Raw genomic sequence first — 144,179 nt, forward strand, 5'->3', positions numbered from 1 at the left:
TCACACGGAAGTCTATTTCTTTCTATCTCCTATTGAGACTAAGTCGTATAGCTGTATAGACTTTACATTATACACATTCGATATTCCGAGCTGAGCTTAACTCGCTTACATATTTCTCGAAATATGTGTTGGTAAGCCTTCGCTTTAACCAAGTTCATCTTTGATTCTTGACGAAAATCAAAAGATGATCATGTGAAATCACCTGGTAACATCTTATATGATTTGTGTGAGACAGTAATTTGATGTAGGCTCAGAATATTTCGTATTGATCTTTCGATCACTTGAAAATAGATTTGAAGCTAATAGTTTGTATGCGATAGATATTCCCGTCTTCTAAGAATGTTTCAATGATTGAAATGGGAGTCTAGAACAATTAACCATTGTTTAGATATACCATAGTATGCGTACTTGTATGCTAACTGTTGTAAGTGTATTCGAAGTCCGGGAATTTAGTATGCATATCTGTATGCTTACTGATTCAACAGTTGAAGTCCGGGAAATATAGTATGCGTACCCGTTTGCATACTGATTTCAACTGAGTTCGGTCGTGAACGACATTATGCGTATCTGTTTGCATACTGGCGGACAGACCAAGTCCGGAACTCTAAGTATGTGTACCCCTTTGCATACTTGAGTGGTTAAGTTCTAAAACCGGCTAAGTATATTTACATACTCATGAAAAAAATTCATTTATATAATAAGGAATGCAATCTTTGCAAACTGTGGTTAAAATGTTCATGAATTGATTCGAGTGAATCAAACCCGATTTTGCTTCAATTGTGTCTTGTATACTTCTATGGGAATATAAACAATTGAACAACTCTATGAGTAACACAACTAAATTCATTTGAATCATTTGTTCTAGATGTGTTAAGATAAACAGGGTTGATATGAAAGTGTTCATATGGCTAACTTCAGTTATTTATTGTTGAGCCAACTTAGTATACACATTTAGGTACGGTCTTTCATATTTAAACGAAGGTATATTTCATTTGTGCGTAACAAGCTAAGACCATATAACAATGGAGAGATATTACTTTAGTTTTGAGCAAAATTAGTTGGTGCTCTCAGAAGACATAGGTTGAGATCGCTTTATTAGTTGGTTCTCTCAGAAGTATATTGGAGTTAGTCCATACAGATTTCCCAAACGAAATATTGGGTGTGGTTGTTATTAGAGCTGGCAAACGGGCGGGTCGGGGCTGGCTTGTTACGGGTTACACGGGTTCGGGTTAACACGGGTCAAAACCTGCGGGTCGATATTCTTCACGGGTGGTCATTTCTTCAACCCGCGCCCGTAACGGGTAAAGCTTGCGGGTTCACGGGTTACCCGGCTTGACATCACTCCAATTCCTTTCAGAGAGTTCTTTGTCGGCGGTGGTGGATTTATGGTCTTCTCCCCAAATAACTGCTGTTACAGATGATGTGAATATAACCTTCTCCATCGTATCTGTCTGGGCACAAGCTTCTAATACGTTATGAGCAGCTCTAACCTCAATTTCATCCATAAACTCCTGAAAAAAAAAAGCAAGAAATCAAAATGAAGATCATCAGACATCTAATTAATTAAGCAATTGAAATAAGGAAGTTCATTAGAAAATGTAAAAATAGCGTAAATCCCATTACAATAATCATACAGCAATGGACTTGTTACTGCTCTGGTACTGAAACAGTATTGATTCCATGAAACTAAATATGTTTACTTTCATTTATATATTTCTCTAACCTCTCAAAACGCAATTGTTGAAAGTTATCAAACTGATTCACCAAAATTATAATTTACCTGTACCAATTCACCATCGCGTATCACAGACATCCTCTTTTGTTCAATCTGTGATCTCCCGTCAATAACATCCCATGATTCTGACATCAAGTCTTATCACCATTAAGCCCAATCTCAAAAATTTATAGATACCACAATACATGCATAGCATCTCAAATAAAAAACATGATTAGAAAAACATCTTCACTAAAACAAAAATCCAGTACTTGATTTAGATAGATAAAATCACATTCTTTGCAGCAAGCAATACCTAGCAAATCCATGTCCTGGAGTATAAAGAAAAACCAAAGAGAAATCAACGGAAAATTGAATCGATAGAAAACTCAGATTAGGGATAAAAAATAAATCAAATCTAGGATGATGCTTTTAGAGAAGAGGGTCAAGGAGAAACCGAACAACAACAAAATAAAAACAAAAAAGCATAGGGTTAGCTAAAGTTCTTACCCAAACCTATTGCCAGCTACAATAAGGAGGAGAAAAAAAAAAGTAAATCAAAAATAAAAATTAAGTAGACAGAAAATTAAGTAGTACATACATCAAAGATGGGTTGTTCTTGAGGAGTTTCGAAAGTGTAGAACAAAGCAGAACAATCTTTCAAAGTGTTGATAATACTTTCATAATCAAAAGGATCCGTTTCAAATATCTTCAATTTCTTATTGTTTAGACAACTAGCTAGTCTTTTAATGGCTGCAAATTACCTGTGCACAAAAAAAAAAAGAAACATCAAAAATTACCAGCCGAAGAACGCAGAGAATAAGAGAAGGAGCAGAAGAAAAAAAAGAGAAGGAAAGAGAACGATATCTCTTTAGTTAGTTTTAGGTTTAACTTTTTATACCTTAAACCTAGGGATAGGATTAACCCTAGATAATCTGACGGTCAGGATTAAATAAAAATTAGTAATTAGGTATTGTAGACGGGTTAACGGGCTGAACCCGCGGATTTACGGGCCGGGACGGGTTAACCCGTTTACTCACAAGCCGGCATTTCTCCAACCCTAACCCGGCTTGTTTAGACACCAGCCGAGCCGGGTGCGGGTTTTTCACGGGTCGGGCCGGGCAAACCCGCGGGTTTTGGCTTGTTTGCCAGCTCTAGTTGTTATACCCCCGCTTTTTCAATTAGTATTAGAGCAGGCAAACACGTTTAAGACCTCATAAGTCTGTGTTTGTAGTAATCTGACTCTATGGAAAGTTTTGCTATCTCTCATAAACGCATCACCACAAACAAAAGTTCTGTTTCTATGAAATCTATTAAAGAGAAAGATTTGTCAATCACGAATATAGATGAACATTGTGTTCCGAAAAAACAGACTAGCATTGATAAGTGTTACCCTGATTACCTTACCGACGACTCTGACTCTGAAGTAGAAAGGAAAATATCCTAAGAGAGTGCAGCAATTCTAAAACTTGTTAGAATCCAGGATGATGAAATCAATCGGTTTAAAAACAAAGCCAATGTTCTTATTGGTATGGTAAATGATCTTGAGTCTCATTTAAGGTTCTTCGCGAGGAAAACTCCTTAGCCTATTCTTCACGAACCTCACTCGAAGCGAAATTCAAAGAGTCCACCATACCAATCTCTTCTAACCCAACTGTGAATTCAGTTCCAGAAGCTAAATCGCAATTCCTTCATATGATAAAGATGTGCTTGTATCTCCCTATAATCAAGGAATCACCACATCATACGGAAGGAAGAAATCTCCTAACGATGGTGTTAAGTCTGTTCACTCTAATCACTCATGTGATCAGAAAGTTTGTCTATTTTATAACTCAAAGGGACATATTGAATGGAAAAGCAAATCTAGGTTGCAAGGCGACTATATTGTTTGACTTCAACACACCTTAGATTTAATTCTTAAAGGTGTAAATGACATTTGAATGTCTAAACCAACCGGTTTTAGTACTTGCCCTGTGAATCCTACCAGGAAAGTCAGCTCGATTTGTTCCTCGAATGTTCATACTTGAAATAGTAATCTTAACACAAATTGTTCAAGAAGATTTTGAAAAGAATCTTCTTCGGATAAATAGGGATATGTTGTTGTTCTTGATGTGAATAAAGTGACAGAAGAATGAAGTATTAAAGACAACCTAAATTTGATAACTGAAGGATACAAAGAGCTCATCAACAGGCTGTCAAATTCCTATGATCAGAACCCTTCAGGTAAGAATCTCTACCATGCGTCTTATTTTGATGATAGTAAGTTTTACGATAACGTTTTGCATCAAAAAGGTTTTCCTCCAAAAATTAGGAAAACGAGGTTTAACTGTGAACAACATTCATTTGATGAGCACAAAGCTCATACTTGTGTTAATTAATCACAAGGTTGAAAACTCACTCACAAAAATCCTGGTTGAGGGAGATATGATCAGCTATACGCCACATCGAGCTTAATGCCTAGGTGTCATTATCTGGCATGGGACGGCACAGTGGTCCCGTCTAAATTAGGGTTTGGCATGTCAAAACCCTAAGTGGCGCGTGCGGCTATGTGGTTGTGGTATGGTGGCATTTTAGCAAATAATGTCGTGGACACGTTGAATAAAGAAATTATGGCAAGGCCATAATGTGGGGACGAGCATGGACGCGGGGACGTCCATGAGTGGTCATAATATGGCGCGGGCGCGATTCTTTAGGGTCTTCTGGGTCCCACATGGCTTGTGGCATGTTGTGGGCCCAAGATGGCATAATTAGGCCATGACCAGGAAATAGGGTTTCCCCTTGATTCGACCAAATCCATTAAAACAAGAGTTCTATTCTGATCATGATATCCTGGTTAGAGTTTGAATATGACTCCATTAATGGCGGGTAGAGTACAAGCCAAATTGGATTCTTTTAGGCCGTTGATTAGTCTTAGCTATAAAATCATCTTGGACATGCTAGGACTTGGTCGTGGGTTTCCAAGGTCCTAAAACATCATACATGGATTTGTTATGGCATTGGTCGTGAACGAAGAGTGAGATATCACGCGGCTGCGCCGATATGGCACGTTGGCGTATCGCTGCCGCGGAATGGCATGGCCTGTCAATTAGCATGTTGGCGCGATTTGTCAGGTTGGCTAGCCAATTTTGCATGGCGGTAACGTTGACGCGATGACCACTAGGTGTTGGTGCGTTTTGGGATGGCTTATAGGCAATCCCAACACTTTGGCGCGGATTGCAGCAGCGAGTGGGCGCGTTGCTGCGGTGACATGGTGGTGATTGTTCGGTCGTGTTAGGGAGCGGCTAAGCTTGATAAATCGAGTGGCAAAATTGTACGGCCGTGACCGTTTTTGAGACTGACATGGGAAGTCTAGATTAGATTCCTTAAGTAATTAGGCGCATCGACCAACCAACTGTTCTATAATGAACAAACTGAAACAATCAAAAGACCGGAAATAGTAACTCTGATTCAAAAATCATCCTGAGAACGTAAGTTCTTATGATTAACAATACCTGGACATACAAAAGGTCGCCTTATTACACCACTAATATGCTAAGCCTTAAACATAAAAGAGCAATCCTAACCAAACACGTGGTCGGATCCTAGCGGCTAGAATAAAGAGAAAATAGAAATTATAAAGGCACCTAGGGTTTGACTAGATACACCCCTCACACAAAGGTAACCACATGACACTGTCTATCCCTCCAAATTGTCCTTGTCCTCAAGGACAAAAGTTGTAAAGTGAGCTCTAATAGTAGCAATATCCTCCCATGTAGTTTCCTCAGCAGTGGCATTGGACTAGTGAATAAGGACATGCTGAACAGTGTGATCACCCCTTGTAATGTTTCTGCAGCTCAAAATTGAGATAAGAGTGATGATGACTTGGAATGCATGCTACTAGTGGTAGTGTAGGAGATGGTACATGAGTAGACCCAGTCTTCTTTTTAAGCTGTGACACATGAAACACAGAGTGGACTCTAGCCTCTGGTTGAAGTTGCAGTTTATAAGCTAAGTTGCCAACTTTGGCAAGGATAGCAAAAGGGCCATAATTGTTTGAAATTCTTTCTCAGGGAGACAAATGCTTGTCTGTAAGGCTGGTGCTTGAGGTAGACTAAGTCACCCACTTCAAAAGATCTTTCAGTCCTCTTCTGATCTGCAAAAAAATTCATTCTGGCTTGAGCAACAGATAGTGAATCTTTGAGTATGTCAGGCATAACATTCCTTTGTTCAAGATACTCCTCAACTGCAGCTACAGAGATAGTAATAGTAGATGGAAAATCTAAATGGGGTGCATCATATCCATACAGGGCTTTGAAAGGAGACATTTTAATGCTAGTATGATAAATAGTATTATACCACCATTTTGCAATTGCCAGCCAGCTGAACCATTTCTTAGGTTGAAATCATGTCATGCACCTCAAATAATTTTCCAGACAGGCATTAACTCTCTCTGTCTGACCATCAGTATGAGGATGATAAGCAGTACTAAGTTTGAGACTTGTGCCCAGGTGATGAAAAAGATCTTGCCAGAAATTATTTGTGAAGACTTTGTCTCTGTCAGAGGTGATGGAAGAGGGTAAACCATGCAACTTGAAAATGTGATGTAAGAATGATTTGGCCACAGTAACTGCTGTATAAGGGTGTTGAAGTCCAATGAAATGGCTGTATTTTGTTAACCTATCAACCACCACCAAGATAACATCTTTGTGCTCATTTTTAGGAAGGCCTTCAATGAAATCCATTGAAATATGTTGTCAAGCTTGATGAGGGATAGGAAGTGGCTGTAGAAGACCAGCAGGGAAAGTATTTTCATGCTTATTTCTCTGACAAACATCACAAGAGTTTACTATAGAGATGATGTCTTGTTGCATTTTAGGACAATAAAAATGAAGCTTGGCCCTGTTATAAGTTATTTGAATACCAGAATGGCCACCAATGGCTGAAGAATGTAACGAAGATAAGATAGAAGACCTTACGTTGCCACCAGTACCAATATATAGCCTGGACTTATACCTGAGTATTTTGAAAAAGCGGGGATCTAACAACTACACCCAATATTTCGATTAGCAATTTGTATGGACTAACTCCAATATACTTTTAATAGAATCAACTAAACAGTCAGACTCAATCTTAATGAAAGTATATCAAAGAGTTATATCTCTCTTTCTCGATTCAATACTTACTCAAGCAAATAGAAATCTGCGAGTCTAATTGAATACAAGCGAAATCACTTGAACGGTACTAAATACCAACGTTCAAGTATTAATCAATTTCAATCAACAACCAAAGGTTGGATTTCCCAATTGATTGATTCAAACGCACAACCTGTGATATTTCAATTGTATAACAAGATATAATGCGGAAAATAAATAACACAGACACCAGGAGTTTTGTTAACGAGGAAACCGCAAATGCATAAAAACCCTGGAACCTAGTCCATATTGAACTCATATTGTATTAAGCCGCTACAGACACTAGCCTACTACAAATTAACTTCGGTCTGGACTGTAGTTGAACCCCAATCAATCTCACACTGATCCAAGGTACAGTTGCGCTCCTACGTCTCTGATCCGAGCAGGATACTGCGCACTTGATTCCTTTAGCTGATATCACCCACAACTAAGAGTTGCTACGACCCAAAGTCGAAGACTTTAATAAACAAATCTGTATCACTCAGAAAATTCTACGGCAATAGATAAATATGTCTCCCACATAAATACCTACGAGTTTTTTTTCCGTCTTTAGATAAATCAAGGTGAACATGAACCAATTAATAAACCATACTTATATTCCCGCAGAACATCTTAGTATTATCAATCACCTCACAATAATCTAAATCGTATGATGGCGAAAATAGATATTGTGGAATCACAAACGATGAGATGAAGATGTTTGTGACTACTTTTATATCTTGCCTATCAGAGAAATCAATCTCAAGTCAATCCTTACGATTGTACTTAGTACAATAGAAACAGCAAGATCAGATCACACAACTACGAGAAAGTAGTATCGTTCTGGCTTCACAATCACAATGAAGTCTTCAAGTCGTTAACCTACAGGGTCTCGGTAGAAACCTAAGTTTAAAGGAGAATCGAATCTAGATAATACAACTAGTATCACACAGGAGGTGTGGGGATTAGATTTCCCAGTTGCTAGAGTTCTCCCTTATATAGTCTTTCAAATCAGGGTTTGCAATCAATGTTAGCTTAGTAACAAAGCATTCAGTATTCACCGTTAGATGAAAACCTGATTATATTCAAGCTAATATCTTTCAACCGTTAGATCGAAACTTAGGTTGTTACACACAAATGAAATGCACGTTTTAGGTTAGTGTAACCGTACCCAAACTTGTACATCTAGTTGGTTCAACAGTAATTAACCAAATGGTTAGCCATATAAGCACTTTCATATCAACCATATTCTTCTTTACCACAACTAGTTCAAATGAATCAAATGAACTATTTAGAGAGTCGTTCAATTGCTTAAATTTTTATAATAGACACAATTGAAACAAAAACGATTTGATTCACTCGAATCGATTCATGAACTTTATAGCCACGGTTTGCAAACTTGCAATCCTTAGTTTATATAAGTTTAAGTTCACGAATAATTTTTTTTAGAAAATAACCAACTTAAGTACCCGGAAAAAGTTTGTAAATAGTTCACAAATTCCAACAGATTTTCTCGGGAAGAGAACCTCCGACAGTATGCGTACTGGGTTCGCGGACTCTGTTCCGGTTTTCCTGAGCAGCAATGTACGCATACTTTGGTTCAAGGAATAAGGGCTTATACATGTATGAGTTACCACACAATGCTTATATCCAACAATGGTTATATAATCTAAACTCTCATTTCAATCATTGAAACATTCTTAGAGGATGTTATATAATTGTTGTTCAGAAACCATTCTTCGTCAAATCCATTTTCAAGTGATTGAAACTTAACATGACTTTCGTCACTAGTAAAGATGAACTTGGCCAAAGCGAAAGCTTACCAACACATATTTCGAGAAATAGATAAGTGAGATAGACTCGGATTGAAATAGAAAATGTGTATAATCAAAGTCTATATAGCAAAACGACTTTTGTCTTAAGATAGGAGATAAAGTAGATAGACTTTTGAGTGATAGATAAGTTCAAGTCTCCACATACCTTTTAGTCGATGAAGTTCCACCAGTTCCTTGAGTAGTTCTCCGTCTTTGTATGATGATCGCCATGGAGACTCAAGCCTAACTACACTTTCTATCCTAGTCCGAGACTTAGCTAATAGTAGACTAGAAATCAAGACTTATAGTTTTGATCACTAACATTGACAAACATGCTTGAGATAGCAACACATGCGAGTTCGACCGAGCAGTGCTCTAACAATCTCCCCCTTTGTCAATTTTAGTGACAAAACTATCAATACATATGGAATACAAAAATAGATAAACAAACTTTTGTAGCTTCTCTTCCACATGCCTGATCTACTTGGTTCTTCAACGTTATTCGAAATCTTCGTCACTTCCAAGTACTCCAATGATCCCAAAGGTTGTAAGTTTAGTATCATCGTTGTTGAAAATTCGTAGTCATAACAATGAGAAGACAAGAATTCTCAATCATTGTTATACAGTGTCATAGTATTATTATACAACATCAAAGTTCAATTGTATCACAACTTCGACAACAATACTATGGTGATATGTATCACTCCCCTCAGTCAATACTCCATCTCACATGGAAACCACTCCCCTTTACATAATGATCCGAAAACCATACGTATTTGTAGTGTGAACTACATTAATTCTCCTCCTTTTTGTCAATAAAATTGGCAAAGGTACGAAAACTAGTGGGATCCTAATAAAATTTCCATAGAGACATTTCATGACCAAAAGTAAGCACATATCAACTTTTTAGATGCCATCATATAGCCGAAGCTAAATTCATTCATCAAGGAGTTTATTAAGATACAAGATAACCCCTATAATATTCTATAGCCGCACTCCCCACAAAGATTTGGCAATTAAGCACAAGTTCAATTAAGAACTCCCCCTCATAAAATGTCATTCCCAAAAGAACAACAAGAGCGACCTTACTTTCACAAAAAAAGAAGGATTTTTTTGGAGATAACAAATCACATGTGAATTTGAATTTGAATCCAAAAATACTCAATTAAATTAACCACAAGAAAACCCATGATTAATTCAATTGGAATACACAACTAAATTACCACAAGAGTGTGATCCATTCAATTGGTCATGCTCGACATAAGAGAACTTACGGAGTCGCACAGTATATACATAAAAAATGGATCAGGGAAAATCAATACTGCGGAATAGACAATGATTCATTCTATTTCCCATCACTATTTGCACAATGACATATAATAGACATAATCCTCGTAAAAAAAGTTCATCATATCTTTCCATCAATATTTGCATAATGACATAATAGGCTTAAAACTTTTGTAATGTCAAAACCACATTCATTCTTTTATCAATACATGCATATCGACATACGAAAGACTTAACTTTTGATAAAGTATGGGACAATCGTAGTTCACGGACGCAAACACACATATCCCATAACAAGTTTGCAATATATAAATCCATAAAGATTAATACTGCAAAAATCATCTTCCAAACAACTTTTTAGAATTTAATAAATAAATCTAAAAACAATAAAGATGAAAACGCTGGACATAGCTATGTGTAATCACAATAATGGCTATTCCAAACTCTAGTTATTCTTCCTAAAAGCACAAGAATAAAATCCTCATAAGAAGATTTACTGGACATTGTAGATCTTTCTCAGAGCATCTATCGAGAATCCCTTCTCATTATTGAAAAACCCATAGATAATGGGATCGTTCAGTTCCTCTAAATCTTCAGAAATATCAGTCAACTCACTAAGTTCTCTTTTTAGCTCACGCAAGGTGTTCTTTGTTAGAGAAAACATTTGTTCATAGTGAGTTATCTTCTCTAAAGACGAAAAAATTTGAGATTTTAAATCATTTCTTTTGTTGATGAAATCATTCACCAAGTCTCTAAAGTTATTATCAAAATGACAAACAGATAAGAGGCAGTTAGAGGAAGAACCTTCTCCATTATTTTTAGCATTCACTTTCTTCACCTTTGAGGAAGAGATTCCTTTGCACAGATACACATTAACTGCTTCAACTGCGTCCTTACTTGTGGTGTTTCTAGTTATAGGAGCCATGAAACTGTATCTTATAAGGAGAAAAAGAAACTACAAATAGTTATAAATAGACTTATGAACGCTCAAACCCTAGAAGAATGTAAAACAAGTCTTCCGTGATTTAATGATCCAATATCTATAAAACTAGGAGAATGTTTTCTTAACAAAAAAAAAACACCACTTGAGACACATAGACGCAGACCTCATTTTCTCAAGTTAAAGATGAGGATGCGAACGTCACTGATACTAGACAATGACGATTTGAGCCAAACGCTCCCCTCTTTTACCAAGGTTTGTTGTATAAACAGATTTCCTACCTCTGGAAGCACTGGTTTTAGGAAATCCACGTTGATTATCCAGATTCATTTCTTGCATGTTCTTTTGAAGTTTGGAAATTCTTTTGTTGTTCCTTTTGAATCTCCAACACGTGCTTTGAACATGATTTGCATTTCCACAAAAGGAACAAATCAATAAAGATTCTTTGTCTTATTGAATTTCCTTCTGTTTATCACAACCATCAACCTTCATTCTTTCATGATTAATAGGAACAATGGGGTTGATTATGCCTGCAGTTTTGCCTTTAAATCCTAAACCATTTGTGTTCCCAAAGGATTTCTGACCGAATAACATTGCTAAAATTTTGTCAGAACTTCCAGATAATCTCTATAGATCATCCTTAAGAGTATTAATCTCTTTTTCCTTTAGGGCTATGGTTCTAGTGAGGTTATATTAAGACAATCAATCTCAATATTTTTCACCTGGATTGATGATTCAAGTTTCTTCAACGAATCTTTTAATTGAAGATTTTCTTGAAGAACCTTTCTATTCAAGAATTCAAAAAACTTTGTGTCAGACTCAAGTTCTGAATCAGAAATGAGTAGGTGGATGTTTCTGCTGCAAGAGCTGAGGGTTCATTACATCCATCAGATGTATCCAAGACGTTGACACTTTGAAGATATTTTTATTCTATTGAATCATCAGAAGCAAAAGTTGACAAAAGATGTTTATCGCACCTATTGTTTCTTTTTACAAATTCTTTGATTCTTTTTGTTATCGATGATTTATTAAAACCAACACCATTGGAACAACATTCATCGGACCAAGACAAGTTAGAGGCTTCACTTGTGCTAGAAACAGCATTGAATGCAGATGTTCGAACAGAATCTTGATCAGGAATTTTTAACTTTCCAACAAGAGTATTTCTGGAAACAGTATCAAGGTTATTTCCCTCAACGATGGCAACGATCTAACAATTTTCATCACAATGTCTTTTTCAGGAAAGGTGTTACCCAATGCAAAAGATGAATTAACAATTTCAGAAATTTGTGATTAAACTCATCAAATGTTTCTTCATCTGCCATACGAAGGTTTTCCCAATCAGAATTTAGATTTTGAAGTCTAGCTTCTTTCTCACTGGTATTTCCTTCAAATACGGTTTCTAAGATATCTCGGGCTTCTTTAGACTTAGTGCACGTAGTCACATTATGCTGAAGATATGGGGTAATGGCATGTATGATAGCATTTAAGCCTTCAGAATTTTGCTTTGCAGCAAGGATTTCTTCTGGACTATATCTACCACTATCCTTAGTTATAGATACATCGCCTTCTGTATTAAACGGAGGATCATGGACATTAACAACACGTACCATGTTTGAAAATCACGAGCTTGAAGAAAAGCACGCATAGCAATTTTCCACCATAGGTAGTTTGAGCCATCGAAGACTAGTGGTACGTTTATGGAGATAGAATTCATGTCCATAGAGTCAGATCGCTACAAACACAGACTTGTAAGGTCTTTAAACGTGTTTGCATGCTCAGATACCAATTGAAAAAGCGGGGGTCTAACAGCCACACCCAATATTTCGATTAGCAATCTGTATGGACTAACTCCAATATACTGTTAAGTGAATCAACTAGACAGTCATACTCAATCTTAATGAAAGTATATCAAAGAGTTATATCTCTCTTTCTCGATTCAATACTTACTCAAGCAAATAGAAATCTGCGAGTCTAATTGAATATAAGAGAAATCACTTGAACGGTACCTAAGACCAATGTTCAAGTATCAATCAATTTTAATCAACAACCAAAGGTTGGATTTCCCAATTGATTAATTCAAACGCACAACCTGTGATATTTTAATTATATAACAAGATATAATGCGGAAAAGAAATAACACAGACACCATGATTTTTATTAACGAGGAAACCGCAAATGCAGAAAAACCCAGGAACCTAGTCCAGATTGAACACACACTGTATTAAGCCGCTACTGACACTGGCCTAGTACAAACTAACTTCAGTCTGGACTGTAATTGAACCCCAATCAATCTGACACTGATCTAAGGTACAGTTGCGCTCCAAAGTCTCTGATCCCAGCAGGATACTACGCACTTGATTCCCTTAGCTGATCTCACCCACAAATAAGAGTTGCTACGACCCAAAGTGGAAGACTTTAATAAAAAAATATGTATCACACATAAAATTTTACGTATATAGATAAATCTGTCTCCCACATAAATACCTACGAGTTTTTTTTCCGTCTTTTGATAAATCAAGGTGAACAGGAACCAATTGATAAACCAGACTTATATTCTCGAAGAACAGCTCAGTATTATCAATCACCTCACAATAATCTAAATCGTATGATGGCGAAAATAAATATTATGGAATCACAAACGATGAGATGAAGATGTTTGTGACTACTTTTATATCTTTACTATCAAAGAAATCAATCTCAAGTCAATCCTTATGATTGTAATTAGTACGATAGAAACAACAAGATCAGATCACACAACTACGAGAAAGTAGTACCGGTCTGGCTTCACAATCCCAATGAAGTCTTCAAGTCGTTAACCTACAGGGTCTCGGTAGAAACCTAAGGTTAAAGGAGAATCGACTCTAGCTAATACAACTAGTATCACACAGGAGGTGTGGGGATTAGATTTCCCAGTTGCTAGAGTTCTCCCTTATATAGTCTTTCAAATCAGGGTTTGCAAACAATGTTAGCTTTGTAACAAAGCATTTAATATTCACCGTTAGATGAAATGCACGTTTTAGGTTTGTGTAACTGTACCCAAACTTGTACATATAATTGGTTTAACGGTAGTTAACCAAATGGTTAGCCGTATGAGCACTTTCATATCAACTATATTCTCTTTACCACAACTAGTTCAAATGACTCAAATGAACTAGTTAGAGAGTTGTTCAATTGCTTAAATATTTACAATAAACACAATTGAAATAAAAAAGATTTGATTCACTCGAATCGATTCATGAACTTTATAGCCACGGTTTGCAAACTTACATTCCTTAGTTTGTATAAGTTTAAGTTCACGAATAATCTTTTTTTGAAAATAACCAACTTAAGTACGCCGACTTAAGTATCCAGAATAAGTTTGTAAATAGTTCACAAACTTCAGCAGATTTTCTCGGGAAGAAAACCTCCGACAGTACGCGGACTGGGTTCGCGGACTCTGTTCCGGTTTTCCTGAGAAGCAAAGTACGCATACTTTGGTTCAAGGAATAAGTACTTATACATGTATGAGTTACCACACAATGATTATATCCAACACTGGTTATATAATCTAAACTCTCATTTTATTCATTGAAACATTCTTAGAGGACGTTATATAGGTGTTGTTCACAACCCATTTTTCGTCAAAGCCATATTCAAGTGATTGAAACCTAACATGACTTTCGTCACTAGTAAAGATGAACTTGGACAAATCGAAATCTTAGCAACACATATTTCGAGAAATAGATAAGCGAGATAGACTCGGCTCGAAATAGCAAATGTGTATAATCAAAGTCTATATAGCAAAATGACTTTTGTCTCAAGATAGGAGATAGAGTAGATAGACTTTTGAGTGATAGATAAGTTCAAGTCTCCACATACCTTTTAGTTGGTGAAGTTACACCAGTTCCTTGAGTATTTTTTCGTCTTTGTATGATGATCGCCATGGAGTCTTGAGCTCAACTACACTTTCTATCCTTGTCCGAGACTTAGCTAATAGTAGACTAGAATAGTTTTGATCACTAACATTGACAAACATGCATGCTAGAGATAGCAACGCATGCGATTTCGACCGAGCAATGTTCTAACATATTTCTTGATGGTAGGAGAAATTAGGGTTTGTAGAAGGAGAAACCAGCAACTGAGAAATCAGTTGTTGAGCCTTAGGATCATTGTCATAGCTCTTGGTAATCTCTTGCGTCCATACAGGCTTGGAAGTGTAATGGCCTGTACTGCAGTTATAGGGTGTGCTCTCCTTGATAAAGCATGAACAACCTTATTGTCAGCCCCTTTTTTGTATTGGATGTCATAATCAAAACCCAATAACTTCATTAGCCATTTTTGTTGTAACTCATTAGTAATATTTTGTTCTAAGAAGAACTTGATGCTCTCATGATCAGTTTTGATGGTGAAATGATGCCCTTGTAAATAATGTCTCCATTTGGTGACAGCTGGCCCTACTGCCATTAACTCTTTCTCATAAGTGGAAAGAAATTGGTCTTCCTTCTTGCATTAAAACATCACCAATGCCAGTATCACAAGCATTTGTTTCTAAGATGAACTTTTTTGAGAAATATGGAAGTGCTAATACAGGAGTAATAGACATTGCCACCTTGATTTGATTGAAAGCATCAGTAGCAGCTACATACCATAAGAAAGCATTTTTCTTTAACAATTTAGTTAATGGCTTGCTGATAGCCCTAATATCCTTTAAAAAATTTCCTATAGTATCCAGTGAGACACATAAATCTTCTTAGCTCCTTGATGGTCTTAGGAAGTGGCCAAGAAGTCATACAATGTATCTTGGAAGGATCATCTACAACCCCTTTAGATGTATAAATATTCCAGTTCAGTTTGTGCAAAATGGCACTTAGAGAGTTTAGCATGTAACTGGTGTTGGCTCAATACAGAAAGAACTTGCTGGAGGTGTTGAAGATGAGTTTCCATGTTGGGGCTATAAACAAGAATGTCATCAAAGAAGACTAAAATAAATTTTCTCAAAAATGGTTTGAAGATATCATTCATTAGGGCCTAAAAGGTGGAAGGTGCATTAGTGAGGCCAAATGACATGACAAGAAATTCATAATGGCCTAAACGAGATCTAAATGATGTCTTTGGTATGTCAGGTGGGAAAATTATGATCTGGTGGTACCCTGACCTGAGATCAATCTTAGTGAAAACTGCAGCACCATGTAGCTCATCCAAAAGTTCATCAATTACAGGAATTGGAAATTTATCCTTAATTGTGATATCATTTAATCTTCTATAGTCAATACAAAATCTCCAGCTATTGTCCTTTTTTCTTGACCAATAAAATGGGAGAGGCAAATGGGCTATGGCTTGGCTGAATGATGCCTTGATGTAACATTTCTTGAATCAAGTCTTCAATGACATACTTCTGAACATAAGGGCACTTATAAGGCCTTTGGTTAACTGGAGTGGAATTGGGTTTAAGAGGAATAATGTGGTCAAGACTTCTATGAGGTGGCAGTGTTAAAGGTTCATCAAAAACATCATGAAATTCTTGTAATAAAGCAGTGATTTCTTGTGGAGGTGGTGAGGAAGAGGGTGCATCAGATATGGAGTATAACTGTGCACAAAGTCCATGTGGTTTTTTTTGAAAGAATTTATGGACCTCGTTGTTACTGATAGGCTTAAGAAGGGAAGAGTTAGAAATACCAGTAAGAGTAATTTCAGTACCCTGATACATGAATGAAACTGTCAAAGTAGTGAAATTAAAGACCACATTACGCAAATGTCTGAGCCAGTCAGCACCAAGGACTATATCACAGCCACCTAAAGGCAACAATCTCAAATATGTAGAGAAATAATGACCCTTCATGAACCAGTTTAATGATTTTCAAATGCCAGAAGTGACTGTTTTGTCTCCATTAGCCACAGTGACAGCCATCTGAGGAGTAGGATGGATATGCAGTTGTTGATGGTGGTTTTTAGCTTAGGGTTAAAATCGTAAAACCTTACATCTGACATGACGTCACTCCGACCACTGGCGCATTTATTGAATCAATCAACATGCCTACGTAAGAATTACCAGGGTACCTTTTTTTTTATATACATGTGCCATGTTCCACGGCAGAACCCTTAGTATTGACCGACATCATCTTCGTACATACCAAACCCTAATTGTCACGCCACCGTCCCAATGGAAAACCATGCCAGCCACGTCTCCGTGCCAAGGCATGCCGACCATGCCATGGTGTGCCTAAACCATGCCGACCTTTCCTTCACGGCTGCCAAAACGAAGGGTTGCAACAATCAACGACCACCCTTCCATATGAGATGCAAATCTTAGCCGTCCAAGGTCGCCAGGTAATGCGTGGTAGCCTTTGGCCCAAATTTTGGCCGCGCCCAAACTATGCCAAAACCTTAGTTTTTGGCCGCGCCTAAACTATGCCAAAATCCTAACTTGGCCACGCCTAAATCATGCCATAACGTCCTTTCCTTCACGGCTTCCAAAACGAAGGGTTGCAACAATCAACGACCACCCTTCCATCTGAAATGCAAATCTTAACCGTCCAAGGTCGCCAGGTAACGCGTGGTAGCCTTTGCCCCAAATTTTGGCTAAGCCCAAACTATGCCAAAACCCTAGTTTTTGGCCGCGCCTAAACTATGCCAAAATCCTAGCTTGGCCACGCCTAAACTATGCCATACCGGCCTTTCCTTCACGGCTGCCAAAACGAAGGGTTGCAACAATCAACGACCACCCTTCCATCTGAGATACAAATCTTAGCCGTCCAAGGTCGCCAGCTAACGCGAGGTATCCTTTGGCCCAAATTTTATCCGTTCCCAAACTATGCCAAAACCCTAGTTTTGGCCGCGCCTAAACTATGCCAAAATCCTAGCTTGGCCACGCCTAAACCATGCCATCCGCACCACATGTGTCAATGGCATGCGCTGCAACCTTTTCGCGCCAAGGCATGTCGCGCCACATCTCCGCGCCCAAAGCATACCAACCATGCCAGCACTCCACATGTGCCAATTACATGCCGTTCCAGCCACATCTCCGCGCCAGGTCATGTCAACCATGCCAGCCTTTTCTCCACGTCGTTGGCTGCCAAAACGAAGGGTTGCGACAACCAACGGCCACCATTCCATTTAAGATGCAGATCTTAGCCGTCCAAGGTCAATATCTAACGCGTGGCAACCTTTGGCCCAACGTCAAGCTCTAATTTGGCCGCGCCCAAACTATGCCAAAACCCTAGTTCTTGGTCGCGCCTAAACTATGAAAAAATCCAAGATTGGCCACGCCTAACCATGTCAAATCCATGCTGACCATGATTTCATGCCGCTGGATACAAACGAAGGGTTGCAATAATCAACGGCTTCCTTTCCTCTCAAGATGCAAATCTCGAACGTCGAGAGTCGCCACCGAGTCGGCAAGTCTCCCAAGCTCAACTTGCCAAAAAGCAGCAACCTGCTACATGTTTCCCACGAAAACACTCGATACATCAACACATGTCACAAACTGGGGGATGCTCATTAGGGTATTGGTTTGGTGGTTTACAGCGTGCGGCGTACATTACGCCCGTTACAAGACAGTGTCATAAAAATGAGGCGGTTAGTAAATACCGGGAGTAATGGTGAAACGCTTTCCTTCATTATGGAACATCAATTCCAGGCGTTACCGGTTAGAACCTCCTCCCATTTACTCATCCGTTTTCATTTCTTGTGAGATCAGAGTACGTTTCACTTCGACTTGTATAAATAGGTCTTACCTATTACCACCGAACAACAAGTTTTGGTCAGGAACATACAACACTCAGAAACTTTTGTTAGCTTTCCCATTTGTTAGCTATTCACTTTCTGATACAATTCGTCGAACAACTACTCTTTCAGAATCCACTATTCTGGTCTCAACACTCTCTTCGCCTCCCTCCCCAAAACCAACCCTTCTCCTTCATTTTGTGACCGAAGCAAGTCTGGAACGGCCATTTCTTGGTTTAGGCCGGATTTGTACAGATTGATATCTCGAATCTAAAGTACTCCAGTGCAGTATATTTTTTAGGGTTTAGACTCGTTTCTCACCCACACATACGAAATTATCGAAATCAGCAGAAACCGTTTTCACCCTTAAACCATTGGCGACCACAGTGGGAGATTATTTTCTCGGTTCAATATCGATTTCCAACTCCCAATCTCATACTTCAACCCAGACATCATGGTGGTAGAAGCAAACGATCCGCTCAGGGATCGGCGATTTAGTTACCAGACGACTCAATTACCAGTCATAACACGACAAGAGGTGACTGGGGACTTTCATGGTGGTAGAAGCAAACGACCCGCTCAGGGATCGGCGACTCAGTTACCAGTCATAACACGACAAGAGGTGACTGGGGAATTCCAAGATGGTAGAAGAAAACGATACGCCCAGGGATCGACGACTCAGTTACCAGTCATAACACGACAAGAGGTGACTGGAGACTTCCAAGTTGGTAGGAGCAAATGATCCTCCCAGTGATCGACGACTCGGTTATCAGGTGGCTCAGGGGCGACTTGGAATTTATACAATCGCGGCGGTGGTTTCCACAAAACTCGGACTTACACCCGGAAGATTCATTTTTCGTCAAGAGATCCGAAAAAACCGAGTAAGTCTTGCCTAGACAAAATACATAGTTTACTACTTCAAGATTTCACGGGAATGATAAAACCGATATCCATGTTATGTTTTATCCCATGCTCTTTACCGACACGCAACACTCACGGTTCCATGGTTTTCCTGGGATGTTTGCGTCACTTGCAATCGTAATCAAGACAACATTATTCTAAAACAATTCATTCCAAAAGAATAATCCAAAACCCTCGTAGATAACAGTTATCTATCAGTTCCAATAAAACCATAAACCAGGCGCTTTGTTTGCCTTTCAAAAAAAAAAGAGGAGAGACAACCCCTTTTATAGGCATAACACTTGTGGAATTTGAATAAGGAAAGGATTTTCTGTTTGAGCTACGTATGGAAAGAGATAACTGGGCCCGCAAGAACAAGACTCACGGTGCCCAACAGTCCGCGCCACGCCAAGCCAGCGCCGTGCCAAGCCAACAATCTGCTCCACGCCAAGCCAGCGACGTGCCAAGCCAACAGTCCGCACCATGCCTAGCCAACAGTCCGCTCCATACCAAATCCAATCCAGCGCCCACCCCAAGACATCGCTCATTCCAAGCCGATCCATCTCTAACAGCTTGCATCCTTCCAGCACCAGCAGCTTGCATCCTTCCATCTCTAACAGCTTGCATCCTTCCAGCACTAACAACTTGCATCTTTTTAGCACCAGCAGCTTGCATCCTTCCAGCTCCATCTTCTCCGCTCCACAACCATCCAAAGAAGCGCCGTCCTCACCCTTCGAAACAGCGCAATGGATCCAACACTCCGTGATCAAAACCGCGCCATCTCTGCACGATACACCTACGATCACCAAAACCAGAGCCGCTCCTGCCACCCCAATGTTTCTTCAAGTATGACAGCTCCAACCGTCACCAGAGACGCTGCTACTTCACCATCAGGGCAAGATACTAAAAGAGCCGAAAGAAGCCGACCTCCTTTTACCACTGTTGGTTTGATGGAAAGACAAAAGGTTCTCGTAAGGCTCAGACAGACGTGTTTATAACTCGGAAAGAGATACCTATTTCCTCAATACACGGACGGAGCGGCCACCATAAGAGTCACGTCAACCCAAGAGGGAGCTGACAAGGAATACTTTTAACATCCGACGTAGGCACTTCAGCAGGACGTGCGTTTATAGATGAAAGGGCTCGCGTTGCTCTTGAACGCCCGGTAGAAGGGAATCAGCAATCCAATTTCATCACACGTAAAGATCAGGAACGACTTCTCCAAAATCGAGGCAAGGGAAATCAGCAACCCTCCTGAATTCACAGAGACCCTCTTCCCGTCAGGAGATGCATGATTTTTGGGGACCTCGCCCACAAAATCGTGCAGTCTATGATGAAACAATTATGTGAGACTCTATATTTCTCCAAGGCGTAGTGTCAAGACATATTTGCATCCCTCAACCGCACTTCATCAGGAAAGCAGTTGTTTCCATCCAGGGAATCCGTTCCCAAACCCCAACCTCTCCTAGAAAGCACGATCGATAGATAGAACTGGGGACTCCTAACCACTGTTCACTTGAGGGATGTATAGTTTGACAGAACGCTGAGTGACGCAGTCTCCGGCTTCAACATTATAACCGTCAAGGCTCTGAGAGTTTCAAGGCGCCGTTTCGAATTTCTCTCCAGAAGTGGCTCCGCTTCAACGTTCTCCAAAAGCAGCTCCGCTTCAACGTTCGCTTCAGTATCCAATCCGCTTCACCGTTCGCTCCAGCAGCCGCTCCGCTTCAGCGATATCTCCATAAGCTTCTCCAGGATCCAAAACAACATTTGGCTCCTTAAGTTTCAACGTCCTCTCCAAGAGCCGAAGCCGCTTCAACACCACTCCTTCTTGCAAAGGGTCGTGTCACCTCACTCCTCATGTCAAGGATCATGATCGCAGCCAGCCAATCTTCATAGTCATGGCCACCTTTTGATCCATCCCATCAAAACTCGTGACCATGAATTGTTTGCACGCGTACGCATCCAGCCAATCCTTTTACTTCCATGGATGCCCATACAATTCTATCCAACCTACTTTGTTCCCACGACAATGTAGTCTCTTCTTATTACATCTGCTACCAAGAACTGTTGCCGCTCATTTTTTGATACCAGCCAGAGCTTCATCGCAGCAACAATCACTACAAAGGTAACCCGTACTCCTCCATATTTTAGTTTCACGTGGAAGAAATAAAAAAATCACCAGTACGAACGCACGATGGTGATGTCTTTATCATGGTCAACCCACTAACCATACAAGATGGAAATATGTAAACCATACTTGGGGACTGAGGATCTACACGGAATCTTTTCACTGTCAAAGCTTAGAAGACACGGTCAACCAAAAGGCCATAACCACAACAAGGTCATCTACTCTTCAAGGGTGTAGCGCGAGAATATCATCATCTCTCTTTCTAGAAGATGCTTTCAAAATTTTACGAGGCCGCGGAGGATCCCAAGCCTGCTCAGAGGAAAACAACTTAAGAAGCTAAAGAAAAATGCGATTGGGGACTGCTCATCGCAGTCCATCCCGAAGACCATCAAAGACTCATGAGATAACTCCAGAGACGCGGATGAAACATTTTCTTGAAGAAACAGAGGGACCCACGATAAACAACATAACTCTCTCTTTCCTGCCTCTTCGCTATCCAGAATATTTCGTCCATGTGCATCCCAGTGTCACATCCAGAAGAGTACAATAAGCTTGTATAAAATCCCGTGGATATGGATTCAAGGCGATACGATGAAAGTAGGCTACACATGGAGACTACCAGCATGAGACGCTTTCACTCCCCTCAAACTGGTTATTTCTGATTTCAACATCATCACTGCCGAAGTTTTACAAGCCACGGGAATTTCTCAACATGAAGCCGTACATGTGCATCGAAAACTCCAAAAGCACGCCAAAAAGATACATTCACATATTCAGCCATGCCATTGGATCTAACAGAAATACAACTGGGGACTGCTCACCGCATCCCATTCCATACGATAGTCCAAGATTCAGAAGCTGGTTCGAAGGATATATCTTGGAACAAAGTCCTTGAAGACTTGATAGCAGCACATCGACAACAAAATGTCTCCCAACTCATCTATTCCATCATGTGTCTTCGGAAGATTTCTACCATAGAATCATCCACAACATATCAATCATCGCAATCAGAAGGTCCAAACACTGAACAACCTAAAGTCAAGGATAGACCGACAACGCAACAACAATCTCCAAGATTAGCCCTGACATAAACGTTGCCGAGCATATATTTCATCCATCCATCCCAATAATGCAGTGGAGTTTTGGTAAATTTTGGAATCCACTTGAGAGACAATGCAGATGAAAGCACAGGTCCAGACGAGCAACAGAAGAGGGTCGGTACCTCTTTTCATGCGGACGGAGTTTCTAGATTTTGAACAGAATGAATATTCCTTCTTGCTCCATGAGCGGGAATAGGTGATTGGGCGCGACTATGCCACCTCGGGCCCGCAACATTCCTCTTGAATTTCACCGTCGAGCTGTTTTCACCTCCCGAACGAGCTTAAAACCTAAATATTCCCTCGTTAGGATATAGGAAATTCTTTTCCGTTCATAATGGATGGGCGGACCGTCAAAATCCGAGTCCGTACGAGAATTCTATAGTGATTCTAGTAAAGGGAGCTAATTAGGGTTTCGGCATGCCCGAACCCTAATTTAGACAAAGTTGCCATCATTCCACGGAACTGAATCCGGACGTCATCCTTCCATGGAACTGAATCCAGTCGTCATCCTTTTGAGGAATGCAAGATAGCTCCACTCCAAGTCGCGCAACGCAAGCGGCCCCATTCCAAGCGGACCAATGCTGACGGCTCCATTCCAAGTCGACCAATGCTGACGGCTCCATTCCAAGCCGACCGATGCTAACGGATCCCTTCCAAACCGATGCCAACAGTCTGCATCCCGGCCAGCAATCCTCTCTACCACTTCGCGGCCTAACCTGCAGTGCCACGAGCAGAATTTACGCAAAGCCGCCAGATGTAAGGATCACGGATTCTCCTTATTTCTCGAAAAAAGGTTAGACGAATCTTCCAGACCATCTTTCATGACTTGCATTTCGTTTATGACCTTGCCTGTCAGCATCTTATGCTTACCTCGCAACAATGCTCATGTTCCGAGCTAAGCAGGGGACTTAATGTTGATGGTAGTTTTTAGATTAGGGTTAAAATCCTAAAACCTTACATATGACATGACGTCTCTATGACCACTAGCGCATTTATTGAATCAATCAACCTGCCTACGTAATAATTACCAGGGTACCTTTTTTTTTATAAAATGTGTCATGTTCCACGGCAGAACTCTTAGTATTGATCGACATCATCTTCGTACATACCAAACCCTAATTCTCACACCACCGTGCCAATGGCAAACCATGCCATCCACGTCTCCGCGCCAAGGCATGCCGACCATGCCAGCCGCACCACCGTGCCAATGGCAAACCATGCCAGTCACGTCTCCGCGCCGAGGCATGCCGACCATGCCATCCGCACCACCGTGCCAATGGCAAACCATGCCAGCCACGTCTCCGCGCCAAGGCATACCAACCATGTCAGCTGCGCCACCGTTCTAATGGAAAACCATGTCAGCCGCGCCACCGTGCCAATGGAAAACCATGCCATCCACGTCTTCACACCAAGGCATGCCAACCATGCCAGTCGCGCCACCGTGCCAATGGGAAACCATGCCAGCCACGTCTCCACGCCAAGGGGTGCCTAAACCATGACGGCCTTTCCTTCACAGCTGCCAAAACGAAGGGTTGCAACAATCAACGGCCACCCTTCCATCTGAGATGCAAATCTTAGCCGTCCAAGGTCGCCAGGTAATGCGTGGTATCTTTTGGCCCAAATTTTGGCCGCGCCCAAACTATGCCAAAACCCTAGTTTTTGGTCGCGCCTAAACTATGCCAAAATCCTAGCTTGGCCACGCCTAAACCATTCCATACCGGCCTTTCCTTCACGGCTACCAAAACGAAGGGTTGCAATAATCAACGGCCACACTTCCATCTTAGATGCAAATCTTAGCCGTCCAAGGTTGCTAGGTAACGCGTGGTAGCCTTTGGCCCAAATTTTAGTCGCGCCCAAACTATGCCAAAACCCTAGGTTTGAGTCGCGCCTAAACTATGCCAAAATCCTAGCTTGGCCACGCCTAACCATGCCATACCGTACTTTCCTTCACGGATGCCAAAACAAATGGTTGCAACAATCAACGACCACCCTTCCATCTGAGATGCAAATATTAGCTATCCAAGGTCGCCAGGTAACGCGTGGTAGCCTTTGGCCCAAATTTTGGGCCAAAGGCGTGGTAGGCCAAAACCCTAGTTTTTGGCCACGCCTAAACTATGCCAAAATCCTAGCTTGGCCACGCCTAAACCATGACATACCGTCCTTTCCTTCACGGCTGCCAAAACGAAGGGTTGCAATATTCAACGACCACCCTTCTGTATGAGATACAAATATTAGCCGTCCAAGGTCGCCAGGTAACGCATGGTAGCCTTTAGCGCAAATTTTGGCCCCACCCAAACTATGCCAAAACCATAGTTTTTGGTCGTGCATAAACTATGCCAAAATCCTCTCTTGGCCACGCCTAAACCAAGCCATACCGACCTTTCCTTCACGGCTGCCAAAACGAAGGGTTGCAACAATCAACGGCCATCCTTCCATCTGAGATACAAATCTTAGCCGTCCAAGGTCACTAGCTAATGCGTGGTAGCCTTTGGCCCAAATTTTGGCCGTTCCCAAACTATGCCAAAATCCTAGTTTTGGCCGCGCCTAAACTATACCAAAATCCTAGCTTGGACCCGCCTAAACCATGCCAGCCGCACCACATGTGCCAATTGCAATCCGTGCAACCTTTCCGCGCCAAGGCAGGCCAACCATGCCGCATGTGCCAATGGCATGCCGCGCCACATCTCCGCGCCCAAAGCATACCAACCATGCCAGCACCTCCACATGTACCAATGGCATGCCGTGCCAGCCACATCTCCGCGCCAGGGCATGCCAACCATGCCAGCCTTTCTTCCATGTCGTTGGCTGCCAAAACGAAGGGTTGCGACAATCAACGACCACCCTTCCATTTAAGATGCAGATCTTAGCCGTCCAAGGTCACCAGCTAACGCGTGGCAACCTTTGGCCCAACTCCAATCCCTAATTTTGGCCACGCCCAAACTATGCCAACACCCTAGTTCTTGGTCGCGCCTAAACTATGCCAAAATCCAAGCTTGGCCACGCCTAACCATGTCAAAGCTATGTCGGCCATTCTTTCATGCCGCTGGCTACCAAACGAAGGGTTGCAATAATGAACGGCTACCTTTCCTCTCAAGATGAAAATCTCGACCGTCGAGAGTCACCACCGAGCCAGCAAGTCTCCCAAGCTCAACTTTCCAAACAGCAGCAACCTGCTACATGTTTCCCACGAAAACACTCGAGAAATCAACACATGTCACAAACTGGGGGATGCTCATTAGGGTATTGGTTTGGTGGTTTACAGCGTGCGGCGTACACTACGCCCGTTACAAGACAGTGTCTTAAGAATGAGGCGTCTAGTAAATACCGGGAGTAATGGTGAAACGCTTTCCTTCATTATGAAACATCAATTCTAGGCGTTACCGGTTACCACCTCCTCCCATTTACTCATCCGTTTCCATTTCTTACGATATCAGGGTACGTTTCACTTCGACTTGTATAAATAGGTCTTACTTATTACCACCGAACAACAAGTTTTGGTCAGGAACATACAACACTCAGAAACTTTTATTAGCTTTCCCATCTGTTATCTTTTCACTTTCTGATACAAGTCGTCGAACAACAACTCTTAGAATCAACTATTCTGGTCTCAACAGTCTCTTCGCTTCCCTCCCCAAAACCAACGCTTCTCCTTCACTTTGTGACCGAAGTAAGTCTGGAACGGACATTTCTTGGTTTAGGCCGGATTTGTACAGATTTATCTCTCGAATCTAAAGTACTCCCATGCAGTACATTTTTTAGGGTTTAGACTCGTTTCTCACCCACACATACGAAATTACTGAAACTAGCAGAAACCGTTTTCACCCTCAAACAGCAGTGTAATTGGTGAGCCAGTGAAGAATCAATAAAACTGAGGTTACTACCTATATCATTGAGAATAGAGATAGAGTTCTTGTGAAGTAACCCAGACTCTAAATTTTTCACCAGTATGAGTACCAGTAAGGGCATTGAGAGAAATCTCAATATCACTGTCCACTGGAGAGAGTCATGCTCCTCTTCCTGTAAAATGTATTCCTCCGTAGGGGACTCAGAAACACCGTCCTCTATAACTATCCAGAATAGCTGTTGTTTTTTACAGACATGACCATGTCTATACACTTCATCACAATTATAGCATAGTCCTTGGGCCATTCTGATTTTGAATTGCTCAGGGGTACATAAGTCTTTTAATGGGAGAGTGGTGATGCTTGTCTTTGGAGTAAGAGTAGGAGGTGGTGGTTTGGGGTTTGAGGAGGGGGGGGGGGGGGGGGGGGGGGGGGGGGGGGGGCTAAGGTCTTTGGTGGAAAACTAGACTGGAAATGTGGCTTTCACATGGAAAAAAGAATTTGAGAAAAATTTTGTGGTGGGTTTTGAATGTTTTTGTTAGTTAAGTAAGGATTGTTCCTGCAACCTTGCTAGAGAGAAAGCTCTCATGAGGGTAGTGGGGTTAAACATGAGAACATTATGTTGGATTTCTTCTTTAAGATCTCCAATGAAACTCATTACATAATATATAGCTCTCTGGAAATTCAGGGTGTATGCTCATCATTAAATATTTAGCAACCTCAAACTCATCAAAAAACTGTAGTTGTGTGAGCCAATTTATTAAACATACCCACAATGTTGTCATTAGATGGGTTTTAAAAATGAAAACAGGCCTGCTCAGCTAATTCAAACCAACACAAGATAGATCTATAAGTTTGTAAGCTAGAAATCCACCTCTCATCTTTGCCATCCATGTGCATCGCTGCCATCTGCACCTTTTGAGTCTCCTCTCTGATATTATGAAGAAGAAAAAATCTATCACACTTTTAAATCCACCCTTTTGGATTAGTTCCATGGAATCTAGGAAAGTCCAGCTTAGGAAATCGATTGTATGCGTTGAAAACTCGATTCTCAGTGTGTTGATTAGAAACTGCTCCATTACTTCCTTCTCCTGGTACAGCACCTAATTCTCCATGACCAATTTCTCTATTGTTTAAATTCTGTAATTTTATAAGCACTTAATTAAGTTGTTATTTCATATCAGACACATCTTTATTCACCTTATCCAACTGGGTTTGTTGTTTCTTCTGTGTATCCTGTTGTTTGAGGGTGAAAACAGTTTCTGTTGATTTTGGTAATTTCGAGTGTGTGGGTGAGAAACGAGTCTAAACCCTAAACAATGTACTGCAAGGGAGTACTTTGATTCGAGAGATCAATCTGTACAAATCCGGCCTAAACCAAGAAATGTCCATTCCAGACTTGCTTCGATCACAAAGTGAAGGAGGAGGGTTGGTCTAGGGAGGGAAGCGAAGAGAGTGTTGAGACCAGAATAGCTGATTCTGGATGAGTAGTTTTTTGACGACTTGTATCAGAAAGTGGAAAGCTAACAGATGGGAAAGCTGAAAAGTGATTTCTGAGTGTTGTATTCTCCTTGACCAAAAACTTGTCCTTGGTGGAAATAGGTGAGACCTATTTATACAAGTCGCAACTAAACGTACCCTGGTCTCGTAAGAAGTGGAAACGGTTGAGTAAATGGAAGAAAGTGGTAACGGGTAACACCTGGAATTGATATTTACATAATGAAGGAAACGTTTCACCATTACTTCTTGTATTTATTAACCGCCTCATTTTTATGACACTTTCTTGTAACAGGCGTAGTATACTCCGCACGCTGTAAACCGCCAGACCAATACCCTGATGAGCATCCCACAGTTTGTGACATGTTTTGATGTCTCGAATGTTTTGTGTAGCATGTTGCTATTGTTTGGCAAGTTGAGCTCGGGAGGATTGCCGGATCGGTGGTGACCTTCGACGGTCGAGATTTTGCATCTTGAGAGGAAGGTTAGTCGTTGATTGTGGTTATCTTCCGTTGGTAGCCAGTTACGTGGCCATGGTGCTGGCATGGCTTGCGCATGCTCTTGGCGTGGCTAGTGAGGGTTTGGTGCCGTGACCATAGAATTGGCATAGCTAAGTGTGCACCGTGGCCAAAGAGTTGGCAGCGTAACCAAAGGTTTCCAAAAGTCGTTTGGTTTAGTGGGGAGCTTGTACGGCTGAGATTTGCATCTCAGAAGGAAGGATAGTCATTGATTGTTGCAACCTTCTGTTTGGCAGCCAGCTGCATGGAGGCTTGGCCAGCATGGCTTTGGCGTGGACAAATTAGGGCTTTGGAACCGTAGCCAAGAGATTGCCACAAGTTGTTTGGTGGAAAGTTTGTACGGATGAGATATGCATCTCAGGGGGAAGGACAACCGTTGATTGTTGCAAACTTCCGTTTGGCAGGCACCGGCATGGAGGCATGGCCGGCATGGCTTTGGCATAGACAAATTAGGGGTTTGGCACCATGGTCAAGAGTTGGCACCGTAGGAAAGGGATTGCCACAAGTCGTCTGGTGGCAATTTTGTACGGCTGAGATCTGCATCTCATGAGGAAGGATGGCCATTGATTGTTGCAACCTTCCGTTTGGCAGCCAGCGGCATGGAGGCATGGCCGGCATGGCTTTGGCATGGCCAAATTAGGGCTTTGGCACTGTGGCCAAGAGTTGGCACCGTAGCCAAGAGATTGCCACAAGTCGTTTGGTGACAAGTTTGTACGGCTGAGATCTGCATCTCAGGAGGAAGGACAGTCCTTGATTGTTTCAACCTTCCGTTTGGAAGCCAGTGGCATGGAGGCATGGCTCATGGCTTTGGCGTGGCCAAATTATGGCTTTGGAACCGTGGCCAAGAGTTGGCACCGTAGCCAAGAGATTGCCACAAGTCGTTTGGTGGCAAGTTTGTACGTCTAAGATCTGCATTTCAGGAGGAAGGGTGGTCGTTGATTGTTGCAACCCTTCGTATGGCATCCAGCGGCATGGAGGCATGGCCGGCATGGCTTTGGCATGGCTTAGGCACGTCCAAGATAGGATTTTGGCATAGTCTTAGGCGCGGCTAAAATTAGGGTTTTGGCATAGTTTAGGCGCAACCAAAATTAAGGCTTGGCATTGGGCCAAAAGTTTCCACGCGTTTGTTGGCAAACTTAAACGGATGTTATTTGTATATCAGAAGGAAGAGTGGCCGTTGATTGTTGCAAACCTTCGTTTGGAAGCCAGCGGCATAGAGGCATGGCTTTGGCATGGTTTAGGCGCGGCCAAGCTAGGATTTTGGCATAGTCTTAGGCGCGGCCAAAATTAGGGTTTTAGCATAGTTTAGGCGCGGCCAAAATTAAGGCTTGCCATTGGGCCAAAAGTTGCCTCGTGTTTGGTGGCGGACTTGGACGGCTGAGATTTGTATCTCAGAAGGAAGGGTGGTCGTTGATTGTTGCAACCCTTCGTTAAGAAGCCGGCGGCATGGAGGCATGGCCGGCATGGCTTTGGTGCGGAGGTGTGGTTGGCATAGCATGCTATTGGCACGGTGGTGCGACTGGCATGGTTGGCATGCCTTTGGCGTGGAGATGTGGATGGCATGGCATGCCATTGGCACGGTGGTGCATGGTTGGCATGCCTTTGGAGCGGATATGTGGATGGCATGGCATGCCAGTGGCACAGTGGTGCGGCTGGCATGGTCGACATGCCTTTTGCATGGAGATGTGGATGGCATGACATGCCATTGGCACGGTGGTGCGGTTGGCATGGTTGGCATGCCTTTGGCGTAGAGATGTGGCTAGCATGGCATGCCATTGTCACGATGGTGAAGCTGCCATGGTTGGCATGCCTTTGGCGCGGATATGTAGCTGGCATGGCATGCCATTGGCGCGGTGGTGCGGCTGCCATGGTCGGCATACCTTTGGCGCGGAGATGTGGTCGGCATGGCATGCCATTGGCACGGTGGTGCCTCTGGCATGGTTGGCATTCCTTTGGCGCGGAGATGTGGCTGGCATGGCATGCCATTGGTACGGTGGTGCGGCTGGCATGGTCGTCATGCCTTTGGCGCGGAGATGTGGCTGGCATGGCATGGCATGCCATTGGCACGGTGGTGCGGCTGGCATGGTTGGCATGCCTTTGGCGCGGAGATGTGGCTGGCATGGCATGCCATTGGCACGGTGGTGCGGCTGGAATGGTTGGCATTCCTTTGTCGCGGAGATGTGGCTGGCATGGCATGCCATTGGCACGGTGGTGCGTCTGGCATGGTCGGCATGCCTTTGGCGCGGAGATATGGCTGGCATGGCATGCCATTGGCACGGTGGTGCGGCTGGCAGGGTTGGCATGCCTTTGGCGCGGAGATATGACTGGCATGGAATTCCATTGGCATGGTGGTGCGGCTGGCATGGTCGGCATGCCTTTGGCGCAGATATGTGGCTGGCATGGCATGTCATTGGCACGTTTGGCTAGTATGCGTGGCTGGCATGTGTAGAGATGATGCCAGTTAGTACTGAGGGCGCTGCCGTGGAGCATGGTATATACATAAAAAAGGTACCCCGGTAATTTTACGTAGACATGTTGAATGTTTCAATAAATGTGCTAGTGGCGACATTATTACTCAACTGTGACGTCACTATTTGACTAATGTTTTACGATTTTAACCCTAAGCTAAAAACCACCATCAACACCTGTAAATCCTTAGTAGCTTGAACTCCTTGTCCTCCCATGGTTCCAGGAAGGAACGGCTTTGATGCCAATTTTTCTATAATGAACAAATTGAAACAATCAAAAGACCAGAAATAGTAACTCTGATTTGAAAATCAACCTAAGAACGGAAGTTCTTATGATTAACAATATCTGGATAAATAAAACGGACGCCTTCTTACACCATTAATAGGCTAAGCCCTAAACATAAAAGACCAATCCTAACTAAACATGTGGTCGGATCCTAGCGGCTAGAATAAAGAGAAAATAGAAATTATAAAGGCACCCAGGGTTTGACTAGATACACCCCTCACACAAAGGTAACCACATGACACCAACTTCCAACTTTATTTAAAAGTGTGTGTGGCGGGTTTAAAGCGATATGATTGGTCGATGAGAAAGGGGGTCGGCAAACAGCAACATGGGGCGTGGCCGACGGGCCATAGGCGGCGCCTGTTGAGGCAAATCGGTCCGACAAGTGGAGCGGCCACGCCTCCTTGCTGCATGTTCCTACTTGCCGCGGCTCCTTTTTTAGTTTTATTTTTGGTAGGACTTTGCTCCTACAAGTCCATGGCGGATCAATTTCTTAGCTTACCTAGGTTTGGTCTCGACCAATAGGGTTCGAGATATTGTGCAGGGCGCAAAAACCTAATTTTTGCAAATTAATTGGGCCCAAATTTGAATCTGGTGAGCTATCACAAAATTGAAAAAATTTGATAAATTTTGTGCGTCGACACAAAATTCTTTATTTTCAGAGAATAGGTAGCGCGTATTCTGACTGAGTACTTTTATGCAGACCTTAATCTTGATACTTCGGGAAATTCATGTCACTCAGTTGCGAGTGAACACTAATTGTCATATCAATATTAAGATTTCAGCCGGGGAACATAGCATATGATAAATACTCGGCAGGCTCCGGCATTAATGAGTAATGCAGCTAGGATCTTAAATATTCATTAGGCTCTATACTAGTAAACAATTCATCTAGGAGATTGAGTTTCACTATACTATGAAGAGAGACATAGGAACTCATCAGATTCTGATATATTCTTCAAATTCCCTGCGGAATATAAAAATATCAAGGTCTACTACTTCTGATGCCGGGTCAGGTAGACAGACTTTTACAGTTTTCTCTCTAAGCTAAAAACCACCATCAACAGGAAGCTAAATCACTTCCTAGCAATACAACAACAACAACAACAACAACAAACAACTTTATCTCCACCACCTCAAGGACCAGCACCACCAACAACAACAGAAGAGCGAACATACCTAATTGAGATAGGAGCAAAGGCAAAAAATTTACAATGTGATTCAATAATACACACGTTTAGAAACATTTAAGACTTACATGACAATATGTTAATCTGAGTGCACGTGCGAGATAATGAAGGGAGAGAGATATACAACTTGGCCAAGGTACAACCATTACAAAAGTGGCAGAAGCAAACCATCTCATTCGACGCAGAGGACGCTCCAGCGGGTGGAGAATCACATGCTAATCCATTGGTTCTTAGTCTAGAGACTAAGCCAAAGTTAAGCTGGGAAGAAGAAGATGATGAAGAAACAACAACGTGGACGATAAATAAAATCCTCATAGACTCCGACAGTTCGGTGGATATTCTTTTCTACCACGCATTCAAAACTATGGGCGACAATGAATCAGAACTTATCCCCTCTACCTACAAGATATACGGCTTCAATAGCAATGCAAACAAGACAAACGGGAAGGTAACGATGCGCATTCCACTTGGAAGCATAACCACAGAAATAACATTTGGTGTGGTTGACGTCATGTCTCCTTACAACGCTATGATTTGCAGGTCATGGTTACACAGCATATTAGGCGTCGCGTCCACCTTTCATCGGTGCCTCAAGTTCCCTTTGCCACTAGGCGCAGGAATGATCATAGGAGACAAGACAGGGGCAAAGGCTTGTAATGAGATAGATATTGAGCAAAGTGAAGGACGCGTGTATAAAAAGAGGAATTGGAAGGAGGAAGCAAAGGAATAAAAGAGAGGTTAATGATTGATGCTATCAGCAAGCGCGAAGAAATAAATTATAATCATACTCAGGCGACAACATCAGCATCACCAGTGAACATGGATGCTCAGGCAACAACATCAGCATCACCAATGAACATAAATACCACTACATGGGAAGGAACAAGCGCGAACAGTACGCACTAAATGAAGATGAGTCCACGAAATGGGCGATACTTTGAGAACACAATGGGAGAAATCAAAAGCTATGAAAAATGAGAAGAGCGAATAAATTTGAAGAAAAGGCAAAAAGGTTAGTTTTTGGAATCAAATTTATTTTGGGAAGTGTCGTCTTTAGGAAGAATAGTAGTAATGTAAGTGAATAAATTGAAAAAGAAAGATTTCAACAATGTAATGATCAGAGATATAAATGCAAAATGGAAGATTTCTCCTTCAAATATCAGATACTCCAATTTATCAAATAAACAACAAGTAGAAGAAAGAGACAAAAAAATAAGGCCTTATGATAAGACCTTAATAGGAGGCAATATATGTTAAAACCTCTAAATTGGGAGGTTATCCATCCAATGATGGTGTGCACCCTAGTTTGCGTAAATGCAAGAGGAAAAATAAATAAGACCTAACGCGCGTCATCATTGAGGAAAACGTGGTAATACATGGCTCAGGGGAAAGCTATACCGCCCTGGAACCTGAGTCATGGAGAAGTTGGGGTGAAAAGAAAGCATATCCAGGAGAGACTCCTGAGCCAAAAACTCAGGGCAATAAGTTCTCTCTTAAGGAGTGTAGAAATACGATCATGGCGTCGGGGTACACGGTTGAGCCAAGGGTGTCTGGAGCATCTGGATCGTTTATGGTCATCCTTGGCAAGTCCTAGCTACGATACACTCGGTCCTCAAGAAACCTCAATTAGGGTGTGATCTCGTAACCACAAGCCATATCGGTGGAGGTATAAGAGGTCACGAAAACAATGATTATTGGTAACACCGTATGGGAAGAGCTCAACCTAACCCGTTAGGGGTAAGCTTCCTTGAATAGGCAGTCAGGGGGAATATAAAGAACGGTACCCTACAATAGGGAGCTGAATTGTGTCAAAGACGACAATGTCATGGGGCTTTTACTGAAGGGAGTATTTAAGCCTATCGCATTGTCGCGATAATATATCCTGCAGAGGTAATAATACGAACAGATGATAAGGCGAGATCAACGGATTATTACTTGAAAAAGTAATGATCGTCTGCGATTTAGTCGCCCGACCACAAATAATACCCTGTGGCAAGGATAATACCTATTCAACAGGGGGAAGCAAGATAAGACCTCCACTTAGGGAGGCATGATAATACCTTAAAATAAACACCATACAGACCTATAAGATTGTTATTATCATTATTTTTCAGATAACACTACGGGAAAAATCATCATTGACGACACAAGATAAGCGTTGTAGTACCCCTACGACAACTCCATTTCATGCATTGTGGAACGGGGGTATTGTAGAAAGTCCAAGTTTTTATACAATGGTTGACAAGTGTTGTAAAGGGTGATGTGATTTATGGTTCGACAATAGTTTGTCAATGTTGTGATTCTCTTTCGATTTTTTTTGATAACCTAACACAACTCTTGCTTGTATTGTAGAACAATCGTGGACAACATAAGTAGCATATCGTAGAAATTTTTAACACAACACTTATTAGTATTGTGAATATTACAGTTAGTACACTTGTTAGCATTGTAGAAGTACCTTGATACAACTATACTATGTGTAGTAGGACTATCTTGGACAACACATAGTTATGATTGTAAATAAACTATTTTACAATACTTGTGAATAAGATCAAACCCATATTTCAGAATATATATTTCACTTTTGTCACTACTATTTGTGAAATGTAAAGAAACAACTAGATTAAACTGAAATGTAAATAAACAATTGGATTAAACTGAAAGACTCATTCAAATTAAACCAAACCCAGAATTAAAGCATTCACATACCAATGTGATATACACAAAACATACAAAAAAGTGGCAGTGATATGTTTGTTACCAAAAGTTAAGTCTCCGAAAAGATCACAAAAGATTAAGAAGTCTATTGATAGATTATTCTATCTTTGGGCCATGTGATAAAATTTGAAACAGCATCATGAACAGTTCTGACTTCTGAAGTAGCTTGGTAGGCAAGAGCATCATCCACATAAGAAACCTTCACACATACAGTGTAGGCTCCAATGTCTCGGCCCCTCGGGTTCGTACACTGACATTTGATAAAACCTTCGCACATTTCCAAAAGAAGTAAAAAACAAAATAGACTATTAAATGCACATTACAACATACTTGCTACAAGTGTTGCAAGCGACTGGAGTAGCAGCAGATTTTGGAGTTTCTTGCTTTATTTGTCACTCTTACCAGCCTTCTTAGCAGGATAAGGAGTCGCTATATGGACCCCAGTTCCCTTCTTTACATCATCACCTATATTCAAAACGAATATTCAAAATCTTACTACAGAAGTTCAAGTATAAACAATAAAAAACAACATACCACTAAACAATATAAGCAACAACAATCTGCTTCTTTCTCAAAAAAATTGATGTCGCCAACTGGAACAGTATTTTGAGGCATCTTAACTCTTAACTGGTTACCTCTAACATCTTCTCGATCTTCCATGCCCATTAAAGTATTTTGAGGCATCCTTGCAATGTTGATACACCTTGACCTTCACTTCCAGGGAGCCATGCAGCTACGAGAGCATCAACATCTGATAGATAAGGTTCAATCACAAGAGGTCGTCCATAGATAACAACAACAAGACACTTGATAGAGCCACAAACGTTCTTCATAGTGCTCAAACCAGGTTCAGGAATTGTTAAGGTTGTCCCATGTTGTCTCTGCATATGGTTGCTCGCCCATCATGAATTTTACCTTCAGAATTCTCTTCACAGCATCGTCAATCCTGCTCATGGGGATTACGTTCTTCCCAACCAGGTAGGTTAGATCATGGATAAAATCAGTGTGGTTCATTGGAATCATGATCTGCAGAAATACCCAAAACATTTAATATGTCAAAGTAACTTATTGTAGTTCTAACATTGAACTTTTAGTTTATGTCAAAATGGCCATCATACCATGTCAATTCCGGCATTAATCCCAGAATGGACGGAGTAAGTATAGTTGGTGCCTGCTGGTGAAGTAATCCTGTCAATACCTTGCCAATCGGAAATGACGAATCCCTAACACATAATTCAAGCAATAGAAACAACAGTCTGTCAGTCATGCCTTCATTTTTCTTGGTCCAAATTAGTTTAGCTAATGCTGGTCTAGTTCAAAGAGGGTTTTCTATCTACCCTGAAATTAAGAGTGTCTTTGAGGAAGTTAGTAACAAGACCACGGTTAGCATGCATCTTTTCGTTGTTCCAGCTTGAGTACGAAACCATGATGGTTGATACACCCTTGATGATTGAATTATAATAACCAGGAATATGAATACTGAGTAGTCCATGCCAGTCAGTCACTGTGTTGTTCTCGTTAATACCCTTTGTTGTGCCACCATCACCAACGAAATGCTTTGCACAAGCAGCAACCTTGTTTCTACAACACACCAAACAAAATAATAAGTCAATCCAAATAAAATTATATGATCTTCTTGCAATGAAATAGTAAAAATGATGTGAAATCTTACTTTCCACCAACATAAGGAATTCCTTTTCGAGAATCCGCGGGAACATCTCCTTGTAAACCAAGAATAATCTTAGTCATTTCCTGAACAATCTTCATCTTCTGGTACTTGGCTTCAAGTATGGCTCTCTCTTTAAAAAACATTGCTTCAATTTCATCATGCTTAGTATGCAAACAAGAAACAAAATTGTCAAAAACCCATTGTAGATAGAATCAATTAAAGACCCACAAGTCACTGAACACGAATAAGAAGGAATAAACACGGTAGTTAATCATCACTGGGAACTCAACAATTTTAAATCCTGATAAGAACCCTAATCTCTAAAAGCATTGAATAACAAAAACCCTAAACAAATAATTCAATTAGACCTCTATATCATTTCCAAGATTCAATTAGATTATAAAAAACCCTTAAATCCCCATACAAATACACAAATAAATAAACCATGACTCCATAAACTTACCATAAGATCCCCTTTTCTTCCACCTGAATTCATCTCAGCATCTCTTCTCCACTGTGCTCGAGCTCAATACTTATTCAAGCTTCATCGTCGATAGAAGCAATCAACATCTCTTCTCCACTGTACCCAATCACTTTACTACCACCTTTCATTCCACCACTACCACGACCTCCTCCTTTGCTGCCTCCTCTTCCTCTACCACCACCACGGCCTTTAATTTTTCAAATCAAACATTCCCATCTCTAATTCTTCCCTAAAAACTCAATTTCAATTTCAGTCACTTGATTCAATTACATCGAAGAACCCTAATATCTATTTTGGGAAAGAACAGAAACCCTAGCTTCTTTAATCTTCATTAAAACTCACACATCAATCACTAATTCTTCCTCATCATACTGTGTTCACAAAACCCATCTTTAATTTCTCCATTTCTAACTCAATTAACGATTCACTGAGAAAACCCTAGTTCTCGATTCATAACAGGACTCAATCTTCTTCTTCATAATTAGCAGAAACACCAACTCCTTCTTCTTTTATACATCCTCACGATTTAAATTTCCTCAAGATATACCTCAATTTCACCTCTCGATTTTCAACTGAAGAAGAGCAGAGAAGAAGAACGAAAAAGAAAAAAGAAGAAGAGAAAATAAGAAGAGAAAATGAGTTTCAAAGAAGCCATTGAAATTTGAAAGAATCGATCTACAACTTTCGTAAGTTTTTTTACATAAGAGAGTGATCGAGAAATAGATTCTGTGGTGGGTTAGGGTTTTCTTTTGCAAGGAAGGCGGAAGATAAGGTTAGAGACGAAGATAAGAGAGGAAAATGAAGAAATTGTGAGAAATTTTCTTTTGATCTTCTATATACCTATCTTTAAACGGCCAAGATTTGATTTAAATATGGTCATACGGATTAGGGATATCTTTGGACGGTGGAGATTTGATCTGAGACTGTCATACGGATCAAGGAAAGTGTGTTTTCTTTGTGTATTTCTTTGTGCTTTCTCTATGTGCTTCCGGATTGAATTTCGACTAGTCACATAAGTCGTGAAGTAATTTCGACTATCCATACATGTCATGAAGTAGCTTTAGTTCACACTGGAAGACTCGGGTTCTCAGGATACACCATTGAAATCGATAAATATGAAGCTCTTTGTGTGTTTTTTTGTTATTTTTTTGTGATTTCGATTTGTGCTTTTGTGCTTTATTTTTTTGCTTTCGGTTTATTTTAACTAGGGTTAGCAAGATACATCATCGAAATCGATAATTATGAAGCTCAGTGTCGACTCGAACTTCAAATGTGGCATAATGGTATACAAACTATGAATCGGGAAGCTCCAGGAGGGTTCTGACTTCAAGCTTAGCATAATACATCATCGAAATTGATAAATATGATTCTCAATGTCGATTCGAAATTAGGTATAACGACAAATAAAGTATGAATCATGAAGCTCCAGGAGGGTTCTGACTTCAAACTTGGCATGATACATCATCGAAATCGATAATAAATATAAATCTCAGAGTCGATTTAAACTTAAAATATGGTATAACGACATAGAAACTATGAATCATGAAGCTACGGGAGAGTTATGACTTTAAACGTATCATGATATATCATCGAAATCGATAAATATGAAGTTTAGAGTCGATTCGAACTTCAATTATGGTATAACGACAAACAAACTATGAATCATGAAGCTTCGGGAGAGTTCTGACTTCAAACGTAGCATGATATATCATCGAAATCGATAAATATGAAGCTCAAAATCGATTCGAACTTCAAATATGGTATAACGACATAGAAAATATGAACCAAGAAGCTCTGGGAGGGTTCTGACTTCAAACTTAGCATGATACATCATCGAAATCGATAAATATAAAGCTCAGTATCTATTCGAACTTCAAATATGGTATAACGACATAAAAACTATGAACCAAGAAGCTCTGGGAGGGTTCTGACTTCAAACTTGGCATGATACATCATCGAAATCGATAATTATGAAGCTCAATGTCGATTCGAACTTCAAATGTTGCATAATGGCATACAAACAATGAATCAGGAAGCTACAGGAGGGTTTTGACTTCAAACTTAGCATGATACATCATCGAAATCGATAAATATGAATATCAATGTCGATTCGAACTTCAAATTCGGTATAACGACAAACAAACTATGAATCATGAAGCTTCAGGAGGGTTCTAACTTCAAACTTGGCATGATACATCATCGAAATCGATAAATATGAATCTCAGAGTCGATTCGAACTTCAAATATGGTATAACGACATAGAAACTATGAATCATGAAGCTCCGGGAGAATTGTGACTTCAATCTTAGCATAATACATCATCGAAATTGATAAATATGAATCTCAATGTCGATTCGAACTTCAAATTAGGTATAACGACAAATAAAGTATGAATCATGAAGCTCCAGGAGGGTTCTGACTTCAAACTTGGCATGATACATCATCGAAATCAATAATAAATATAAATCTCAGAGTCGATTTAAACTTAAAATATGGTATAACGACATAGAAACTATGAATCATGAAGCTCTGGGAGAGTTATGACTTTAAACGTAGCATGATATATCATCGAAATCGATAAATATGAAGCTTAGAGTCGATTCGAACTTTAATTATGGTATAACGACAGAGAAACTATGAATCATGAAGTTCCGGGAGAGTTCTGACTTCTAACGTAGCATGATATATCATCGAAATCGATAAATATGAAGCTCAAAGTCGATTCGAACTTCAAATATGGTATAACGGCATAGAAACTATGAACCAAGAAGCTCTGGGAGGGTTCTGACTTCAAACTTAGCATGATACATCATCGAAATCGATAAATATAAAGCTCGGTATCGATTTGAACTTCAAATATGGTATAACGACATAAAAACTATGAACCAAGAAGCTCTGGGAGGGTTATGACTTCAAACTTGGCATGATACATCATCGAAATCGATAATTATGAAGCTCAGTGTCGATTCGAACTTCAAATGTGGCATAATGGCATACAAACAATGAATCAGGAAGCTACAGGAGGGTTTTGACTTCAAACTTAGCATGATACATCATCGAAATCGATAAATATGAATCTCAATGTCGATTCGAACTTCAAATTCGGTATAACGACAAACAAACTATGAATCATGAAGCTTCAGGAGGGTTCTAACTTCAAACTTGGCATGATACATCATCGAAATCGATAAATATGAATCTCAAAGTCGATTCGAACTTCAAATATGGTATAACGACATAGAAATTATGAATCATGAAGTTCTGGGAGAGTTCTGACTCCAAACTTAGCATGATACATCATCGAATCGATAAATTTGAAGCTCAATGTCGGTTTGAACTTCCTAAGAACGATGAATTCATTCATCTACAGCTAAGATTACATCGGAATATTCTCCGAAACCTTAAACACACCACAAATTTGTTAACTTCGACATTGAACCTGGCTACGAGCTCAAAACCTGGCCGCGAGTAGACTACAATAAGTCGGAAACTGCGTAAGAACGATGAATCCACCCATCTACAAGTAAGATTTCATCGGAATATTCTCCGAAACCTTAAACACACCACAAATTAGACACTGAACCAGGCTCTGAGCTCGATAGTTGGTCGCGAGTGGACTATTATAAGTCGAAAAGTTTATAGGAACGATGAATTCACCAATCTACAGATAAGATTCCATCAGAATATTCCATTTACAGGTAAGATTCCTTCGAGATATTCTACGAAACATTAAAAAAATCATATTTCTGCATATTGTATGCTTACCCGGATCCAAGATCGAAACCTGGCCGTCGAATCCCCCAAACCTCATTTTTTCCGACATTCTATATTTTAACTTCAACAACACTTATAAGTGTTGTTATACGTTTCTATTAAAAAAAAACCTAAACTTGTGAACTGTAAGGATGGTTGATGAGCTAGACATCCATGCATTAGGTTCATGTTCGAATCTCCCCTCTAACGTATTTTTCATTATCATATTTTTGTGTTCTTCAACAACACTTGTGAGAATTGTGATAGGCTAAGTCACTACACTTATGAAACAAAGTTGTTATACCTAAATGTTGTCACAACAGTTTTGCTAAAGGAGTTGTCGTTTGTTTTCTTAGCGCAACCCCTTGTTCCTAAGGGTTGGTAGTGATGATATACGACAACTCTTCCTTTGAAACCAGTTGTAAAACATAGGACTTTCTACGATGTATAGCGAAGTGTTGTAAATCTCCAGTTGTAGATGTATATTTTTCCCGTAGTGTAAGTGATTCATAAAATTAGCATAAGGAGTCGAAAGAAAAATCATATCATAAACAAGCGACTGTCTGAAAAAGTAAAGGCGAATACATCATACGTAAAAAAGATAGCAGAAGATATGAACAGATACTAATAACAATTAAACAAGTGCGGAGAAGTCAAAGGAATCAGAGCGGCTGAGGCAAGTACGGACTAAATTTCACTTTTGCAAAATTGTTCATAAGGCGAAACAATCGCATTAAACCATGTTTGGATACTCGCCTACACTCCCCTTTAAGAGGCGAAGAACAGAGGCAAGTATGGGAATACAAATTTATGAGGACAATGTTATTCGCCTCTTTAGGTCATAGTTATACAGACACTTTTAAATGATTAATAATATTAAGATTAACTGATACAAGCACCAATTAAATTACTTACCATAAGATAAAATAGTTTTTTTTTTCTACCTACAACTAAGTGCAGGGAGAGACCAAAAGGGAAGAAGAATACTCATAGAAAAAAAAAAACCCAAGCTTGGGAGCGCCCAGATAAGTATCCAAGACTAAAGTTGTCATATACAGGACAAGAAGAAAAGCAAAAACAGAAAATCGAGATAAAGTCCTACAAGCCAAGCGAGAACAAAAAAAGTGAATAGCGAGAAGGACCATCAGTTTCCGCGGATAGTTTCGCCCTCAGCATCAGCCACGTTTTTCATCGAGTCTCTTCTCAGGAATTTCTTCACCATCTCCCAACCCTTCATCAGCAGAGCGGCCTTGCAATCCATCTTCTACATCGTGATCGTCTTCTATCTCTTCTTCTTCATATCCCTTCTCGCTACTGGAGATATCTATCTCTTCCTCATTGGCGAGAACTTCAGGAAAATTGAAATTAAGTAAAGGATGCCCATATCTTGTGCAAATAGTGTCAGCATTTGATCGAACTTGTTCGTTTTGTTCACGCAGTGCACTCTTCATAGTATTGGAAACAGAGACCACCAACTTCTCCTTGAGCCTGAGATACTTAGAATCCCTAGCAGAAAGACTCAAAATCACAGATTTTAACTTTTTAGAAAGATCCTCAATTTGTTGAAGATGGTTCCTCTCAGTGGCTGCAAATAAAAGTAAAAAGGATTAACATCGTGCATGGATAAAGCAATTGAAAAGGCTACATCAAATAACGGAGGCAGTCAGCTAAAGCAACCTCATTTTCTAGAAATAATCGCGTTAACTGTTTTAGCATGATCAATTTCTAAACTACCGCGTGTAGCCAACCCTACTATAGCATTCTCAACAACACTCAAGGCCCACTGAAAATCATCGTCGCTCTCAATACCTAAGCGGGAGCGAATCATGTTTTCTCGAGTAACCAAAGCTTCATTCTCGCCTATAAATCGATCCCTTTCAGTCTTACCGCGGAGAATAGTCTCTTGAAATTGCTGTAAGGCCTGGGCGCCTTTAAGAATTGCTTGGTCCCTTTGAGTAATTAAAGAATCTCCCTTCCCCTTCAAAATTCTAACTTCTTCTTTCTAATCATGAAGGCGGTTCTTGAGGTTATTATTAACGGACAACATTGTTCTATGCTCAAATTTAAGTGTCTCATATTTGGACTTAAGCTCCTCGAAACCACATGTCTCTAGGTCATCAACTTGAGGATGGTCCAATACAGAATTGAGTTTCTCTAATAGAGGAGAATCTTCAATAGGGTAGTTGATATCCTGGTTGGTTAGATTTTAAACCTCTGCAAACAAGTTGAGTGTTCCTATTGTGAAGATGGCGAAACGATGTTCAAATGCGAAAAGATTCTAAGACTTGCCAACAAGCTGAGTGTTCCTATTGTGAAGCTCAACTACCTTTTTGGAGTAAAGAGACAACTCTGACCTTGACTTTAAGGTTTTCACTTTTAAGGATGCAGATTTTATCACGTTGGTCCTGAATCAAGACTTCAGATAATCGAGAACTGTGCATCAACTCAAAAAGGTCAATAATATTCAAACTAAAAAGGATACTAAATGCAGACAGATTACAAGAAGAAATTTACCAAGAGCTCAACATCGGAGCGAAATTTCAGAGTGATCTGGGGAAGGCATTGCACGAAGCTTCGCTATCACGCTGCACATTTGTGCAAGCGCAGGATTATTGGCAGTTAAGGAAGAAGAACTAAAAGATCTCAGAAAGGAGCCTCATGTTCGCATAGCAATTATCTGAGGCATGAGCTTCACCATGAAGAGAAGACGGGACAACTCTTGATGGAGGCAGTCTATTGAAGATCTCAGTAACGGCATCACCAGGATGAGATCCCTCATGCGGCAACAAAGAATCATCAAAAGACGAAGTATTCGGGTTGGTAGTATGAGTGGTTAGAGGAGAAGTATGAGCCCCCTTTGACCGTTGATCCCCTTTTTCTCTTTTTAGAAACATTCTCTCGTCCAGGGTTTAGAGGCGTATTCTTACCCTTATGTTTCGCCTTAATAGAAGGGAAAGTGTTCTTAGGTTTGGGAGATTTATCAGCAGAGCCAGTAGAATCGGAATCGTCTTCAGACTCTCCCTACGAGCACCAAGATAGAATCGGAATCGTCTTTTAAAGTTAACAACAACAATAAGTAAAGCGCGAAAGGAATGACATGATATAAGAAAGTACCTCTTTAGAGCGTCCACGGTGGTACGATCATAACCAAAGATCAAAGACCAAAACAAACGATCAAATTTGAGTTTAGTCTGGTGTGTGACGTTACGGGTGAAAGACTAAATTTGATCGAGCGTACACTATATATTCGCCTGGTGTGGGGCGTGGGATATACGTCCGCCTGATTGGGGAGATTCTTAAAAAAAAAAGAAAAAAAAAAAGTGGGGCGGAGGTATAAAGCCCGCCCCACAAAAAAAAATTTGGAAAACAAAGAATGGGGCGGGGGTATAATGCCAGCCCCATACAAAATTAGAAAAAAAATAAAAAATGGGGCGTAGACTTTACGTACGCCCCATGTGGAGCGTAGACTTTACGTACGCCTGGTGTGGTGCGGGGACTTTACGTACGCCTGGTGTGGGACGTAGATTATATAACCGCCTGGTGGTGGGGAGTGAACTATACGACCGCTCGACTATATCTGGGTTTGGTCTTGATCGTCGACCAAATTTGGTCTGGGTTTTACTCTTTGATCAAATTTTGATCGATGGTCCGTTCCACTACGCCAGCCCACTTGACTAGAAATTTGCTCTTAGTCGTCCACTGCAGTTGCTCTTAGTCTCCTCAGTCCAATTGAAGTCCCACGGTTTATAGCCAAGAAGTTCGATGGGACCTGTGCCATCAGATCCATCAGCATTCCTACCCTAAATATACAGACCTTCGATGATGAGGGGGTACTTCATCCAATGGGGATCTTTGGAAAAGCGAGCAGAATCATTGGAGTTGTGAAAATAAATGTCCCCAATAACCTTGTCTTCTTCAGCAAATCCATCAGCCCGCCTAAGACGAATACCCAACGCATGTTTTCATCAGCAACAAGCTTAACATCATAATGCTTAAGAAAAAGTTCTCAACTATATATTCTGTCTTATTGTAAGGAACGACATATTTCTTATAGAAAGACTCCAAGCCAGCAGCGCGACGTGCCTACTCAACCATGATCCTGATCGCATCTCCACTCAACTGGTATATCGCGCGAGGAATCTCAAAGCTTGACAAAATCTCATTAAAAAATCGGAATCTCTGAGTTAAAAAGAGGAATAGGAAGACCATCGCAAAGCTGTCCAAACGAAATAATGACCTCTTTATCGCTCCATTGCTCAAGAGCGAACCAATCAGGATCAAGCTCAGGGGTGTGAGTCGAATTGGGAGGAACTGTCAGATTGATTCCTTTTAAATTCAATTCATCAGTAAGCCTTTCGATTTCTTTGAGTTGTTTTGTACCTGCTTATGGAGCCATTTTAGTATGGGAATAGAGATTGAAGAAAACTCAGTTAGGGAGGGAGAATCAACCAGAAGTTTTGCTGCTGGAATTATGACAATCAAGATCTTGATCAGAACAGCGAGAAGCAAGGTGGAAGAAAGAAGGATGACGAAATCGAAACAAGGAAAGTAGATCGACAAAGAGAAAGGGAAAAATCAACAGTAGCAGAAGAAAAAAGTTACAAAATATGAAAGAGAAAACAGTAAAAGAAAAAGAAAAGACTGAAGGCGTGATAAAATAGAAAAAGGATATTATTCCTCTTCCCAAAAAAATCTTATCATGAGCATTTATCAGAAGACCAACAGGGACAAGCGGTTACCAGTAAAAAAGGGAAAAGGATGAAAGACGTGTCAACCAGTAATTAATGGAGTCAACACGTGTAGACGGTCATGCGGAAAACATGGAGTAATGTCGGTAAATCCGGTGAATACGAAAAAAACAGGGTTGATGCGATAGATTAAGACTTCTTTTATCGCCCTTTCCTTCAGGTATGATCAATGCGAGAAGAGATAAAATGTGGATACAGAATACCTCTCAACCAATAGGAACACGAGAAAATTATTTGGAAACAGTTAATTAAAGGCGAAGCTAACAAGTCCACTACATCATTCCTGACACACGCGATGACGTCACAAGAATCACACTAAACATGTGAGGGTCAGCGCGATGGTTTTAAGATAGGGCGATATTATCGCCATCCCAGATCCGAAATAAGGGGATTTACTAGTTTTCCTCCACTATGTAACCAATATAAAAGGGGCTAGAAGCTTTTGTACGCAAGAGAGACCTTTTATGCACCGCTGAATTGGGGGCCCCGGAAAATAATTAGGGGTCTCACACTACATGACAAAAAAGGTCATCAAAACCTAATTGGGAGCTATTCCTTATCCAAAAAAAAAATATAATGGCTAAATTGCCCCTAGATGATTAGTGTTAATAATTAATTAAGTTAAGTTAATTAGTGTGGTTAGATTAAAATCAGATTTTAGAATTAAAATTTGAAGAAAAAAAATTCTAAAGAAATGTCGTCATCTCAAAATGAGGGTGCTAATGAAGATCCCATTGATAAAAATGAAGAAACTAATTCTCAAAATGAAGAAATAGTCGATCCATAAACACTATGCTAGAACTCAGAGAAAGAGTCGTTAGTGTCGAGGGATGTATATCCCAACAACTCTAGAAAGTCGTCAATTAATTGATATCACTGTTGACGACTCAAACCTGCAACTTTTTCGGATTATGAAAAATCGTCATGGTAATATGATGGACACTAACGACTCTAACAAGGATCGTCATCTAAAAAATTTACACATTAACGATTTTCAAAATTAACGACTCCAACAAGGGTCGTGGAGGAAAGTATTAATTTGGAAAACATATCGAGGATCGTTAATGGACAATTCTAACAAAGCTCTTTGTAACAAGGGTTGTTAGCTTTCTTTTCATTTTCTTTTCATATTAGCAAAGGTCGTTAGCTTTCTTTTCGTATGAAGCCCATGGAAAACATACAAAGGGTCGTTACCTTCTAAGTTGTTTGTAGCAAAATCTCTTCTTGACGACCCTTTTTACTTGGGCATCATCTATTGCTTTCTTTTGACATGGAATCGTTAGCTTTTAAAATAGGCACCGTTTTTTGCTTTCTTTTCACGTAGAGTCGTTAACTTTTAAAATGGTGTCGTTCGCAAAGGATCGTTATATGTTTCTATGTTTCTGTAATGACTCTAGTTTAGAGCAGCAAAAATGAAAAACCTGTATTAGGGTCGTTATCTCCCTCCTCATATATCCTAACGATAGTCTCTACATGTATATGAAAAATTGTTAGTCTTTAGGACTTTCGGGTTGACAACCCTTTAACTGTAACTGATTGTTTTTTTCTTCGTGTCGTCAATGGAAGAGAAGATAGTTGAGAAAGAGGGAGAAGAGATTCCGTTTTCTTTGTTAAAAGATGGAAATGAAATTGAGGCATGGGATTAAGGGTGAATAGAATTTTAAGTTAAGGGCAAAATAGTATTTTCACTATATTTTGGAATCCCCTGACATGAGTGGAGTGGGTATAAATTTGATGAGGCTCCTAATTATTTTCCGGGACCCCCAATTCAGCGCTGCTTTTCTGGAGAGATTATGAGAGAGAAAGTTATTTGTTCTCCAAGTTAGAGTTTTCTCATATTACATTTGTATTTGTTCATGTTCTTAATAAAAACAACTTAGAGATTCCTAAATATGTTTATAATATCACTTGGATGTAGCTTGTAGGATTTCCTGCAACTACGGTATGTAAGTGGAAGCATATAAGAATTTCATTGTTTCTGGTACATATGCTCAGAACAATTACCTACGTCCTTCAATGTGTTCTATGTTATCTTTAGGTTGTGGGTTCTGCATCTACCCTGAAGAAGGATAAGCACTAGAACAGTCTAGTTGAAAATGCTCGCGAACGGGGTCGTCTTTTCAAGGTCAGGGTTTGTACTTTTTTCTATTACTATATGCTACTACTTTATTTGCTTCGAATTCCTCAATAACACTCCGTATGCATAAATATTGTATAATTGCAGGTTAAGAAACATTATCCTTCATGTTTCAGTGATGAAAACTTGGAAAGCATGTAAGTGGATGTATCCCGGTTAGAGCATATGGAGGGTCATATGGAAGACATGGAACGTAATGCAAACATAGACATTAATCCTATGGTAAAATATGTCTGATCAAGGAAATGTAGATGATGAAGACGGAGGAGATGGAGATGGAGGAGATGGTAATGATGACTAGACTAGTTCCATATTTTTTGACTCGATAATTTTTACCCTTGTTAAACGCCAATTTCCTGATAGATTTCTCTTCTTTGAAGACATCAAAGTGCTGGAACCTTACGACAATGAACAACACGTTAGATGTATCAAAAGTAATATGTAAAGAACTAATCCGAAACAACTTGACGAGGACAGAATCAGAGGTTCAACAAGTTGTCCTTAACACATTAGTTCGAGGGTATATTCGAGGTGAATAATGTTAAACCCCTCACAACGAAGATGTGTCCAGGATAAGACTGTCCGATATAACTTGAGTTAGAACAACGCAAGTTACCCACTCTTGAACTCGGCAACGGGGATGGAAGTAAAATGCTACACGCAAACAAAAACAAAAACAAGAAGAAGAAGAAGAAAAGTAGACAGAAAGATGGTCGCTGCTTGTGTATTTTGAAAACAGAATTTCGAGTTGTATTTATAGGATGAAATACTTGCAAATCAAGTTAGGTTTTGGTTTTCTTCAAAAACAAGTAAAATACGATAAAAGGAATTTACCCATAAATAAAACTCTTAAGAAAATATTTTTGGAATTAATTTCCTAAAGAAAAACTCGCAAAAATTTACTCATAAATAAAACTCTTAAGAAAATATTTTGGAATTAATTTTCTAAAGAAAATAAATTCGTGTAGATGTAGAAGAATAGAGACTTGGTGCACACACGCATATCGCATGGGTTGGGCTATGTTTATTTGGCCCCACCCACTTCACCTTCGTTTGTCAATATATTCATAAAAATATGATAATGTGGGACTAAAGGTTCCATTTCATTCATCCAAAAAAATGAGTGGATATCCTTCGACCCTTAGATCATTAGATCAAACCACACCAAAACCAAAATCATTTTACTAAAACTCATTTTTCTCCGACACAAAGAAGAGAAAAGAAGAAGACCCCGAATGTATATAGTTGATATATGTAATGAAATAGCTTAGTCCGGTAGCTTCACAAAAAGCAAAATCTTGTACTTCAATGAGTCGGCCATTCCGATAACGTAATATCCTGTTTGTTTTCTGTGACTCAGAATGTTGAGTAAAAGTGCTACAACCCACTCTAGAATGATCTGTCCGTCAGAGTGGAAAAGCTAACTCCCATGTAGCAAGAATTTGCTCCATACCCACAAGAGAATTGCATTTTCATTTTTCTCCACAAATCAAACATGGCTATAAATATAAACTTTGAGCATCAAATCTTTGGCTACCTTTTGTTGAACAGTAAGAGTTTCCGATTTGTTTGTGGAAGGCTAGAATTTGCGAAAAATGGGTGGAGGGGTTCTTCGTTTTCCACCTAATGCTTTGAGGAAGCAATAAGTGAAAGCCTGGCAATGCAAAATGAGAGAAGACAGGACAAAAGGGTTTGGTTGCTTGATTATCGGAGAGCGTTTAATTTTCTTTCTCTTGTCATGACTCATTGACTGAACTATGATTTGTACCTACGGTGCTACACTAGTTTTGTTGAAGGATACAAATCAGTGAAGAAGGAGCTACTCAAGGACTTCCATTCTCAATTTTAGGACGGGATCCTTTAGCGTTTACGATAATTAGACGTGTTTCATCAGCTATCAACTACGGCAAAAAAAATAAAAATAAAAAAATAGAAAATGGGCTATATAGCCAAAAAAATGTATGTTTTCTGGGTCAAATGGACGGGTAAGCTTTCCGTCTGGGTCAAATGACCAAAAGAATCTTTTAATGGGAAGAGACGTTACTGCCCTTCTTCATCTTCTTCAAATGACCAAAAGAATCATTTCTTCTCGTCTTCTTCGCTCGAACACAAATCAGATCTGAAAAAAGTGTAAAACAAGCTCTTCTCCATCTCCGCCATCACCACCGTGGAAAATCAAACTCTCTCTTCAAAAAAATTTCATCACCACCACCAGCACCACCACCAATTATCTCCAAAACTCATCTTCAACTGCTCTCCACCGAATCCATTGAGTTATTCTTCTGCTATCGATATTCTCTTTCTCCACCACCACCATCATCAACTATAACCACATCTACCACCACCACCACCATCGACAATACTACAACCACCACCATCAACATCTACGGAAAACTACAAACAACATCACCACCTTCCTCCACCACCGCACCCATCGAAAATACTACTACCACCGCCATCAGCATCTACAGAAACTACAACCAACACCACCACCTTCCTCATAAAGGTTCCTCCTTTGATCGAAATTCATCTTCTCAGATCTATATCACTGGTTTTCTTAATGTCAATTTGGATTTGTAGCCTTCTCTACATCTCTCAAAACATTCCAAAAGGCGGCTCCTTTAGATTTCTTCCTCAATTGCTCAAAAAGGTATAAACTTTGATTGGATTCATAGTGTAGAACACTTTTCATCTCTTAATTTGAAACTCACATATCCTTTTGTATTGTTTTCAATCCCAATCAGTCTGGATTGCTAGATCGATCCATTTTATTGTTATATGTGAATCAAATATAAAAATTGGAATGGAACTGTATTGATTGTTTCATATTGAATCAAATTAAAAACTAGAATCAGAACTTTATTGGTTGTTTTAATCCAATTTAAAATTTGAATTGGCAATACCAACATTGAAATCTCATTACCTGTGATTTTTCTTATTTGTTAGTTTCATTTGATGGGTAACTTAATTTTCATCTCATTGTTCTTGTTTGCCGTATAGATTGTCGCTGATTTGAGGTTGATGGCAACCTGTTTGTATGAAGAGGTAAAGAGACTGCAGAATCTTGTGTATACACTAACCACAGAGATAGATGTAAAGAACCAAAGGATGGAATGCATGGAAAAAAGGTTGACTCTACTATCAACATCTCTTGGGTATGATATTTTTGCTCTGTTTTCACCCACTTTAAACAAGGATGAAACCCAGTTTAAACTAGGATGCAACTGGTTTCATCCTATACTAAATTGGGTTGAATTTGCTTTCATCCATTTTAAACTAGGATGAAACCGGTTTCATCTATAGGTAAGATGAAACTATGAATTTTGAACTAGGTATCACTCACTAACAAGGATGAAACTAGGTAAGTGATACCTAATTCAAAAATCATAGTTTCATCCTACCTATAGATAAAACCGGTTTCATCCTAGTTTAAAATGGGTGAAAGCAAATTCGACCCAATTAAATTAGGTATCACTTGTAAACAAGGATGGTTTCATCCTTATACTAAATTGGGTCGAATTTGCTTTCACCCATTTTAAACTAGGATGAAACCAGTTACATCATGTTTTAAATTTGGTTGAATTTGGTTTCATCGATATTTAGGCTGGGATGAAACCAGTTTCATCATGTTTTAAAAAATTTTGAATTTGTTTTCACCCATGTTTAAACTTGGATGAAACCAGTTACATCATGTTTTAAATTTGGTTAAATTTGGTTTCATTGATATTTAGGCTGGGATGAAACCAGTTTCATCATGTTTTATTGACTGACTTTCTATACTCTTATCTGCCTTAATTCTCGGTATAAGTTGTATAACAAACCGTTGTTTTCACATTACAAAGTCTTCGTGGAATATTTTTTCTTTCATTTGACTTTTTTAGTATTTCTGTTGTTTATGTCTTATAGAAAAGAGCATGTACTTGGTGAATATCTTTTGTGCTGATCTTCATAATTCATACATTGAGGTTGATTGATGCCTTAACCCTATTGCAGTTTCTTTGTTAGTGATTGGTCAAGTGCAAATATGGGTTTCAGAAGGGTGATATGTTTGTTTGAGCGTGATCTTTTCTGGTTATGCAGGGATGCCATTGACGCTAGAGATTTAGAATACCAGCATGCATGGTCTGGAGTTCAAAGTCAATAATCTTAACTTGATGAACATGGCTTGGAGATTCGTGTTAAGGAAGCAAACAAAGCTGAAGTTGTATTTTATCTCTATTATCTACTAGGAGTAGCTACAGCAGAAGCTAAGATAGCCGATCTCAAAAAAGTTCAAATTTTCAAGAAGGTTGGTTTTGTCTTTCTTGTTTTTCTGCCACTATAATGATTTGATACTCGCAAAAATAAATCCTACTGTATGTTGTGAAACTATACCTGTTGGAATCACTTCTGTTGCAACAACCATGCAATCCCTTCTGTTGGCCAGTTTGGTTGTGGCTTCGTTAAATTTAATATAATTTATGTTTGCAAACCGTGTACTTTAAAGTGAATAAGAGAATCCATTCAACAATATTATGTCTGTTTCAGAAGGGATATGAGGTGGTATGTGGGTGAAATCCATTTTGCAATATCAGCTTGGTGTCTGGTCAGAATATCTGTTGTCATAAGTCTAGTGTTTGTGTTTATGCTAACGTCCATAAAAGAATTGTTAGACATTTTGCAAATGGTTGAATTTGCTCTGTTTTTTTGCTGTTTTTCGCTCTGTTTTTGCTCTGTTTTTTTTTTGCAATTTTTGCTCTTCCAGAGGAAGGAGTAGAAGAAACAGAATAAGTTGGAACTCTATTTTATGTTACTTCATATTTTCTTTTTTGCAGAGATCGAGTTCAAGTAGAAGTTGGTGTTTTTTTTCTCTAACTCATGAAACAGAGTACTCTGTTTTTTTTCTGAGATTGCAGAGTACTCTGTTGTTTTTTTCCAACCTTTACTAACCCAACCCAGTAAACATTTGTAGAAAGATAGGAACATATTTGTCTCTTCAGGTTAATAAATAAAAACGATTCTGGGTGAAATATCAATTTTGGCTAAATGAACAGTATTTTTCTGATTTTTGGCTATATAAACAGTATCTAAAGCTAAGAATTTATTTCACCCAGGAAATTTCTGTTTTGATCTTTTTGACCAATTTTGTGAAAAAAAGGCCTCTGTGCGACTGATTGACTTTGACTCACTCCGGTCTTCGGGTGTTTCTAATCTTGTGACTCCATTTTTTGGTTGGTTTGTTCCCCCAGCCAAAAATCTTGTAGATCGGTCTTTAACGTAACACAAACGCTGCTTAAATACAGCGTTGCAGAATGTTTTCATATGTAGGCCACTCAAGTGTTTAAATGTTTTTATGGTATTTTGTTGCAATCGTTAAAGATGCTCAGAGTAGCTTGTTGTTTACTCTCTGTATCTGTCTTTTAATGATAAATACTGCAAAACTACAAACATTGAAACAGCGTGTACTTCCACCATTCAACCTTTTTTGTATTTCTTAAATATTTTCTTCTTGTCAAGGACGACTCAAGGGTCCGAATATCCGATCGTTGAAGACTCACGTACTTATATGCCAGTCTTGATAATAAATTTGAATAGTCCTTAATAAGCCATGCATGCATACATATATAGTAGTAAGACCAAATATGTAGAATTCTATCTTTGCAACAATTTTTATCGCCCCCATTGCATTTTTTGTTGAAAGGTGTGCATGATTATACTTCTCTTTCTACTCTAATTTTTTTTTTTTTCTTTTCAGATCAAGAATGAATTTTTCATATGGCTAACCTCTTTTTCCCTCTCATTTACTTCATATTTCTAAGCGTTGTGTTTTTCTTTGCAGGGGTGTCAGGCCAAAACTTACATGGACCATTCTCTTCCAATCTTTTCTCTGCGCGTTATTTGGGTAAAACTTTGCTTCATTTCACTTTGTTTTTCCAATGATAAAACTTGATATTCTGCTAAGCATCCTCTAGTTGTGGCTTTTCACAAAATTTGCATGTTGTTTTTTTCTTTTTCAGGTTTTCTTTGTCTCAAAATATGTACATAGAAAGTATGCATTTGACAAACGCAACCTTCCCTGCAGCAATGACCAATCTCATTCCCGGAATTACTTTTACGTTGGCAGTTATTTTCAGGTTTCATTTATATACTCAACACTTTTGAATGTTGAGTACACTACACTTACACCTTACACCTTAGCATGCATGCGCTGTATGACCTTAGGCTAGAGAGTTTACGTTTCAAGTCACTTGAAGGGAAACTAAAAGTTGGAGGCACGGTCTTTGGAATCGGAGGAGCTATGCTTTTAACTTTCTACAGAGGTGTTGAGCTTCCAATATGGTCCTCGGATCTTTTGCACATTCAACACCAGTTGAAACATGTGTCCGGAATAACACCTCTCTGGGCAATGCTTGCTGTCGGAAGTTGCGTATCATATTCCATTTGGCTCATTATTCAGGTAAATCTTTAGCATTTAGTAAATTTATTTATTTTTACTTTTCAATTTCATGGTTGGTATCTCACATTTCTAAGTGCAAATGGTGACAGACGAAACTTAGCCAGAGTTACCCCTGTTACTACTCAAGTACAGCCTTGATAGTTTCCATGGCATCAATCCAATCCACTGGCTTTGCTTTATGCACCGTTAGGGACTGGTCAGAATGGAAACTCGGATGGAATGTTCGCCTATTTTCAGCGATTTACTCGGTATATATGCATATTACTTTACGTATGCACCCACATATCCTTACTGTATTATGAGATACTAATTTGACTTCATAACACTGCATTCAGGGCGTTGTCGCATCGGGTGTGATGATTACATTGATAGCTCGGTGTGTTAAAGTCAGAGGACCATTATTTGCTTCAGTTTTCAGCCCGCTTGGACTCGTGCTCGTAGCTCTGGCTGGATCAGTCTTATTGAACGAAAAGCTGTACCTTGGATGGTATGTGTACTAATTATCACCTCTTTTATACTAAAGTTATTGAAAGGATAATGAAATTGATTGAAATTTTGCACAATGCAGTGTAATTGGTGGTGTGGTGTGGTGTGGTGATAGCTATTGGGTTATATTTTGTTTTGTGGGGAAAGGCAAGAGAAATGAAGAGATTGGCAAGGCTTATGCCTGTGACAAACTCCACAGACTCGAATACACAAAGCGAAGCCTCTACTTCAACTGCAAACCATGACAGCAACCAGGCTATGACCAAGAATGGAGAAAACAATGATGACAACAACCACGCTATGATCAAGAATGGAGAAGACGCGGTATAGCATTTTAGACCGGATTAAACAAAATGATTTTGTATCTAGTAGTAGTTAAAAAGTTTAGGGAAAATTGAACTTCTTTCGTAGGTAGAAAAACAAAAAACATGAGAACACAAAATAATTTTTACTGTTATCGTTTTTAGGTGCAGTTCTTTGGTAACCAAGTTGATTCAGTTCTCAAAATGCACCCAACAATGGTCATCAGCTAAAATGCATCAACACGAAATAGATTCCAGTGACTTCACTGAATAACATTAGTTCAGCAAAGGCTTGAACAACAGATGTATTTTTTTCAGTTTACAGGCACAACAACACTATCTGCAGTTCACAAACTCTTCTGTAAATCAAAATAACGAATGGAAACATGGAATGAAATCTAAAGACTGTAGTATTACCTATACATTACTAACCTTTCTTTTCTCGACTCATTCGGAACCCTCATGACTCTTTCTATCAAACAAAATTGTGTCAAGGGGGATATATATATTTTTTCTTCTCATCTACATTATAACTTACGACAATATCTAAAAACTTTCATTTATTTGCAATCCAACCCACAAGGTTCTAATATCAGACCATCTCTTTTTACGAATGGGTTCATCCGAACCCATACAAGTGTCAAAATGGAGGAAAGAATAATCGACCAAACTATAATAACGGTAGGCAGTTTATCCTGTTTCCCCATCACTCCCTTGAGGAATGGGTAGAGATGAACAATAACCCAGAACGCAAAGAATATCTTACCGAACAGTGGACCCCATGAATCATAGCCGGTGTTGATCGCATTTGAAATTCCTATAACTAACCCAAGTATATTGATGATCGATAACATCAATGGAGGAAGCAATAACGAAGTCCATTTGAATAGGTATAACTCTGAATATTCTCCATCATCTGCTCCTTTTGATGTTACAGTGAAGTTCGTGTTAACTCCAGCTAAAACCTTCAGTAAACCTTGAAAGAGAGCAAAAAGATGCGCAGAAACACCACCGATTACCCAGAACTGCTCATTCCTCCACCAGTCATCTACCCCAACACCTCCCCATTGCATTTCAAGGATGCCTGTTGCCGCTATAGTTATGAAGAGAACCATGAACACTATGCTGGCGTAGCTGCTTATCTGCATGCGGAAAACGAGCATTTCAATATCAGCGATATTTTGGGCAGATTGCTAAAGTGGGCAGACTACACAGAAACTAAAGTGTCAGTACTGAAATGTACCTCAGGGATTATGAACTTGTTGGTGATGAGGCAGACTGCTGGCAAAGTACAGTAAGCAATCAAGGGAATGGATGTTAATGGGTAGACCACTGAGTTTATATAGAAAAATCGTTCCAACGACTTCAAGCCGCATCCATAGCCGTACCAAAGTGGGCAGTGCTTGCTAAACAATATTTCTACTGATCCAAGGGCCCACCTACTGACCTGATGCAACCGATCTGAAAGGTTGATGGGGGCCGATCCTTTAAATGCTGGCCTCTTCGGAATGCAGTAAACAGACCTCCATCCATGGCAATGCATCTTGAAACCTGTCAGAATATCCTCAGTGACGGAACCATATATCCAGCCAACCTGTTTGTAAATCAAATTACAGTAAGAAAAAACTTGAATACTAAATTAATAAAAAAAAAATTGATGTGAAATGATGCTACATATGCCAGTTTTCTGGAAAACAAAACAATTTTCAAATAAATCATACAGATCCAGTACTTATTCTCACACATGCAATTTTGTCGATCTTTCAGATTTAAACTAGCAGCACCAAGTGGCATTATAAGGTTGTTTACCTCTTTGCCCCACTCAGTTTTATCTTCATAACCACAGCTAATGACATGGATGGCCTCTTTCAAGAGAGAAGAAGAACTAGCATCACATGCAAGTCCACCACTTTCTAGAAGAGCTGAAGCTATGAACACTGGTGATTGCCCATATCTTTTCTCATATTTCAGTTGAGCAATTAGATGAGACTTCTCATTATCTAATCCTGCAATAAATCATAAAAAGGAACTTATAGGCCATGCTTGCGTGAAGAAAATCTGAAAAAAGAAAAATTATCTGAAAACTTACCATCCATTCCTTCTTCTATACTTTCGAGCGCATGAATCTGCTTTGATGTTTCCCTAAGTTTCATTTTCTTTTTCTTCTCCTTCGGTTTGGTTTTCTTGTTTTTCCTTTTCGACCCAAAACAAAAACAGCACCATTTTGGCAAACAGTTACATGATTTTCCAGGTGGCTTCTTCGTTACAGGGGCATCGTGTCCATACAATGCTTGCCTTCTGAAAACACACCCCGTTCCAACATAAATAGGACCCTGGATCCCATCAAGTCCTTTCATGTTGATCTGTGTTTCAATGACACATATCAAGAAGTTCAGGGCCTTTAGGCATTTCAAGAAGCAACGACCAAAGAATTTCAACCAAGTAGTTACTCAAGAAGTGAACGCTTACATCGAAAAACACAACATTGCGATTTGAGTATCTGTCATGTCGATCAATTCCATCAAATCTTTGAGGAAACTGAACATAACAAATTTTCTTCCCTGATGTGGGGTCCATCATGAAGCACATGGCTTCTCTGAGTGCCTTACTGTTGTTAATATAATGATCACAGTCGACATTCAGAAGGTAAGGAGCATTGGAAATGACTGCCGAAACTCTTACCTAGATAAACAGCCAAATAGATAAGCAATACTATAGAAGTAATTGAAAAAATAAACTAGTAATGTTCAACTATCCAAAAAGAAACCCACCAAAGAGTTCATGGCCCCAGCTTTTTTGTGGTGATCAAAGCCTGGTCTTTTCTCACGAGAAACGTACACCAAACGAGGTAATGTGTCCCCTTCAACATCACAGACACCATTATGACCGAGGAAAACCTGGTTGATTCAAGAAAATATAATAGAAGAGGTGTCAGATTAGATTTTCTTTTTCTTGTTATATTCCATGGACAAAGTAAGAATATGTACTATGTAGGTATGTTTCTACTAAAACAGACACCATTATTAGGAAAACATGGTTGTTTTTTGTGGACAAGTAATAGCATGTATTTATGTTTCTCTTGAGATACAACTGTTAGTGGTACCTGGATCATTCCCGGATGGTCCCGAACATTGTTACCAGGCCATGGTGTTCCATCCTGCATTGTCCAGCCATCCTCAGGAACCTTCTCCGCCATGGCAACCAATGCATTTATTCGAACTTTGAATTCCTCGTATTCTCTCTGAATTAAAAAAAAATGCACAATCACAAACATATACCACTTTTTTATCAATTTATAAAGGACATCGGAAGAAAACAAGTAAACTGTTCTACCACTTAGAGTGGATTATCAGGAAAAGGTTTCATAATTTAACAGCCACTAAATTTGTCTTTCAAATCCAACATGCCCACACCTCCTTTTGGTGGGCAGTTCTCTTTATATATACTTAGTATTAATATAAAAAGGGAACAGTCCATAAATTTGCTTCTAACCACAGCACCACACAAGAGGGTATGTTCTTAAATATCTAATAAAAATTAGAGCTTTTTATCATATCAAACACCATCGCTTTGAATGGAAAACGAGACACTTTCATAGGTCCACGTCATATTTCCTAATTTTTATCAGTAAACTAAGTGCTCTTATAGAAGTAAGCTAGTAGAACGTAGAACTGTCAGAGAGTACAGAAATGTCACATTGAGCGTCCACAATGGACGATCAAAAATATAAATTTGATCCACAAACCTACCACAGTGGGACAGAGTAAAGATTAAAAACCGGAGTATAACCAAATATCAGACTACATTAGGTCTAAAATATAGTTTTGGTCGAGTGGAAGTATAAAATACGTTCGATTGCAGGCGCACATATAAAGTACATTTGATGTGAGGCAGATATATAATTTCCATTGAATAGTGGGGCGCTCTTTTAAATTACGTTTGATTGAGGCGGTGATATAAAGTGTGCCCCATGGGGCGTGGCTATAATGTTTGCCCGTTGACAGGCGTTGGTATAAAGTATGCCCCATGGGGCGAACCTATAATGTTCGCATGATTATAGGTGTAGACATAACTTCCACTTGATGGGGCGTAAGTATTAATTCCGTTTATTAGTGGGGCGTGAATTATACACCCTCGCCACACCAGGTGTTAGTTTAATCTACGCCCCATGACAGGCATCATTTATATATACGCCCCATACGTGCATAATACTGACGCCCCTCAGCAAACTAACGTTATATTTGCGCTCGATCAAATATACTCCACTACCGTAGCGTAGCAACACGGACTAAACCAAAAATTTGGTCTTTTTTTTGGTTTTTGGTCTTTGGCTTTGATCGCACCACTGCAGTTGCTCTAAGGGACTATCATCTAAGTTTTTAACGTTATTCTTGTTTGTTCAGTAAATTACCTTCATTGCGCGCCTTTCTTTAACAAAAGTTGGATGAACCTTATCTTTCAAATAGTCAATTTTCTTCGAAAAGTACCACTCCGGAGCTCGAGGCTCAATATTAAACTTTTTGCAAAAAGGAACCCACTTCCTTGCAAACTCAGATGTCTCTGATAGAGCTTCAAATGTAAGCATGGCAGCTCCATCATCAGAGACGTAACAAGCAACTTTGTCTACCGGATAATCAACAGTTAGGATGGATAGAACAGTATTTGCTGTGATAAGTGGCGATTCTTTCAAAGGATCAACAGTACTCACAAACACATCAATGTTGGCCAGCTCACATGATTTTCCTTCCTTTTCATACCTGAAAACAGAGAATAGATTTGTGAGCTAAGGCAGAAGTCATTATCAAAATGAAAGCTATAATCGGATAATGTTGGACTTCATATACCTAAGTGACAACCGGTCAAGGTAAGTTTCTCTCTCAATAGGGCACCATTTGGGGAACTGATCAAGAATCCAAGATACACCAAACCATATCTCGCAGATGACTGATGTCAACCATAACCCAAATGCTTCATCAACAGGGTGGAGAACTCTATAATGAAAAAAGACTCCAAGAACCACTATCCTGAATAAAATTATAAATCTGTAAGGATTGATCTTGCTTGAAGGAATAGATAATTTTCTTGAAAGTGGTTGTCTGCCTTCGTCCATCCTGAAATGACAAACAGTTGCTTGTAAGCGAAAAAATAGAACAGAAATGCATAACGGCGTGAGTAGTAGATTGACAAGTTCGCAACAAGCCTCGGTGAATTAAAATGAAGTAAAACAGGTACTTGGGATATATTCAAATTTTGTGTAGAGGTATATCCGCATAATCAATGAAAATAGACAAAACTTAATCGAAATTACCGACAAGAGATCTATATCTATACATTATATGTGCGAAATGTGAGTTTATTAGTAGTATGGCTGTGGTTAATGTGTTTAATTCTGTCTTTGAATGTTCCTACCAAGATATCTCATACTGGCAGCGACCAGAACAAGGTGACAAAGCAAACTATTTTTCCAACATATTCTAAGAAAAAAAGCGAACTATTTTTCCAACATATTCTAAGAAAAAAAGAGACATTCTTGCTTTTCTGAATTAGGGCCTGAAACTGATAAAAGAGGGAACACCTAGATTACTTTTTACAATGGAATCGTGTCTTTACCCTGCTGAACGCCAATATGTATGCCATGCAAGTAGGAGTGTTGAAAAACAAACAGATTGGTGCTAGGTAATCGACAATGTTAGTTATCAGATAATTCAGATTCCTTACATGTAATTCCAAAATAGATTACCGAAAGCATTTGAATACGTCACAAAGTAGAAACAGCCAAAAGAATTCACCTAACTTGCTAACAAATAACAAGTCTTCCTAATCTAGATGAATTGATCAAGAATAAACGTAATTCAAACCCCTTTAAATGATAGTCAACAAAGGTAAAGTGTCAGAGTTTACACATACTTGAGCAAATCAGGATCGTCAAAGTCATCCTCATCATAGTTTCCATCGCCATTTCCATTTTGGTGCTTAATAACATCGAGTTTATTATTCTGCCTTTTCTTCCACTCCTCAACACGCTCTTTCCATGCAACACTTCCATATCCATATAATGATGTGTCCTTTAAAGGATCCATTGATCTTGGTTGCACTGTGTCATTAATAAGCATAATAACACTAAATTATTGATTGCATACCATACAAATATAATGAAGTGTATGAAAGACATATACAGCTAATAACATACTCGAACCAACTTACAAGATAAGGATGAATCAAGAGATGGTGCGGAATGAACCCGGTTGCCACTACCCATAAATGGAGGAATAATAAGAGCATGGTGTTCGGGTGAAACAACAGCATCCTGATAAAGCAAGAAACAACCACCAATTAACATCAATTCACAAATAACAACTATGACGGGAAAATTTCATACCCCGTTGATTAAACTTACCTCTTGATCATATGTCAAAAGAGGAATGTCAGGGTTCAAAGACGAGGAAGCAATACTAGATGCATCAGCACTATTCCGATGTGCACGCGCTATCTTAAGACGAACAGATAGCTCCTGCTCTATGAGGTATTGCCCGTGGTAATAACCTAATTCGTTCTCCAAATCATCAACATCATCCTCATCTTCATCTCCTTCAACTCTCGGACTACCTTTGATACGATTATATCTAGTTTTACACTGTGGACAGGATTGACTACCTTCTCTTCTTTCGTATTCATAGCAATTTCTACAAACAGGAAATGCACATTCATTACAGGCAACAAATAGCTCTCCTTCGGCAGTAATCTCTACTTCATCACGACAAATTTCACATATTTGCCCACTCAATTCTTTCAGATATTTAACCTGCAATCAAAAAAATTACATGAAAAATTAAGTTTTACAAATCCAAATTACATTAAAATTCACAGTAAAAACTGATTAAATCTCAAATTAATAAAAAACCCTACCACAAATCGATAAAATCTCCTGAAAATTACACAGACCCAGAATGGTGTCTGTGAATCTTCATAAACTAAATACCAATATCAAAATGGCTAACCCACACTACCCATTTCTTCAATAATCAAAACCCAAAATCAATAGAACAGGAAGGTAAAAAAAAAGGTATCCTCAAAATCAAAAATCCAAAACCCCAAATGAATAGAAATGAGAAAGAAAGAAAAAGGGTATCCTTGAAATGAAGAATAAAACACAAAAAGGAGTGAATTTTAAAAGAGATTACTTACTTTTCCAATGACATCAACATTTACATATATGAACTCATTCCTGTTATGTGAACCAGCAATAAGTTTACCTCCTGTAACCATCTCCTTCTTCTTCTTCTTCTTCTTCTTCTCCGAAAACAAATAAAACCTCAAAATCAAAACCCCACCTCCTCAAAAACTCAATCTTTCTTCCATTTACAATCATTCACACCACCAAAATCACCATAAATAAATCAAAAAATAAATAAAACCCCCCTTTTCTTCTTCTTCCTCTTCACTTTCACTTTCAGTTTCACCCTACACTACCAGTTTCTCCCACTCAAATAAAAAAATCTGTAACTCCACAAAACAAGACAAATTGGGAAAAAAAATAAAAAAATAATGTAATAAAGAGAATCAGGGGTCTCTGTTTCTATTTCTGTTTCATTCAAAGAAAGAAGAAGAAGAAACCAAAATCAAAGAACAGAGGGATCAAAAACTCTGCAAAATCAAAGCCTGTTGTCAATCTTTTGTAAGTTTCAGTTTTGGAAGAATCATTGACACGTTTTCAACAAAAATCTAGATGTGTTGATCAACAGCAGCAGCAGAGATTTATCCACACACAGAGAGAGAAAGAATCTTAATACAGCATTGAAACTCAAACGCGTTACAAACCCAACAGAGAGAGAAGAAAAACAGGTTTCAGTAAGACCAAGAGTTATATATATCAGTTCACTTATCAACGGCCAAGATGTGATGCATGGATCGAAAAGGACCCATGATCGACGGTGATGAAGTGGTGCTAAGGAATGTAGGTCCCACGGTTTTAACACTTCAATGGCCGTTGCTCTCTCTTGATTGGTGTAGAGAGGGATAGTTTGGGGAATTACTTAGGTTTTACTCGTTTTTCTGCGTATCACGGGTTTGGTGTGTGTGAGGATGGAAAGAACTCGCAATTTATCGCGTGAAAATGAATTTTGGGATGGAAAGTGAAAAAAATTGTAATGACAATAATGGCCTTGGAAAGATGTAGTGTGATTTTTAAGGTAAAGCGACCTTTGTCGTGCCGTGGACCACAGCCTCGAATTTTCTGTGCCGTGGACCACAGCCTCGAAAAGGGAAGTTATAGTTGTGCACTTTCTTGCATTGCATTTCTTTCGGGTGATTCAATCAAGTCCAAAGTCATCACCGGCGAGAACTTTGTAACGATAGTAATGGCCTTGGAAGTTGTTTTGCAAATGCTCGACAGAGAGAAACAGTTCATGGCATGTAGAGTCCAGTTTAAGTTTCCACGATCTATATGGGCTGATACCAATGACGGACTTACAGTTGGGCTAAAGGGGACTTTAGTCCGGGTAGGCTTCCCAGTCCACAAACCAAGATTATTTTTTTTTCTTTTGCTCGACCAAGATTTCTAATTCGGGCCTTAAAAGAAAATTTATCTTTCCTGGGTCCGTCCCTGGCTTATACCAGATTATTAGGGACTGATATCATTTCATATAGGATAAAAGGATTTTAAACAATCCTGATTGTTGGATCGGTTAAATGGTATTAGTTCTAGTAATGTTGGTATCAGCGTATATAAATCATGCCATTTCTCCTTTTATACCTAAAAAGAATAAAATAAACAAACCATGCAGGGACAGATTTAAGTTCGATCTGATAAAAGAACCCACCACATGATCTTTGTTACATGCATTTTAATTATAAATCAACTTTCGTAAATGGGTACTCTATCTACTGAGGAATGACGATAATACATTCTTCTAATTAACAACATTATTGTAAGAGAATGTAGAAAAACTATTGAATAATCGTCTTAGATTTATAGATTAATATTAACCGTACAGATGTCACTACAGTTCTGTTTTGGAATATTCATATCACATGCATTGATCATTTTTATTTTGATTAGATTAAAAAGTTATATTATATTATAAAACTAGCAAATAAAGTACAATAAGTTTAAAGTTTCATTTTTATCGAATACAATGGAATGGACGTTAAATTTTTGAATTATTTGCTACAATTGTGAAGGTATATGTTGAAGATCTTTTTATCCTTACTTCCTTACCAATGTAGTGCGCTGCAGAACTATGTTTTCTACTTGTAAACTTCATCTGAGCTTGTGCTAATTCTCCGAAAATTATCTTGGTGCAAAGTGTTTCAACTGTCCAAGGGGCTTCTGTGCTTACTTTGTTGATGTTGTCTGCCAAAGCTTTGCAATCAGTGACTGTGGAGACACTTGAAAGAATGTTCTTCTTTAACCATGTAGCTTCCTTTAACAAGGCTTTTGTTTCCGCATGAAAGTCTCATGATCCACTGGGTACAGTAAAAAAAGCGTAACCCATCGATGAATCTTCCTTCCTAAAGGATGCATCAACGAAGATTATTCATTATGTGCTTATGTCGGATCAGTTAATCCTAACTAAAGTTCATTTCTTTTGGGTAATTTCCTTCTGGATAACTTTAGATGGAGTAGAGTTCGGGTATCTATTAATCTGATCGATTAAGTTTATTGGCTCTGGATTGGTTTTTTCGAAGACAACCAAGCATCTACACTTCCAGATGAACCATAGGATTGTGGTTGTTTTTCCGGGCACTGAACAAAATATAGGTCGATAACCAACCTCTAACTCCAAGCATTAATCGAGTTTGTGTTACCCCTAGTATTAATGACTTCTAAAGAAAGACTAAACCATATAAAGGATAAAATCTGAAAAGATGTTGTTCAATTTCCTGCTCCTGGGAAGTGCACATCTGACAATGAGGGTCTATAGCTGAATAATGGGATCCAAGCCTAGAAGAAGTGGGGAGTCTTTTTTGCGATAATTTCCAAAAAAAATAATATTTTTCTTGGGACTGCTTGTATTTCTCATATTTATTCCCAACGAAAGTCCGTTAAGTTATAATTTTCTTGATCCTGGTTTACTATAAAGTTGTAGATATTCTTTACAGTGAGAATTTCTTGAATGACGATGCCCATCTGATTTTGTTTTATTCTTGTTTCTTTAGCGTTATAGCTTGATTTTTTTCTCTGACGTCTTGATGAAAGTATATGTCCAGTTTTTCTTGATCCCATGTAATTTCTTTTGTTATCATCTCTTAGACTATTTTTGGTGTCTATTCTTATATATTGGTTGGTTGAGTAATTATATTAGCATTAGGTATCCACCGGTCCTCCTAAATTTTTGTAGAGGCTTTTTTTTTTACTTGCCAGACAAAACTACCCTTAATTAGGCTGAAACCTTTTTGTATATTCGCCCAAATCCAGGATAAATAGGAAGATCTATAAGAATCCAGAGTGTGGGAGTTTGGGTAGTATTTAACTGCTTGGAGTTGGACCCAAAGTTAATCACGGTCAGTGACTACCCTACTTGCAAGTTTCGTGAGGAGGGATATATTGAAATAATGTGGATTTTTAATTCCTAACCCTCCTTAAGAAATAGGCTTGCTTATATTGGTCCAAGCTCTAATGTATCCTCCTCTACTATTGGCCTTATCCTTATTCCACCGGAAGTTTCTTTGGATTATATCCATTTGATCGAGTGTTTTTTGATAATGCAAGGATTTGCAACTGGTTTTATTAGCACTGTTGTACCTGCTTGGGAAAGGAGTTTGATTTCCATCCTTGAAGGTTATCATGTGTTTTTGGAGGAGAGGTTCAAAATTATCTTTCTTGTTCTTGTCAAAGAAAAGAGGGGTGCCAGGATATCTATTACTTTTTCATTAACGGTACTTTTAGAATTTTTGTATGATTTTTTCATGTTTTGGATGAATGCAAGGACTAAAGTAAACCCCATATTTTTGAAGATTAACCATCTGTCCAGCTAATTTCCCTGAATCTTGAGAAAATGTCTAGAAGTTTTTTTGTTTCCTTTAAATCGACTTTTGTGAATAGAAAACAATCATTGGCATAAAAAATGTGAGAAATGTTCGGGGCATGTTTATTTATTTCAAACCCCGATAATTTTTTATCCGTTATTGCTTTTTCCAAGGGGCTTAGGTAGGATTTCCATAAAAATTAGGAATAAGTAGGGAGATAGCGGATCACCTTATCTTAATCCCTTTGATGTGGAAAAAGTCGGCCCTGGAGAACTGTTTAGAAGGATGGATAAGGAGGTGATCGAAATACAAAATTAATAAATTTCCACTCCATCCTATCAAAAGCTTTTGACTTTAGAAAGCAAGATAAACCTTTTTTAGCTTTAGAAATTTTCGTAGAATGGATGAGTTCGCGGGTTATGATGACGTAGTCGGTGATTTGTCTCCCTAAAAGGAAAGATGATTGTTTAGGGGATATTAACTTATTTAGGATGGGCTTTAACCTATTTGCTAGGATCTTGGATATGATCTTATAGATTGTATCACTTAGGTTGATGGGTTGGAAGTCAATTGGAGTTTGTGGGGTAGATATTTTTGGGATGAGGGTTATATAAGAGTGGTTAAACTCTGGAATAGGTATTGCAGAATTAAATAATTTTTGAACAACTAAAGTGATGTTTGGGCCTTAGATCTCCCAATTAGCTTTGAAGAAAACCTGCTTGAAACGCATCAGGCCTAGGGGCCCCCACTAATTCATGTTAGAAATGTTATTCCAAATTTATTTTTTGGATGAAATTTCAATAAGAGACAGATTTTTCAGATTCTGAAATGCAAGGTTTAATAATAGCTGAAAGGTCGCCCTCAAGGCTATTATCTTAAAAAATGCTTATTTGCAGAAGTAATTCACTAGGAGAGCATTTATTTGATCCATATACGAGATCCAGAATCCAAAAGGTTTTCTAAGGGAGTAAATAGCGTTGATCATTTTCCTATTAAAAGCTGAGGCATGGAAGTATTCCGTATTCTGGTCATATTCCTTAAAGAACTTATTCCTTCATATCTGTTGGTAGATCAATTTGGAGTTTTTTTTATTGGTAGAGATATTTCCAATTCTATGGATAACCTCTATTTATTATTTAAGGATTTTATGTTTATGTGGATATTTCCGGAAACATCTGCATTCAGTTAGTTAGATTCGATTATTAGAGTTTAAGATTTAAAGAAAAATCTCTATCTGAAGAATTACTTGAGTGAAGTTTCCAAGAGTCTGCGACTACCGAGGATAGAGTTGGATGTGTTAACCAGAATCTAGTACATCTGAAATGCTTTTTGAAATTTTTGCTTTTCTGGGTTTGAATCAAAGAGTAAAGGTGTGTCGTCTGATCCTAGTCTAGTTAGGTGGCTTACCTTTGTATCCGGGAAATTATGAACGCATTGGTAAGAGATTAATGCTCTGTAAATTCTTTCGCGAATATTTGTATCTCCTTTTCTGTTGTTTGACCACGTGACTTCATATTCAGCATCTTGTAATCCCAGGAAATCAATTATTTGGATAACTAAGGATTTGCTGCTTAAGATTGCTTTATTTCCACCTTGTTCTTCCTTCTAATATATAATGACATTTAGATCCCCTATTAGAAGCCAAGACTTATTGACCTGTATATCAATTTTTGAAAATGTCTCAGTGTAATTTTAGAGTATTATCATTATTTATAACCAATTTGGCCAACCACTTTTGAGTGTTACACTTTCTGCAAAATAATTTTATAATATGTTAAAAATATTCACTATAAGTTTTATCTTTCTGATTGGTACGTGTATCTCTTCTTCTTTAATATTTTTTATCGATTTACCGAAACCGAAGGTTAATAAACTGAACCTATTAAGCTCAGTCTCAAAGCGAACCAAATTTAACTAATGATAACAACGTCTCTCAAAAGAACTGTTGTTTCGGTTTTAGTTGAGTTAAAAAATGAATCAAACCGAACTAATTAGGAGACCGCCATAATTTTCAAGATTACTAATGCGGGATGCCAGGTTCAGTGGGGGTGTACTAAGCCAAAACAAAATTTGTTTTGTCCTACATGAAAATTTATTTTGTCTTATCTTGATTTTGGTACACCCCATTTAATATGGTACCACTACCCCTATTAGCAATCTTGATAATTTTAGGCAATGCAATGCTTAAAAAATAAAATAACAAAAGTTTAGCGGATATATTCGTGTGTGTCCGTTTCTCATGGCATTATGCAGCTGGACCTACCTTTATCCATAATTCCATAGCTCTAGCTATCATAGAGTAACCTGGCTTAGTTGATTTTTTTTATTAAGCTATCCGAGTGATTTGACGTATGCTTTTGAATACCTCTGTATCATCGTCATTATTACTACTACAGTAGCTCAGTACTGAATCCTGATTGATTTAGTAACGATGAACATGCTCTCTAGCTAGAAAAAGACCGTAACGTGGCACAAATATGCTTCGAGATGAAAGATTATCCTTCAACACTGGTTAATCCATCGATTGTATACACTTTAATTATCTCAACTACTACTGATCAGAGCCGGCACTTTGTTAGCCTTGGAAGACTACATTCAATCGAGTTCTCCCAACCTTTTCCGCTACGTGTAACGTCTCTGATCGACACTACATAGGCTGATAGAATATAATAATTTTAAAATAAAAAACATACTCCAACGTACTCGTGAAGCCTCAGGCCAGGTAATAAATTTTAACAAGTCCTGCGTCCTCTTTAACAAGCATATGCAGCCGCAAAAATGTCTACACTTAAACAAACCTGTTGCAAATGAAGACCATGAGTTTGAATGAGAAATACCTGGGACTCCCATTGTTCTTGGGCAAGGATAAGATAAAAAGCTTTAAACCTATAGAAGAGAAGGTACAAAATAGGTTGAGCACTTGGCAAAGAAAAATTATCGATCAAGTGGGAAGATCTATTCAAGTGCAAGCTGTCCTTAGCACAATGGCAAATTATCAAATGAGTTGTTTCAGAATGCCAAAAAATGTTACGGGATCTATTGACAGAGTTCAAACAAATTATTGGTGGTGAAAGGATAAACAAAAGGGTTTCAACCCAATTGCTTGGAGTTCTGTGTGCAAACAAAAGAGATTATGAGGTATGGGTTTTAAAGATACAACTAAATTCAATGAAGCTCTTCTAGCCAAACTAGCATGGAGGATGTTAACCGGGAAAAACTCTCTTTGCGCAAGAATCCTAAAGGCAAAGTATTTCATAACAAAGATCCGCTTTGTGATGAATTAAGCACTCAAGGATCGTGGATTTGGAAAAGCATATATAGGGGTCTTCAAATCATAAAGAAGTTTTATGTTTGGAGTGTAGGAGATGGGTCAGAAATAAAGATCTGGAAGCATAATTGGGTGGGAAATATCCAGCACAACCAGCTATCTCAAGCATCTCAACATCAAGATAACAGAGATACAGTCCAGAGTTTGATAAATCAAAACATCAAGCAATGGAACACACAAAAGATAAACCAAGTTTTCAACCAAGATGAAAGAAAGAAAATCCAGGAAATCAGAATTGCTGAAAATGCTAGAGACACATTAATTTGGATCTTAAACAAAAAATGGACTATTCACAGTTCAATCCACGTGTACAGCTCTCATTCAAGAAGGTAATACTATCAGCAAAGAAAATCAGAGGTTCTGGTTGAAGATATGGCACCTTGAACTACCATATAAGTTAAATCTCTTCCTTTGGAGATGCTTGAAGGACATCCAGCAAACTAGAGCAAGAATAGGAAGGCATATGCAACTAGATGACTACTCATGTCCTTTCTGCAAGCTAACTACTGAAACTGATGCTCATATACTCCTTCATTGTGACCTGGCAAAGGTTATTCGGTTCACCTTACTTCCTGAAGAAATTCACTCACAGCAACAGTTCTCCTCTCTGCAAAACTGGATTCAATCTTGGAGTCAAGATCAGAGCATAATCTCTTTTAAGCAAGGAAAAAGCATCCTGTTAGCTACAGTCATCATGTGGCAGATATGGAAACAAAGATGCGCAACTGTCTTTGAAGGAAAAGAAGCTCGCCCAAACAACATTATAATATGCATTAGAAATTTCTGCATCAAATATAACATAAATAGCACTGAAACTAATCCTTCTTGCAGGTCCTTAACAATTAAGTGCATGAAAAAATGGCAAAAACCACAAAAAAAATTGGTGGAAACTTAATTTTGATGCAGCTTTTGACGAAGAGACAAACATCTGCGGAATTGGCCTAATTCTTAGAGATTGTGCAGGGAATTTCGTGGAGACCCTGATGAAAGTGACAAAAACTAGAAATGTTGAACATGGTGAAGGTTTAGCATTGCTGGAAGCTGTAGAATGGATAAAAAGTAGGTGTTGGAGCAATATTACCATTGAAAGAGATTGCAAGTCTGTCATTGAAGCAGTGACTTCAAATTTTGCTACGTCAAACTGGCAAGACCATAATCTTCTTTCGGATATTAATAGATTATTAGAAGCTAGTAGAAGTATTAAGTGTGTTTATTTTCCTAAATCTTGTAATGAAGCGGCTGATGGGCTAGCCAAATATGCCAAGAAGTATTTATGTAATCAAGTGTGGTCTGTCATACCACCAAGGTGTATCTCCTCTGCTTTGCAGAAGGATAACTCTGTGTAACCTTTTCCATTTGATAATGAATTTGCTTTTACGATCGGAAAAAAAAATACTCCGGCATCAAACATGCATGCCGATAAGTTCCTCAAAGTTGATTTCACAGCGGCAAGTAAGTTACCCAACGAATCTATCACGAGAAAAAGTGAGTGCTCATAGATAACGGGAATGTGAAAATCACATGAAGAATGGGGATATATCTGTATGCAGCTGGCAAGGGTTGTCCCGTAAGGGAAGAAAAGAAATCCCGTCAAATCAAAAAGTGTTTTTATGGAGTAAGATACATACGGACCAGCCGTACACTCCTCTTGTCTTCTTCTCATGTACGACTTCAGATGACAGCTCAGCAGTCAGGAGGGTAGTTACGGCATCTTAGTTGTTGTTCAAGTCAAACTTACTATTCTTGGTTAATTCCACTGTGACAACAAAAGGCGGGAATTATGACCTGACCAACAGTGTTTTTGGTTTTGAAAATTTGGTAGTAGTTGCGGGAAAAATGCATCTACCACAATAAATAATCGACGCTGAGGATAGGTGTTGCCAGGGAACAGGAGGAGTGAATGGCAACCCAGCTTTGACATATGATGGTGGGTACCGTGGGTTGAAGGTGTTGCGTCCATTTTTGGCTGGGTTTAATGCGGTTGCGTGTGAGTACAAGCACACATGCATGCATGGTTGGTATGGTTCGACTAAGGCAAATTAAAATGTGAAGAAAAGAGGAAAAGAAAAAAAAAAGAAAAAGTAAATTGTGGCTGCTGGGATTCGAGCCCAGGTCTCCACGGCCACAACGTGGAATTCTTACCACTAAACTACAGCCACATTGTTGTGCGGTGTAGCTAGTAGCAACAATTAGTTTAAAGAAGTTACCATAGAACAGAAAAGGTACTTGTTTCTCAACAGCTTTTAAGGCATTCAAGGTATAAAATCATCTCTACAGACTTGGACAAAATGAAGTTTTCTTCGAGCACAACGACACAAATCATCTTTGGTAGAATAGAACATGTGGTGAAGAAGAAAGCATTAGTTACTACTCTTCCAAGACAAATACTAACAAAGTATGCGACAAGTAACTACTAACTAATAAGAAGAACCCCTTTTTTTGTGTTAGTAGTATGGTGGATGTCTTTTCATGATGACCACTAATTTGTTCTCAAAAGAAGAAGAGAACCCCAGTTTTGTGCATATTGAGGAAAGTTGCGTGTCTAAGAGTATAATAATAATTAACTTAGTGGATTACTTTTTATTGACAACAGTGGATTATCAACTAATACTTCTTAAAGGTGGTCGGTTCTTCCTCTTTCCTTTTTTGTGGGTATAAGAAGAAGTGAATGATCACAAGATTTACATTAAAGAAAAAGAACCCTACAATATCTTTACGTCATACTAATTCTTGTTTGATGCAATGCACGTAGGTAGCCTAGTTAGTAATTCGGGATTCGGCAAACGTACGGAACGGTAAACGTACGAGTATTATACAGTTTTGTAAAATTCAGATTCGGTCCAAAATTCGGTCAACGGGACGTGATTCGTCAGTAATTCGGAACGGTATACGTACGTGTATGATTCGATTTATAAATGTGAGTTCGGCTCTGAAAATTCGGTATCTATATATAACAAATAATTTGTATTTATAAGGTCATAGACCAATTTTTATGCATATGTATGAGTTATTTAAGGAAAAAATAAACTCAATATGATGATATTAATAATATATACAACATTAGTTATCCAAGAGGACGTCGTATGGTGGTTTAGATGCTTGGTTAGTGAGTTTGAGATCTCTCTCACCTTCACCTTCAAATCTCTTCAGTCGTTTTTGTTTCATAAAAATCACAACACGTCTAATATTCGGTCGTGTATGCTCGGGAGGCAGTAAAGCCCAAAAAATGGAGTCTTTGAAAAGTAAAAGCTAAAGAATTTATGGCGAATTAAGCGGACGTATCATTCGGGATACGTAAAATTCGTGAACGGTTCGCGAATAATTCGGAAATACCACATAATACGTGACTTGGGTTCGGAGTTGCAAACGTACGCGAATAAGACGGTAAAATTCGTGATACGGAAAAAATCGCGAATTATTCGCGAATCATTCGCGAACTTACTAACTAGGGTAGGTAGTAAGTTTCTTCTCTTAATACACAGGAGGAAAAGGAACAATTGCAATTACACAGGGCGCCAGATCTCATATAAAAGATTTTTTTTCTCCTAGCTTTGTTTTTCTTTCCAAAAAATAGGTAAAACCCTCAACAGTTCAACTATATTGATAATAATCCTGCACTATATTAGCTTTGTAATCGGTATTTCTATTTTAATATAACCTTTTCTACAAAAAAGAAATAATCCTCCAATTTAAAATCCCCAACAGTTACAGGACTGATCAAAAAGGGTACCAAAGATTATCAAGAATTTCAAACAGCAGTAAACACAATCACAGGCTTAACAAATAACAACAAAATTGAATCAGCACCTCCTAGGCTTCCCTCATTGGACATGGCCTTAGCAGAAATACATTGGCCAACGCAATGCTCGAAACAAAACAAAAAGAAAAGGTGGCCGATGTAGTTGTGTAATGTTTACGTGAATGTCCGTTGTTTATGGGATTATTAGGTATAGGATGCACCCTTGTCCATAGCTTAGGCATAGAGTGTAACCTGGCTTATTTAAATTGTAATTGAACTTATTATACGTTGGAAAACGACCAATAAAAAATATTTTTTTAAAGTTTTAATAAAAATTAGAATTTATTGTTTTCTTTTGTGAATGAAACTTATTACTCCCACAATGTGGAGTTTCCAATTTTTAATTAGTTTTAAGAAACTATATAAACCTTTTAGTCCCACATCGAGGAGTTTTTCTTTTTAAGTTGTATTTTTCAATTATATAAACAAATTCACTACTTTTGTAAAATTTATGGGAAAGGAGTTGCTCTATATTTAGAGAGACCCTAAGGAAAAAAACATTTTATATTGTTTTCTCAAGTGTTCGAGATTTTCCTTTATGGTTTTTTCGGAGTTGCCAAGCTCAAGTTGAACATCTACTACATATACTAGTAGTAGGTGTAGTAGGGTGTTTTATCTTGGAGATATCCGTCCTGTGAGGACTATAGCATCACTCTTGAGTGTAGCCGGACGCTAATGTCTTAAGGGCAACGTGTTGAACACGTGACTCATCCTCTTTTTCTAAAGTTTTGCCTTGTTGCTGTTGCGGAGATATGGGGAGCTCGTCCGTTTCATCGGATCGATCATTTCCATTATAAATGAGCTAAGTATCGATAACTTTTGATTATTTGATTTTTCCTTGTTTTTAATTGTTGCATCAAACATAATATCAAGACGATGCACTCCATTATATTGTTATACGATGCACCCTTGTCCATAGCCTTAGGCATAAAGTGTAACCTAGCTTATTTAAATTGTAATTGAACTTATTATATTGTTGTTGTGATTCGACGTATGCATTTGAATACCTATGATCATCATTAACCATTAGTAGGTTGGTCTACCCAGTGTTGATTCATTCGGTAATGATGACAATGCCCTAGAAAGATATGATATAATCTTTACGTGGTAATATATATTAGACATAATGTGTATAACGTGTTTGTGTGTGTTAAGTCTGTGGGTCAACAGGTCAACTAGTCAAGTATTGATCTATTTTTGTAATAACTTCACCAGTCTGAAAAGCCTTAAATAAGTTGTCTTACTCTTACATGTTTTATCTTTTTCATCAATAATAATTACAACTTCTTTCATGGTATCACGACCAAAGATCCTGAGCTGAAAGAAAATTTTTATCAAAATTTCTACGAAACAATATTTCTTTACATAAATTTTACCGCAGCCATCATAGAATCTAAACATCTTTCTAATACTTTTTACAGATTGTTCATATTATTGACTTGATTGAATTTTTCATTCAAGATCTACAATCTTGACTCAAGAGTTTTCAACAATCTTCACAAGTTTTTTGGTTAATGTCATCTTCAACAATCGTTTATCAACGAAGAAGAAATATGGGTTTGAATTCCGCTGCTCAGACGGGTGATTTCAATTTCCCTTTTACTAATATCTCCAATTTTGTTTCAACCAAATTAGGTTCGAATAATTTCTTGTTATCGTGTGATCAGATGGAGTCTATTCTTGTATCAACAGATCTTTTTGGTTATGTTACTGGTGAGACTCAAGAACCAGTAAAGCAGATTGAAGTTAATGGTGTTTTGACTATGAATCCACAATGGTTGCGCTGGAGGAAGAAAGATTCCTTTGTCACAAGCTGTATGAAATCTACTTTCACTGATTCGATTAATGGTGATGTATTGGGTCTTTCTACTGCACAAGAGATTTGGTCTTTTCTTGAAGTGAGCTTTAAGAGTCAATTCATGGACAGGAAAAGCATGCTCAGAAATCAGCTACATAATATCAAGAAAGGTAATCTTACAATTATGGTTTATCTACATAATATCAAGACTATAGCTGATTCATTAGTTGCAATAGGTGGAAGGGTTAATCCATCAGACTTATCAATGTATATACTGAATGGCCTAGGGAGAGAATATGATTCCTTTTTAGTTGCAGCTCATAATAGAGAGGTCCCCTTTACCTTTGTTGAATTGAAACCTAGGTTACTTAATCATGAGCAATGGCTCCTAGACCAGCAACAAGATTCTACAATGTTATTTGATGCACAAAATCCTTCTGCTTTCTATAGTAGAAATGGTAATTCTGGTAATACATATGTTGGGCATGGAAGAGGAAAGTCTAAAGGAAATTTTAAGAATGGTCAAGGTCAAACTAATGGTTTCAAGAATAATCAAGGATACAATTCTGGTCAGAGTAGCAATTCAGTTCAAGTAAATGGTAATTCTGGACAGTCCGCTGGTGGAAGAAGGGATTTCTCAAGTGTAGATTATCAGATTTGTAGAAAGAAAGGGCACTATGCTAGTAGATGTCACTTCAGATATTATCCTCCAACTTTTGCTTCAACTTCATCAAGTAATGTTGGTCAACAACAACATGCTTTTACCACTTTAACTCAAGATCAGGTTTTTAGTGATGCTTCTACATCTGAGGCATCTCATTGGATAGCTGATTCAGGAGCTACAACTCATATGTCTGGAAATGAAGGACTTCTACAAAATGCTTCTAGCTTCAGGGGCAAGGAACATGTGCAAGTGGGAAATGTTAAGTCTCTTGAAATTACTTCCACTGGTACTTCTTACATACAAACACTTAAAACTAGTTTTAGGATGAATAGGGTTCGTTTAGTCCCTGAGATGAAGCATAACTTAAATATCAGTTGCTAGATTTACAAAGGAGAATTATTGTTACTTTATGCTTGATCCATATGGTTATCAGATTAGAGATTTATATTCAGGTGCTTTGCTTGCTCATGGCTCAGTAGTTAACAATCTTTATCCTATTCAATATGTTTCAAACTCAGAAAATACTCCTTGTGCTTTGTCTGCTACTTTGTTTGCTTCTTCTAAATTATGGCATGATAGGCTAGGACATCCTTCTAGTAATATCATTCAAAGTTGCATTCTTCTAAACATATTACTTTAACTACTCCTAAGTCTTCCTCTTTATGTCATCCTTGTCAACTTGCAAAAAGTAAAAAATTGCCTTTTTAACTCTCTTCTTCTCATGCTGATAAACCTCTTTCTTTAATTCATTGTGATGTTTGGGGTCCAACTGTAACTTATTTAAATGGTTATAAGTATTATATTGTTTTTGTAGATGATTATAGTAGGTTTCATTGGATTTATCCAATGAAACTGAAATCAGATGTTGTTAAGTGTTTTACTCATTTCAAAACTCATAATGAACTTCAATTCAATTCAAAAGTTCTAGCTTTTCAAGTTGATGGTGCAGCAGAACTTGTTAAAGGGCCATTTAAAATTTTGTTGGAGTCAAGTGGTATTTTCATAAGAATTTCTTGTCCACAAACCCCAGAGCAAAATGGCCTTGCAGAAAGAAAGCATAGGCACATCACTGAAATGGGAAATTCCTTATTGTTTAATGCTCATTGTCCTAAAGAAATGTGGTATGATGCTTTTCTTACTGCCACACATTTGATAAACAAAACACCTTCTAGAATTTTTAATTTTAAGTCTCCTTTTGAGGTGTTATTTGGTATCCCTCCTGATTACTCTTTTTTTTTAAAATTTTTGGCACTATGTGCTATCCACATTTGGCTCATTCAAGAGCTGATAAGTTGTCTCAAAAGTCTGTAAAATGTATCTTTCTTGGTTACAGTACTCTGCATAAGGGTTATAAGTGTTATAATCCAGTTTCAAAAAAATCTTATGTTCAAGGCATGTTATCTTTGATGAGAGTCAGTTTTATTATCAGTCTTCTGTGTCTGATTCACATTCAGATGCTCCTTTGTTGCAAGAAAATCCAATGCATGAGTATACTGCCCCTTCTAGTACTATTATTACCAAATCTCAAAAAGGTATTTCTAATCCTAAACAATTTCCTGATTTTGTTGCAAATATAACAACCAAGTATTCCTTGTCACATTCTTATACTTCTTTGTTAACTATTGTTGTTGAGCCTAAGACCTTTAAGTCTGCTATGAAGATTCCACAATGGCAGATTTCCATGAAGGATGAATATACAGCTTTAAGAAACAATGATACTTGGGATTATGTAGAACCTGAACCACATATGAACATTCTAGGATCCAAGTTGGTCTATAAAATAAAACAGAAAGCTGACGGTTCTATAGACAGATTCAAATCTAGACTTGTTGCCAAAGGATACAACCAGCAGGATGGTGTAGATTTTAATGAGACCTTTAGCCCTGTTGTTAAGTGTGCTACTGTTAGAGTTGTGTTATGTTTGGCACTTGCAAATAATTGGCAAATTAGACAATTAGATGTAAGCAACGCTTTTCTTCATGGATTTCTAGATGAGGATTTTTATATGTCACATCCACAAGGGTTTCTTGGTCCAAATTATCCTTCTCATTATGTGTGTAAATTGAAGAAAAGTTTATATGGATTGAAACAAGCTCCAAGAGCTTGGTTTCACAGGTTCAGTTCATTTCTTATTTCTTGTGGTTTCAAAAACTCAGTTTCAGATAATTCGATGTTTGTGTTTATGTCTAACAAGGGAATGATGGTTTTATTATTATATGTGGATGACATTGTGTTAACTGGGAGTTCTTCTATGTTGTTGGATGGTTTAGTAGCTTCTTTAAAGAAAGAATTTGCAATGAAGGAGTTGGGTGAATTAGGATTTTTTCTTGGACTAGAAGCAGTTAGAATTCAGATTCTATAAGGTTAACTCAGAAGAAGTACACCTTAGAGTTGTTAGATAAGGCTAAGATGATTGATTGTAATCCTTGTGACACTCCAGTTGCAAAGGGTACAAGGTTATCAGTTCATGATGGAGTAAAACTAGATAATCCAACTGACTACAGGGCACTTGTTGGAGCTTTACAGTATTGGACTGTTACTAGACCTGACATTTCTTTTGGGGTTAATTATGTTTCACAATTCATGCACTCCCCTACTGATTTACATTTGCAACTTGTAAAAAGTATTTTGGGATATTTAAAGGGAACCATTGGTATGGGTATAACTTTGTTAAAAGGCAGTGTGTGTAGTTTGAGAGCTTATTTTGATTCAGATTGGGCTGGTTTCCCAGATACTAGAAGGTCTACATCTGGCTTTGTTGTTTTTCTTGGCCCTAATATGGTTTCCTGGTCTTCAAAGAAACATCCAACTGTTTCAAAATCTTCTGCATAAGCTGAGTACAAATGTTTTTCAGTTGCTTCTGCTGAGTTAAAATGGTTATCTTATCTTTTGAGTAATTTGCGTATTACTTTGGATGGGCCTGCATTGCTTTGCAGTGACAATACTAGTGCTTTAGCCTTGGAAACTAATCACGTGTTTCATGCCAGGACCAAACATATAGAAATACAGTACCATACTATCAGGGAGCTGGTGGAAGAAGGTTTCTTACAACTTCAACATGTTGCTTCTGAAGACCAAGTTGCAGATCTATTTACTAAAGTGTTATGCTTTCCAACTTTTGCAAGATTATTACCATTGTTGCTGGGCTCTTCAGTTACATCCTCTGCTTCAACATCTTCTTCATCTACTTCTAACAAGATTACTTTCACAGATGTTTAGTTGCTTGTTATTCAGTTGTTCAGTTTTCTTTTAATGTTTTCTATGTGTCAATTTGATACTGTGTCTGCCAGTATCACATTGAAGGGGGGTGTATTAGACATATTGTGTATAATGTTTTTGTGTTTGTTAAGTGTGTGGGTCAACAAGTCAACTAGTCAAGTATTGATCTATTTCTGTAATAACTTCACCTGTCTGAAAAGCCTTAAATAGGTTGTCTTACTCTTACAGGTTTTATCTTTTTCATCAATAATAACTAAAACTTCTCTCAATATAGATCGGTTGTATTAAAGGTTAATCCTAACTTTTTAAAAAAGAACACCGGTTAATCGATTGCACTTAATCTCCAAAACCAACGCCACTTTGTTTATTAGTATATTTTGAACACAAAATTGGTTAAAAATACCAAAATCAACATTTCCTGGGTGAAAAAACATCTAGATTTTGATATTGTTTAAATGGACAAAAATGTCAAAATAAGGATGTAACCAGTTTCATCCTATCCATTTTGAAATACTTTTTCTTATTTTTAATTTACATCAGGATGCATCCAGTTTCATCCTTGCTATTTTTTAAGTTTAAGTCAGGATGAATCCAGTTTCATCCTTGCTATTTTTTGGTGTCCATTTCACCCATACTAATTTTTACTCGTCCATTTGAATCATGTTTTAAAAATATTTGGACCAATGACCCATTTTTCGTATTTCAGAAAATGGGTTATATAGCCAAAATGACACTTTTTCTGGGTCAAATGAACGGGTAGAAATTCGGCTTGGGTCATATGGACAGATCATCTTTTTAATGGGAACAGACTAAATTACCCTTACCTTTCTTCTCTCTCTCTAGATAATATCAATCTCCCTCTCCACGATCTCCACCGTTTCCATAACTTTCTTCTTCTGCTCTCGATCTTCTCTTTCTCCACCACCACCATCATCAACTATAACCACATATACCACCACCGCCATCGACAATAACTACAACCACCACCATCATCATCTACAACAACTACAACCAACACCACCACCACAAACATCAACATCATCGTCAGCATTGATATCACCACCACCACAAAACACTGGCAACCCTAATTGAATGGAGAGTTCTCAAATTCATTCAAACCAAAATTAGGGTTTTCTATTCCATCAATTTCACTGGTAACTACCTTAATTCTATTGATTTTCTGTTTTATCTTCTGTTTTCCCATACATGTTAAGATAAATTCTTCCTAACAATCATAACATCCTGGTTAGTTCCCTTCTCACCTTTTTGATCCACAGTGAAGCAAGTCTAGGTGTTCTTTTCATACCATCCTTGTGAAATAAAACTTGATTCAGTAATGGTGGTGGCTGTGTCCATGATTAAGTTCATTCATAAATGATGGTGATGATGAAATTAGCGAATTAGTTTGTTTTGAAATTGATTTCATCAATGTTTGATAGTAACATGAAATTGGTTTCATCTGTTCTGGATTGACCTGAAATTGCTTTTATCCATGTTATACTAGGATAAAACCAGTATCATCCTGTTTTGGATTGACCTGAAATTATTTTCATCCATGTTATACTAGGATGAAACTGGTTTCATCTAGTTATAGTCTGTGATATAATTGTACTTTCGTCAAAATACTCAGGATGAAACTAGTTTCATCTAGATCACTCATTGATATAACTTAATTTCGTCAAAATACTCGGGATGAAACCAATTTCATCTAGTTGTAGTTATGGATTGACCTGAAATTGGTTTTATCCATGTTATACTAGGATGAAACCAGTTTTATATAGTTTACTCATTCATATAACTTATTTTCGTCAAAATACTCAAGATGAAACCAATTTCATCCAGTTGTAGTTCTGGATTGACCTGAAATTGCTTTTATCCATGTTATACTAGGATGAAACAAATATCATCCTGTTTTGGATTAACCTGAAATTATTTTCATCCATGTTATACTAGGATGAAACTGGTTTCATCTAGTTATAGACTGATATGTAATTGTATTTTCGTCAAAATACTCAAGATGAAACCAGTTTCATATAGTTTACTCATTCATATAACTTAATTTCGTCAAAATACTCGGGATGAAACCAATTTCATCTAGTTGTAGAATGTAGTATAACGTTTTTAAGATAATACTTTCAATAGAAGAGGATAAGATATTACTAAGGTTGTAAAAGACGGTTACCTTATCGTTATTATTTTAATCATGAAGTGTGTTTCTGGTTTAGTTTCTAATACGTTTGTTTTTGTTTTTGTCCAACCCGACTACTCCACTAGCTCGACATGCAAAAGTTGGAACCCAGCCTATGACTTTTTCAGTCTCACTTTAGCCTCAGGGTAAGAGTTCTATTTTTTCTATACTTTTGATATTTTCTGCTTCAAGTTCTTGCTCCTGATTTGGATGAATTTTTTTTTTTTTTAAAATGCAGCGACTTTGGAAGTGTATGCATCATCAACATTATATTTGTTCTTATGGTAGTCTCTGAAACTGGAATTCAGTTCTTTAAGGTGAAATGATAAAACCTTGATGTTGATTTACGTCTTCCACATGTTGGGTTTGTGTTTTTGTGATAATTTTAATAAAAGTTAAAGCTTACATTTTAATTGTGCGTGTACTCTTTACACTGAATTGATTTTCTTTCAATAAAACGGTACTTCTGATTGTTGCGTTAATCACTTATTTGCATATTATTCACATTCTTATAATTTAGATGCCAAATGACAGGCAAGAAAGCTAAAAAGATCAAGAATGTATATTCAATAAAGCAGGGGTTGTACTGATTGTGGTGTTCTACATCAAATGCCACCTTTGACTTAACACATATATAAGTATACAAATGATAGGTGTAGTTTGTCTTTGAGAGCACTTTTACAGGTATTGTTGTCATTCTTTTCACATGTGCATAAATATATGTTTCTTGTTAGAAGAAATATCTAGATTTTGTATGAGAAAAATCTTGATTTTCCTGTCTGTAACTGTTTCACTTGTTAGGTTTTGAAGGAGATTACTCTGTTTTTGTTCAGATTGCAGATTACTCTGTTTTTTTTTTTCCAATTGTTGTGTGGAGTATACACATACCCTGTTTTATGTTACTTTGTTTTATGAGATTACTCTGTTTTTTGCTGACATTACTATGTTTTATGAGACTATACTCTGTTTTATGAGATTGCCCCGTTTTATATTGCTAAGATTACTCTGTTTTTTGCTGAGATTACTCTGTTTTATGTTACTTCATATTTTCTTTTTTGCTGAGATCGAGTTCAAGTAGAAGTTGGTGTTGTTGTTATTCATGAAGCAGTGTTTATCGTGGAAGTAGGTGTACTGGTGATGACATAATTTGGACTCGATAGTCAACTGAAATGGTTGTAATTATGCGTACGTAGAAGCTCTAAGTAGGTTTTGTTGTGGTAGTTGTTGTGTAGAATATATTTTATTAATTACCCTGAAAATCTCGTACATGTTGAAGGAGATTACTCTGTTTTTTGCTGAGATTGTAGAGTACTCTGCTTTTTTTTTCCAACCTTTACTAACCCAGTAAATATTTGAAGAAGATAGGGACATATTTGTCTGTTCAGGTTAATTAATAAAAAATATTCTGGGTGAAATATCTAAATTGGCTAATTGAACAGTATATTTCTGATTTTTGGCTATATAAACAGTATCAAAATCTAGAAATCTATTTCACCCAGGAATTGTTTGTTTTGGTCTTTTTGACCAATTTTGTGTATCTGTATTCTGTATTTAGCTGCAAGAAGTTATCTATAAGGAAACAAATCCCATTCCCAGGCATCAAATCAAATCAAATCAAAAAGTGTGTTAATGGATTGAGAGTGACACATACAGACTGGCCGTCTACGTCTAGAATAATAGATATAGCACGAGATAGATACACATCGTGTCATGACAGTTTTCTATCTTTTTGGAGGGTAGTTTCGGTAACTATCTTGATTGTTGGGGTAGGCTAAGGGAAATTCTTATGGAATGAACAAACTTGGAGTTTGTTCATTTTGCTCCCACTATAGAATGAACAAACACAGAAAATGGATGTTCAAATGAACAAATCTGTTCATTTGAACATCGAGTCGGAACATCAGGCGCGCGTCTATTGTAAGGACGCGCGCCATCCCTACTAACGCTGGCGTCAGAAGAAATGACGCGCGTTCATGAAAAAAACACCAGCGACACTTGGATTGACGCCCGCGACTCTTGGATTGACGCCAAGTACAATCCCTGATTATTTTACTACTTTTTAATCTTATTTTATCTCACTTTATCCTATTTTATCTCACTTCATCCTATTTTATCTCACTTAAATATTTTATTTTATTTTTCATCTTTATCCTACAAAACATTTTATATTAAAAATAAATACTAGTGGGGCCCTAGAAAACCAAATCTGTTCATTTTGCCCTGCTTTACCATATTGGAGAAACACGTTTGACCATCCACGTGGCTCAACAAAATTTTGAGTTTGAACATTACCATAGGAACTGCTCTAACTAATAAGTAAAGTTGTTATTAACTGAAACTAGAGAACACAAAGGAATGAGAGGAGAATACGGGAATTCATTTCCCTTTTCATTTCTTCTTTCTTCGTACCAAGTACAAACCACCCTGAAGGTTATATAGCTCAAGTCACCGAACTTGGCTAATATGGGTTAGTCAAATGTGATTTCAAATGATTTCTAGGGAATTTCCAAATCTATTGTTAGTCCATAGAGATTTTCAGAGAGTGTCATAATATTTCTTATTATTGGTTAGAAACTTTTTTGAAGTCATTTGAATTCTCTGCAACTCCATGTTATTGGATTAGGATTTCATAAGAGTCACTCCAACATTCTTGTTATTCGAAGGAGAATTGAAAGTCATTGATTTGTGTTTTATAGAGATTTGGAGAAACTTTTTTTGGAAAATAGGCATGGTTGAAATCTCTCCTCAAGAGGTGATATTTTGGAAGACTTGGAAACATGGGGAATACTTGTTTTTGAGAGCATGGCCAATTTCTTTTCTTCTGTTTTTGTGTTTGAACTGATGACCAAAGAATGGACCAGTTACAACGAGAAGATGCTAACCAGTGGCCATCGTAGCAAATAAAATGTGGGATGAATGGAATAAAGAGAATAAAAACTTAGGCATAAGACAATATTGAGATTTATTTTTAGAATGACACATATTTTACTAGGTATTCATGGTACTTTTATTAACATTATACCGTGCATAATAAAAAAAAAAGGTATTTGAAAAGAGCCTTAGAGCAACTGCAGTTGTGCGATCAAAACCAAAGATCAAAGATCAAAAAAAAGACCAAAATTTGGGTTTAGTCCGTGGTGTGACGCAACGGTACATGATTAAAATTTCGTCAGGCGGACTTTAAAAGTCCGCCCCATCCTTTGTAAATTTTAACAGGCGGACTTTAAAAGTCCGCCTCATTAAAATTCCATCGGGCGGACTTTAAAAGTCCGCCCCATTCTTTGCAAATTTTAACAGGCGGACTTTAAAAGTCCGCCTCATTCCTTTTTTTTTTTATTTAATTAAAATTTCATCGGGCGTAATTTAAATCTCCGCCCGTTAACAAGCGTACTTTAAATTTACGCCCAGCATCAAGCGTACTTTAAATTTACGCCCGACTATATTAGAATTTGGGATTTGGTCGCGACCATATTTGGTCTGGAATTTGATCTTTGGTCCAAATTTGATCTTTACTCCGTCCCACTGTGTTAGGATCTCATCCCATAAATTTGGTTATACTCGCCCACTGTGGATGCTCTTAGTGACTTGTAGAGGAAAAAAAAACAGTGAAATTTATTTTGATAATGAACACATATTTTGCTATATTTTCATGGTATTTTTATGAACATTATAACGTGCATGTTAAGAAAAATCGGTAGATGTTTTGAATTTTTAATTAGATACTACACTTTTGATTTCTCTATAAATCACAAAGACTTCTTTCAAATCTCATTTTTTGTCCCTTGAATTCACAAAGACTCACTACAATACTCTCAGAGAATCACCAGAATTTTTAATATTTTCAGAAAATTTCCGGGAGTCACTCGTATAAAAAATCTATGAAAGTCTACAAAAATCTCATTTGATTAACCTCCCGTGAGACATAATTTTGCTACCTCATAGATTAGGTGTCCCTAGAATGTAAAGAATGAAATAATATGTTCATCCACTAATGGATAATATTTATCAAGTTATTCTCATCTCAAAATGGACAAGGGAACTAGGTCGGTGTGTAAAATGGTGGGCCATACAAAGCTGTGTTCACACAACAACCTTAGACTTGAAATGGACATTTCAAAGTGGATGGCACTTTGAAAGGTGGAAATCCATTTTGAACAGTATGCCAAAACTGCTTCTTCTTTTTAATCCAAGAGGAAAAGAAACAAATGAAAGATGTACGCTGGCCGATGCAATGCTTCAAAAAGTAAAATAACAAAAGTTTGGCGAATATATTCGTGTATGTGTCGGTTGTTCATGGCATTATGCAGCTGGACCTTTATCATAGACTGTCGTAACCTGGCTTGATTAAAGTGGGAATTACCAATAGGTACTACTCCCTCCGTCCCACTCCTAAGTGATCTATTTGACTTTAGATTTTGTCCCAATGATAAGTGACCTATATCACTAAACAATGAGATATTCCGGAATTATCATTTTAGTTAATTATAAATAATATATGAAATATGTATAATTTGATAGGCATGTTTATATTCGTTACGTAGGTGTTTTAAAATGCTTTTCAATTGTATGAAATTTGCGAACATCCGTGGAGTATTTTGAGAGATAAACCATTTTTAAATTTCACTAGTTATTATTCATAAGGGTATAATTGTAAAAAATGATTAAAAATACTATTTTTCTTGCTTGCCTTAAAAATTGTGCAAATTTCAAATAGGTCACTTAGGAGTGGGACGGAGGGAGTATTATGGTAATCTTAGTTAATGACAGGTCCACCCACTAAAGTCCAGTAATTAGAGGTCCATAGTTTTAGAGAAGAAAAAAATTGGACCCAAAATTTTATTCCCAGGTCCTAGACACATGCGAGACTATTGGTGTACATATTTATAATACCCAAATTAACCTTTAGTGCAATAAATATATAAACAAGGGATTGATTATTTTTTCCAGATTTGTTTTTTCTTTTCTCTTTCCTCTCACTGCTGCTACTGGATTTTGATGAAATCCAATTCATTTTCTTCATCCTCTCTCGTTTGTGTATCATGAAAAGTTCTGGTGATGAATATTTTTATAAGGTCTTGATCGATTCACGAATCCAAGATCGATTCTGTTTATATGGAGCTTCTGGTAAGTTGATTTAATCATTAATTAGTTGATGTTTGATTATGTTTTCCGGTCTTCGTGCTTAATTAGATCTGATATTTTATTTTCATTTTGTTAGTCTTTGATTTGTTTTTAGTTTGATTTTGTATATTAATCATCAGTACGTATATGATGTACTGGTGGTTTTTGATGAAAATAGTTCAGATCTAGTTATAAAATCATGTTTTATGTTCATTTCGTTACTAAATCTGATATTTTTAGTTTTGTTTTTGTTGGCTTTTGGTTTAATTTCAGTTTGCTTTTGTGTATTAACCATCAGTACGTGTATGACGTACTATTTTTCCGTGTTTACTATGCATCTATAAGTTTGGTTTCAGTTTTGGTTGTTTATTAACCATCAGTTCGTATATGACGTACTGTTTTATGCATCTTGATCGTAATTATTCGATCTTTTTGGGTTAGATTATGATTTTTTTTAGCTTATTTGAACTTTCAATTTGATTATCTTGTTATTTTCGTTTCTTTATTTTCGCAAAATCATGTTTGTTTGTTGTTTCACGGGTATTATCCGGCAGTACATATGTTGCATACTAATTTGAACTTCTTTTGATTTTGTTTTATTCTTAGTTTTATCACTTGTTGTGGTTTGATCCATAAGTACATATCTTTCATACTAAAATAAGACTCTCGATTATGTTTTTTTGATAGATTCATTACATGCGGTTTGTTTTTTAGTTCATGAATCAGCAGTACATATGTTTCATACTGATACGAACTGCTTTTGATTATGTTTTATTCTTAGTTATATCATTTGTTGTTGTTTCATCCATAGTGTTTTTATTCTTAGTTATATCATTATGTGGAATACTGATACAAACTGTTTTTTTTTTTGGGTTGATCCATTAGTACGTATGTGTAGTACTGAATATGTGCTTTAATTCGTCTATATTCATGGATTCGTCACTTTTTCTTTACATGCAGTTGATTTTTTAGTTCATTTGATTTTATTTTATTCAAAGTTTTGCCACTGTTTGTCTGTTGGTAGTTTAGTTCGGGTTAGGCGTAGGAATGGATCGTGGTGGCCGTGGCGTATAATGGGATTTCCTGAATTTCTTGATGGTTGCGTCCTTTCTCTGAAGGATCAAACTCCGGTGAAGTTCTTGGGACGATATAATGCAAACATGTAAGTGTTTCGATATTCTTGTTTATGTAATCTTGTTTAGTATGAAGTGTGTTTTAATGGGTGTGCATAATGTATGTACTGCATTCTCATGCATTTTTAGTGTGTTTTGATGAGAGTGTGTAATGCATGTATTGCATTCTCATGCATTTTTAGTGAGTTTGATGGAGTCCATAATGAATGTACTGTATTATTCCCAGATAAGTATTGTAGAAGGTTTTTGCAGCTTCATTTGGTATAATTTGGCAGTGCGTATATGCTGCACTGCTGAAAATTCAGTTTATATACGCTACACTGACGAGAAATCAGTGTATAAATGTTGCACTCTGTAAAAATCACAGTCTACACTTCATAGAACATTACAGTAGCTGCTGGTTTTTTGCTCCATAACTATTATTCTGCACTAAGCATAACCAAGTAATCCGCTTGGAGTTTTTATACATTTTTTGATCATCTCAGTTGGTCACTTAGCAGGGGGCTCAACAAGACGTGCTAGTTGATATGGTTGCATAAAATCATTTTTACAAGCAGAGATTGGTACACCTTATCAACACAACTACGTAATACTCTTGCTTAAGTTTCTTTTTTCGCATAGAGGAATACCAAAAAAAATAAAATAATAAACAGTTTATCTCCTTGCTATACCTTTTTCTCTTAGTATACCAGCACCGTCGTCTATCCGCTGGACAACCCATAACGATTTTATTTTCAATTTTTAAGTATATTCACTCTATAATTACCCAAGTTGGACTAAGTGAAGTATTGTTCATTATGGGGACATTTATAGGATCCTGTACATATTTTTCTTAACATTAAATCCGTGTTATTATGTTTAAAATACACTGAAAATATGAATGCATCCAATATGTACTGATAGTTGTGAAACGAAGACTTGCCTTTCTTAGCATTACACATAGGTTTAGATAGAATTAGTTGTGTTTTGTAACTCAATCACTGTCATGGTGTGAAAGGAAGAATTTTGTTTCTTAGCATTATCCATTGGTTATATGATCTTTTTGGGTTGGTATTGGAATTGGCTTATTAAGCAGTTTATGTGTCGGTTCGAGAACGATTTTTTTTTGGATTATACAGTATGAATTGAGTTTATTCAAGGATGATTTTTGTAGATGTAAAACATGAACTGAGTGTAGGTATACTGTCAATAAATTGGGTGTATAAGTACTGTCAAGAAATAGTTATTTGTTGCCTTCGAAAAAGAAAGGACCGAATAAATTGAGTGCAGATGTACTGTCAAGAAATTGAGTACATCATTTATAGACTGGAAAACATTTTGCAGGATTATTACTCTTCGTTAGTTGGTATGGTTTGCTAAACGCCTACACGTCTTAAGAGTTTTCATTGGTAATGGGTGATAAGTGCCTTAAATACATCTTTTGAATGTCAATTTTTTATGCTTTTCTTAGTTATTTCTCTTGTATTTTTGTATATTACGTTTGTTTTATTTTGCAGGCATTTTGGAGTCATGTTACATGAAAGAAGAGGAGAAGAGGCATAATTCATCATTTTGGCTACGCTAGGTGCTAATGGATTTGAAGCCAAGGCAGTCACACTTATTAATCGGGGTAGCCACCTGCTGTGATAAGGGCCAGTCTTATACGCAGCAACAACAAAGCTAGGTCCTAATACACTCGACCAGTTCCGCTCATTTCATCTCAGTCTACAACCAAAATACGAAGAGCTGCTGCCAAGAGTTCACCGTTGTCCAACAAAGTCGACCAGCAGCTAGTCACGGTTCTTGTGGTCGTGTTTGAGGAGGAAAGGCGTGATCCAGAAGCTCAGAACAACAAGACAGAGTGAGAGATTAATACCGAGAAACCAGTTGGGAAAGAGTTGTTGTCTGTCATTGATTGGAATGAAGGATCAAGGGAGATCAGGACTGGGATCTCGAAGCTGAGAAGGAAATAAAGATTGGGTATTCAATTTTGGAGAGTTTGGTTTGATTTTGAAGTCGTTTTGCTGCCAAGAGAAGGCAGTGAAGAGAAGACAAGTTAATATAAAGGATTCTTAAATGCTACATACGGGCAACTCCAGATAAAGCTTGATTTAGAACTTGAGATAAACATGGAAACATTGGTCGAATATTCAAAGATTGGGTTTGTAAAACTTGGACGAAAAACCAGTTAAGAGAGTGAAGCTTCTTGCCGTTGATTTTGATAGTTAACAGTGCAGAAGATATGTACTCGAATTTATAAGTATATAAGCTATGTGTACTCAAATTTGTAAGCAGTGCAGCGGATATGTACTCAATATAATAAGGGTGTAGACACGCACACGTTTGGTAGTAAAGGGTGTTATGGTCATTTCAATGTTTTCAATTAATTTTGGACCTCCAGATAAAAAAAATTCCGGTTGGACCCTACTATAAATAACCTTATGGACTTAGGACCAAACAAGAAATTTTACTTGATTAAATTGCTTCGCGAATTTATTAACTAATTAGCTGTTGTGATTTGACGTAATTGCTTTTGAATACAGTAGTGGTACTGACTGATTTTAGTAACGATGAACATGCCGGAGCTAGAAAAAAATGTTAACGTGGCACAGATCTGCCGCTGGATCAAAGATTATCCTTTGAACTTTTCTCAAAAAGAACACACTGGTTATTGCACTTTTATCTTCAACAACAACTACTACTACTCAGGGCCGGCACTTTGTTTACCTTGGAAAGAGTGAGTCCATGAATATATCTGTATGCAGCTGGCAACGGGTTGTCCTGTAAGGAGAGAAAGAAAAGAAATCCCGTCAAATTAAAAAGTGATTTTGAAATTTGGTAGTTGCGGGAAAAAATGCATCTACTGCAATAACTACATGACTGGCTGAGGATGTTGCCAGGAGGTGTTGCGACCATTGTTGGTTGGGTTTAATGCCGTTGCGTGTGAGTACAAGCAGCAGCATACATGGTTGGTATGATTCGGCTAAAGCAAATGTAATGAAGAGAAGGAACAAAAAATAATTGGTTAATTTGTGGCTGCTAGGATTCGAGCCCAGGTCTCCACGGCCACAACGTGGAATTCTTACCACTAAACTACAGCCACATGTTTGTGCAAACTGCAATTGCATTATACAAACTTTAAAGTAATTACCATAAAGTCGCAAGGGATCCAAGGTATAAAAATGAGCTAGTCTTTTAATCATCTCTACACACTTCGACGCGATGAAATTTTCTTCAAGCACAAAGATGCAAATCACCTTTGGTTGAATAGAACATGGGGTGAACATGAAAGCGGGGCTTAATTATTATAGTGGTTCTAGACGAACAGTGAAAAAATCACAGGAAAACCGCCCTTCTCACATGTTTGCTGAGCCATCCCTTAAAAGATTAACAGGAGATCATTTTTAGGCACCACAATTTCGAAGTGTGAGAGACAAAGAGTAGTTTTTTTCTGGTTTTTTCCCACAGTTCGTCAAGACTTTTTGTAATTATTACTATTATTATTATTTTATTTTGATCAGACTTTTTGTAATCCCTTCCGAGACAAATAACAAATTATATGACAAGTAGCAAGAACGTTTTTTCCTCTTTTTTTTAGTAGTATAATGGAGGTCTTTTAATGACAATCACAAATTTATTCTAAAAGATGAAGAGAAGACCAGTTTTGTGCATATAAGAAGGAAAGAGGCCTGTGTCTCTCATGCGAAAAGTATAATAGTTAAGTTAGTGGAGAGTTACTTTTTCATGATAAAATCAGGTTTACTTTTTCTTGATCGAAAACAAATTAACAATCAAACAACCATGGATTACGAACTAAAACTTCTTAAAGTTTGTCGTTTTATTTTGTTGTTGTTTTTGTAAGGAAAAAACGAGAAGATTTACTATAAAAAAATATATAAAAAAAGCCCTACGGCTACAATGTCTTAATCCCATATTAATAATGTGTTTGGATACAAATTTGCTTTTGAAGTAGAAGTAGAAGTCAGAAGCAGAAGTTATAAGCAAAAACATTTTAAGTTCCACGTATATTTTTGTATGTGATGCGGGTGATGCTAAAACCGGTCGAATCCGGTCCATGCTCACCTCTGCACTACACTGGTGAAACCGATAAAATAGACATGGCACAGTTGGCTCACGCGTTGCTTTGCGGAAGACAAATAGAATGAGTACTTGGAGCGCATGAGAGCAGGAGTACTTGAGAGGCTCAGAGAAATCTCTTGCACGTTTCTTCAGAAACCCTAACACCAAACACTCTTCCTTCTTCTTTGTTAATGGAGGCGACTCGATCGAAACTTCTTAGAGATACTCTAGCTGTTTGGAGAGCTAAAAAATCATGTGTAAGTTTATATTTGTCTTTGATTTGTGTTATCATCTTTTAGTGTTCTGTTGAATAATGATTTCAATTCTGTGTTTTTTTATGATAATAATCACCCATGAGTATGTTTAGTAGGATTTTCTGTTAGACGCAAGGCCTAGCGATTTCTTAGATTTTTCTTCTTCTAACTCAGTGATAGAATGCCTCGCCTCAAGCGCCTAAGCGCCCAGAAAAAATTTAAAAGAACAATTGTTCACATTTTGAGCCTTGGCCTTTTTTTACCTCATCTTGTACTCCTCTAATTATCTCTCCTGATGATTAAACAGATGTAAAGGTAACCGATGACATTGCCAATTCTGAAGCTAAGCTCCGTGAGCTAGAACGTGATAAGCTACATGAAGGTAAAAGCTGCATATTAAGACGCGCGTGTTAAGCTTTGGTTTTCTCCTTTTCAACTTTTACTCATCTTACTAGTATAATAATTCTCGTGCATGATCACTAAACAGGTCTAAAGGTAACCGATGATATTGTCAATTCTGAGACTAAGCTCCATGCTCTGTTTTTGAAGTGGCTTGCGTTTAATGAAGACACCCATTTTGATTTGGAAGACGGAAAAGCTTTTAAAGAGAGGTTTGGTATTTTTAAGGAAACCGCTCGGTTCATCAACCAACATAACAAAACCGGCTCTCCCACCATTTGCGGATTAACCCCCTTTGCAGATTTGACTCTTGATGAGTTTGCAAGTAGATCGTGGAAGACCTACCTAATCAGGTTATACCCGAGTACATGGATCAGAAAGCTAATTAACTAACCAGGTTATAGTGGTGGTAGTAGTGCTGCCGCTGGTGCTAGAAACGTCTAGAATTGAAATGGAACCATGTTTTGAAACTGGAGTGTAGTTTCTCTAGTACTAGTAGTATTGTAAATTGTGGGCAAATTGAAATTGATCTCTGTTCCCTGAATTTGAGCCAAAGATATACACCAAGGAGTAGTCCTTTAATCGGCAAATCAATACTTCAAAAATTTGTAAAAAACAAATAGAACGCGCCAGGTAGGGGTCGAACCTACGACTTTCTGCTTAGGAAACAGACGCTCTATCCACTGAGCTACAGGCGCTTCGTTGATTCATTTAGGAACCAGAAACCAGAACAAAATGATACCCAGTTCCCGAGGAAAAAAGCGGCCAAGTTTGTTACAAAATCGTCTCACCACTCAACCGAGACACAAAACCGTTTTAACAGCTCATCATTATAAGAGGGCCACTCTCTGTAATTCCCCCACCGCCACAAAAATCAAGAATCACCACCACCATCTCCGTTCAAGAACCAGACACTTTCTTCTTCCACTCTCTCTGAAAATCAAGAAATGAAGAAACAGCTGATTTTTCCAACTACTGTAATTCTTCTTCTTCTGTTCATCATGAATGTTGTTGTTAATGGCATACCAGAAGAAGAATTAAACATGGCAATAACATCATTAAAAGCAAACGGATACAATCTATTCGGAAACGCAATCTCAACATCAGATATTCGTTATCAGATCATCAGTACTTTCAACAACAACATCACTCTCTTTTCACCAACTGATTCTGATCTTTACTCACTTGATTTAGTTTCTGATTCTTCAGATTATGTTCAGAAGCTTCGTTATCATGTATCTCTTAATCAATTCTCATTCAATATCTCTCCTCCTTTTCTTTCAGTAATAATCTTGGCGGATCATTGTCTAATCAGGTTTCTTTTATCAATACTTGATTCCTCATCAATGTCTCACGATTACTAAGGATGATAATCCTAATCCTAATGAGAATTCATCTTTTGTTAGTGTTGATGGTGTGAGAATCGTGGTTCCAGATCTTTATACCGGTTCAAGAATTACTGTTCATGGTTTAGGTGGAATTCTTTCTGTGAATTTCAGAAAGAATGTGAATGATAATGTTTACAGTGATCTTGATTTAGGTTCTATTTCTTCTTCTACTCAATCTATTCAGTGTTTCTCTTCTTATGTTCCTCCAGTGAAGTTTCCTGACCAGATTGCTATATCAACAACTTCATTTTCGCCGCCGCGCCTTCAACAGTTCCGGCAGATTCGTTATCTCCTGCTTCAATTTCGGCAGATTCGTTGTCTCCTCCATCATTTCCGGTTATATCTTCGAATCCTGATTCAATTACGGATACTTCTATTCCGGCTTCGGTTTCTGTTCCGCAACATCTGTGGCGGCTCCTGCTGCTATCTCGGCACCTATACCTGTGTCTTTACCGGTGATTACTCCTCCACCGGTCTCTATGGCGGAAATCTTACCAGCAAAATTGAAGGGAAGCAAAGATGAATTGGATGTGGGTAACAAGAGAGAGAGAGGAGGAGGTCATTATCATCATCGCGGTCACCACCACCACTACCATCATCGTCAACACCAGATAAATGTTCATAAGAATTTCATAGAATTCGACGCGTATATGATATCATGAGGATTTCCTCTAGATTTCGTGGGTTTGTCTAAATGAATGATTCTTTCTTTGCATTCTGGGGATTTAGGGTTTTGGAAATATGATGAGTCTTATCACACTATTGAGTCCCATTGCAAGTAATTTCTTCAGTATTGTCTGGTTTGGAGTCAGATTTTGGTTTGAGTCAGAATTTCAGCTTCACACTGTTGCTATCTGAGTGAATAGTGAAGGATTTAGCAATTTCCATAGTAATTTGGTTGTTTTAGGTCAATCATGGTTGTAATTGTTTCTGCTGTTATGAGCAAATCACTCAGAGTCTTCTGCACTGTGAAGAAGCATTTGTATTTGATTGTTTTTTTAGTAGAAATATTCTTTCAGAATCCTAGTTTTTCTTTTGAGCTTCTTATTGCTAAAATCCCCCTTGGAGAGGGCTAATATTGGCAGTTTAGCATCAAGTAAACAATATTGGTCTTGTGAGCTAAACATGATTCAGACTCGTGAATAAATATTAACTATGAGACCAGGGATTAAATCATATGTTGTGCAAGGACAAAAACTTCAATTGTGAAACCAGAGAGGGGCTTTAGGATCTAATAGAACAAATTAATCGTAACTAATGACAGCTAAACAAAGTACTGCATCACCGAGAATTAACAACGTTTGATATCTTCCTCACCCCACATCCACAAAGGCTTGACAAAATTATCCAAGGATTGAACAGATGAGCCATTTTTCATTAAAGTTTTCTTCATTTCTTGGCTCAAATCTTCAGCCTTCTTCCTCATCTTAACTCCTTTGTCACTCTCCAAGACTAGACGGACTGTTTGAGTGACGTCTTCACTATTGATATTTGCATCAAATCCTCTTGCCAACTCTAGGAAAACCCCCAATTCTCTTCTAACAGCTTTGAGTTGTAATACTGTTCAGACCCAAGAGGCCAGCCAATCACAGGAACACAAATCGCTCAAACTTTCTAAAATTGAATTCCATCCACAATGGCTCAAAAATGCACCAGTAGATTCATGGGATAGAATCTGAATTTGTGGACACCAATTTTTGACTAACAATCCTTGCCATTTCTGTTTCATCCTCTCTTCAAACCCATGCAGTAACCATTCTGACCTGAATTTGTCGCCAACTTCAAATCCTGTCGGATTCCTAAGCACCCAAATAAACCTTTGCTCACTTCTTTCCAAACCTTTGCTAACTCCATCATCTGATCAACAGAATACTGTTCTGAGAACCAAAGGAGACATAAAGAAAAGATTTGGCTGGATGTAGGCTAAGCCATTTTGCACATTCACGAGGAGACAAACCAGGAATCTTCCCTCCACGTTCATTTTCGTTGGACGAAATTGGGAGAAGAGGGCCTATAGCCCAAACTGGTCTCCCACTGGAATTTTCCCAATGCTGGAGCCAAAATTTCTCGAGTACACCAACTGTATTCCATAGACTTCCATCAGCATTCTTGCAGAATTCAGCTTGACGAGCAGCGAAAGTGGGTGGTGAATCTTGGGTATAAGAAGATGCAGCCTTGATCATGTTCTGAGATAGCTGGTTACGATGAATTGTGAAGTTAGGTGGTAGATCAGGTAAAGTAAGCACATCTGCGGGAGTTAGCCTGTGAGGGAGGTGAGTCCATATTGAGTTGTAAATGGACATGGCATAAGGTCCAGACGTATATAGAGGAACATGACGAGACCCAAAACTATGAGCGACTTCAACTGTAAACCCCAAAAACATATCAGAGATAATGCAGATAGGTGTATTACCACCATTAGACTGGATTAATTGTGAGACCAAAGTCACCAAACATATGAAAGAGGGTTTCAGTGATTAACAGTTGTAGGGTATTCTCTGTATTCTCTGCATTTTCAGCGAAGGGAGGAAGCTCAACGAAATCAATTGTAGGGTAATCTAGGAATCGAGGGCGTAGCTTTTGGATATTATCAGGTGTACTTATGATTTTGATGAGGATATATGGTATACGAGAAGCTAAGTTCCTTGCAAAATCTAGAAATGGATTCAAATGACCTTGAGTAGGGAATGGGAATAGTAGGACATATCTAGAAGATGAAGAAGTTACTTGCATGCCACCAGGAATACTAGAATATGAAGGTGATTCCATTGTTGTCTTTATCCTGGTCACAAACTTATCCTTACCTGCCTGAAAATCGATGAGCAGAAAAATTAGAACAAATTGGCTTGAATTAGTGAAATGATGCATACATAAAGACTTAATCGGCTTAAGACTTGTGCACATACAGGTATGAAATTAGTGATGAACATCCAGCTGATTAAAAATATTAGTAAAGGAAGAAGTTTATCATCCTAGTAGTCCACCACATGCTAAATTGGTGATACAAGGTGTTGAACCAAATTCTCTGTCAAATTGGTGTATAATCAAAGCACAGAAAGACTAACTTAGTTTTTGACAGATAAACATTGAACTTTGGGTAAAGTGATTATATTGAACTTGAAATTAGCAAAAGAAACTCAACCCAATTCATGTTTTTCATTATCAACTACATAGATCTTCACAGTTTAGAGAACAATTGAGAGAAGAAGGGAGGGAAGCTTACCTGGTGATGGATGTAATAAACTCCACAATAGGAATTGACAGTAGCAGTTGAACGAGTTTGGTTTGGTACAAAGTACCTTGAATTTTTCTTTCCAAGTTTTGATGAAGAAAGGTAGAGTCAAGGAGCTGGGTTTGTGTAAGAAGTGTAATGTTGTTGAATTGTAGTGATAATTAGGTCTTCTTTTATAGACAAGTTACAGAGCTAGCAGATGAGCAAAAGAAGAAACATTCTGTTACGAATGGCAGATGAAAGAATCCACCTTAAAATGAAAATGTCACTCACTGATCACTAACTCCATTCTAATTACTTTGATCAAGGAACAAAGCAGTAGAACAACCATGGAGGGGGGCAATTGCCCCTACCACAACTTCCAAGGGAAAAGAAGAAAAACAACAACTAGTAGTAAAGTATTTAGTGAGAATAAATAATGATATTCCTGGTAGGTGGATGGATAGATGATGAGAATGAGATAGAGTTGCCTGTCATCAAACTTAATTGGAAATTTTGATAACCTCCCCAACTTCCGATTACCGGTTTAATAAATTGATCTCGTTTTTTTTAACTTTTTAAAAGTGTCCTTTTGTTTCTTTTTCGTCCAAAGTCAAATTTGTTGGTCAAACAGGTTAACATATGGTCAAAAATAACAAGTAAAATTACTTGTTTATCCTTTGGTCTGTATGACCTATCGATCTCGAGAGAGAAACTCATTTCTCTTAGGGTTTCAGTTTAGGTTAGCAGGTGTAATTGAGGGATTCCAGATCGATATCGTTATAATCTAGAGTGATTGAGAGATAAGCAAAAGAAGAAATATTCTGTTACGAATGGCAGATGACAGAATCTACCATAAAACAAAAATGTCACTCACTGATCACTAACTCCACTCCATTCGAATTACTTTGATCAAGGAACAGAAGGGTAGAACAACCATGGAGAAGGCAATTGCCCCAGACACAACTTCCAAGGAAAAATAAACAAAAAAAAACAACTAGGGAGAATAAATAACACTCCCTCCGTTCCAATATCAGGTGACCTAATTTAAGTTTGCACAATTTTTAAGGCAAATAAGAGAAAAGAGTATATTTAAGCATTTTTGTTTTCGGTCCGCGAGTTGTAACCCCAAAGGTGTCACTATCCATACACAAAAACTCCAAGAAAACAAATTGTTCACAAAAACCCCATTTAATATAAACTGCCCATATTATCCTTCTAGTTTAAATCACCCCAACAAAAACAAAAATCAACCCTACTTTAATGCTTATTATATTGTCACCCCCAACAAGCAACAAACAACCACCAACTAGCAACACCACCGAACACCGCCGCCGCCGCCATCGACCACCGCCACCAACCACCGTCTCCACCGCCGTCCACCACCACCGTCGCGCCACCACCGCCATCGTCGACCACAACCACAGACCACCGCCGATGACGACCACCGCTGCTCGCCACCACCGCTGCTCCGCCACTACCGTCGTCGCCGACCACCGCTGCCGACCACCACCACAAACCATCGCCTATGACGACCACCACCGTCGTCAAGCAAAACCACCATTATCGCTGGCCACAACCACCACCACCAACAACCAGCCGCCACTCACAAAAAATGAGTTTCATTGACCAGTATTCAACAAAATATGAAAAAAATGATGAAATCAAACAGAAAAAATGATGAAACCAAAATTGGTTTCACCAAAATTAGATGAAATCAAAATTTGGTTTCACCATAAAAGAAAGGAGAAGGAAGAAATAAAAATGAAACACAATAAGATGAAACCTACCACCATCTTCAACTGCACCACTCCCATTTCCTCCACAACCACCAGCATCAACACCACAAACCACCACCGCCTCCTCAACTAAAACTAGTTTCAACAAAACACAATCCACTTGTATCTCACCATCAAAAATTGGTTTCATAGAGATCAATATTCAACAAAATGGAAAAAGTACGATGAAACCTAATTAGGTTTCATCATTTTTCCACATATTGTCATTTCACCAACACAACTTCAATGGTGAAACCAAACACGCCGACTTCCAAATCAGGCGAATAAACTAGGAAAAAATCAGGTGAAACCAAAATTTGGTTTCATCATAAACTTAATTTTCATCATTAAAATCCTTGGTTTCATGATAGAAAATAGGCAAAATTGTGATGAAACCAAATTTGGTTTTATCATAAGCAAACTGTTTTCACCAATTGTCAGAATTTGATGAAACCAATTTTGGTTTCATCATAAATCTGTCATTTCCCCAACACAATTAATGTTGATTTCGAAGATGAAGATGTATCATCATTTGCTGGTGATGAAACATCAGAAGGTGGTGGTGATGGTGGTGATTGTAGATGATTGAATGAGGAGGCGAGGTGCTGTTGGGAGCTGATCTGCAAGTACTTGTGTTGATTGTAGATGATAAAAGGAGAATGCGGTGTTGTTGGTGGCCTATTTGAATGTATTGGTGGTGGTTTTAGATGATAGAAGAAGGAGGCAGAAGTAGTGTTGGTGGCGGATCTGATATGTAGTGGTGGGAAAAAAAAGAAAGAGGAAGCGGTGTTGTTGACGGAAAATCAGGCCGTAGAAAGACAAGAAGGTGAAGATCGTGTTAATGGAGGAGGCGGAGGTGTTGTTTGTGGCGGATCTGGATATAGCTGTTGATTTGATGGGGGCGAAGCTACTGTTGGTGATAGATCTGAATATAAAAGTAGAAGAAAAAGAGAAGGAGGTGTTCGTAGAGGAGACAGAGGCGTTCGTGGAGGAGACGGAGGTGTTGTTGCTGTGTGGTGACAGAGGTGTTGTTGCTGGTGTTCGTGGAAAATTTTTTGCTGGTGGTGGTGATGGTGGTGGGAGAAGGAGAAGGAACAAAGAAGAGAAAATAAAGGAAAGAAGAAGATAAAAAGGGTATGTTTGGGCATTTTTAAGTAATAAAACTAAATTTACTCATTATTATTTGACCTGAGGTTTTTCTGCCACTCTTTAATGAAATTGTTTTAATTTATTAAAAATAATATGACTGGATTTTTTGTACCACAAAGTTGGTCACCTAGGTGTTTGTCACTAGTTTTGTTTTCTATAATTATACTCTTATGGATAATAACTAGTGAAAAAATTTATCTCTCAAACTACACCACGATTGTTCGTAAACTTCATACCATTGAATAACATTTTAAAACACCTAGGGTACGGATATAAACATGCCTATCAAATTATGCATATTTCTTATATTTCTTATAATCAGTTAAAAAGATAATTTTAGAAATATCTCCTTATTTAGTGATATAGGTCACTTAATAATGAGACAAAATCTAAAAGTAAATAGATCACTTAATAATGGGACACAGAGAGTATATTGTATTATTATTAATTTAACCGGCATAGGCATCATAGTATTATGTTTACTGATGATGGTCACTTAACGTACAAACACCCTAATTTTATCACGATAAACATAATGGATTACTACTAGGCATAAATATAGAAAGAGAAAATTAAGTCTTATTCATTTCCATTCGTTTCTGCTCGTATATAAAACTAATGCTCCCTTTTCTCTATCCGTTCTTACAAAGTGCTCACGAAGGGACATATATATAGGAGGAGGAAGTGTGAAGCCAAAGCATTTGTGTCTTGTGCACATAGATTATGTGAGCCCCATAAGCAGTGGAACTGGTGGATCAGCCACTTAATCAATCCTTATAACACTCCCCATTGGATGATCCATCGTGTAAGAAACGTTACGCCGATGAAGCTTTGTAAGTAAAATTCGCTTGTGCATAATAATTCTCGTAGCTTTAATTTGATGATGACCTTCATTGATTTTCTCTCCTTGATGAACCAGTGTTGGGAAAAACTTGAGCTTAGATTGAGGTTGGTCATCCATTATGAGGTAAATCCCCGATCTAGACAAAAATATTGCCACATTAGTCTAAACGAGACAACAAAACGAAAAAATATATAAAGATACGGTTGGTAACGACAGAGGATACACAAACCGTAACTGAGTTAAGTTTTGTAACTACAACATATATGACCGTAACACACCTACGGTTTGTAATTGGCATCTCCTAACAAACCGTAAATATATCAAAAGAAAATTAAAAACATACAGAGCAATTTATGGTTGGTAACAAAAAAATACAAACACACCGTGACAGAAGTTACGGTTGGTAACGATTCACATATTTCCAACCGTAATAAGTGCAGTAATACTGCCATGCACATGATGTTACGGTTGGTAACTACTGCATGAAATTGTCAACCGTAACCTCGTTAAGGTTCGTATCGAAATTTTCCCAGCCAACCGTAACTGGTATTACGATTGGGTTTTTCCCCAAATTGAACCAGTTACGGTTGGTATTTGATACTTTTCGAACCGTAAATCTGAGTTACGGTTGGTAACTAGCTTAATGCCAACCGTAAGTTCTTCTGAAATTTTAAATGTTTCAATTTTTTTATGTACTTTAGAGAATTTAGAGCGACAAAAAGCTAATGGGAACTAATTTAGAAGTATACCTGGTCATTTTCAGTTGCTGGTTCATCACTTTGTTGGCTAATTTCTTCAATTGGTTGAGATTGACCTTCACTATGGGTTAAAACATCTCTACCATCTAACAAATACTCCATATCAGAATCTCCATCAAGGGGTATGTAGTATTTGTTTTCTCTATCATATAGAGATTCACCCATCTCAATTTTTCCACTGGAATCACTCATTTTGGTTGATTGAATCAAAATCTAGGGTTTCACAAATATCACAAAAGTTTTTTTTCTTCTCCTCTAAACTTTTTTTCTTTTGATAACTCTAAAATTCTGATTTTAGAGTTATTATAAGTGAAAATTAATTATCAACACTAATCTTGATTATCAACATTAAGCTTGATTATGAACACTAATCTTGATTATCAACAATATGGGTTAATTAGTCATTTCTAGATCTTTTTATAAGGGGCACTTGAATTACTCTGTAATAATCCTTTTGTCTTATTGGGTTGCTGCCCCTCCGATGGAATTGTTAATTCTCAACTGTTTATCAACATCTTTAGATGAAAAAAATAAAAATTCAACTGATAACTCTTTCCAATTATAACCGAACTTTATTCGGTAACAACTAGATTAACGGAAGAGAGAAGGTTCTAAAAAAATTAATTAATTATATTAATAATTAATCATAGATAACTAAATAATTTACCTATATAAAGATGCCCCTTTATCACCCAACCCTTATCCTTTGTATGGCCTACAATTTTCTTATATACCCAAAGAGAGGCCCAGAGAAATCTATTGACTTTGTAAGAACCTTGATTTTGGGCATACCAAAATCTTTCTAGGCATACAAAACAATAGTACCATTGGGTGACTTTATAAGGGGTATCCTATGGGTAGTTTAATTACTATATCCTTAATATAAAAATCTAAAATCAGTTTTCTAAAAAATCAAAATCAGTTTCCCTTACCATCTCTTCTTCCTCCTCCTCCTCTAGCCGAACTCTTCCCCCTCCTGCGAAAAAAAAAATTCATCATCGTGATTAATTGTAGATTCGTAAAAATTTGATCGTCGATTAAACTCAACCACATAATGACTCGTACAAAGAAAAGCAGGGATTAGGCAAACCAAATCGTCTTCTAATCCATCAATTGAAGAAGAAGAACCAATTGAAGATGAAGGTGTAGAAACTGAAAATCAACCACCAATTAAACCAGAAATTGAACCAACTGCATCTCCAACTCCGGAAATGAGGATAAGAAAGCAAGTTTTACAAACCCAATCTCCTATTTGCTGTTTTTCATCGATTAAATGACGGTTACAGTGTTAGGTTCGGCTCAAAATTGAGTTGCGTTTTTAGCCGAACTGTTCTTCACAAAAGCTTCATATAAGTGTATATGAACAGTTCGGCATGAAATTTCATGAAATTTCAAGCCGAACCTAGTCACAAATAGAGATGCATAGGGGTTCGGCGTATTCGATAATCATAATATGTACCGAACCTAGCACATTATGAGGTTCGGCTATTACGATATTCTCAATATGTGCCGAACCAATAACAGTATTTTAACCCAAAAAATAACAAATTGATGTTCGGCTCATACGATTTTCGAAATATAAGCCGAACCGGTAATTATTTTTTGTCCGAGCTATTCAGGATGTTGTTCGGCTTACTATGAAACTTTCATATAAGCCGAACTAGTGTCTAGCAAACAGTTCGGCACATGTCGTTCATCAATTGGTAGATTCGGCTCATAGATGTGAGCCGAACCTCAACCTGTTTTGCCGAACCATGATTCAAAAAACCTAACTTTTGATAATTGAGAGCTATAGAAGTGAGATTAAGTATAGGATATAAGTGTACCTGTGTATTAGAAGCATTGGGTTCCTCATCAATGTCTTCATCATCAGGATTTGGCTCATAAAAATCATCATCTTGAGTTTGTGTTTGAGTTTGAGCTTGAGTTTGAGTGGGTGTAAAATCATTCTCATAATCTAAGAAATCAGCCATTTCTGGATCATTGTTGTAGTTGATATGTATTTTCTTAGGTTTTTTAGATGAATGATGACCCTCCTCATCCTCCATTGAATCAAGAATTACAATTTTCTCACTTTCTCCTTCTCTTTCTCTCCTTCTTAACCAAACCAAAACTTTGATTTTTTTTTTCCTCAAATTTTTCATCTAAACAACTCTTATAATTCTGAAAATTATTTTAATCACTAAACAAAATATTTAATCACTAATCAAGATTATTAACACTAATACGTAAAGGGCAGATTTGCCATTAAAATTTTTTTGGGTTAAGGGGTTATTTGATTTTGCTATTTCACAACCTTTTTTTGTCTTCATTCAGTATGCCTTGGAAGATTTTGGTATGCCCAAAATTATAGTTCTTTGTTAATGGAGGCGGCGCGAGCGAAACTTCTTAGAGATATTCTAGCTTTTGCAATAGCTAACAAATCCAGATTTGTAAGTTTTTATTTGTCTCTGATTTGTTCTATATCTTTTGTTGGAAAATAGATTTCGATTCTGTGTTTTTTTCTTATGATAATAATCACCGACGAGTATAATTAGTGATTCTCTGTTAGATGCAAGGTCTTTCGTTGTCTTCTTCTTATTCAATGCATGTATGATGTTCTTTCTCTTCATGATTTGGATACTGTGGGTGTGCAATTGTTTGATTTTAGTTATCTTGACCTTTTATGGGTCCAAAATAAATAAATAAAAATTGATTCGGTTATTTCTTTAGAATTTCATCTCTTATGCCCTTATTTTATCTTACATGCATCCTCTTTTTCAATGTTGGAATTTTTGGTTGAGTTTTTATGGTTTGATTTAGGATCCTTGCTTGGGGAGCGGTTGAATGTTGTAGTTATTTGACACGGAAAATGGGTCATTTGTCCAAATATTTTTAAAACATGATTTAAATGTACGATCAAAAATTATTATGGGTGAAATGGACACCAAAAAAATAGCAAGGATGAAACTGGATTCATCCTGACTTAAACTTAAAAAATAACAAGGATGAAACTGGATGCATCCTGATGTAAATTAAAAATAAGAAAAAATATTTAAAAATGGGTAGGATGAAACTGTTTACATCCTGTCTATTTTTACATTTTTTTCCATTTAAACAGTATCAAAATTTAAATGTCTTTTTCACCCAGGAATTATTGAATTTGATCTTTTTAACCAATTTTGTGTATTTGATATTGGTTCTTTCTCCTTAACTGTTATTTGTATAAGTGTATTTGCTTATTCTTTGTTGCCGGATATCTGTAGTGAAGGCATGGCAGTGATTAGATGATTTTAGTATCAATTGTTTGTTTATCGGTGATGTTTACTTTTATGTGAAGAACAAACGCAATCATTTTGTTGCCGCGTTGCTGCTGTCAGGCCATCTAAGTTATATATGGTTTTTGTTCTCTAGGAGCTGTAGTTATGTGGTAACTAAACTATTTTTCTTTCCCGTGCAGCCGCCTGCAATTGCTGCAGCAGCACGGCCTGCTGCACCAGTCGGTCCGACATTGGGGCCTTCCCTGGATTATCCAGGTTTTTGTAGTTCCATTGGGTTTCTATATGAGATGAATGGGTTCCTCGTTGTCAACTACTCTTGATGATTACTATATGTTATGTTTCTGTGCAGCCGAGAACCTTTCATGTTTAAGTCCCCCAAGAAGCTCCTGTTACTGCATCTAGTTTGAAAAATACAGTAGGACAAGCAAAGCCACATGAAGGTAAAAAGCTACTACACATGAAGATGTTGAGCTTTGTTTTTTTTTTTTTTTTGCAACTTTTCCTCATCTTCATCTCTCCTGATGATTAAACAGATATAAAGGTAACCGATGACATTGCCAATTCTGAGGCTAAGCTCCGTGAACTAGAAGGTGATAAGCTACATGAAGGTAAAAGCTGCATATTAAGACGCGCGTGTTAAGCTTTGGTTTTTCCTTTTCAACTTTTATCTTTACTTGTATAATAATTCTCGTGCATGATCACTAAACAGGTCTAAAGGTAACCGATGATATTGTCAATTCTGAGGCTAAGCTCCATGCTCTGTTTTTGAAGTGGCTTGCGTTTAATGAAGACACCCATTTTGATTTGGAAGACGGAAAAGCTTTTAAAGAGAGGTTTGGTATCTTTAAGGAAACTGCTCGGTTCATCAACCAACATAACAAAACCGGCTCTCCCACCATTTGCGGATTAACCCCCTTTGCAGATTTGACTCTTGATGAGTTTGCAAGTAGATCGTGGAAGACGTTTTCGAAGAAACCTAACCAGGTTATAGCTGGTATACCCGAGTACATGGATCAGAAAGCTAATTAATTAACCAGGTTTAGCTGGTATTATAATGTGAGTGTGTGGAGTTTCTAGTTTATTTTGATTAATGGTTCTGTTGGATAGGTGTATAGTATTAGTAGTAGTCGTCGTAGTAGACTCATCTACAGTAGTAGTAGTGGTAGTGCTGCTGCTAGTGCTAAAATCGTCAGGACTTGAAATGGAACTGTTTGTTGATGCTTGATTGTGACTTCTCTAGCATAGTAATGGATGTGAGACCTTTTCTTTTGTTAATGATATCTGTTGTGCAATACTACTACTTGATGAAGATTGTGTTCCTCATAGTGGAATACCTGGTTACCAAGTAGAAGTTAGATGTGCTTCTCCAGAAATCATTCTGAAATTCTACGCTCAAATTGATTTCTTACTTTTTGACTTCTAGAAGTCAAAAAGTTACGCTATTAGTGCCCTGAAAGTTGATGAGTTAAATGGATATTGCATATTGCTGAAATCTGTGTAAACTGAAATTTATCCATGTTCTTTGAATTTGAGCCAAAAGATATACACTGCATTTATCAGCCCATAAGATCAGCTTGTATGGTGTACAAGAAAAGAGATATGGTCCCGAGGAAGTAGTGTTTAGGTCACAAGTTGGTCATACACGCACTTTTATTCAAGAGGAATTTTGTGTACATAGCTGTAAGACGATCCAGAAGCAAGGGAAAAATAAACCATAAATTAAATTGTGTAAGCAATATTTACCACAAAGGATTCCGGAACCGAAATACAGAAGTAAAAGAACAAAAGTGTGTCAAGGTAGTCCTTGCAACGAATGATGAAGAGAAAACAATGGAAATGAGTTTTGTAAAACTACACTGCAACTTGATACAAACTAGAGAGGACCATCACCGCCTCTGCAGGAATTATTTACTATGCATCAGCATTCTTCAATACAGTTTCAACTCGTTCAACGAGCTTGTCAGCTGCCAATGCTCCTTCCTGAGATTTCATCACAAGCAATCCAAAATGATTAGCAGAAAGCCACACGTTCGCAAAAGCATTAAATGAGTACAGTTTGAAGACATCCTCAATTTTTTATGGGGACGGAAACTTTGAAGATTTACTTACAAAGCGATCGCAAGGTTTCCCATCCTTGAATATGATGAACGTAGGTAGTGCCTCGATTTTGTACTGATCAGCAATTTTTGGATACTTCTCTGTGTCGATTTTCACCAACTGTATTTTCTCTTTCAACTCAAGACTGACTTGATTGAGAATGGGAACCATGTATTGGCAAGGACCACACCTGCAAAAAAGATGCTAGATTAGACCAAAACCAGGTGTAGTAAGGAGAATGCCAGGAAGTAAACACATATTGTTGCAACTTGCTCATTCTCATTCATATTGCCAATGTGCCCCTGGTCATAAGTACTTTTCAGCATTGGGTTTTCAATTAAACACCTTGTGTCATGCCACTTATTTTGGGGTTTGTATTTGGTGACAATCACTCAACAGAGGTATACTTAATGTTGAGAGTATAACACGTTTTATTTAAAGCGACACACAAAATTCACTAGAGGAAGTTCTGTAATGGCACAAGTCAGTAAATCTCGTGGATTTCAGAGGAAGGAAGAGCATACCAGGTAGCATAAAAGTCAACTAAAACAGGCTGCTCGGAATTTGCAAGCAAGTCATCGAAGGAAGAAAATGTTTGTTTCTTTGCCTCAACCTGCAGAATTGCACAACAGAAATACATTGTTATATACTGCTTAGTGGAACCTAAAACAACACCCTGCAGAGACTTTCTCCAGTGAAGGATATTACATGTTGACTTCTTACAAATGCAATTGTGATTTTGTGACTGTTAAATTGCATAATCTAAGAAGTTTGTCCAAAAGAACTTCCAGTTATCAATCCCACATAACTATAATCAAGCACTTCCATAAAGGCTGTTTCTGTTGGACAGAGATAGCATCACACTCAAGGGCATGGGATCTCACAACATGATGCACATTCTTAGAAAAATGTAACATTACCTCAAAATCAGAAATTATTAGATACAGAATCAGAGATTTTTATTATGCAAGAGTTGGCATCACAGAATGGAGTGTCATCAATGAAGATAGAAAATAGGCATATGGACTAATTGAAAGCCATTTCCAGCCACGGGAAAATGAAGACTGATGTTAAAAGGTCAATAACAAATACTATATCAATAAGAAGATAACTACCTCAAATTAAGTAGAATATAAAAGGTGCTCCCTAGAAATAAGAAACCAACTTGCACGAAACCTTAAGCAACCACAAAGAAACTTATTTACACATCTAAAGCTACATTTCCCATACCTCAAAAGCCTTAATTTCCGAGGTATTGTGCTACACTCTCGCCTCCCCTACCAACATGACATCAATATATACCCAACTAAAGTGAAGACACAACATAGTGCACAAGCTGATAACCGTCCAGAATCCTTTTGTGTTAAATTGCCAGAATCCTTCAGCCTAATTCCACACTCATCCCTATCATAAGTTATGGAATTTCCCAAAATGCTCAAAGCCGGCTTTGTAAGTGATTTTTTACCGTTTCACAAACCTAAAATTCGTTCCTAAAGTGCCCCAAAATACTGAAGTCCAGCAAATTCAAGCTCTCCATAGATTCTATTAGTTGCCCTAATTGTATTGAATTTTCTAAGTAAACTAATTTCTCATGTGCCAATTCTTCCATTTACTGAGACTCCAATTATATTTCTGAAACCTAACAATTTCTACAATGATAATCAACGAAGATAATAATAATTACCCGAGTGAGAATTCGACGTTTTGGGTGTGAAGAAAATCTTAGATTTCCGGTCCGAAAACATCCAAGTTGTTGTTGAGGGAAGCATAAAATTGAAGACGAGAGCTTAGAAGAAGCAGAAGAAGAAGCAGAAGAAGAAGCGGTAGAATTGATGGAAGGAATTGTAGCTGCTGTTGACATTGAAATCGCCATTAGAAATTGCTCGAAGAAATTTCTCAGTGAAGAGTCCAAGAAATAAGGAGATAATTTTATAAGACGAGAGGAGAAGAAGAAGTTTTGGCGTGTGAGTGGAAGACGATGAGATGGTCAACAAAGTCTCTTTGTTGTCTATGTTTTTGACGCTACGGTTTGGAATAAAATAAGAATGCTGCTTGTGGAGTCATTTTGATATCAAAAATTCTAAGGGTACACTTCGATTTGTCCCGGGCTCTAGTAGCAGTGCCCCCTGCTAAACTCCAATAATGACTGGGCCATCCTCTCTATTACAGCTTCGGGAGAAAACGAAGTACAAAACTTCTGTCTATCTAGAACTGCTGTTAATATCACAGTATCGTGGTTCGACGGTTCTGATTTGAGATGTTATCTAGCAGTGAACCTGGGTCATGATTCAGATCATAAAACTCTTTTATACGTGTTTGGATGTACACTCACAAGTTGGTTTTCGACTTCTGGAAGTCGAAAAGCCAAAAGTCAGTTTTTTACGAAACAAAATAGTTTGCTTCTGGCTTGTTTTTTCTCGAGAAGCAGAAACACTTCTGCTTCCGGTATCCAAACACGCTATCAGAGATTACGTCTGAGATTGAGATCCTTTTGGGAGTGAGCACCTTGTTAAGCTAGTTCTCAGTTTGGATCCAGAAAAAATAATAATTTAGAGACTTATCTTATATCTAGTGCATTCATTTATATGGGAGGATCCCTTCATACTTTTTACTCTTATACTATTTCACACATTGGGATTGATTTTTGGGAATAAAAACTAAATCGGTACGAATTTGAAACTAATATTTTGGGGATATGTTCCTCTTACAAATCTCTATGTTCTCACAAAAAATGAGCGTGTTCTCAAACGTATAAACTCACCATCTACCAATTTGAAAATGAATCGTTGAAAATCAACGAATATTTAACCATTGAAGTTAATATCGACAGATGATGGTGTTATACATTTCGGAGTGCGCTCACTTTTGGTAGGTATGTCAAGTTTTGCAAGAGGAACATATCTCAAACATTTTAGCTTAAAATTTGTTATTACTTAGTTTTTATTCAATATCCAATGTATAAGAATAAAAGTGTGAAGGGATCCTTCCTCTTCATTTGTAACAATTGCTATCTTCATATGTTATACTTATCATATGGGAACATCGTATATTCTGAAATATACTTTTTCCTAATCCTGTTGGGAATGAACTTGGAAAAAAAAAGTTATAATTTCACAACATTGAGGAGGATACAACCATCTCTATTTCCTTTTGAGAAATAAAATAAAATAGAAATAAAGTACGATGGTATGTTAACTCAATCCTAAACCCAATGAATTCATCCGATGGAAATTTCCCAAGGAAGCCAAGAACGTGACCAATAAAGAAACTCATTAAAAATTTATACACTGATTTGTAGGTAGGTTTCGCTGAACGGAATATGAGTAATGATTTGACAAGACTTCTTTATAATGAACTTATAGGGATCAGAATACCCAAGATTACACAAATGTTTTGTTTTCAGAAGTCATTTGAATATTTAGATCATATATTAATTTTTCACTTTTCCACTTAATCAAGTCGAAAAATATAACTTCTTTCAAAAAAATTTCCTTGTAACGGTACGTGTAAAGTGCATCAATATATGAATTGATAATATTGATTTTAGTTGGACCAACAATGCAACTATATAATGTTTATGTGTGATTTTAACTTTATATTTCTATGATGAACTTGTGATAGCATATTTTCCTTCCACCACAATTAACCTAATCTTAGAGATCAAGATGTAACATCCCAAAAAAGTATAAGAGATACAGAAGCGAGATATTGGTATGGACACAAGTATTTGCATGGTTCGACATCAATGCTTATGTCCATGGTCGGTTGGGTTGGTTTCACTATGATTATAAGTATTATATTTTCATATACCATTAAAATGAAGGAATCTCTATGTGCGGAGTAAGTAGAAAGATAGTAGAGATCTCACTAGGAAGACCTGAGGTCCCCTCTAAACCTAATTCACTTTCACAACTCTTACGTCCATTAGTTTAAAGACTTCTTTGGGACCAAGAAACATCTACTAGTATCATTGGTGGGAAACTAGAATTACATGCATTGTTATTTTAGTTTTCGATTATTGATTTGATTGACTAACGGTTGTTAACTATTGATTGCACCTAGTTTGATTATTCTTGAGAGTATTCTCTTCTGACAGAAGGCCACTTAAACTAGATCAAGAGATTAGTGGTAGTTCAAATCTTCCTTTAGATCTGATGTAGACTTTTGGTCATCCACTATTAACATACTATGTTCTGTGCATGATCGATCATAAGTTGTAATCAAGTTTGTTATTTTATAGGTATAGAAGATTGTTGAATATTTGAAGACAAGAATATTTTTCTTATTGGTTTCGTATTTTTGTGATTTGTTTTGTGGATAAAATTGATCGACTGGGATCCGATTAGATCTTGTTTATATTTTGATAGACTTGTTATTTCTAGTCGTATTTAGACCGACAAGCTATCATTTGGTGGCACTTTTCAGTATTCGAATATGGTAGTTCTGTTTAATTTGATCTGGTTAACTTGTTAATCCATATTTTGGAAGATCTAAACCCTCCAAAGGAGTTTAATTGATTTTAATTAGAACAACCTTTGTCATGATCAACAACATATCTCTGATTAGCTTCCTGGGATAGGAGAGTGGTTACCAAACAGATTAATCCTTTATTATTTGGAGGACGATCGAAAGGGGTTGAGTGCTTAAAGTCTTCAGAGAGGCTGAAACAACTTAAGATAATGGACTCTATCTTAGAATTCATGTTTTTTTGCCAGATTGGTTATAGGCGCAGGATATTGATGAAACTAGGTAATTAATTATGGGTAGTTTGCTTGTTCTCAACTAGACGAAGTTTGTAGTGGTCTTTGTATAACGAATTAATTCTGAGAGTACTCAAAAATGGACTAGGTCTCGGAGTTTTTCTGCATTTGCAGTTTCCTCGTTAACAAAACGTTATTGTGTGATTTTACTACACTTTGCGCATTATAATTGTTTAAGTTATTATTAAAGTAGTTGCACTTGTACGTTAATCCAAACACTTGGTTTGATCTCTATAGTTTAACGTTCAGTTTCAGACTTGTACTGTATATATACCAAGTGTATACTTTGTGATTTGCTATCTTCTTGACAGTCCCTGTCTTTGTTAAATCACGCAAGATATCATACTTATAGGTTGATATCGAAAATATTATGGTGTACTTGGTGTTAATACCGGAATTCTCATTGGGTTCTACCCGTCCTAGTGTACCAATATGACCTCACTTTCCTTAGAATAGTACGAGAGAGAGTTGTCTTTCCATTGTATCTTATCCTCCCTTATATAGACTTTTCAAAAGCCCCTTATTTTTATGACATCTTGCCATGTGTCCTAAACCTCCTTAAATACTACTAATGCCATCCTTTTTCTAATATGACCTCCTTCTTCCTTGTTAATTTATCCATTGTCCTTTCTATCTCATGAATACTTCATTCGTGAACTTGGGCCCTAGTCCCCATGTTCCATGTGTGGCCTTTCCCTTATTTGAAGCACCCTAGCCCAGTGAAGGGGAGTTATTTTTTCATGTATCAACATTAGTCCCCTGACTATGAGGTTAGTCGTAAGATAACCTTATAATCGTATCCATATGGTCGAGTTAGCGTATGCATTTGTTTACACATGGAGATCGCCGGTTACTGCCTCGTGAATGGTGTCTCTCTCACATACACCATATATACACATATATGTACAACTGGTATCTTTTCATCTTATTCCCTGATTTCTTGTTCTCTTTCCCTTGTGAGCTACTCGCCTCTCATGGCTGACTCTCTCCACGGGTATGTGCTAGTTTTAGCGCATATTCCTGCATTAAGCTCCGTGATGTTCAAGCATGACGAGATGAAGCGTCTGTTTCTCGTGAAGGCTGAAGTCGATGCGCTACGGGAGAGGAGAATTACTAATAGACATGGTGCGGATACAAAGTTCAAGGAGGTATCTGAGGCTTATCAAGCCGAGCTAGACACGGAACCATCGGGTCGTGTGTCACCAGAGACTCAACGCGCTCTCAATGATGCCGCTACCACTCATGGCGCGACCAACCAGTTGTACGCGGATTCCCTGGCGATGGTGGATACGATAGACCGAGCTATTTCAGATTGTCTCCTCTAGATTTCTAACTTGGTGATGCGGCCACTCCTCTGTCACACTTTGGTCTTAGGGGAGACCACATTGCTCGTTCCTAATCCCTATATTGAGGAAGAACTGGCCCGTCTGCTAGTTTTAAGGGAGGAAGCGGGAATGTTATGGACCCTTCATTCTTTCCACCGAGACAAAACGCGTAGGGAGTATGATGAACACGAGGACACCGTTTCACTTGCCCAAGGGGCTGGGGACGAAGATAAAATCATTCAGGCTATCACGAACCGAGTTCACGAGGCTGATCAAGATTTGCGCTTGGATGACACACAAGTCAGCACAGTCGCTTGATGGTGGAAGCTCTGGATGTAGATATTGCTCGCCGTCGTTCATTATTGGCCGACTAGATTACATATTTTCTTTTTTGCTTTTCTTCCCTTCTTTTTATATTTCTTTAGAATTCTAGGGTTTGAAATTGTGGGAGTATTCGATTTTCCGAAGGCGCGTTTTCTCGAGATTCGGTCCCCCTTTAATGTTGTCTACGTGTCAGCCATGGCTCTTGCGGTCGTTGTAATCGTTCGTATTTTCGTAGATCTTTATACATGAGAAACATTGGCTTCTTTAAGCCTCAACTTGTCTGCTTCCTTCTTTTGTTGTCTGCTTCTTTCTTTTATTTTAGATGGCGTATGTTCTTCATGGTTACGTTCTTTCATTGGCACCAATACCCTCGCTGGTTGACCTCCGGTACAAGGAGGAGGAACTCGCGAGGATTTTTCTAGTAAAAGTGGAGATTGAAGTGCTCAAGAAACGAAGGGAGGTTGGAAGAGATGCTTAACGGGACCAATTTTCTGATCAATACGATATTTTTCAGATGGCAGAAAGGATTCGGGCGAAGGAGGGCGTGTACGTCCAGATTCGACGTGCATTAGACGAGACAGTTAAGATTCGTCAAGCTGCGGATCAGCTCTTTGAAGAGTCCATTTTCATGATGGAAAGTATAGATCAATCCATCGCTGACTGTCGCCTATCTATTTCTGACCGGGCTTTTCCTCACTTGCATGGGTATGCTTTAACCCTTGAAGCGGCTTCTGCGCTTGTTCGCTCCTTCGATATTCCTGGTGAATTGAGACGTTTGCTCCTTCTGAGGGAGGAGATAGATATGTTATTGGCTTCTCGGGTAGTGTATATGGATAAGACGCGCACGATTTATCATGATCGAGAAAAGGCACTAGTTGTTGCTCGTAAATCAAAAGTTCCCAGCGAGATAAAGGGGCTTGCTGAATTGGCTAATGAAGCCGATTATGCATTAGCTACTGCTATTGATCAGTGTGAAGAAGCTCTCTTGATTGTAGTCCATAGATGCGGACATTGCTCATTGTCGCACGTTACTATCAGATGATGAGTGACAAGCTTTATTATTATTTTATTTTTTTGGTACTCAGGTGTTCATTCTATGTAATGTAGGTTTAATTAAGGATATACTTATTTATATTCCATCTCCTTTTTTTGTGTTTTTGTTAGTGGGATGTATGTTAAACGCGCCTACTCCCCCCTTTCATTTTTCTCAATAGGAATTGGAGGGGCGGGATGTATGTTAAATGCGCCTACTCCTCCCTTCGTTTTTCTCAACAGGGTTTTGGAGGGCGGGATGTATGTTAAACACGTCTACTCCCCCCTTCATTTTTCTCGACAGGGTTTGGGAGGGCGGGATGTATGTTAAACGCACCTACTCCCCCTTTCATTTTTCTCAACAGGAATTGGAGGCGCGGGTTGTATGTTAAACGCGCCTACTCCTCCTGTCGTTTTTCTAAACAGGGTTTGTTAGGGTGGGATGTATGTTGAATGCACCTACTCCCCCTTCATTTTTCTCAACAGGGGTTTGGGAGGGCGAGATGTATGTTAAACGCGCCTATCCTCCATTCATTTTTCTCAACACGAATTGGAGGGGCGGGATGTATGTTAAATGCACCTACTCCCCCCTTCGTTTTTCTCAACAGGGTTTTGGAGTGCGGGATGTATGTTAAACACGTATACTCCCCCCTTCATTTTTCTCGACAGGGTTTGGGAGGGCGGGATGTATGTTAAACGCGCCTACTCCCCCTTTCATTTTTCTCAACAGGAATTGGAGGGGAGGGATGTATGTTAAACACGCCTACTCCCCCCGTCGTTTTTCTTAACAGGATTTGGGAGGGCGGGATGTATGTTAAACGCACCTACTCCCACTATTAATTTCTCAACAGGGTTTGGGAGGGCGAGATGTATGTATTAAAATTGTTTAGGAGCCATTGTCATTCCTACAATCGTCTGTCAGCTGATCGGTGCCATTAGCATTCCCGCAACCTTTTGTCAGTCGATCAGGCGCCATTGGCATTCCTGCAACCTTTAGTAAATTTTTCAGACGATCGGGCGCCATTGGCACTCCCGCAGCCTTTTGTCAGTCGATCGGGTGCCATTAGCATTCCCACAACCTTTTGTCAGTCGATCCGGCGCCATTGACATTCCTGCAACCTTTAGTAAATTTGTCAGCTGATCGGGCGCCATTAGCACTCCCGCAGCCTTTTGCCAGTCGTTCCGGGTGCCATTGGCATTACCGCGACCTTGGTAGATGTTACAAATCATGTATCAAAAGTTGGTCTTTATTTGAGATAATGGCTTGTAATACCCGCTCTTTGCTACCTGATGTTGTTTTATAGTGGTAGTAAAGTTCGTTCAACTCGGACTTGATAAGACTGGGTTCTAGAATTAAAAATAAAGAAAATATATACACAAAAAAGTTGTCACAAATATCGAGAGGTACTAGGACTCTGGATTTCACCAATTTTCATACTCATGTGGTTCAAAAATCAATTCTACACAATTATAGCTCATATGATAAAGATTATTGACTCTTATTCTTTGCCAAAGTAGATTTCGAAAGTAATGACTGTAAATCTAAAGCATGGGACATCAAAACAATTAAGCTAAGCATGACCCATCAATTGAAATCACAACCACTCAAGAGAAATCATAAATCAATTCAATTTTAGTGCAAAAGGTCATATAAAGAATTAATAGAATTACCACAATGATGAAAAGGGCTTCCTCCGTCGTCCTAGTGTTGGGGTTTAGCTCCTCCTCATATCAAAAAAAAGGTTCAAAATAATAAATCATGGCTCAAAAGGTGTTTTTATTGAAGAAATTATATAACTCAGCGAATCGACAACGCTGTAATGGCGCTACAGAATTCACTGTTACAAGAAGTGTTGCTAACTAAAGATATGCGTGGCCATTGGACTGTTACAGAACTATTTGAATATAAGACACTGAATGAGACTGTTCTGTGCAGCTTAATCTTCTACGGATTAGGATTCTTGAGAACGAAACTTCTGATATGTCGTCTGCAACTCTTCTTCTTCCTCTTCTCTACTGCTACTGCAGAATCGCTCTGCAGCGATTTTTGTTGCCCTAAACCTCTCCCAAACTCTCGACAGGTCTCTTATGACTTCCCAGTACCATATATATACACTCCAAACCCAAAAAATTCCGAGAAAATCTTCACTTTTCCTTCGCTGCCAAGTTACAAAACCTTCTCCATAATCTTCTCTGCACGCGTCATGGGCTATCCAAACTTTCTCTAAACTCGATAGATTTTTTCCAGAGAAGAATATCTTCCTTCATTTTTCAGGTAACTCCCAAGTATACAAACAATTCTTCCAAGTAAACAAACTGATAATTTATGCACCTCTGTTTTACTCCAATCGACGGTTACTTTCTTTTTTTACGATTTGAAAACACGTAACAACCTTGTTTTACATTAACAGGCTACTCCGAATCCGTATCTAATGAAAATTCCGTCTAAAACTCACTGCAATTCTTCCCAAATAAACCCGAGAAATATCACCCTGTGTAAGAGAAATATATATGGGAACTTCCTCTTTTTACGTTAACAATACCATTACCTGTTGTGTTTTGAGTTAACAGGATAATCCGAAACCACACCCGAGAAGAACTCCGATTAAAACTCACCCAAACTCGGTCCAGCAGGTTCGCATGTGGGAAGTTATGTTTCCCGCCAAATTTCAGTTCAAATGGAGAAGAAAAGGGATGCCCCTTAACCATCTGCGGTTGCAGCCATGGGGTGTGAATAGCAAATATTTGGGTGCAAATAGTAGTGAAGTGCCCCTTATCAACTGGAGTGCCTTTCTTAATTGTCCTCCGAGTGCCTTTGTCAACTTTCGAGCTGTTTTCGCCGCAAAAGCTTATTTCTCCAAAAACACCTACAAAGCATAAAAAGCCATAATAAATACAAAATCGAGCACTAACAATACTCTGAAAGATCCTTCCCAATTTGCGGCGAATTTTCATGCACTAGCATTCCTTTGCACGTGAGGAGTGATCTTAAGGACCAAATCGTCTACCTCGAATATTCTTTTCTTTACACTATGATTATAATAATCTGTTGCGCGCTTCCTGTATGCCTCAGCAAACCGTTCTGCCTGGGATCTCCTCTCTTCTGTTGTGTCTAAATGGGCAAAGCGACTTACTTCGTCCGGAGTCGTATGACTATCCATTGATACCCTCGCGGATGGAATTGCAATTTCTGCTGGCAATATCGCGTCCTCCCCATAGACCAGAGAATACGGTGATTCCCCCGTGGAACTTCGTTTCGAGATTCTGTATGCCCATACCGCGAGCGGGAGATGCTCATGCCACTCTTTGGGATGGTCTTCCACTGTCCTGCTCAAGACCCGGATCAGTGTCTTATTGCTCGCCTCTGCTTGCCCGTTCCCTTGAGGATAGTAGTGGGTCGACGTATGAAGCCTCACATTATATTGATGTACCAAATCCATCACATCTTTGTTTACGAACGACTTTGCATTATCTGCCCTGATAATCATGGGCGCACCAAATCTGCAGATGATGTACTCTTTGATAAATGCCACGATGGTAGTCCCAGAATAGTCTTTAAAGGGTATCGCTTCGACCCATTTTGTGGTATACTTAGTGGCGGTTATTATGTACTTATGGCGCTTCGAGGACATTGGGTTGATCTTCCCTATAATTTCTAAAGCCCAACTGTGAAATAGCCATGGCATTACCACGCTATGTAGTAGGGTATGGGATGCTCTGATCAGGTTCCCATGTGTTTGGCAGTTGAGGCATTTTCTGACGTGCTCCACGGTATCACTTTCCATGGTTGGCTAATAAAATCCGCCTTCATAGAGCTGCAAGAACAACTTCCGCATTCCTTGATGTTCTATATTGTGTGACCGAGTCATTACTTCAGCAGCCTCCTCGTCTGATAAGCACCTTAATACTGCGTTACCGTAGCTTCCGCGGTAGAGGGTCCCCTCATGCACGAAGAAACGCGCTGCTTTCTTTTGAATTTTTAGAGCCGTTTGCCTGTCGCTGGGTAATTTTCCGTTTTGGATGAAGTCCATGTATGGTTGTCTCCAATCCACCCCGTCGACCGTGCAGACCTATGCGGGTTGTGGTGGGGTTTGGCAATCAGCGTAATTGTCTTAAAGGGCTGCTGCTTGTGCCGACATGCTGGGCCAGTATACCCCTCTCATTTGAATCTATTTGTAGAGGTGAACCTCTGCGGTTTGCACACATGTTGTCACGTGTAGCTCCTGGAGTATCTTTTTCGCTTCTCTCTTACCCATACATCTGGAAAGAGACCACCCAGCTGCTCGATAGTAAAGCGCTCCCCGGATCAACACGAACTGTTTCAGAGTTTGGGTAAGCATTACGCGATCCTCCTTTGTTTTGGTCAAGTCGTCAATATAAGTTCTCCTCCAATCATCTGCTTCTTCGAAGGCCATGTCTTCTTTCCAGGTGCTGGGCAACTCTTTCCTTCTGACTATTACTGTACCCTCGTCCTTATCGTTTAGCTGTATCTTGCTAGCTAATATTGTCAGGGCGTCTGCTTGTTTGTTCTTGCCTCTACCTGTATGATCTAGGGTCGAACCTGTTTGACTTACCAGGTTTTGAGCCTCCGCTCGATACGGAGCTAGGTGTGGTTCTTTGACGTGGAAGTCCCCGTTGACTTGATTAGTTACCAACCTCGAGTCGTCTTTTATCTCGACGCCTCCTAGGCCAAGATCCTTTGCCATCCTGAGCCCTAGGATAAAAGCTTCATATTCGGAGACATTATTACTGTATGGGAAATCCAACTTGAACGAATATGAGAACAATTCTCCTTGCGGTGCTTCGAACACTACTCCGTCTCCTCCAACAGTATCATATGATGACCCATTGAAAAACATGGTCCAAGGCTTGTTAAAATCGGCGGCATCTACCTCTCCCGGCACCCGGTCATGAATTTCGTCATCTCTTTCCCTAGGGAACATCGCCATTAGATCAGCGATTGCTTGTCCTCGCACTCCTTTAGGTCGCTGATAATCGAGTTCGAACTCTGATAATTGTAACAGCCATCGAGTCGTTCTCCCAGTAAGGACAGGCTTAGAGGTGAGATACGCTATGGGGTTTTCTGCGGCTATAGATGAGGGCTAAGCATGCTTGTTCCACTCGTGGGTATCTCAATTCTGCGTCTCTTAAAACCCGACTCACGTAGTAGATGGGTGATAATTCGTTTCCTCCCATATATTGCGCCAGGATTACCCCTATGGCTGAGCTCGTGAACGCTGTGTATAAGTAAAGAGGCACCTCTTTTATCGGTGGTTTGAGAACTTGGGGGATGACGAGGCATTGCTTTAGTTTTTCAAACGCGACTTGTTGAGTATCTTCCCATTTAAAGATAGTCCCTTTCCTTAGTAGGGGCAAAAATACCGACATTATCTGAGCCAAACCAGGCACGAAGCGCCGTATATAAGATATTTGTCCTATAAACACCTGGAGCTCTTTGGTATTAGTTGGTGGTACTATAGTCATAATCTCCTCGACTTTAGTTGGATCCACTTGAATCCCTTCATTGGTTACAACGAATCCCAAGAAATTTCCAGACGTAACCCCAAAGGTGCACTTGAGCGGGTTCATCTTAAGTTGGTACTTCCTACATATTTCGAAGACCGTCTTTAGATGAGATTCGTGGCTCTGAGTCTCTGAATTCTTAACTACGATGTCGTCCACATATACCTCTACAATATGATGCAGTAGATCGTGGAATATGGATGTCATAGCGCGCTGATATGCGGCACCGACGTTCTTTAGTCCGATGGGAATCACAACATAGTAGAAATTCCCATATGGAGTCTAGAAACAGTCTTCTTTGCATCTTCCTCGGCCATCTTTATTTGGTTATATCCATTAAACCCATCCATGAAAGAGAAGCGCGTATTTCCACCAGTCGCGTCCAACGTTAAGTCAATGTTGGGTAATGGGAAATCATATTTGGGAAAGGCCCGATTGAGATCCCTATAGTCTACACAACATCGTATCTTTCCATTCTTCTTCACCACTAGGACGATGTTGGCTAACCAGGTCGGGTGCTGGATAGGTTTGATAAATTTGGCTTTCAACAAGAATTACACTTCCTTCTTTATTGCAAGGGCGGTCGCCCTCGGGAACTCTCTACTTCTTTGTTTTATTGGCTGGAATTCAGGAGACACTCCAAGGTTATGATCTACGAGGCTGCTATCTAGACCCGGCATTTCATCATAATCGTAAGCAAAAACATCTCTGTATTCCCTAAGCAAGGCGATCAAAGCTTTCCTCTCTTTTGCGTCCAAAATTTTACTGATCATGATCGGTCACTTATCATCTTCTGTTCCGATGTTAATCTCTTCTACGTCATCCATGGTAAGATCTTCAGTATCCCATTATCCTATAGACTGTGTACTCGCATTAAGTAGTTCCCGTAATTCTTCATCATCAATTTTATTATATGGTAGCTCGTTTAGGTTTTGGTCGTCTTAGGGGGCCTCTACGTCGGGTGTGTCGAATTTTTGCGTTCTTGTACACGCTCCCTCGGTTAATTGCTATAAGCGATACACGTGTCCCCCATATGGTCTTGAGAAACGCTGGAACCTAGGTTGATATTCGTGTTTCCGCTTTCTTTCCTTTGGGAAGGTCATCCTGGACGTGCTGAAGACTGACTTGGTTGGCTCCGTCTTCTCTTCCTCGCTCCATTTTGGTAGCGAGGTAAGTTTCACCTCGGGGATTTCATCCGCCTCATCCAAATCATAGAAAACCGTATCTGCCATGTAAGCTTCTTCCGGATCAAAGGGGTGGCTCGTGGCTGGTATCCGGAATTGCCTTCCTCCTATGTTATTCTTGACACACTGATGGTACGTTGACGCTACCACTTTATAGTTGAGTAACCACCCTCGTCCTAGTACGTTGACATCCATTTGGAACGTCGTGTCGTCTTCTAGTACATAGAAAGGGGTAAGTTCATGAACGAGACCAATCTTCATAACCAAATGGACGATCCTGATTGCCGTCTGAGTATGTCCTCCAAATCCTTTCACCATCGTGGTGCGCATTTTAATTGCCGATCGTTGTACTCCGAGTAAGTCTAGTGTATGCGTAGAGATTAAATTTAACGATGTACCACCTTTTACGAAGTCCCTCTTCAAAGGAACCTTATTGATATACGTCGTCAGGTATAAGAATCTAAGATGCTCTCCGGGATAGCAAATATCCTCGTTTGTGAACATGATAGATTCTTTGGGAAAGGAATCGTAAGGGTTTCCTGCCGCAATTGCCGCAATAGCTTTGGCCGCTTCCCTGCTCTGATCCTCGCTAAAACCCAATGATTCAAAAAACTGCTGAGCCAACACTGTACCCGCGAATTTTCTAGCGACACCATCTGTATTTGTAAATGCGTGTACTTTTACGGTAACCTCGGTATGCTTCTTCATCCTTTTCTTCCCATGGTTGCCATTCATCTCCACTACGATCATGAGAATGCATCATTAAATGATTTTGGATTGCTTTTACTCCCTCGGGATCTCCCATTTCGATCTCGCCCACTTCCAGTTTCTTCTGAAACATTCTTCTTTGGTTATAGAAATCGACTGTGGGGTGTTTGTACTCTTCGATGGAAGTGACAGTACCTGGCGTTGGTCTTTTGGGTATCGTTGGGATCCTCCTTCATTGGAGGCAACTGTATTTATTTATTCGCCACCCACTGCTTTAGAAGTCCGGCGACTTGCTCTTTATTACAGGGCAATGGGGGAGGAAGCGGTTGATCCTTGTATGACTGATTTTTTTTGCGCCCCAGCCCTCTTGGTTGTTGTTTACGTAGGTGTTCCTTGGTGTTGTTGAAACGGTGTTGACCGCGTTGCGCCAAACATAATCCGAGTTACTTTCTTCGACACAATCGGCGATTCTTGTTGGCGCTTCTTCCAGCTTGACGAAGGTTGGAAATCGGAAGTTCATCAGGCTTTTCTTGAAACATGGTATCATTCCGCGTATGCAGATCTCCACTAGTGCATCTTCTTTAACGTCCACATGGCAATCCAGCGCGAAATGACAAAACCGAGTGATATACTTCCCTATGTCTTCCCCTAACCGTTGGTTGCATCTACTCAATTCGATGGTCGTGACTTTCCTTTTTGCAGAATAAAATTTTCTGAGAAAGTGTGTGTACAAGTATGTACACGAGATGATGCTTCCGGGCTTTAGGTTGTCGTACCACGAGAAGGTCGTATCAGTCAACGAATTCGGGAACTCCCTTAGGCACAACTTCCCATCAGAGGTTCGATCGTTCATGGAAGCGACGAATCTGCTAAGATGTTCTAGCGCATTCCCTTGTACATCATACACTTTGAACTTCGGTGAAGTATAATCCTCTGGATATTGATCTTCCACAATCTCGAGGGTGTATGGGCTTGCCATAAAATCGTAATTGTTCTGTTTTACCACTTTGTAGTTTGTCTCAAAAAATCTGGCCATCGCCTCCTGCGTCATCATTCCGTGATCTTCTTCTTTATCCTCGGCGCTTTCCAAAGCTTCTTTGGGCTTTGCTCGTTGCTAGCTTCTTTCAGCAATCTTCTCAACTCTCTTCCCTGCGGATGTGTTCCTCCAACTATTTCCGCATTTACTTTAAATTAGGCTGGGAGAGTGACGTGCTTCCGCCTTCTAGTTGCTTATCCTTCTCCTGCGTCGCTTCAGGTCTTCTCGCTTGTAAGATTGTGTCCGTCACTATCCCTATCCGCTCCCCTTCTAGATTAGGGGGCGGATTATTCAACTGACCGCTAGTCGCGTTTGGGGTAGTACCAATCGGCTGCATCATGATAGACTAGGCACAAGCCTCCGGGTGTGGTCGCCAAATGTTAATACTAGAATTCTCGTTGGGTTCTACCCGTCCTAGTGTACCAAGATGGCCTCACTTTCCTTAGAATAGTATGAGAGAGAGTTGTCTTCCCATTGTACCTTGTCCTTCCTTATATAGACTTTCCAAAAGCCCCTTCTTTTTATGACATCTTTCCATGTGTCCTACACCTCCTTAATTATTACTAATGCCATCATTTTTCTAATATGACCTCCTTCTTCCTTGTTAATTCCTCCATTGTCCTTCCTATCTCATGGATACTTCATTGGTGGACTTGGGCTCTAGTCCCCAAGTCCCCATGTTCCATGTGTGGCCTTTCTATTTCATGTATCAACACTCGATATCCTCGTCATTTCACATTGTTTTTTTTTATATGTATGGAGAGAGAGATATCACAAAGAGTTAGGAGATATATTTTTTTATATCATTAAAATTTGTTTTTAAAAAAAAAATAATTTATAGGTTTATTTTCTGAATAAATTTCTTTCGATAAATTTTTTTTATTGTGCATGATGCAAACTATCATGACATGCTCACAGAAAGAACACGATCAGTTATGGTGCAGATATTGTTCTTCTATAGTGTCCCATCCAACCAAAAATCCTGGCTCCGCCACTGCTAATATCAGATTTATTTTGGAAGATTCTCATACATCTCTCATTCCAAATAAACCAACACTTTCAAAAACTTCAATAACTTTGTTTCCATAGGTACCTGTAATCAAATTAGTATCCATATAGATTTAGCATAGACACATTCAAAGTAATGGTGTTTTAGAGATTCACGGGGATTGTTGCAGAAGATACAATAAAATTAAATATCTTTGATATAAGAACCTAATAATTTTCTAGTTGGTAATGCATTGTGTATACATTTCCATAAGAAAACTTTGATTCTTAGTCTCCAAAAAGATCACCAATTTACAATAAGGTTTTGTAATTTATCATACAAATATTTGACTGTAAACTCTCTGTTAATGGTTAAAAGCCATCTTAGTTTGTCCATTTTTTAAAAAACCTTCATTATCTGAATTTCATCAGAGATGTTCCGTGGAAAGTTATTTCTAACTTTCTCTGAACTTCACTAATTTGTCTCTGAGTTTATAAGCTCGGATACAAGTGTTATTGAATTTTTTTAAGTTCCAAAGTGCAATAGAATATACATGATATCCAGTATGCATACCAAAGATTTATAATATGCCCGTCATCTACCTCCCAACAATTGCATTGATGGATGAGTGACTCCCTGTAATATGCATTTCCAAATCCAAGATTTATTATAATTATTTTTTTGTATGAAAATAGTAGTTTTACGAAAATATTTTGTCTTTTAAGATAAATGACTATAATGAATTCGGCTGAGTTGCCAGCCTCCAAGTTAATTTTTCTATCATGGTTCATCCATTTTGCTAGATTCTATACAACCTTGTCCTCCTCTCTTAATAGGTTTACATAAAAAATCACATCTTTTAATATAAAAGCCCTTAGCATTATTTTCCTTTCCCCATCGAAATTCCATGTGGATTGCATTGATCTTATGTGTGATATTTTTGGAAAGATAAAACATCCCATTTGGTATATTAGAAGATTAGAGAGAACAAACTAATTTAAAACCAGTTTTAATTGCCTAGACTAAAGTTTTTCTTGCCATCATAGTATTCTAGTTTCCATTTTTTGGACTACACTACTAAAAGTCTTAATCTTTGATCTATTTATAAAAGCTTTTGAATTTTAAGCAATCTTATCACTAATTCTCTTGATTCTTCCTCGAGATTGGAGACAAAATCATAGACATCCTCGAGAGGTAAGTTTCCGTTAATTGCGAAATTTTCTTTGACATGTCATGTAGTTATAGACTCTATGTGGAAGATTCATGTACATGAAGTATATGACAGACTCCGGGTTTGATTTAACTTTGGATCTGACTGAGTGTTTCAATTGTTTCTCAATGTTCACTTCTACTTTAACTATTAGAGGTTCCCTGTTAGTATGAAAGGAATTATGGTGTTGAATTTCAGATATTGTTCCTACCAATTTGAGCTATAATGCAGTCACATAAGTGAAATTTTTGTCGATTTAAAAGATGAACCCAGAAAAATATGTACTTTAAAGTATTTCTTTCAATTCATCCCTTGAAACCAGGTGGAGAAGGTAAAGTAATCTCCATACGCATGCCATGGACCATTTGACAGAACCGTATGTTCCCTGTTTTTTAATATAATTAATTAAAAACAAATTTTGAACAAGTTTTATGGTGACAAATTTTATTTGAATAGTACGAAGTACGAGAGGGGGAATTCCAAATATATATTTTAAAGTATTTTTTTAAACCTGATTTATCATCGAAATATGTTGAAAATACCTCACATATTAAGTTAGCATTATTGGATTCTATTTGGACATGCATAGATGAAGGAGGTAAATCTTGAGTGGATGCTCCAGTTACAATACTTGTACTACTAAGGTTTTGCAATAAAATGTTTAATATTTTTGAAAATAATTCAATGAAAAGAGATAAAACTAAAGTAAAATAAGGAAACAGACGAAAAGAAGTAAACACAAGATGAAAAACTGGAAATGAATGTTTTCTACCAAGAATTTTGTGAAACCTAAAGGTATTTTTTATGAATACTATTCCACAGATTATGAATTGTTGGGATTTCCAGCTTCGTCATTGATAACTCAAAAGTCATCAAGGGTTTTATGGGGCTAGGTGCAAAGAATTAAAAACCAAGCAATTTTGTAAAAACTAAAAAAACAACTATTACTATGCTCTTACTACCTAACATCAGAAGATTTTAAAGAAACTCCAAAAGGATCGTGCGAATGTATGCATAATTTTTGAAATGCTTTATGTTTGTGAAGAAAATCGTCTTGATCATGTAATGGTTTACCTGGATGATAAGAAGAGAGATAGTTCTCGATGAAGTTATGGTAGCGTATAATCCTAGTAAATGGATTCATAATCTCCATTAAACAGCTCACGCCAAAGAGGAGGAGAAAAAAAAATTCTTCTCATAGTACTTTCTAAATAACTATGTTCTAGTTGTCATCTCGTATTGATCATAATAAGATAACTACTCCATGGAGTAGAGAAGAGAGACGAGTGGTGATGAGTGAGAGGATTAATGATACAACAAACATTGTCATCACCCATTTGATGAATAATCGTACAAATTGCAAAATATATTTTTAACGCACCCTAGTGATGTTTAAAAATGACAAATTAACATCATTAATATCAACACCACATATCATCATCATACATTAATAAAGATAACAAATCTAACATTTTTGTATCCAAACTGTAATAAATTGTTAATACTTCTATCATGATCGTAATAAAAAAATAATCATTTAAAATCTTAATTCTCATCATATGAGATGACGCATTTGATTGAAATTAATAACATATCTATTCGAGATCAAGAAATTAATATATTAACATATTTTGATTATCATAAATTAATAACACATCTATTCGTGACCAAGAAATTAATATATTAACATATTTGATTATCGTCATATCGTATGTAGTATATTGATGATTATATAATTTATATATTCATGATTAAGAAAGCAACAAATTATCATATTGATTATCGTTGTACCGTCACACGAATTTGATCATAAACGTAATCAAATTTAACAAATTTCAGAAAATTGATAATACCATACTCTTATTACGATCAAGAGTGTAATAAATTAGCATCTTAATAATCATTATTCCATAACTATCACACACTTGATCAATGTTCATTAACAAAATCAAAAAAAAATTAGAAAATTGCAATTGACATACTTTAATCATGATCAAGAAAACAAGATATTAACATCTTGATTATTTTGATGTCATATCATCATCACACATATGCTCAACAATCATGATAACATTTAAAAAACGGAGTAAATTTGTATTAACAATCTATATACATGATCAAGAAAAAAAATTAACCACTTGATTACCATGATATCACATCATCATTACATATATGATCAAATATAATAATCAAAATCAACAAATTGTAAATTCAAATTATGATCAAGAAAAAGACATAATAACATCTTCATTACCATCTTATTGGATCACCATCACCATCATAACCAACAAAGAAACAAATTAATTGCCTCGTCTGAAGATTTTCGTAGTCGCAAAATTTGTATTGTGAGTCTGTGACCAAAAACTCCCTTGTGGCCCAAATTTACACCTTGTATATGACTTAAAATCTGCCATATTGACCATAAATATGTTGTGACTTCTCAAGTAAGGGATACCTTTATGGATGCCTGTAGTTCAGTTAGTAAGGTTCCCTATCAATTCAGTTAGAATGTTATTTAGGAAGTTGTGTGCCCGTTCGATTGTGGTGGTGGATTATTTGAAGAAAGTGATCCAAATTACGAATCTTTAGTCTTGTTTCTATTTGTCTCTCACTTGTTCGAGTCTTCTTCTTTTATTAGAGATTTAATCGTCGATGAATAATTTTTAGAATTTATCAAGAGTGCTTGTTATATAATTCCAATCGATACCAGCGAAGAAAAAAATAGTTATAAAATAGAATAGTTAAGAAAAATTAAAACCCAAGCAAAACAAATATAATTTTTAATAGGAACATAAAGTCGTAAAGTATTATAATTATTATATAAAAAATATCTAATGATTTTTTTTTTGATGGAATGAGGGGCTTCCAAGAGCACCTAAGAATTATTTGTTAGACTACCTCATTCAAATTGAGGTTTGAAGGATTACATCGAAGAGTTGGTAGATAGATGCACCCTCTTGTTTCATCATCACACATTTGGTAGCAACACAACAATTGTATAATGTAATTTATATTTTTTGAGATTACATAAAACCAAATAATATGGAAGAGACTAACGGAGGTCTTAATCCTACAAGTGACAAAAATGATGCTCCAAAGGATATCTTGATCATCCCCATACCGGCTTGTTGACCAACGATTGTGTCCCCCTGAATTATCATATCAATAAGATTAAGATTTTTTTTTTTCAATTAAAGTTCCAAAGCGCATACCTTTGTCTCATCCTACAGAGAAGAAGTTGTATCAAAATCAGTCTGGTATCCCATTTGTTTTACCAAAAAATCTTGGATATTCTTCTTCATGAAAAAACAAAAAAGATTTCGTCCAACATGGCATATCTTCTCTATTCTTCCTTCCACTGATTTGGACAGATGAGGTTCTTGAGACAAGTTTTGAAGAAAAAATTTGACGTAACAATTCCATATGAAAATTGTATTACCAAATCCCATTAAAAGTACCTAAGGTCTATGATAAACCTCCTTACTAAGATGCAATATTTTTATTTAAAAAGAAAAACAGACTAGTTAATTTTTATTTGCTCAATACATATGAAATCTCAGACCCAAACTGAGTAAATTTAGATTAATGAAGAAGATAATGGAGGAAAACCAGGAGAAAAAATTTAGGATTTTTTTAGAAAAAGCGGTTATGCAGAGCGAAAGAGAGAGAGTAAGGGAACATATCTAATGAATTAATAAACATTAATAGTCCATATAAAAAGATACTTAGTTATTGTATCTTTACTTGTGCACATGTATACATGTTAAATTCCTAAAACTTCGTCTATCTTGAACTGTTGTTTTAATATCACAGTATTGTGATTTGATGGTTCTAATTTGAGATATTATCTAGTAGTGAACATGGGCCATGATTTAAATTGGTTTTCGACTCCTGGAAATCGAAAATCCAAAAGTCAGTTTGGCTATATCATTTCAGAACGAATTTTGGAAGCAGAAAAGCCAATTTTTTGTGAAACAAAATAGGTTTGTTTCTGGCTTGTGCTTCTCGAGAAGCAGAAACACTTCTGCCTCCGGTATCCAAGCATGCTATTAGAGATTGAGTCTGAGATTGAGATCTGTTGATGGGTAGAATGTGGGAAGGAGGAACTAGCTCTAATCACAGAAAGTACTGCCAAGGAGAAGATATGGTTATGGAAGTAATAGGGAATTACTGATGATCTCAAGAAGTGTACCTTCTTTCCGTTTATAATGATCCTCTTATGAATAAATGCCCATAAGATGAACATATTACTAAACTACCATTTCCCTTTCCTTAAGTTAATACTACACCCTAAAGGGTTTTCTTTCTTTAGATCAAGGCCCAATCACCCTTAATATAGCCTTGGACGGATTAGAACCATCCCATCTCAATGGGTTAGGCCTAGTCCCTTAGTCCCTCCTATAGAAGGGGCCCTTGATTAGATAAGGGGATAATTATTCATGGATTAATCATTTTCATGTATCAACATTAGTCCCTTGACTGTTTGACCGGTCAAAGACCGTGTCAACAGTCACATGTTGACGCAACAGGTTCCAAATGAGCAATTTACATATCGTGACCTCTGAGATGCTTCGGTTACTATCTCACTCAGTAACTATTCCTTTTATGCCGGTTATAATCGGAGGGTCGTGGGTGGTTTTCAGACCACGACTCTCAAAGTGCCATGGTTACTGGTCTGTTCAGTAACTGGTCTTTCTTTTACTTTCATATAAATAGATGAGACCTCGCTTTTAATTCCCCATCTTTTACTTCCTTCCTATTATCTCTCCTTACCTTCTTTTACTAACCATGTATAGAGACTCACCTCCCCGGCCCGAATCATACACACTCGAAGAGTTTAGGAGTAATCCCCAGCTCATAGATAAGATACGTCCACCAGCTGCGGATGATGAGACTACTTTTTTCCCCGCTGATGATGTCTGGATCGCCCGTATCCTCATCCTTATCCTCCGTATGGATCCGAAATATGGCTCATTCGTCCCCAAGCAGAGGCGCCTCTCATACTTTCCTTCGAAAATACTTTCCGTCTAGCAGTTCATCGAGGGGATTACGTCATTACTTCGATCAATCATCATTCATCCGCTGAGTCTCACGCGGCGTGGGAACCGTGGATAGATTAAATTTGTTCGAACCCCGAAAATGTGAAGATTATCCGTTCTCTGGGAATAGAGAAGGCTCTCGAATCTTCCCGATTCAGGTATGTACGGCGAGACTTTGATAGTATAAACCGCTTATGTGCACATTGGGGGGTCGATCCGCACATATTCCTGTTCTCTTGGGGTGAAGCGACTCATATCTTAGATGATGTGCTAGAACTTACTGGTCTACCCGTTCACGGAGACACGTTCTTCGATAGTTGGTTTTTAAACAAATCTTTGAATGATAACGACAAGGAGATTCGTGATCACTTGCTCAAAGCCAAAACAAATTCCATAATGTACTTATTACCGGAAGAGCTTAAAGCTGAGGTTCCGAGTGAGGCGGAAGGTCTGATAGATAAAGGGAAAGGGACAACTACCGCGTCGGTTTCTCGCGATTCCCTCGCTATTGTTTCATCTTCCTCAAAACTTATGGCGTCCGTCATAAAAGCTGGTCAGGCAAAATCGTCTGCCGCTGAAGATCTTGACGATGTGAAAGAAGTGAAGAATGATCATAAGCCCAAATCCGGAGCACGTCGTGCCTCCTTTTCTTGCTAGATTAAGTATTGTGCCCCTTTAATCTCGGGCCCTCGTGAAGGTATTCCTCATCGAGAAGGAGAGACAGACAGGGCAGAGTTGGCGGATTTTCTCCTTTTTTGGTTGTGTCACGATGTATTCGAGTATAGTCCTCGAGAAACTATTAAGAACTATTTGATCCCTATGGATATGTTAATGTCCCGCGGCGTGTCATTCCCGCTTGCCCCTATGTTCTTGGGCGGTTTATATCACCATTTGGATTTATTGGTGCGTGATGTTTGTTGCGTGGATGGATCCCATGAGGTTGAGACTTTCCTCCCTGCCAATTTCATCCAAGCGTGGGCCTGGGAACGTTTCCCAAAATACAGGTCTCCTCAATTGAATCCTCTCGTCCTCTCTTGTCAAAAGAACTCACCAAAAAGGATGGTTCTAAGCGTCTTGTAACAATACCCAAGTTTCATCCCCAGATGGATTTTTATCACAAAAAGGGTTTCCTTCCAAAAGATAAACTCAAAGATTTCATGGATAAGGGCGCTGACTTCAATCCTATCACTTATCAGGATGGTCGTACTGTTACTCTTCATTACAACTTCGTCACTCAATCTCAGCGGGGGATTACTTCTTCAGAAACGCCTTCTGCCAATGACTTCGACATCATTGTTTCCACTTTACCTGCGCGCCTTCCTGGTTTCCATGACAGTAGGTTTTCATCTGAGACATACAATACTATTCGCGTGGCCCGTCAACTAGTCTTTGATCAAGGAGTCCCTTATGTTGTTCCCCTTCCTTACTCTACAGAAGAGGACAAAGAAGTACGGAAGAATTTTGACCATTTTGTTTTCAAGAGTGGTCTCCGGATGCGTGACCGTCAATATTATTTTGATTTATTTCAACCTCAGCCTGGTCGCCCGGTCAGTGTTACCATCGAGTGGCTCGTATATCGTGATAGCATCTATCGTAGTGTGCTGAATCTTCTCATCAAGGAGCCATATCCTCCTCCGAAGTTGTCTGAGCAAGAATTTAAAGAGATTCATGCTTCAGGCCGTGTGAAGCTAAATGCCGAAATTGCGAAGAAGTACATCTGTCTTCTAGTAACAAAGGTCGCCCTCTTCAAGCACTTGTTACCAGCTGGGATCCCCTTCCGGGAGACGAGTCTTCTCAAGAGGACGGGAAAGGTAGTGCTCTACGTCCCTCTGGTTCCAAGAAAAGGAAACACACTCGTCCGACGAAGCCCTTAATTGTTCTTTCGAATGTGTCTCCTCCCATTAAGGTATTTGCACTTTCCTCATCTTTCATCCCTTTTCCTACAAATTTTGTACTTAATTTCTTTATATCGGTTTACCACGTTGTTCTAGAATTCCCCGCCTATCGGTTGCAAGACCATGGGTCTTCTTTTTGAAGAGTATATCAATCTTCCTCTTAACGAGTGGAGGTATGATCGGCTGGCTAAGAAGATGAAGCGAGACGCTGGTGTGCTGCCCATTCCGAGATTACCTTCCATTTGTACTGCTAATGTTTCCTATTCATTTTCCCCGCAGGCTCCAAAAATGGGGTCATCATCCGCGAGCACTTTTATCGAACACCTGGAATGTCAACTTGGTTGATCAGTCAGTCAAACTGGTCCTGAAGTAGTTTCTCCCCGTATGGTTATTCAATCCACTCAACCTTTGATTGTAAAAACTGTTCAGGATCCTGACCATCCCCTTCATACTCCTTCAGATATGTTAAGCGCGGAGGGCGAGTTTGAGTCGGATCATTCCGTGCATGATTTCTCTCAAGAAGGCAGTGGCCTTAAAGGCAGCATCAAGAGCCAAAGTTTCCCCTTCTAAGTCCCGTGAGTTTATTCCTGTTTATTAGATTTAAACATCGACACGTGCCGGTCAAAATATTATTAAATGCGTTTGATAGTCTACATATACATCTTTCTTTCCTGTATCCCCTTTGACAAGATTATTTTATCTTCTTTTCCTTCTGCTTCCTTCTTTCATCATATCATTGTGAGCCAGCTGCTTCAAGATCCTCTTTTTCCTCCCGTCGATCAGTCCATTCTCCTACCAATCCTCTTCCTCCTTCCGATCCGGGATATAATGAGCCCTTTAGATCCTATTTTCCTTTTTGTGTTGGAGTATTTTGCTTATGTCTATCTTTCTTGTCTTCAGGATATGGGAAAACGAGACGGCGCTCAGACTAAAGGAGGAGTCTCAAGCCAACAAGTCAAAGGTAGCGGATCGGGGAGTTCTAATGGCAAGCGTAAGAAATCTTCCAAACCTGCCCTGAAGAATTCTCATAGAATGGATGCAGATGCCGATCTGATGGCCATTCCGGAGGATTCTTAGTTCTTATATCCTCGTACAATTTCTGCTGCGGAAGCTGGTGTGGATAGCAATCATGAATTGGTACATGGATTTTGGGTCCCTTCTTCTAAAGCAACTAACTATCGTCGCATAGTGAAGAAGGTTGGCCATATGTGCCTATCAACTCGCTGATCGTGGCTAACGAAGATCTTCTTATCATAGCGGAGGGTATTTACCTAGGGGATGAAACCCCTATCGATCCGGACATGATGAGTAAATGGGATGCCATCATTCAAACTTATCTAACTCTCCGATTTCCCATCCAATAGCTTAAGAATCTGTTGGACCCGGTAAAGGCGAGTCACAGTGCGTGGACCACACTTCCCTGTGTGATCGAGGAGATAGAGCGGGAGCACCAGAGTTTGCTTGGTGTTTCCAATACTAGGAATAAAGCATATGACCAGCTGATGGCGGACGTGGGTCGAGCGTCCAAGGATTTGAAGATTGCTCGAGATGCTGCTGAGGAGATCAATGGGCGCCTGACCAAGAAGAAGACCGAGCTGGTCGCTCTGGATATTTTCTGATCATGATTTTTGAAAAATGATTTCTTTTGTTTTGTTTTAGTCAAACTAAGAATTTGGTTGGTTTGTTTTCTTTCCCCAGACGTTTTATTGCATTTATTATTATGGTTGGATGGTAATTAATATGGGGGTACTATATGTTTCTATAAATGGGGATGAGTGAAACGGATCTAGTATCTTTCAATCTTATTTCATCTTTTTTTACAGGTTGTTAATTATATTTTAGCAGCAGTGTGTTTTTACAGCGGATGGCTCATCGTCTTCATGGTTATACCTTGTTTTGGCCCCTGTGCCAATACTGGTCGTCCCTTGTGAGAAGGATCGTGAACTGGCTCACTAATTGTTAGTAAAATCTGAGGTTGAAATGCTTAGTGAGGTTAGAATGGCGAGTAGAGTGGCTACACGCGTGCGATATGATGATCAACACAACACATACTCCATGGCTCAAGGGTCCCAGGCGTCCGAACACCTGATTTTGGCTATTCGACGCGCGTTGGATGATACTATAGTTGCCCGGAACAAAGCTGAGCGGTTGTTTCAGGAAGCGCTAATTATGACGACTGATATTGAGCAAGCGATAGCTGGTTTCCGTGCCTTTATTACTCAACAAGCAGGACCAAATCTTCGCGGGTGTGTTTTGACTTTGTGTGTTGTTTCTGCTCTTATTCGTCCTGCCAACATGAAAGCAAAGATGGCACGTTTATTTATTTTAAAAGATGAAGTCGGGATGTTGTAAACTCATCGATTGATTGTCCTAGATAAGGCTCGCAAGGCGTATGAAGAGCATAAAGAGACGCTGGATATGGCTCGAAAGGCCTGTGCTTCTGGTGAGGTTATGCATAAGATTCATCAAGTATTAGGAGAGGTGCGTAGTGCATATACCGATTCTACTACTCAGTATGGTGAAGCATAATTAATGATGCAGGACTTGGATGAGGACATTTCCTGCTGCCGCTCGCTTATAGCTCAGCGTTCTTAGATAGACTACTACTTTTTGTAAAACAATTGTCTTGGGTGTTGTGTTATCTTAATTATATATACCAAAGGTTATTTTGTTAACCACAATAAATATTTCTTCAGTCTTCTTCTTTCTCTTTCTTCTTTTCTTTTTTGTTTTTGTTTTTTGTTTATGGCTAATCGTGTGAGGTTAGTGTTGGAAGTGGAGTATCTGAATCGCCTTTTCCGGGTGATGTTCCTTGCCCGGGATACTTTTGAAATAGAGAATTCGAGTTGGCACGAACAACTGTCCATTGTGGATCATCAAGTGAGGAAGATTCAACACGAAGGTGGTCTTCGTGACGTGGCCCTTCTGGAATATCGTGGTCATTGCCGTGAGCAGCGTCTGACTACCCATTTTCGTTGTGTTGAGGAGAATCATAGTATTAGGTCCATTGAGATGGCTCTCGCTGAAGTTTATATGGCACTTGGAATGTTACCATAATAATCTTTTTTTTTAGGGATTCACAAAAGATGTGGTGATAAATTCCTTGATGCACATATTTGCTATAAATAAACGATATTGGTGATTGTGATGTTTTCATTTCTTCGCTTTCTGCATTGTTTATAGTAGTATTTTCGGTATGGCTAATCGCTTACACGACTACATACTATATCTGGTTTCTGTGCGATATTGCTCTCCCCGTATAGAAGGGGTTCTGAGTTAGACCGCTTACAACTCGTGAGGGCAGAGATAGAATTGCTTAGGGAAGGAGGCTGGAAACTCGTGCAGAAGATCGCGCCCAATTCAACAAACAATACAAAGTGTTCTCAACCGCTCGGAAGACTCAAATTTCCGGGCCAATTTCTGTTGAAATTCATCATGCATTAGACAATGCTGTCTCCGCTCGTCATGAAGATGATCGGTTGTTGCGAGAAGTAAATCTTATGATGATAGATATTAATCAAGTTATTGCGGATTATGATGTGTTCACTTCGTATCTGTCAAGCCGTCATATACATGGTTATGTATTATCTTTATGCATGATACTTGATTCAGTGCATCCTTCAGATAAACAGGTGGAATTAGCACGGTTGTTGGTCCTGGAGAGTGAAGTGAGGGCATTGCGGACTCATAGGCTAATTGTGCGGGACAATGCCCACAAAGAATTGGAGGAGCAAGATGAGATTGCAAACATGTCTCGTCGTAACAATTATCCGAGAGGATTTTGTATGAAATAGATCAAGTGCTAGGGGATATGCGGGCTGCCTTAGCTATGGCTACTATTCAATGTGAAGAAGTGTTCGTGATGGTACAAGATACATGACAAGAAGTCACACGTTGTCGTATGCTCATAGCTAAATCAGCATTGTCTTGAACCCCCCCCCCCCCCCCCCCCCCCCCCACCCCCTTTTTTTTGGTCTATATAATCTAAGTATTATCTTATAAAAGGGGTTGATATTAACGGAAGCATCAGTAAGTGCTTTACATTTTTTTCTTAAGAGGAAAAAGATTGAATTGTTGCAAGATACCATCACTGGTAATGCCCGACTCGTTCATGAGCATGAAGAAATTTTTGAGGTTAGTAATACACAATACTTATTCACGATGGATCATTACATAGATCGACTGAGTGTTAGTCGTATCAACCCTTCAATAGAAAATATGATGGCTTCGGACGAGGCTTCTGAAGCATTTATTAATGCTCGTCTCCAAATGGAGTGTAGGGAAAGCGACTTGGTTGTTGCGCGCAGAAGATTGAGGCGCTGGGTCTCAATCCTATCCTCAGCTCTTTTGTCTTAGTGGGTTTTTCCATAGAGTTATTTTACGTGTTCTGTGTATCACGTCGGATATGTATCATTTACGTTTCTCCCTTTGTGCTACGTGCGTGCAGAGATTCTTTTAGAAATGTTCTTCCTATGAAGTATTTTACCAACACTTATACTGTGCTTATGATATCTTGTACGGTCTTATTGAACTCTACGCGCAATGCTCGGTTGTCTTGTGGCATACTTTACTATCCGCACGAGAATTTATCTTTTTCCAGCATTATTTGAGTATGTCATTGTTTTTTATACTAGACTTGGTCTCTTTTGGGACTATCGGTGTACCTTATCAGGTTATACGTGAGACTTTAGTCCTTTCGAGGACTATTGGTGCACTTCATTAAGCCATGTACAAATCCTAATCCTTTCTGGGACAATTAGTACACTTCACTAAGCCGTGCAAAGAGCCTAGTCCTTTCTGAGACTATTTGGTGCACTTCATTAATCCATGCACGGAGCTTAGTCCTTTTTGGGACTATTGGTGCGCTTCATTGGGCTACGCGCAGAGCTGATCCCTTTCTGGGACTATTGGTGCACTTCATTAAGCCATGCACGGAGCCTAGCCCTTTCTGGGACTGTTGGTGCGCTTCATTGAGCCACGCACAGAGCCTAGCCATTTCTGGGACTATTGGTGCACTTCATCTAAGCCATGCACGGAGCCTAGTCCTTTCTCTTTCTTGGACTATTGGTGCACTTCATCTAAGCCATGCACGGAGCCTATCCCTTTCTTGGACTATTGGTGCACTTCATCTAAGCCATGCACGGAGCCTATCCCTTTCTTGGATTATTGGTGCACTTCATCTAAGCCATGCACGGATCCTAGCCCTTTCTTGGACTATTGACGCGCTTTATCGGGTCGTACGCGAGAATTTAACGTGACTCAAAGTATAACATAAGATAATTGTTTTATTATTTCTCAGCCATCCGACGTACATTAAGTAACTTAAGAATAATAAGTTTTAAGACATTTACCATTGATAGGAGTATTGATGCGTGAGCCATTCATTTTCTTCAGATAGTTGTTTGAGGGAAAAAACTGTTTCTGTTGTTTTTGGTAATTTGGGATGTGTTGATGAGAAACGAATTCAAACCCTAACCAAATGCACTGCACTGGAATGCTTTTAGGTTCGATAAATCAATCTGTAAGACTCTGGGCTAAACCAAGAAATGGTCGTTCCAGATTCAATTTGGTCACAAGGTGAAGGAGAAGGGTTGATCTTAGGGAGGGAAGCGGAGAAGGTGTTTGAGATCAGAGTGTTGAACTATCAAGGTATGGATATTTATGACTTGTGTGTCTGAAAGTGGCTTCTGGCTACTTGTGTGTTGATAACACTTGTGTTCTCCTTTTTTGAAATAAATTGAAAATATATTTATAAAAGTCATTGAGCGCACCCTGATCTCTTAGGAAGTGGAGGAACTGAAATAGTGGAGAACTAGATTTGTGCGAAAGGTAGTGATTATCGTGTTTCCGTTATGAAGGAAAACTGATCACACGTCCTTCCACTACACTCACTACTGTTAACCGTCCGTCTTTCCTGTTACGTTCACGTAATGGACGCGTTGCACGCCGCACGCTGTAAACCGCCATATCAATACCCCAGTAAACATCCCCCAAGTTTGTGACATGTTTGATGTCTCGAATAAGTGGGTAAAGTCGTGGGACCCGCCGCGGAGAATAACATGGTGCTATTAGGTGAAACAACCAAGTTGTTAATGAGGCCAACATAAAATATTGTATGTATTTGATGCATGTGAAGCATCGTGTTTAAGCACCTCAATTTAATTGATGTGTATGAAGCATTATTGTTTTAGGGCCTGATTGAATAAGTCGCGGATAAGCGTCTTAAAAGGGTAGTGTTTCCTTCAGAATGAATGCATGTTGGTTCCTTCGATAGTTGATCCATGAGTACTTTCAAGAGAGCAAATACTCCGTCCCGCGTCTTGAAAATAGTAGCCTGATTCCTGACAATATCATTCAGGATTTTCATCAAATCATGAATAGTATTTAAATATCGAGACTCCATAGCCTCGACAAGGGTTTTGAATGAAAGAACGGATTCATGAATAACATGTGAAGTATTGTCAGTGCTGGGAGAAGTAAAATTGGGATTGAGGGTTTATGAACCATTCCTAAGATCAAACATATTGAGAATTTTAGGAAATTAAAAACAGGATATGGAAAATGATTTTTTGCAACCGAGAGATCAATCTTCCACTGTGGTTTCCAATTGTTTGAGGGTAAAAACTGATTCCGCTGTTTTTGGTAATTTGGGGTGTGTTTATGAGAAACAAATTCAAACCCTAAACAAATGCACTGCACGGGAATGCTTTTAGGTTCGAGAAATCAATCTGTAAGACTCTGGCCTAAACCAAGAAATGGCCGTTCCAGATTCAATCCGGTCACAAGGTGAAGGAGAAGGGTTGCTCTTAAGGAGGGAAGCGGAGAAGATGTTTGAGATCAGAGTGTTGAATTATGAAGGTGTGGATATTTATGACTTGTGTATCAGAAAATGGTTTCTGACTACTTGTGTGTTGATAACACTTGTGTTCTCCTTTTTTGAAATAAATTGAAAATATATTTATAAAAGTCATTGAGCGCACCCTGATCTCTTAGGAAGTGGAGGAACTGAAATAGTGGAGAACTAGATTTGTGCGAAAGGTAGTGATTATCGTGTTTCCGTTATGAAGGAAAACTGATCACACGTCCTTCCACTACACTCACTACTGTTAACCGTCCGTCTTTCCTGTTACGTTCACGTAATGGACGCGTTGCACGCCGCACGCTGTAAACCGCCATATCAATACCCCAGTAAACATCCCCCAAGTTTGTGACATGTTTGATGTCTCGAATAAGTGGGTAAAGTCGTGGGACCTGCCGCGGAGAATAACATGGTGCTATTAGGTGAAACAACCAAGTTGTTAATGAGGCCAACATAAAATATTGTATGTATTTGATGCATGTGAAGCATCGTGTTTAAGCACCTCAATTTAATTGATGTGTATGAAGCATTATTGTTTTAGGGCCTGATTGAATAAGTCGCGGATAAGCGTCTTAAAAGGGTAGTGTTTCCTTCAGAATGAATGCATGTTGGTTCCTTCGATAGTTGATCCATGAGTACTTTCAAGAGAGCAAATACTCCGTCCTGCGTCTTGAAAATAGTAGCCTGATTCCTGACAATATCATTCAGGATTTTCATCAAATCATGAATAGTATTTAAATATCGAGACTCCATAGCCTCGACAAGGGTTTTGAATGAAAGAACGGATTCATGAATAACATGTGAAGTATTATCAGTGCTGGGAGAAGTAAAATTGGGATTGAGGGTTTATGAACCATTCCTAAGATCAAACATATTGAGAATTTTAGGAAATTAAAAACAGGATATGGAAAATGATTTTTTGCAACCGAGAGATCAATCTTCCACTGTGGTTTCCAATTGTTTGAGGGTAAAAACTGATTCCGCTGTTTTTGGTAATTTGGGGTGTGTTTATGAGAAACAAATTCAAACCCTAAACAAATGCACTGCACGGGAATGCTTTTAGATTCGAGAAATCAATCTGTAAGACTCTGGCCTAAACCAAGAAATGGTCGTTCCAGATTCAATCCGGTCACAAGGTGAAGGAGAAGGGTTGCTCTTAAGGAGTGAAGCGGAGAAGATGTTTGAGATCAGAGTGTTGAATTATGAAGGTGTGGATATTTATGACTTGTGTATCAGAAAATGGTTTCTGACTACTTGTGTGTTGATAACACTTGTGTTCTCCTTTTTTGAAATAAATTGAAAATATATTTATAAAAGTCATTGAGCGCACCCTGATCTCTTAGGAAGTGGAGGAACTGAAATAGTGGAGAACTAGATTTGTGCGAAAGGTAGTGATTATCGTGTTTCCGTTATGAAGGAAAACTGATCACATGTCCTTCCACTACACTCACTACTGTTAACCGTCCGTCTTTCCTGTTACGTTCACGTAATGGACGCGTTGCACGCCGCACGCTGTAAACCGCCATATCAATACCCCAGTAAACATCCCCCAAGTTTGTGACATGTTTGATGTCTCGAATAAGTGGGTCAAGTCGTGGGACCTTCCACGAAGAATATCATGGTGCTATTAGGTGAAACAACCAAGTTGTTAATGAGGCCGACATAAAATATCGTATGTATTTGATGCATGTGAAGCATCGTGTTTAAGCAGCTAAATTTAATCGATGTATATGAAGCATCATTGTTTTAGAGCTTGATTGAATAAGTCGCGGATAAGCGTCTTAAAAGGGTAGTGGGGTCGACCAGTTTGGGTGATCGTTCGAGTATATTATGGGAAAACTACCATCTGGTCGATCACTCCCTGTGGATGAGTGATGGTCGGTGTTCACAACGCCACTTTGTTAATTTTTTGAGAATAAATCTACACCGTCCTACTAAGATGGCGAAGTTGGATGGTCGTGATTGATTTGCGGCAGTTGTCCAACGCTGTTGACGCAATTTTAGGGTTTGGAGGCCGATCAACCAACTCCCTTTTGAGCGAGCGATTCGAGGTATTGCATTTGGATTTGAGTAGGTCGATCGACCATGTATAAAGGTGGGTTGCCAGCGAGCACGCTTACATCCTTTGGGTCACCTAAAATTAAATCTAAACCACTCAATTCGGCTGGCGAAGTTGGATGGTTGTGATCGATTTGCGACAGTAGTGTGTTGCCGCAAACGTAATTTAGGGTTTCTAAAGCAGCGCGTTCACCCTACTTTGGGTGAACGATTCTATACGTTATCGGCTTTCCGTGAGCAAGTCGATCAACCATGGATGTAGCTGGGTCACCGGTGGACACGCCAGCGCTTCTTTGATCGCTCAAGATGCAATATAAGCCGTCCAACTAAGCCGGCTAAGTTGGACGGACGTGATGCGTTTTGAGACCGTCTTTGCCGGTCTCAATTCGTTTGAGCTATTTTACACAGCGTGAACGCCCATGTTTGGGTAAGCGATTGAGCACTCTATAGGTTTGCCACATGCAAGTTGATCGACTAGGACACTAATGGGCCCACTGATGATCATGCTTGCGGTTCCTTAACTGTTCGTAGGAGAATCCAAGCCGTCCAACCAGGCTGGCAAAGTTGGACGTTCGTGATTCTTCTAAGACCGTTTTTAACGGTCTTAGCTCGTTTGAGCTTGCACGAACACCCATCTTAGAGTTGATGTTCGGGGTGCTTCGGAGTTAATTGAATATAACTCGATCAACTAGGGATTTAGTGGGCCCGCCAGTGGCCATCGTAATGATTGCCTAATTCTGTTAGGAGCAGGCTAGGTCTATTGAATCGCGCGGCCAAATTGTGCGGCCATGATTATTTTTGAGACTGATATTAACAGTCTAGATTTTCCTTAAGGAATTTAAGCGTGTCCGATCGCGCCAACTTTTAATTAAAAGGTGTGCGAACGCGCTGATATCTTTGTCAGAGGGTGGTGTAGCCTATGTGGGTGTTTTCATGCAGGTCTCAATGCTGACACTTCAGGAGATTCATTCTACTCCGTTGCGAGTGAACAATAATCGTCATGTCATGCCAATATTGAGAGTTCGGCTAGGGAATATGCATAGGAAAACACTAGGCAGGCTATGCATTAGTGAATAATGCTGGTGCAACATAAAATTTATAGAATATTTGGGATTGTTGCTACATGCACCATTATGAGTAAATTTAATATACATAAATATATTGAATTGCTCAATACATATATGAGCGAAGAAGCTTTAGGCACTCAACACTTTTAAATGACTCCATTTCATTAGTGAATAATGCAAATAGGAGCTTAAATACTCATTAGGCTCTATACTAGTGAACAATTCATCTAGGAGCTTGAGTTTCAATACAATATGAAGAGTGGCATAGGCATTCATCATATTTTGATATATTCTTCAAATTCCTTGCGGAATATAGACATATTAAGGTCTATTACTTCCGATGTCGGGGAAGATAGATAGGCTTTTACAATTTTCTCCGTAAACTAAAAACCACCATCAACAATAGTAATATCCGCTTTCTGCTGCTTCGCTAATCATATAGGGACCGTGCCAGTTTGCAGCGAATTTTCCTGCCTTTTCATTGCGCTGGACATGTGGTGCAATTTTCATTACTATGTCATTTATGCTGAAGACTCGTTCTTTCACTTTCTAGTTATAGTATCTTGCCGTACGTTGCCTATACTTATCCGCGAGACGCTCAGCCTTGGATCATCGTTCTTCTAATGTATCTAGATGAGCGAAATGACTGACCTCATCTGGTGTAGCAAGGATGGCCATAGCCACGCGTGCAGAAGGGATTGCAATTTCTGCTGGTAGTATTGCATCTTCTCTATACACCAGAGAATAAGGGGAGGCACCAGTTGAACTTCTCTTGGAGATGCGGTATGCCCAAAGTGCAAGTGGTAATTGTTCGTTCCAGCTCCTGTGATGCTCGTATACTGTCCGGCTTAATATCCTTAACAGTGTTTTATTAGTTGCTTCGGCCAGCCCGTTTCCCTGAGGGTAATAGATAGTCGAAGTGTGGAACTTGATCCCATATTGGTTTAAAAAATCCATGACAGTTTGATTGACAAAAGAGGTACCATTATCCGAACGTATATTCATAGGTGCACCGAATCGACAGATGATGTGTTCTTTGATAAATGCAGCGATCGTGGCGCCCGAGTAGTCTCGGAGCGGAATAGCTTCAACCCATTTGGTAGAATATGGGGTCGTGGTGATGATATACTTGTGACACCCAGATGAAGTTGGGCGTATTGGCCCAATAATATCAAGTCCCCAGCTATGAAAAGGCCATGGGGTGAAGACACTATGCAGCAGGTTATGCGGGCATAGATTAACGGTCCGTGGTTTTGACATTGCTGGCACTTCTTCACATGCTCGGATATATCAAACTCCATCGTGGTCCAGTAATACCCCCCTTCGTGCAACTGCATGAAGAGTTTTCTCATTCCTTGGTGCTCGGCATCATGAGTTGTAGCCATAACTATCTCCGCCTCTTCTTGTGACAAACAACGTAATATCTTGTCCTCGAAACTATTTCTATATAGGATGCCTTCACTCATGAAGAATCGTCCGGATTTTCTTTGAACTTTTAACGCTTCTTGTCTATTTGGCGGTCGGCGCTCGTACCGTATGAAATTTATGTAAGGTTGTCTCCAGTCCTCTATCTCTGCACTACATATTTCCGTCTGCTGTGGGGGTGCTTGACAATCATCAAATTTATCTTGGATTACCGCTGCTTGGACTGCCATATTTGACCAGTTGTTTGAGGGTGAAAACAATTTCTGCTGGTTTCGGTAATTTCGTGTGATGTGGGTGAGAAACAAGTCTAAACCCTAAACCATGTACTGCAAGGGAGTACTTTAGGTTCGAGAGATCAATCTGTACAAGTCTAGCCTAAACCAAGAAATGGTCGTTCCAGACTTGCTTCGGTAACAAAGTGGAGGAGAAGGGTCGGTTTTGGGGAGGGAAGCGAAGAGAGTGTTGAGACCAGAATAGTTGATTCTGGAAGAGTAGTTGTTTTGACTTGTATCAGAAAGTGTAAGCTAACGGATGGGAAAGCTAACAGGTGATTTCAGAGTATTGTATGCCCCTGACCAAAAACTTGTTTTTGGTGGAAATAGGTAATGCCTATTTATACAAGTCGAAGTGAAACGTACTCTGGTCTCATTAAGAAATGGAAAACGGGTGAGTAAATGGGAGGAGGTGGTAACCGGTAACGCCTGGAATTGATGTTCCATAAAAAAAGAGTTTCACCATTACTCCCTGTATTTACTAACCGCCTCACCCTTATGACACTTTCTTATAACGGGCGTAATGTACCGCCGCACGCTGTAAACCGCCAAACCAATACCCAATGAGCATCCCCAAGTTTGTGACATGCGTTGATGTCTCGATTTTTTTCGTGGAAAACATGTAGCACGTTGTTGTTGTCTGGCAAGTTGAGCTTGGGAGACTTGCCGACTCGGTGGTGACCTTCAACGGTCGAAATTTTGCATCTTAAGAGGAAAGGTAGCCGTTGATTATTGCAACCCTTCGTTTGGTAGCCAGTGGCATGAAAGCATGATCAGTATGGCTTTAA

At 38.5% G+C, this 144,179-nt stretch overlaps 5 protein-coding genes, 1 long non-coding RNA gene, 3 other non-coding genes and 2 pseudogenes across 10 annotated transcripts; 2 read left to right on the forward strand and 9 right to left on the reverse strand.

The window, feature by feature from the left end:
• Positions 1-1,212: 1,212 nt before the first annotated feature.
• LOC113285527 (cinnamoyl-CoA reductase-like SNL6) lies at positions 1,213-2,515 on the reverse strand. Its single transcript, XM_026534399.1, has 4 exons — positions 2,316-2,515; positions 2,031-2,046; positions 1,781-1,860; positions 1,213-1,511 (listed from the first exon to the last, which is right to left on the reverse strand). The coding sequence occupies exons 2-4, from the start codon at positions 2,041-2,043 to the stop codon at positions 1,317-1,319; spliced, it is 288 nt and encodes a 95-aa protein (XP_026390184.1). The 5' UTR covers positions 2,044-2,046; positions 2,316-2,515; the 3' UTR covers positions 1,213-1,316.
• Positions 2,516-42,182: 39,667 nt separating this feature from the next.
• LOC113285528 lies at positions 42,183-44,412 on the reverse strand. 2 transcript variants are annotated; one of them, XR_003328706.1, is made up of 3 exons: positions 44,277-44,412; positions 43,677-44,183; positions 42,183-42,747 (listed from the first exon to the last, which is right to left on the reverse strand). It is a non-coding gene; the product is annotated as an uncharacterized LOC113285528 (long non-coding RNA). The 2 variants fall into 2 exon arrangements; XR_003328707.1 differs by lacking the exon at positions 42,183-42,747 and adding an exon at positions 43,254-43,595.
• A 3,864-nt stretch (positions 44,413-48,276) lies between these two features.
• LOC113290612 lies at positions 48,277-55,502 on the forward strand (annotated as a pseudogene).
• A 4-nt stretch (positions 55,503-55,506) lies between these two features.
• Positions 55,507-63,083, reverse strand: LOC113287137 (cellulose synthase A catalytic subunit 2 [UDP-forming]-like). Its single transcript, XM_026535816.1, has 13 exons — positions 62,457-63,083; positions 61,669-62,073; positions 61,476-61,578; positions 61,179-61,365; positions 60,116-60,382; positions 59,683-60,028; positions 58,375-58,512; positions 58,043-58,168; positions 57,741-57,953; positions 57,361-57,634; positions 57,081-57,277; positions 56,515-56,865; positions 55,507-56,413 (listed from the first exon to the last, which is right to left on the reverse strand). The coding sequence occupies exons 1-13, from the start codon at positions 62,535-62,537 to the stop codon at positions 55,832-55,834; spliced, it is 3,270 nt and encodes a 1,089-aa protein (XP_026391601.1). The 5' UTR covers positions 62,538-63,083; the 3' UTR covers positions 55,507-55,831.
• An 8,571-nt stretch (positions 63,084-71,654) lies between these two features.
• TRNAH-GUG lies at positions 71,655-71,726 on the reverse strand. Its single transcript has one exon. It is a non-coding gene; the product is annotated as a tRNA-His (tRNA).
• A 6,511-nt stretch (positions 71,727-78,237) lies between these two features.
• Positions 78,238-78,660, forward strand: LOC113290614 (uncharacterized mitochondrial protein AtMg00810-like). The gene has a single exon (XM_026540200.1). The coding sequence runs from the start codon at positions 78,238-78,240 to the stop codon at positions 78,658-78,660; it is 423 nt and encodes a 140-aa protein (XP_026395985.1).
• An 11,839-nt stretch (positions 78,661-90,499) lies between these two features.
• Positions 90,500-90,571, reverse strand: TRNAH-GUG. Its single transcript has one exon. It is a non-coding gene; the product is annotated as a tRNA-His (tRNA).
• A 2,255-nt stretch (positions 90,572-92,826) lies between these two features.
• On the reverse strand, positions 92,827-92,899 carry TRNAR-CCU. The gene has a single exon. It is a non-coding gene; the product is annotated as a tRNA-Arg (tRNA).
• A 1,981-nt stretch (positions 92,900-94,880) lies between these two features.
• On the reverse strand, positions 94,881-97,157 carry LOC113290615 (annotated as a pseudogene).
• A 9,125-nt stretch (positions 97,158-106,282) lies between these two features.
• On the reverse strand, positions 106,283-108,706 carry LOC113285529 (thioredoxin Y1, chloroplastic-like). Its single transcript, XM_026534400.1, has 4 exons — positions 108,371-108,706; positions 107,211-107,299; positions 106,699-106,876; positions 106,283-106,569 (listed from the first exon to the last, which is right to left on the reverse strand). The coding sequence occupies exons 1-4, from the start codon at positions 108,557-108,559 to the stop codon at positions 106,501-106,503; spliced, it is 525 nt and encodes a 174-aa protein (XP_026390185.1). The 5' UTR covers positions 108,560-108,706; the 3' UTR covers positions 106,283-106,500.
• A 9,590-nt stretch (positions 108,707-118,296) lies between these two features.
• On the reverse strand, positions 118,297-119,857 carry LOC113290616. Its single transcript, XM_026540202.1, has 2 exons — positions 119,291-119,857; positions 118,297-119,115 (listed from the first exon to the last, which is right to left on the reverse strand). The coding sequence occupies exons 1-2, from the start codon at positions 119,855-119,857 to the stop codon at positions 118,297-118,299; spliced, it is 1,386 nt and encodes a 461-aa protein (XP_026395987.1).
• Between the last annotated feature and the right edge of the window lie 24,322 nt (positions 119,858-144,179).

Source organism: Papaver somniferum, chromosome 6 (genome assembly GCF_003573695.1).
Source record: "Papaver somniferum cultivar HN1 chromosome 6, ASM357369v1, whole genome shotgun sequence".
NCBI classification, from domain to species: Eukaryota; Viridiplantae; Streptophyta; class Magnoliopsida; order Ranunculales; family Papaveraceae; genus Papaver; species Papaver somniferum.

What these genes read in the sequence shown, in the direction of transcription:
- LOC113287137 (XM_026535816.1), bottom strand. Translation starts at nt 62,537, where the DNA reads ATGGTTACAGGAGGTAAACTTATTGCTGGTTCACATAACAGGAATGAG. An exon ending in TCTTGATTCATCCTTATCTT is followed by an intron (nt 61,366 to 61,475) that starts GTAAGTTGGTTC and finishes TTAATGACACAG; the next exon opens with TGCAACCAAGATCAATGGAT. An exon ending in CTGGGGCCATGAACTCTTTG is followed by an intron (nt 57,954 to 58,042) that starts GTGGGTTTCTTT and finishes CTGTTTATCTAG; the next exon opens with GTAAGAGTTTCGGCAGTCAT.
- LOC113285527 (XM_026534399.1), bottom strand. An exon ending in GCGATGGTGAATTGGTACAG is followed by an intron (nt 1,512 to 1,780) that starts GTAAATTATAAT and finishes TTTTTTTTTCAG; the next exon opens with GAGTTTATGGATGAAATTGA.
- LOC113290616 (XM_026540202.1), bottom strand. Translation starts at nt 119,857, where the DNA reads ATGACATCCATATTCCACGATCTACTGCATCATATTGTAGAGGTATAT. An exon ending in AATTATCACCCATCTACTAC is followed by an intron (nt 119,116 to 119,290) that starts GTGAGTCGGGTT and finishes CTCGATTATCAG; the next exon opens with CGACCTAAAGGAGTGCGAGG.
- LOC113290614 (XM_026540200.1), top strand. Translation starts at nt 78,238, where the DNA reads ATGATTGATTGTAATCCTTGTGACACTCCAGTTGCAAAGGGTACAAGG.
- LOC113285529 (XM_026534400.1), bottom strand. Translation starts at nt 108,559, where the DNA reads ATGGCGATTTCAATGTCAACAGCAGCTACAATTCCTTCCATCAATTCT. An exon ending in GTTGACTTTTATGCTACCTG is followed by an intron (nt 106,877 to 107,210) that starts GTATGCTCTTCC and finishes TCTTTTTTGCAG; the next exon opens with GTGTGGTCCTTGCCAATACA. An exon ending in GGAAACCTTGCGATCGCTTT is followed by an intron (nt 106,570 to 106,698) that starts GTAAGTAAATCT and finishes ATGAAATCTCAG; the next exon opens with GAAGGAGCATTGGCAGCTGA.